This window comes from Tauraco erythrolophus, chromosome 2 (genome assembly GCF_009769465.1).
Source record: "Tauraco erythrolophus isolate bTauEry1 chromosome 2, bTauEry1.pri, whole genome shotgun sequence".
Taxonomy (NCBI): Eukaryota; Metazoa; Chordata; class Aves; order Musophagiformes; family Musophagidae; genus Tauraco; species Tauraco erythrolophus.
Genome location: NC_141466.1, coordinates 20712284 through 20856462, shown reverse-complemented (window position 1 = coordinate 20856462; position 144179 = coordinate 20712284). Strand labels below are relative to the sequence as shown.

General features: G+C 42.3%; 2 protein-coding genes across 3 annotated transcripts in view; both read right to left on the bottom strand.

Moving 5' to 3' along the window:
* Positions 1–43684: 43684 nt before the first annotated feature.
* SEC63 (SEC63 protein translocation regulator) lies at positions 43685–108933 on the bottom strand. 2 transcript variants are annotated; one of them, XM_086608133.1, is made up of 21 exons: positions 108796–108933; positions 90107–90206; positions 89137–89251; positions 85341–85453; positions 82701–82762; positions 78355–78413; positions 77597–77647; positions 74971–75079; positions 72275–72369; positions 69400–69532; positions 68160–68252; positions 60101–60255; positions 57796–57943; positions 55987–56069; positions 54269–54328; positions 53861–54046; positions 52988–53146; positions 51952–52053; positions 46331–46429; positions 45382–45486; positions 43685–44842 (listed from the first exon to the last, which is right to left on the bottom strand). In XM_086608133.1, the coding sequence occupies exons 1-21, from the start codon at positions 108917–108919 to the stop codon at positions 44699–44701; spliced, it is 2295 nt and encodes a 764-aa protein (XP_086464259.1). In that variant the 5' UTR covers positions 108920–108933; the 3' UTR covers positions 43685–44698. The 2 variants fall into 2 exon arrangements, with proteins under 2 accessions (XP_086464259.1, XP_086464260.1); XM_086608134.1 differs by having other exon boundaries at positions 53888–54046.
* Positions 108934–138305: 29372 nt separating this feature from the next.
* The window catches only part of OSTM1 (osteoclastogenesis associated transmembrane protein 1), a 10103-nt gene continuing 4229 nt past the window's right edge, over positions 138306–144179 (bottom strand). Inside the window, exons 3-6 of the mRNA XM_086631269.1 lie at positions 143100–143197; positions 141634–141798; positions 140702–140867; positions 138306–140394 (exon numbers count right to left, since the gene is read on the bottom strand). Of these exons, the coding sequence (XP_086487395.1) occupies positions 140339–140394; positions 140702–140867; positions 141634–141798; positions 143100–143197 (485 nt within the window). The 3' untranslated portion in view covers positions 138306–140338. The remainder of the gene's footprint in view (positions 140395–140701; positions 140868–141633; positions 141799–143099; positions 143198–144179) is intronic.

Genomic DNA, 144179 nt, shown 5'->3' with positions numbered 1-144179 from the left:
GGCTGTTTAGCCTGGAGAAGAGGAGGCTGAGGGGAGACCTGATTACGGCCTATAAATACTTGAGAAAAGATGGTGGGGAGTTAGGGGAAGGGCTCTTTACATTAGTGATGGGAGATAGAACAAGAGGAAATGGGCATAAGCTTAGTCAGGGGAGATTCAGGTTGGATGTTAGGAAGTATTTCTTCTCTGAAAGGGTTGTCAGCCACTGGAATAGGCTGCCCAGGGAAGTGGTTGAGTCCCCATCCCTGGATGTGTTTAAGAATAGGGTGGATGAGCTACTTGAGGATATGGTTTAATGGGGATTAGGGATGGTTGGACTCGATGATCTCTAAGGTCTTTTCCAACCTAGAAATCTATGAATCTATGAATCTATGAATCACTAAAACTTTGTAAGTATGACTGACTAACAAGGGACTCACTCCTCTGGTCTTATCCAGTCGGTAGTTTACACAGTCTGCTGTAGGATAAGAAAAATAGAGTTCCAAACCCTGCCCTCCAGTAAATGCATTTATTTGCAATATATTAAAAATCTGGGGGGTTTTAATAACACTAGAGGTATCCGCTCAGTTCAGACAGATCCATTACATATGGCAGGACTTACAGATTGACTATAAAATTTCCAGTCTTCAACATGGGCTGCCTGAAACTCTCGTGCAAACACGGAATGTCTCACATCAGATGAGAGCAAACCCGCAGTGCCTGATTTACCCTGTTGCCGAGGGCAGCTGTGGTTGCACTCTCCAGGCATGCTCAGACAGCCCAGGAACCACCTGAAAGCCTGCCACGAGGCTCTGATATTTACCAAATAAGAGTCTCGTGACTGCAGAGAGTACACTTTCAGAGTTAAAAGCATCAGGCTTGCCACAGCAGGAGTCAAATGGAAAGGCTCTGTCTATCCTGAGCATCACTGCTTTCCTCTGTCTTCAGCAGTGCACATTTACCTCCACATAGTGCTTGCTGAGGGACACCCTCGGTGTCTCCTCCATCTCCCAAAACAAAACGTACCCAGGACATTACATTACAGGCTGGCTGCAGACGGGGAGTTCGGCAGGTAAGAGAAATGCGAGGATTACAGTGGATTTGGTGGAAAAACCCACTGTAAAAGCCCAGTGCTTCAGGCTTTACATATTGGTATGCTTTAAATAAAGTCTGGTAACACAAACTTTTGTGGAGGATCTTGGAAGAGGTGGAGGAAGACATAGAATCATAGAATCACAGAATGGTTTGTGTTGGAAGGGACCTTAAAGATCATATAGTTGCAACACCCCTCCCATAGGCAGGGAGACCTTCCACTAGACCAGGTTACTTAAAGCCTCATCCTACCTGGCCTTGAACACTTCCAGGGATGGGGCATACACAACTCCTCTGGGCAACCTGTTCCAGTGCTTCATCATCCTCACTGTAAAAAATTTCTTCCTTAGATCTATTCTAAGTCTCCCCTCTTTCAGTTTAAAGCCATTGCCCCTTGTCTTATCACTACATACCCTTGTAAAAAGTCCCTCTCCAGCCTTCTTGTAGGCCCCCTTTAGGTACTGGAAGGCTACTATAAGATCAGCATGCTACATGCCCAGCCCAGATTTGCTCCCTGCCTGGGGAAAAGCAGTGGTTCCTATAGGGGGGGCCACTGGTAGCCATGAGGCTGTGAGACAGAGGATACGGACCTGCGTTGAACACTGCACTGCATTGCCTTTATCATATCCTCGTTTGACAGTAAAGGTAGCTGGTGGCATCTCAGAGTTAACTCTGAGAGTTAACAACTCCCTAAGCAAATGAGGTGCTGACCTAGAGCACTTTGGCTGAAATGTTGCTTTCTTTCACAACTCATGAAGTATTATAAACACATGATGGACAGGAAGCACACTGAGTATTAGCAATCATGATTTTTTTGACCTCTCTCTCTACTCTCAGCACTTGTGACGCTATGCTTTGGCACATGTGCTGATAAACAAGACCCAACCAGACTATGCACAAAATGATCTCAGTGCAACGTATTTTCATAGATTCAGCAAAGACAAGAAGTCAACTGCAGTATGCAAGCTGTTGTTATTACACTTAATTACAAGCCCAGCCGTGACTTGATTCTCCTCTCTTGTATGCGAAGGGAAACACAGAGCGCCTTTGGTGGCATTTACTGTGTTACGCTGCTGCAGATCCTGGAAGGCAAGCATGCTCCCCAGCAGCAAGGGAAGACAGCAGATGAGCGAAAATTGCCTCTGTCTGATGGTGGGGGAGTGACAGCACGACCTCTTCTTACAGCCAGGAGAATGCTCTTGGGCAGGCTGGAAAAACATGCGGTCAAATTCTGGGTTGGCTGGAGAGGCCAGAGGGACATAAGGGCTTTTCCAAGTGCCCTCCGACAAAGTCAGGGTGTTACCTCCAAAGGACTTTCCCAGGGCAGCTCTGAGCACTGCCACAGCCTGGGCTTGACCTGCAGCTCAGTGTCTGGAAAGCTTGGTGGCTTCAAAGCAAGTTAAGAGAACTTGATGCAATTCAAGGGCAAATTCAAGGGAATAAATTACAGGCTACTAACAAAGGCATCGCCTCAGTTCAGAAAATTGCTGTGGTACAAATAGCCTGAGAGCATTTTGGGAGGGAAATCAGCATACGTTTGCCCTGTCCTTGTACTTTTCCTAAGTCACTAGCTTTGGATGGCTGAGGATGGTGCAGCTTCAGACTGACCTGGGTCTATCGCTTTCCTATTCTTAGTTTAAAAATAACAGCAGTAAACTGCTTTACATTTATGGCTTCTCATCACTTCATGCAGGGCTAGACACAGGGTAACCTTTCCTTACTTGCCTCTCAAACATCACCATGCAGAAATTTAATTTCCGACTCTGCCTTCCATATTGCCCCATCAGATGCTGGAGAGGAGGCAGCAAGGAAACACTTCTCCCCACCCCGATGCCTGGGTGAGCATTGCAGGAAGGGTGAAGCCTTGTCCCCTCCATGCAGCAGAGGTTCTGCCGTGACTTGGGAGGATCCTGAGGAGCACCCCATGCACAGCAGTCTGTCCACCTGGAAGGCCAGGGGTGGAGAGAAAAACATGCCCTAGACCAATGCTGATGACCTGTAGGATGTATCTATCAGCCCGTGCTTTGCAGTGTGCTTGCCTTGCATCATGTGTTGGTGTATATGCTGTATGATTAGCACTGCAGCTTACCGTGCTGGCAACTATAGCTGATAGTGGAGGAAGCTACAGCACGTCTCCTCCCAAGATGAGTATTTTTGATGGACTGCAAAGATCCGTTCTTAATAAAAATAAATGCCTGCAATAAATGCAGCTTTTAACCTGCTCTCCAGTAACTGCAAGGGCTGAAGGTAAAAATATCACATTAAATTTTATATCGGTAATTCCAGAGAATGATCATTTAAACTTGGTTTACAGCAGGTCTCATGCAAACCCATGCCTGGACTGGCACAGGGATGATGCATAGGGAAGGAACAAGCTGATCATGCCTTGAGCCAAAGAAAGGTGCAAAAGCGCAGAAAATGTGCCCATCTCACAGCAGCTGAAGGAAAATGCCCTTTGCTCCCAGTATGGCCACTGGTCCCAGCTGCAGAAGGGCTCTAACCCAGGAGTCCCTGCCAGCACTTGCAGCCCTACCTCCAGCTCTCAACTCCTGCAGAGCTTTGTGTCCCCCAGATCTTCACGTCCAACAGCCCTATGTGGAAAAAACATAAACTCCTTGTAATCTTGTCTGTCTTTCCTTCAGCTGTTGTTCAGGGAACCACACTCTGTGGGGGAATATCACGTTATTAAATGGGAGGGAGGGGATACTTTTCAGCCAGTAACAGCAGTATTTTCCCCTCCTTCTCTGTGCACAGCAGGGCAGCCCTTTGACTGTGACCGCTCGGAGATCATGACCTGCGGAGAAGGTGAGCAAAATGAGAAGCATTGCCTGATCTGGAAGCGAAGCTTTATACCTGCATGCTCCTCTTGGGTAGTATTCAGGGACATGAGGCATTACACATCTCTTCATCACGAATTCCGAAGCAGCACCGCATAGCACATGGAAGGTGTTTAGTGAAGCAGACAGTAAGAATTTTTTGCTGATAAAAGCATTGAACCAATATTCTCTGCATGTCTGGATGTGATTGCCTAATGACGTTGCATGGAGAGCACTCATTTCACCATTTATCAAAGAAAGGTCAGGATAATTTTCAGCCATGGCATGAAGTTCTTCTACAGCAATTTGCAAAGCTCTTCTCTTTTCTTGCCTATTGCCCTGGGGATTGAAGTGAGAAGAGGCTGCTTGTCTGAGGGACTCTCTTGCCCATTTTGACCCCAGGAAGAGAATTTCTACATAAAACCCTTGAGACTGTCCAGCCAACAGTATCTGAGTAGAAAGGCCCATTTTTCCAAACCAATCATTAAAGAAACAAACAACACAAATATCTGTGCTAGCTGTGGAAACCAAGAAGGGCATTCACCACACCTAATTTCAAACCTTAGTTTATCCGCCGCCTCAGTATAGGTACCTTCGGTCATTTCAGATGCGACCTCTCTTACACTCTGTGTGAGGCACCTCAGGTCATCTCAGGTGGTGCTAAATGACTATTTTAGGGAAACAGACAGCTATAGGGAATAATTCAATAACAGATTAAGGCACCTAAATGCCTACATTCAGACCCTTATACAGAGGTGTCTCTGTGTGTGCTGGATGTCTGACCTCCCATGGTATCAGTGTAAATCTAGCCAATATGGTTGAAGGTGTGCAGTCGTTCAGCTGGCTAGATACAGAAATAGTTTGTGGTGGGCTCAGTGGCTTTAGGGTCCACTGATCTGGTGCCTTCCTTGTAGGCATCTACATTTAAGTGTCTTAATCCAGAACTAATCCCATTTCTAAAAGTTGGGTTTGATTTGTCTATTTTATAACCAGCATTAGGGTGAGGTTAATCATGCCCTATGTATAGATGTTTCTTCTGTTTATAGAATGAGCCCAGGAAAACAAACTCATATCTAAGTATCTACAATGTCCAGGTGAATCCCACCCTTGGCCACTCATTCCTACCCGCAATGAACAGTTCTGTCTTATCCTATGTACAGGATGTTTTGGGTTAATAGTACATTGCATTGCAGAAGTACATTGCCTTTTTGGAAGTGGAAACTCAAGCCTCACACATAAGAAAGACTTGGGATTCCTGAGCTTGTCCCAGCCTCCCTGTGAGGTCCCGAGTGAGGAACTTCTTACCCTTTCAGGGCCACACTTCTCCCATGTGCCCCAGAGCATGCCCCCCAAGGAGGCAGGAAGTCAACCAGTACATGGGAAGCAACTCACTTGGGACGAGGCCAGCTAATGGCAGGGTCTGGGCTCCTCATGCTCCCTTCACCCATATGGCAACCACTGTCAGGTGTCAATTCTCAAGGAAAAGCAGGCAAAATATTTCAGTACCTCTCATTTGGACAAAATAATGCGTTTCACCTCTTAGTTCCCAGAGTAGTTGAATTTTGCCACCTATTCCGTGTTTTAAACATTCTCACAAGCAGTTCAGAAAAGGCTGGAGAACATGCAAACACCTTTTCTTCTGCTTGGAGCCACTCCCAAGGAGATTGATCCTTAGGTATTCGAAAGAGGTATTTGTGAGTTTTTTCTGCACTGAGTGGTGCTACAGCAAAGCCTGTAAAGAGATACAAGGAGGAGTGAATGTGGGTTTGTTCTGGACTGTAAAAACATCTATTTCTAATGAGCTGTGATCTTCTTTTAGAGCTGGCAGCCATATATCATGTCCCTGCAGCACAGTAGAGATATAACTCTCCTTGTTAGAACTGAAAGTAGTAGCAGCATCCAGAACAACATATTCCAGCAGCCATCACTGCGTAGACTGCCTACCTTCCCCTGGAGCCATCGTGTCAGCCAGAGAGACTGTGGGAGATGGCAGACCAGCAAGGGTGAGAGGGGCAAGTTTTCCTTCAGTGCCATCATTTTGTGCCTGAGCCATGCATGGCAAAAACATGGTGCATTTTTTTAGTCTACTTTCCTACAGAGTAAGAGTTCATGTATTCACAAACTCGTGCTCTCCTTCACTCCTTGTATGACTTTTAGCCTTGTTGACTCATTTCAAACAGACCCAATGGGGCACAAGACCAAGGGGTGCAAAGGTGTGCAGGTATAGTGGGGATGCGTAAAAGACAGAGATGTGAGACCCCAGTTGTGCTCCCCCAGTTTTGGCCACCTATCTTATGAGACAGTGAGAGCAGAAGACAGAATATAAAAGCTTTGATGCTCGGAATAGCTCTTATCAGACCTGACACCCTCTCAGACACCAGAATCAGGCAGTTACAGGGCACAGATCTGTAGAAAACCAAGCGTCCTTCTCTCCTCTGCTCAGGAAACTACCTGGGGCTGTTCTTTTAATTGCTCCGTGTTTGAGTTTGTCCACTGCTTCATGGGTACTGAAGGAGGTGCAGGAACCAGTATGGACACAGCTGGCACACTGCTTCTTGGCTATTTGCACCTCGGGCCGTAGCACCTTCCTCTTTGCAACTAGTTTCAGCCTGGTTTTACCCGCATGTCTCCAGCTGCAAAATGCACTGAAGATTACACTGTAACAGCAATCAGTTAAACAGTGCTTTATTAATTAATTTGCCAGAGGATCCAAATCAAACTGAGTTCAAACAAGAAAACATCTTTTTACTCTTGCAAACGCGTCCCAGTGCAGCAGAAACTCAGCAAAGTTTCTTTTGAGTCACGGGTGCTTGACTGGCTGCTCCAGGCACACCAGTGGCAGAGCCCCTTCCGAAGGGGTCCCACAGCAGGTTTGCTCTTCAGCTGCTGAGAGCAGGTCCTGAGTTGGGATGGGAAAGGACCAGGCATTATGCAAGCAGCGTCCAGGGCTGTACCCTGCCCTCTTCTCCCTCTCATGGTCTGGGTGCCTTAATGAAGGGGCAGGGAGCTGGTAGGAAATAGTACAGGATTCTTCAAAATCCAGACAAAAAATATTGGTGGTGTCTGCTCCTTATTACTAAGAGCAAAAGAAAGGAAAAATGGTTCCTGGTGTCATCTTGCAGCCTGATTTTTTTTTTTTAAGTGCATGTCAGCAGCAGTGACAGTGCTGTCCTTGAGGAGGTGTTTTTTTGAAGGATAGCACCCTAGTGACAGGAGGTAGAGCAGTAGCTGCCTGCCCTCTCTCACTCAGGTTTGCTTAATGAGCCAGAAGAACTTGAAAACCCTGGTGAGAATGGGACCCCCAGGAGCAGCCGAGGCCAGCCTCGCCTCCTGATCTTACCTTCCTTCATCTGGCCTGACGGTTTTGTTGCACAGTAGCCTGTGGCTGGGAATTGAGGAAATGGAACTTTACGGAGAGCGAGCGAACACAGGCAGAGCACCGAAGGAAAGATGTGAAAAATGGATGTGATGAGGCCACATGATTGGTGAGAGTCACTCTGCTGAGGTGGTAAAACCAAATGTGCACAAAAAGGCAGAAAACAAAGGCAATTCCTTCCTTAGCTCTCTCTTATGTGGGGCTGGTAGCACCAGTTCCGATATTGCAGAGAAACAAGAAGAAAAACAGTGTCTGGGCTCAGTCTCCCAACTCGACGAGCTGCAGGAGAGGGTGGAGTTCCTCTTGCAGGTCTTTGCCTCAGACTGTGGTTTACCATTTGCAAGACAAGGTTCCAGCAAAACAACTGGAGTCCCTCCCCTCGCTACCCCATGGCCTCCTGCCTCAGCATCTGGGTATGCAGAGGTGCCATTTCAGTTTGCCAAAAAGACCCTCTTAAAATCCTCTGTCTTGAAATCCTGAGGGTGGGAAAATGTAGTGGACGGCTGGTGGAGCAGTCCAGAAGCTGTGCCAAACTTCTTCTGCAAGCTCAGAGAGGCAGGATGGAGAGCTGAGGCTGAGGGCAGAGTATCGTAAGGTTGGAATTTATTGTACAAGTTAACAACTTGTATATATAACTTCTCCAGACTTGCAATCTCAGGATTACTGTTTGTCAAGCCTTCCTATCAGCCTATCTCCACTTCATCTCCTCGCCTTTCTCACCTCATCTGAGAGCCCTCCCCTCCACACTGGCATGCTGCAAAGCTTCCAAAGGAGGTAGGTTCTCTCCTCCCACCCCTCCGCAGGCCATTACACTCCCTTCGCTCCGGAGGCTGATGGGATGCTGCATCCCGCACCAGCATCTCTCTGGGTGTAGGGAGGTGTGATGGAGGGCTGCTACCTTTCCAGGTTGCCATCAGTTGAAGATACCTCCCGCGGGCCTCCGCATGCTTCCCCACTGCCCTGCCTCTGGCCATCTTCAGTCTGGGACCAAGTGACTTTTCCAGTGACCAGGAGGATTATAATGCAGAGCACATCTCTCTTTTCTCCCTAAATTACCAGATGTGATTTCCAGCATCAAGACCCTTCAGCCTCAGTTTCCCCAGCTCAAATCCTAAATGGTGAAGATGCAAAGACGGCCAGGATGTCTGTTATTAATTAATTAGATGACACCGACACAACTCTTTCTGTAAATACATAAATGTTTGTAGCCCTGATAGGTCTTCAGCCTGTAAAACTGAGGCTGAGTGGTTCTGAACCAGCAATTAAATTTAAATTGGGCTTTGTATTGTAGCAGGTCCTGTTTCACGTATTCAGCCCAGCGATTGCTAGTTGAGACACCCTTGTTTCTGATCACACGCTTTGCCAGTGTAATTTACAGGTTGCTTCCCAGAAGTCCCCTCCTGTCATTAGCTTTGTCACCAGGGAACTTGCGTGATTAACAAGCTAACCCTCCTTGAACTACAGGCACTCAAAGCAGTATCTTACTTAACTACAGCCTTCAGACCAGCAAAGAAAGCACCAACTTCTTTCTTTGAATGCAGTTGCTTTCTTTTTCATCTTCTGTGTCTCAGCAGAAGCCAGATGCTTTCATCATCCTTTTGGCTCTCTGTTAAATTTTCAGGGGCAAAGATTTGGAACAAATGAATGTGAAATGAGCAACATTTATATTATGGCCATTTCAGTTCTCCAGCTGAGTCTGTAATTGGCTGATACTCATATTTTTCCCCCTCGCTTCGCAGGCAGTACTCTGGCCTCTTCTTTTATAGCTGCTTGCCTTTTTCCCTCCTCCCACTTTCCTGCACAGTTTTCTATAGTTTTTACATTTATGGGACATCTTCAACCAGTGTCTGCCTTAAATGAATGAGCCTCACAAAGCTGCCAGCTCACGTCAAAAAAGGATCCAAATACCTAGATAATTTCCCTAAACTGCTTCCAATGTTTTCTTGAACCAGCTATGCATTGCCCTTCCTGCAGGAAAAAAAAAAGAGTTTGACATTTATATGTAGCAGGAAGGACCAGGTACCTAACTCATCGAAGGTCAATGTATTCAAGTCAGGTGGTGGGAGATGGGCAGGGTAAAGAGGCGATGTCCCCATACTTTTTTTTTCTAGATCTACGTGCCCTTTCACCACACAGAAACCCTCTCAAGTGCATTTAGCACAGGACAAGTTGAGAAGGGATTTTGTACACATTTCTGTGGAGGTGATGGAGGAGAATAAATAGCAATAGACAGTGGAGAGAAAGTCTCACCAACGTCACACCAACAAGCAGATGCGCAAAGATTCAGGATGCTTATCCCAGCTTGCCTGGTGCATGCTGCAGTGAGAGCTGGCTGGGGATTTTTGGAAACCACAATGTATACAAATTCTTTCTTAAGTGAGCATTTTGCAGTAAAGAGCAAGGTGCAACAGAACTTTTGTTGGAAAGCAGCAAGAGAGACTGCATCAGAGTGGAAGAGCTGGAAAGCAGCAGACTCACCCCAGCCCCACTCACCCCCTGCCTGGGCACTCCCCAGCACTTGGGAGCATGAGACTCCAGTCCACATCACACTCAGGACCGAGCAGGAGTCTCTCTAACTACAGCTATATTACTAAATAAAAGAGAAGCAGAACTAATGCCCATCTCCAGGGCTCAGGGATGCAGTATAGTTTGCATACACCTGGCCAAGGTTGGCCCCTGGGCTGCAGATTTGTCTTGAGAGAGTTGAATGGACCATCCTGGATGAGAGCCAGGGAGGATGCTAATATCAAGCAGCGTGGAGGAGGTTGAGAGCCGTCCTCCTTTTCTACTTATAAAAGGAGGTGCTCTGTTATGAGGAGACAGCCGTTCGATGGCAGACTGTTACCCAACGTGAGGTCCTAGCTTCTCATCGCCTGCTGTCACAACTCTCCTATGTTGTATGTATTCATCGCAGGGTGACTCCACCCCGACCTCACACACTGGATACGAGGGCACTGGTTTGGTTATTTTTCTCCCATGTCCATTTAAATGGTTGTGATTTAAACCCAGTGTGGGATGAGAAAAACTTGCTGCTCCCAAAACTGTTTCCCACCAATCCCGTTGACGGTGCCTCAGCCCCAGCCTTTCTGCAACATCTGTTGCACAGGAGCTGACCTGGGCTGCACAACCTGGGCTGATCCCTGAAATCATCTGGAATTAGCAGAAAGAGTCACTAGCACAGAAACTAGAGTCAAGTTGGAAAACTCTCTGTCTTCTCCAGATCCAGTGGACCTCCAATGGTGTAATAAGAACTTTATAGAGGAAAAGAGAAAATTGTCATGATGAGCAGCTTGAGGTGGCCTTGATGCTCTTTGCTGGCATTTATTTCCTCCTGTTCTACTCTAGGCTTTTCATTATGGCTTACGTATCGCCATCTTCAACTACTTTGCCAAGTAAATACATTTTTAACACAGAGACAGCCCCGGTCCTGAGTACAATCCACATCATCTCCTACCTTTCTTGACCTCACAATATGGAATAAAACTCCTGTGCTTCCTTCCTTGCCAAATTATGTCTACTGCACAAAATCACCAGGGCTAACATTCCCATTTCGGAAAAAGCGGTGGGGCACCTCCCTTTCCCATTAAAATGTGTTCTCCAGGCAGTCTGAGCACTGAAAAAGCAGTCCACTGCTTCTCCTGCCCCACACAAATGATACCCCAGCAGTGTGCTGGGCACCTCCAGAGAGCTCGGCAGCCGTGTCCCTGCTCCCGCGTCACCCCGTGCTCTGCCTCCCTTTCTGTCACCAGTAGTAGCCAGCCGCTGACTCTGGGATGATTTCTCTCCAACACCGACACACTTGACTGGATCGTGCACACCAGCTGATAGGCCTACCACAGATATCTGTCCCAGGAAATAAATTAACCCTCTAAATCTGAAGAAGTGATATTACAAAAGTCAATAGGGAAATATCTTTTCTTAGAGAGAGGGCAAGAATTTCACACATTTCTCAAATAAAGTTATCCTCATTCCTTAGAGACCTGCTGCACTTTTATATTACACTTCAAGAAATAATACTCATAAAAGATTCATCCTTTTCTGGCATAAACTGGAGTCACTCTTATGTTTCTGTCTTTAGAGATTTCAGGGACCACAGCTTCTGAAGATGCTCAAAGCTTTCACTTCCACGCACAGGAGATACGTTTCTATTCAAACCACATTTTAACATTGTAATCGGAGAGCATAAATAAAAGGATATTCATTTAATCATTATGCTCAGGAACAAGAAAAGCACATGTGACACTTGCTAGAGTCCGCTGTGTTACCCAGGACTGCATGGGAACTAGACAGTCACCCCACTGCTACCTCTTCCCACTCTAGAAGAAAAACTCTGCTGCCCAAGTGACCACTGGGCAGTCTGGCAGAGGCTGGCAGTGGTGTTCCAGGCCATCGGCTGTGACTTTGCCCTGGCACATCCTTCTTTGGGAAGGCGAGCTCTGGTCACTCGCAGGCTTGTTGTCTGCCTTGACACTAGATCTGTCTTTAGGAGAGTCTGCAGGTGGCTCTCAAAATGTAGAGTGGACACATCTGGAATAAAAACGTGCTGGGAAACTGCAAAATATCCCAGACCTAAGACTGAACCAGGGGAACATCGTGTGGCAAGTTAGCAAAGTGTGACTCATTGTGACTGGGCAGGAAAACTCTGCTAACTGGGGCTGATTACTAAAGTATGCAGCACCCGAGAGCAAAGTTTGCCCCCATTTGATTATATCTGTAATTCGTTCTCTAAATAAACCTATAACCTTCACTTTTCAGAGATGTTTTGATTCGTTTCCCCCTCCAACGAACCACCATTTCCTGTTTTCTAGATGATTTTTACATTGCATTTGGCAACAACCCTGTTTTCATCACCTAGAAACTCAACACTCAGAACAAACCCCCTCCAGCTGGCCTGTGTGTCATTGTCTGCATACCTCGGGTGATAGATTTTGCAAAATTGTATTGATTAAATGTCTGCTTTCACTGTTCTTTGAAAAAACACACCCCAGATGAAAAGTTCCATTGAATGAATTTTCAGTTGGTTTGTGCTTGCGAGCACCTGTTAGTAGAAGGCACACTTCCAAGGGCAACTAAGAGAAAGCTTTCAGGCATGTTATGGAAATTAATCACAGTTTGGCTCCATGTAATTCCAACACTGACCAGTGAGAGCGACACAGAGCACTAGCAGAAGGCATATACCACTCTTGCAGTGCAGCTTAAGCCTCCAAAACAGTGCTCTGTGGGATCAGAGAAGAGCTCATATTGCCTACTCACCCCCTGCACACAGTGATTGCTTTTCCTCACAACGCATTGAATTGCTTACTGGTTCTTGAGATGTCATTATTTCCATTATTTTCTATGTCTGTATCGCAAAATTGGCAAGAGATTTCTAGCAGAGAACGGCGATGTCTTCCATTCCTGGCTACATTTCTTCTAACTAACTGGGACAACAATTCAAGTAGCAAAGATAACTCATCACAGCTCTACTGAAATACCTGGGGCTGCCAAGGAAGAAATGTCTCCATGCACAGACTGAGGCACAGAGCAGCCCGAGCCTGACAACAGCCACCCACTGCCTCATATTCTTATTTAACACAGAGAATTTAGTACAGAGGTTTTCATGCTCAGTGGCAGTCGGGGCTCCGGGAGCCACTCTGTCTGAGGACTGTCCCAGAGAAGCAACACACAGTCACAACCAGTGGCACCTGCTTTCCCCCAGGAAGGGAGACCTTCTCCACCTGCCAAGAGCAGTGGGCACTTGGTGAGAAGCACTCAGGGTGCCTGTGTGAGCCCTGGTCAGGAGGGTGGTCTGCTCTGATCCCTCATCCCACAAATCTCCCTAACCCAGAAGCCTTCATGAGAATCTCCAGGTCCCAGGCATGTCTCTGCCCTGCAGAATCATTTCAAAATTGTTCAATAAAATGTTTCGGTTTTTAATCCTTTTCTTCTGCCAGTGAGAAAGCACAAGTGATTATGATAAAATATCTGCAGGTCACTCTCTCTGCCTCTGCGTATGGGATGGGGACATTGGATGGAGGTAAGTAATCCTTTTTTTTGGTTTATGTGCATGACCACATCACTCAGGAACACGTTATAAGCTCTTTGGGGCAGTACAGTGTTTGAGACAATTAGTGTGTATCTCTTTATGAAATCTCTGTGAAATTGCAAAGGAAAGAAAATGGCAGATTGAAATGCTCCCTGTATCTCTCTTGGAAATCCAAGGCAGTCTCTAAATGCCAGTGGATCAGGTGTGTTTCGGATACCCACAGTAGAACAGGCAAAGTGTCCCACTGCAAACTCCTCCCTCTGCACCTTAAAGCCCAAAGTCAGATTTACTCTCTTGTGTTCTAACTCATACAGGATGCAACACCAATGTCAATGCTATCATTATGCCTCGAATTCTTTGTCTGGAGCCATTTTCTCCACTCATCCTATTTTTCCCCCCATCTTTATCATTTCTGAGAACAGATGATTTTAACATACTTCACTCAGAAAGAACTTCCATGCTTGCAAGGAGCCTGCGAGGGGCTGTGGCACGGTGCCACCCACAGTGCGTGATGAATGGAGCCTCCTGAATACCTGGAGGGATTTCAGACTGTATCTATTTCATTTCCTTTCCGCTTTCCTCTAATTTTGCATTCCCTTATGAAGCATGCTTTCCCGGCCTTCCCGGCACATCGTTTCTGTCCTGCTGCTTTAGCACCCTTATATTGAACAGCCTGAGCTGCCCTCTCTAGCAATCACCAGGCAGCAGGACCACAGTGTCAAGCTTTTCACTGTCCCAAAATTAGCATAAGAAACTGGCACATTGACTGTGACTGTAGGCAAATGTGACCTTTTAAGAGGCTGATTTTATTTATTAAATAAATCCATCCAGTTGCCATTTATTTCTCTGTTGCCAAAAAAAAAAAATAACTAAAAAGTAGTGCACTATCTCCCAGGCTTGCTAACAATAAGCATTAAAATATCTCTGGCTAGCAACGCTTCTTAATTGAACAGTAATTAAGGCTTGGGACACAGGCTAAGTACGTGGCAAGACCATTGCTTCCAGTTCCAGTTCATCTGCCCTTTCACTTAGCTGTTCCAGGGCCAGACACAAGTGCCCCCACGGTTACACATGTACCCACGTGCTGGCACTGATGGCAGAAATAACTCAGGGGCAAGCATGGCCCTGGTCGCTGTTGGACCTATGTATCACGTGTTTCTATAATCTCGCATGATGTTTGGGAAAACAAGCTTGTGTGATGTCCTAAAGCACACAGGTGGGCACACATGGCAATATTCGCCTGCTCTGGCAAGCTCTCCTAGTCTTTGTCTGTGGGGACCATTTCCATTGGCACAACCTACTGTGGGGCTCACTGTCAGCTGCACTCACCGAGCCGTGCCCTGGGTCTCTGAGGGGGCTTAACAGGGGCTGAAGCTTCACATCTTTCCCCTCCCAGCTACCTGCCTGCTCTGAAGCTTTCATCTAGGCAGGACAATGGCATGCTCATCACCTCCTCCCATGCGTCCCTATGCATCAGACCTCTGTATCTGCAGAGCTAAATATTAATGAGTTTGGGAGAACTCTCCAGCTTCCAAATTAATTAGAATAAATCACCCACCAGAAGCCTCAATTAGTCCTGCTCTCCCTATTTCTCAGAGGAAGATGTTCCTGCACGCCTCCCTCCAGACCGCACACCCCGACCACTCTTCGTTTTCTACTTGGCTTGAGACAGCCTCCTGCCTACCCAGGTAAATACATACCTGCATCACTGAATCATTTAGGTTGGAAAAGACCTTTAAGATCAACGAGTACGACTGTTAACCTAGTGCTGCCAAGTCCACCACCAAACATCGGCCCTTCCCTGGACAGACCCTCTTGCTCCACGTGATCTAAGCTGATACAGAGAAGAAAGTCCTGGAACAAGGTTAATGGTAGCTCACCTGAGCAGATCTTTCTTTTCAGTAATGATAAGTAATTGAGTTTCTTTGCCAGCTCAGCGTCGGTCCCTGTTGTTGAGAGACCGCCATTGTTAAGTGTGTAAAAATAATGGGTAAGGATAAAAGATCAATCATAATTTTTGCAATATTGTCTCCTGGTTTAATAACCTCATTTAATAATCTCATTTAATTAGAAATCAGAGGTAGCAACCATGGCAGGTGAATTTAATATAAGTTCTGAAACACCTAAGATTGCAGGAATTTTACCATCTCTAATATTCTTGTTAATAAAAATGCCTCTGAAGTTGAAGGTTTCTCCCAAGAGCCTTCCCCCATACCACACAGCTCAAAACCAACCATGCCAGAGGACTGGCATGGACCACTGGCACGTCTTCGTCTCTGCTGCAGGGTGTCCGGACACACACAAGCAAACACGCAAACCTGTGGCCGTGCAGGGATGGGGCAAGATGCAACTACCCCACCTGAGCTGCACGGCGCAAACACGCCAGTGCCTAAGTGCCTTGTGGCAGCAAAACTGCATTTTTTGCTCTTGTAGGTTTTCTCAGCTGGCTCTGGCACGAGGGACAATTTTACTGCCCAGCCCTGAGACCAGGGTGAGGGGTGCTGGGTACCTCGCCAGGCTGGCGAGGACATGAGACTGCCTAATATAATGTTGAGTAAAGCCCATGGAAGCAGACTGAAATAGTAACATTGTGATCGGTTTCGTTAGCCTAATCACTTGATTTTCCGTTTCAGATCAAATTTACTTTTATCTAGTCAGCTGTAAAGAACAGAAGATTTGCATTTTCTATTTTTTCTTTAGCATCACCAAAAAATCCCGTCCTCTGAGAGGGAATTATATTTGCACAGGCTTAACTTCGGTGGCCTCGTACAACTACAGCAATCCCGCGAGGAACAAAACATATTAACGTGTTCCTGATAAACACAATCCAGGAAAAAGCAACAAGTGATAAATATCCCTGGACTGTCAGACCTGCGAGGTGCCTCCTGAGCAGTGGGGCAGCAGTGCCACGTGCACCCATGCGAGGGTCAAGACGCCACAGAGTGTGTCCTCTTACCGCGAGGATTTCAACGTTCACCTGCCTGGCTTCTGTCTCCTCCAGCCCATAGGGTAAGAAGATGCTCAGCACTGCGCAGAGCTTTGTGGCTGGGTGGGGAGGGCTGGTGAGGAGGACAGCATGGCCAGAAAGCTGGGAGCATCTTCTTCAGCTCGCTGCTCTCCCGCATCCAAGACAGCCAAGGGAACAACTGCAGCTGACGTTTGGCTGCCCAGCCCCAGCCCCCAGTCCTCTCCCAAAGCCAAGAGTGAGGCTTCCCGTCGTGGCCCCGGGCAATACCCACACCTATGCCAAAGGAGCAGAGGTCCCCATGAGGCGAGATGAGCCCAGGGAGATGTAGAAAGGGCAAGTTTGGGTTAAAACATGCCTCTGAGAAACAGCACAGCTCCACCTCACCAGGACTTGTGGATTTTCAGTTTCAGCACTGTGGATCCCTCTAACATTCACTGTGAAACTCAGTCAAAGCCATCACGCTCGCTTCACCTTGGCCTTACTGGGAAGCCAGAGGGAAGCTCTGATTCTCAGCCCGAAATCAGGCACGTGACTGCGAACAAGTAAAGCAAAGAGCTGCTCTGCTCGGCTCAGACATTGCGGGGAGCAGGCAGGGCTGAGCAACAGGTCAGCAACAAAAAGGTCCCCAACATAAGAAGGACATGGATCTGTTGGAGCGGGTCCAGAGGAGCGCCATGAAGATGATCCGAAGGCTGGAGCACCTCTCCTATGAGGACAGGCTGAGAGAGTTGGGGTTGTTCAGCCTGGAGAAGAGACAGCTCTGGGGTGATCTTATAGCAGTCTTCCAGTACCTAAAGGGGGCCTACAGGAAAGCTGGAGAGGGACTTTTTATAAAGGGTGTGCAGTGACAGGACAAGGGGCAATGGCTTGAAACTGAAAGAGGGTAGATTTAGATTAGATCTAAGGAAGATGTTTTTTACAATGAGGGTGGTGAGGCACTGAAACAGGTTGCCCAGAGGAGTTGTAGATGCCCCATCCCTGGAGGTGTTCAAGGCCAGGTTGGATGGGGCTTTGAGCAACCTGATCTAGTGGAGGGTGTCCCTGCCTATGGAAGGGGTGTTGCAACTACATGATCTTTTTACAACACAAACCATTTCATGATTCTATGATTCCTGCCCTGGCTGTGCAAAGGGATTTGAGCCAAGCAGAGGGTGTTGCAGGACTGGCACCCCCCAGGCACACTACTGCCTTTCACTCAGACAGGAGAGGCGAAAAATAGACATGCGGAGGGATGGCAAAGATGGTTTCTCCCTGGAGCACACCTGGCCCAAGTCTGCAATCTCCACGGCGAGGTAGGGCCAGCCCGGTTGCCCCTGGAGTCTCCAGGCAGCCAGCAGCAATGCTCCCAGTGTTGCAGGGGGAATGTCCTTTTTTTGGGAAGGAGGACATAAGATACCACATGCATGGGTAGAGCCCAGCCATGCTGCTCGCTGACCCACATGGATGTGGCCTCCCGGGCGAGAGAGCAAATGGCAGAAGAGCCAAGTCTGACAAAACCAGAAGGGTCACTGCAGTCCCTCCTGAAAGGCAGTGGCATCGGAGCATGCAGCAGGGCTTTCAGATGTGGAATGGGGAACGCCTTACCCAGCCACATCAGGAGCTTACGAGGGACAGAGAAACCTGCCTTCTTCCAGCTCTTGCATCTCACCCAGCAGAGCTGCCTCAGCTCCCACCTGCAAAACTCTTCTACCCCATGTCCCACTGGAGTCCAAGGGGCTGCAGCCACCTCTGAGCCTGTGCCAGCTCAGATGTGACACAACACCCTGCACCAGCAGCACCCTCTCTTCCCACATCGTAAGGAAAACTGATGGAGTATCAGCACCAGAGCGGTGTTTTAGATTGCTAAGCATCCTCTTGAATGACTAAATGGCAGTGACTAATATGTATTTACATACATTATGGTCTATTCCCCCATTGGAAGGCGATTTGTGTAGATAACTTCCATTAATGTTAAAGGGAGTCATTCACATAAATCCTTGGCATGTTAATGGCTGACTAGCCTCCTCTGTGTAGTATTTCGTGTTGCTGCATTTAGCGAGCGCAATATAAACGTGGTCGACTTAATATGCAAATAAATTCAAGTATTTACTGAGCCATAAGAGACAGTTACTAGGCACATCTCTCATTCGTCGTTTATAGGGAAATAGATGGAGGCTGCCAGAAGAAATCGGGAGATAAATGCTATAAACATTTTTTTAAGGTGACAGGGGAAAGGGTACTGAGTCTCCATATATACATAAACAATGATCATAAACAGTTTCTTGAAGACATCCTCTCTTCTATGTATTTTAACTCTCTTTGCGTGTTTACTGCACATCTGCACTGAAGCTCTATTTGTTGCATTGCTGTTCCTTTCTGGTGGCACTGGTGTCTCCCCCATCCCCTGGGAACAGAGCAGGGCCATGGACCATCCCTGCTCACTCACCCATCACCTCCTTGGCAGCTGCCCAAGCTGCAGGAAGGGAACCTGCTCGCCTTGAAAAGATGGGCCACCCACTGCAACTCTCTCTTTTCCTGGCACTAAAATGCGAGCCCTTCCTTTAATGGCACCTGGTGCAGGAAAAGGGAGGGAGACCTTCTGCACCATTTCTTCTCATGGGTGCTCTCTTGAGAAGCTGCAAAACAAGAGCCTGCACCAGGTCTGTGCTTTTCTGAGGCAGAGGAAAAACATCTTCTACGGTAAATAGATCTTAAAAATGCATCAGATATGGTATTACTGAAGTCCTCCTTCAGTTCCCTGTGCAAGATTTTTAAGATGCCATGTCAAATGGGTGTGTCCACAAGATGTGTCCTCCACCAGGCATTTATTCCTAGTGGTAACAAATTAAGTGACACTGATTCACTTGCTTATTCTTTCAGATGGAAAACAAGAAAAAATTATCCATCTCTATTGCATGGTTCAATAGGATGGTTCCTTTGCACATACATGCTCGTGGAAATATCCAGGTACATATATTAAATGGCTTTATCTACCATTAGACTCCACAGTACCCTGCTGGGCTGCATCCCTATCGAATGCTGCCAGGCTTTTCCACAGGAGTCACCAACAAACTCCTGAGGTCTTTCCAGCATCCTCGTGTCAGCTCTGGGCTGGTGCATCTGTTCGAGCTTGAGGGCGCAGCAGTGAGGGCATGCGGGCATCCCCCTGCAGAGCCGGGTGCGAGCCAAGATGGAGCGGCCAGCACCAGCACCATGCAGGACAGCCAGGGATGGCCATGTGCAGCGGTAGCTCAGTCCCAAACAAAAATGATAGCAGAGACAAAAAATCACAAGCAATCTCTGTCCTTAATGGGTGTGCTGGTTTTGGCTGGGTTAGAGTTAATTCTCTTCACAGTAGCTAGTACGGGGCTATGGTTTGGATTTGTGCTGGAAAAAGCGTTGATAACGCAGGGATGTTCCCATTACTGCTGAGCAAGGCTTGCACAGAGTCAAGGCCTTTTCTGCTTCTCACCCTACCACACCAGCGAGTAGGCTGGGGGTGCACAAGGAGTTGGGAGGGGACACAGCTGGGACAGCTGACCCCAACTGACCAAAGGGATATTCCCTGTCGTATGGCATCATGCTCAGCATATGAAGCTGGGGGAAGAAGGAGGGGGGGAACATTCGGAGTGATGGCGTTTGTCTTCCCAAATAACTGTTACACATGATGGAGCCCTGCTTTCCTGGAGATGGCTGAACACCTACCTGCCCAAGGGAAGTGGTGAAGGAACTCCTCGTTTTGCTTTGGTTGCGCGTGCAGCTTTTGCTTTATCTATTAAAGTGTCTTTGTCTTAACCTACGAGTTTTCTCGTTTTTTGTTCTTTCGATTCTCTTCCCCATCCCACCCCGGAGGGGAGTGAGCAAGTGGCCGTGGGGTGCTTAGTTGTCAGCTGGGGTTAAACCATGGCATGGAGAATCCCCTCTTGTAACGTTGCCCTTTGGGTTTGTCCTCAGCTAAGACCCCAGAGCTCCCCTTTCCCCTCTTCAGTGCCTACCTCTCCTTTCAAACTCTTCTGTCCAAGCACTGTTTCTGTCCAGGTTTGAAGCCTCCTCTCAAATCTTTGCTCTCTCCTCTAAGACACTTTTCTTTCCCCACAGTGCCCACAGGTGCAGATGGCTGCAAACCTCTGGCGTATTCTTTGGAAATCAGATCACTTTACACACCGGCTCCATAAAACGAAGCCCCCGCCCTAAACCTGCTTGTGCTCATCCTGGTGTTGCTATGCCTTTCTGCTGCCTCCCCAGGAGACCTTCCACTGCCCCTTGTAGGGTGCAGTGCTGGCCTCACGGCTCAGGTGTCCCCACTCTGCCCCAAATCTGGGCTGTGCTGTGGGGCCAGGGAGCTGTGGCAGGCACCCAGGGAGCAGAGACCTCGGAGAATGATTTTGTGGCAAGGGGACAGGAGGTGGCACCCAGCAAACAGGACCAGTGGTGGTCCCTCGGTCCCACTTTTCCTTTCTCCTGCCTTGGTAGACTTGCAGTGTTTGACTGACATATTCCCTCTGACTATGAGTTTATAGATTGCCTAAACATTCACTGCAGCCTCTTGGGATGACAACGACCATAATTCTCAATAAATCTGCCTGTGTCACAAGACAAGGTCTTGGGTTAAAAACTTACCTGTCTGTGATGTCCTCCCCAGCAGGCAGGCAGGAAGGAGTCATTGAGGGCCAACGCTGCTTGGAGGCTTTCAGGTCTCCAAGGACTTCTGCATTACAGGGACGTGGCAGCTAGCAGGAGGGGGCTAACACACACCGCACCGAGAGCCCCTCACACAGACAGCTGCCTGCAAACCAGCCTGTTCAGCTTGGGGACATCTCAGGGTGGCACCTTCCACCAGGGAACTGTTTTGGGAGGACCTTCGTTGTGGGACATGCTCGTTGCAGCCCACAGGTAGCCATGTTGGCAGCGGGGAAACTGGATCTCAGGGCTCTGCACTTCTTGGGGTGTGGGGAAAGTGCGTCCTCACCTGTCGTTACATCTAAATCAGTTTGGAAAGCAAAAGCATTCACAATTAACTTCTGTGTTGAAACCTGAGGTGCATGGCACCTGCAGTAAGATGGGCTGAGAGCAGAAAGCATCTGATACCTTCCCTGTGCCTCCCACCAAGTAAAACACACCACGTTCTGTGGCACGTCCCTCACACCATCGACACACAAGCGGAAGCATGAAGAGATGGAGGCAAGCAACAGGAAAAGGTATTTATGGAACGAAGAAGTAGGGCAGCTCTCAGGGTCCAATCCCTCAGCAAAAGGCACCTGTGCATGTGCTGCTCACGTTCAAGGAGCACGTCAAAGAGAAATATAGCCCATGTTTTACAAATTACTTGTGCTGCTTGAGATCACGGAGGATGTTGTGAGGCATCACCTATCACTGCAGGTGCTGCTGTCCCTGGGAAAGCAGGGCTTGCACAGGCGCTGGCAGAGCTCCAGCAGCTGAACTGCTGATGCTCCCTGCGGGACACGCTGTGCCAAGGTGGGAGCCGGCTTAGGGAGCTGAGCACCGCTTCAAGTGCAGCACCCATTCCAGATGTGGAGAAAAGCCCATCTCCTGAGCTGGGGTCTGGGAGCTGGAACCAGCACACCAGGGTGGAGTACATGGAAAAGTGAGAACTTGGGGTTTCCCCTGCCCTGCGCAAAGTGCAGCCTCCTTCCCTCCCGCTCCTGGCCAGAGCAGAGCTGCATGGGCACCTACGGTCCATGTGTGCCACGATGCAGGCGGGAGCAGACTCTCTGCGAGGAGTGTGGTAACCAAAGCACCGAGAGCGATTCAGGTCAAGAAAACATCAGGGAATGCGCCTGGGAGTCCCACATGGACAAACACTCGAAGCCCCAAGAGCAACAGCTGGTCCCTGTGAAGGCTTTTGTCAGTCTGACATTTCGAACACTGAGCACACCGGCGTCCACACGTGTGCCAGGTAAGAGGAACAGGAAACCAGAGGCATATTCCTGGCTGCACTGCCGATCAGGGACGGAAACGAAACCCTGTCCTTTGCATCCCACACCCAAATGGAACAGAGCAACAAACTCAGGAGGAGAGCGAAAGGCTGGCATTTATAGCACCATTTCTCCCGTACGATGAGAATCACCTTTAAAGATGGGGTCAGGATAAACGGCAGGGCAGCAGCAAACTGTTTGGTTCAAGAGGAATTATTCATCCTTCAGCGGAACATAATTACACATTCAGACTCTCTCTGGGCAATTCTTTATTCGGGCCAAATTCACCCTAGCTCCTAAAGGGAGCAGTCAGTCTTAATGAATGACTTACAGTTTCATCATCTTTATTAAAAAAAAAAAAAAATCAGAAGTTTAGATCTTTAATTAGTAAATTTTAACCCCACCTTTACTGCACACCACCCTTTCTTTTGTCATTCTCATCAATAGGAAAACTTGGTGCAAAGATGCTATCTTAGATTATAATTTTTTTTCCATTTTATTAGTCAATAGCAAATTTAGTCAGTACCTTTAATGCACCCATATATCATGATTCTTTTTGGCAGAGCAATGCGTAATCCCCAGACACATGATTTTGAGTGAGGGTTTTTTTTAATATAGAGCAAAATAAAGAGAATATTTTCTTTCTTTGCACAGGACACCAATTCCTCATGAGGCAACTTGTTATAACAGCATTACTACACATAACTCATTTTTCCCTTTAAGGCGAGCCTGGCATATTTTTCTTTGCATAAGCAAACCAATTATTTGTGACCGTCACCTGTTAAATACTGTAGCTGCTCTTAATGGTCAGCTGGAGAACTCAGCTGGGAGTGTTTTGTGTAAATAAAGCTGACTCCTCCTTTGCACCATTTTAAAGCTGTAGGAAGAATACAGGGGCAGGATTTTTAGGGAATGGGGTATTTCTTTTCATCATTATGTTTTTCTTTTAAAAAAAACATCATGATGCCATTGAGTACACTTTATGAAAGTGAACGAAATCCCCTGAAGATAACAGGGCTTTTCTAACTTCAGCTTTATCAAATAGAAACATTTTGCTTCATCCAATTTTTAACAGAAACCGTTGCTGTCTTACTCTCACCTGTTATTTCCTGATGGTCTTCCTTACCTGAATGGTGTTTTTGTGCCTTGTATTTCTTTGCCAGGCTTGCACGGGTTCCTCACCATTTGCAGGAGGGGAGCGTGTCTTGGTCTCTAGTTTAAAGTACCCCAAATGTTTTCAAATTAATGCTAGGAATATTGGCCAGCCTTAGTGATGTGAGCTCAGTCCAAAGGAGAAAAGGAGCCCCTGGGTAGCCCTGGTCAGAGCCCAGTGAGAAGCAGTGATGCTGGGGAATTGGCTAAATCATCCCCTTTTCTAATGCAGGGCTCAGGTCAGCTCCCACCAGATCTGGGGGCTGGGGTAGCCTGTGAGGATGTCAACAGGTCCCAGCACAGCCAGAGGTGAGGAGGACAGACACATCCCCACCGAGGACAGCCTGACCCCAGCAGGGAGCCCCTCACTCGACTGCCTCGTCCCAGCGGGGCTGAGTGAGGGACGGAGCAGGAGTCCAGCTGGCAGGGCTTGCCTGTCTCCTGTTCCTGGGCTGTGAACAGCCAACCGTCCCACACCCTGCTTCCTTCCTTCAACCTACAACCAGTGCTCTCTCTTGTTTTTTTCCATTTTTTTATGTTACCTTAAATTGGAGGGAGGGAAGGCATCAGAGAGACACCTGTGTAAGGTCACCTCTCAGCCTCCTGAAGCTCAGTGTCACCCATGTACCATGATGGGGTGCTCTATGGTGTTTCCCTCTTAAACTTTTTTTGTTTTTTAAATATGTATCAAAATACCAAATTTTTGTGTCAAACAAAACAAAGGGAATAGCCAAGGGAAAAGCATCCTGCTGCAATGTCTTCTTTCTAGGTACCGTAGCCACCACTAAGCACCTGTACAGTCATGTGTTCCTAGCAGGTGAGAGACCTCAGGGCAAGGCGCTGATTATCCAAGAAAGAAAATTGCCTCTTTCTACCCACTCTTTTCCACAAAACATATGAAGGTACTCATTAAACGTTTCCAATAAATGAAATAACAGAAATATCAGAGTTACCGTACTCCATCAACAAAGCGTTTATCAAGGTGTATCCTCTGCAGAGTTGCTGAGTTAATTCAGCACGCATACTTTTTCTGTTGGTAGACCTTTTTCCTGTCCTTCTTCCACACTCCATAATTAAAAAGCTCATGCCCCTGCCAGCCTTTCTGATCTCAAGAACATGTGCACTGGCTGAATAACTTTTATTATGGGGCAGAGGAGCTCCGCCTTATTGGGAAAATCAGTGTGACATCTGAATTAAAATAAAAAGTCACCTGCAGCCGGAGAGGACTGGGAGACACCTCATCTAAATAAGATCACAAAACCTGAACTTGCAAATCTCTGAGCTGTATCCTCAGCTGGTGTCAGGTGAGGCTGGAGCTAAGGAAGTTATGCTGATTTACACCACCATGCTGAGTCCAGTGTGCTTAGCTGCACCGGGGACTGGCAGCACAGTGCGGCGGAGGGTGCTGTAAGTACTCCTGGAGCACAAAGACACTTTTTAGACTCCAGCCCTGCTCCCCCAAATAACAACATCCCTGCGCTTTCCAAGTATTTGCTACTTAACCCCTCTTTACATGCTTTACATTTCCCATTGTGCCTTTATTCGATGTGAAAAGCCCTTGGTTTATCCTTGAGCAAAATTGTCCTCAGAAGCCACGCGATATAAACCCAGGATTAAACAGCAATCCCCCTCCAAGCGGAGAATTCAACCAACTTTCCTTCTGCAACTCCCCAGATTAACTTTATACCCCTGCCACAAGCCTCGCATGCATCCAAACCAAAAGCAACTTCTTTCTGCCAGACCGCTGCCGTTAGACGAACCCGAGGCAAAGAAACCAGTGCTCACAGTCCTTCGCCAGCTACGGAAAGGGAAAGGCTGAGCTCCTCACTGAACCACGCTGGGCTTCACCCTCCGTCAGCGAGCAGTGGGCTGCAGGCTGGGGAGGTGGCAGAGGTTCGGGGGAGTTAGGGAGGGACCGGCAGTGCTAGCCAGGCGTGCACATGCATTTCGTCCCTGTGCTCTGTCCTCTCTCAAAGTTACCTTTAAAACACCCGAAAAGGCAAACATAAACAACTCTGCTAAAGTAATGCTCCTCTGTGACTCTCATGAGCTTAGATGCCCAGTAATCTTGCAGGAAAAACCCAGCATATAAACAATATCGCTCCCTTCAGTTTCCAGTGAAGGATAAAAATTCAACTTAGCATCCGGTTTGAAGATATGAGGAGATTATAATTAAACTAATTGCTCTATGAACTATACTGGTGTAAATACTGCCTGCTATGTATATTGCAAAATAAGTTCTCCTTAAAATGGAAGAGGCATTTACCTGGCAGCCAAAAAAAACCCGTTTGGATTCAGGTTTGGAAAAGCCCAAAGCCGCTTTGCTCGCAGAGTGCTCTGTAGTCCAAAGGTGCTCTGTAGTCAGAAGTCTTCATCAACTCATGCACACACACACACACACACACGCACGCACACACACGCACACTCACACACGCACACTCACACACGCTCCCACTGCCGTGCAGCAGAAGCCGGCGGCACGCGCTGATCCGCTGCCCCTCTCCTCCCAAAACCTGCTCCTGGGGCTAAGGAAGGCTGTGCTTTGGTGAAGAGGGGCTCCAGCTGAGGAGCTGTAAAGTTACCGGCACGGACAAGCAGAACGAGAACTGCTCCAGCAAGGCTCAACGACAAACATCAGGCAGAGAAGAAGAAGCATGCTTTCCCCTTACCTATTGCTTAGGTAAAAACACTGAGCAGTGCCTTTACAGAGCTCGGGCTGTGGGACCCAAAGGGCAGAGGACTTTCAGCACAGTCACACAGACCCCGGCAAAAGCCATCTTCTCCCTGTCTCTTAGCACAGTGTAAGTCTCCAGCAGCTCAGCTCTCCAGCTGCAAACATCTCATTAGACTAATGCATTCAGCACAGGCAGAAAACTCGATTTACCATAGCTACAGCAATGAATTTCCATTACGATGACAGCTTCAACCACATCATGTCCGGAAAAGCAGCCAACCACTGCCTTTTAAAGAACACACACATTTTACACGCATAAAACGAGGCCTGCGCGTCGGGTTTTCTTTCTCTCCGCAGCTACGCCGAGAAAAAAAAATATAATTGCTGTTTCTTTTTATTTCTGAAACTCCGCAAGCTGAAAGGTAAAGGCATTTGGACTCTTTTTCCCCCCTTTCCCCCCCTCCCCAAACAGCAGTATCTTTCGCAATGACGTGCATCGGGCTGCGATGAGAAGGGGTGTTCGCAACATTTCTGGTTTCCCTACCCCTCCTCTGTTGCCATGGAAACCAGACCGTAGCATCAGCCCTTTGTCCCGCTCCTGCAGCAGCCTGGCCCGATGCTGAGCTTACCCAATGCCACGGATGGGAAGGACCGGTCACTTCGTTTTGGGGTGTTTACATGGGATTCGGGGAAACAGCGCTTGGGATCTTTTTGCCGGCGACAGGCGGTGCGCGTGTACGGTGTTACTCGTGCACACACACACATGTACCTGTATCCAAACACACAGAGTCGGCTGTGTGGACAATTTTACAGGTATGACCAGGCAATGATATACATAATATGTAGAAATACCAATTATTGCAGTCACGCCATGGCATTTGGGCTTTTCACTGCGTTTCCAGTCACTCGTCACAGAAGGCACCGGGTCTTCCCTTGTTTAGCACAGCGCTGGCAGCTCTTGCCGCCGAAAAAAAAAAATAAATCTGTAATACATATAATAAATAATGGTCATAATAACCCTGCCATGCTCCATTGACCGTGCTAGATCAAATTATCCCAGCAAAGGGGTTTGCCGCAGTTGTTTGCGAGCGTTGCACAGCTCCCCGCTGCCCACTTCACACGCTCGCTGATGGTGTTACTCGGTATTTATTGCAAGCCTCACCTCTCTCTGCTTCTGCTCCTGTGAATGCCTCATCAGATGGGCTCATGGCCATGGTCATTGGTTCTGCTGGTTTTGTGGCCCCTGCACACTGTTTTTGTGCTAGCACGGCTTTACGAGTTTTAGGGGAGTTACTTTTGACTTGTCACCAGAGAAGATGCGTTGAGTGTTAAGACTGTTATGTTTAGCAAGGAAGAAGAGGGAAAGCAAGGAACTCCAGATCCTGGAGTGTTTGTACTGATGAGAGCTGGGGTTGTGCCTCCCTTTCCCCAGCAGTGAGGAGGATGGCAAGCACATGCCCGTCAGCGACTGCGAGCAAGGTGAGATGCTCAGGCTCACCCACCAGTCCCTTGCAAGCAGAATAAGGTTTGGAGGATGGCTAAGGTGTTTCTTTCTTTCTTAAAATCATGGCTATAGAAAAAGTTCGTACATTTAAAGAAAAAAAAAATAAAGTTTGGTAGATCCAGGAGAAACAAGGCAGTATTTTTTCTGTTTTTATTTCGCTTGTATTACTGTAATTTTGATAGACATTGTAGGTGTGAAAAAATGGATTTGCAGCACAGAATTGCAACCACTGTTTTCTATATCCCACTACTGATGTATGAAACTCATGGTACTTGCAAACACACTAGGTAAGGAAGCACACAAGTTCTCCTCAGTGCAGTCTTCATCCTAGCAAAGTCCTATAACCCCGTCTTTTCCCTTTTTTTTTTTTTTTGACAAAATCAAGGTCAGTGGGACAGCACTCATGGATTCCCATATCAGAATAAAATGGAGGGAACTGAAGCGCCGTGCAAATTCCAGTTTTAAGTTTCCTAATAAGATAAATGGGGACAAGTATTAGTGATTAAGAAAAATCATGACAGGATTTTTTAAAAAGCCTGTCTTCTCTTTTAAGCTCTTTACAATTTTAAGCACGAGTCTCAGCCACCCCTGTGATTCCACATCGCCTTGGCAGATGCGTTGCTGCTGTGGCTTGTCACACCCGGTGCTGTCGCTTGTGTCACACCACGTCACCGATGCCATCCAGCATGGGCTGGCTGGCACAACCGCACAAAGCGGAGGCATCAGCCGCGGCCTCTCACAAAAAATATGGTATTAATACAACGCAACACAATAGCAAAGTGCTCGGGAGGGGATTGGAAATTTTTCTTTTTTGTCGCTGCTGTTGTTAGTGCCCTGCGAATTTTGCAGACCTCAAACCAGACAAATCCCAGCTGCTTTGGGAGCGAGTTTTGCTCAGTTAAGGACTGCAGAGTTGTTTGGGCTATGCTCTTTGCAGGGCTCATTTGACAGCCTTGAATTTAAAGTCTAATTTAAGGAGTCTTGAATTTTGGTTTAAAACATACAGCTGGTCTGGAGGGCAGCTTAACTTACTATGGTAACCAGTCATTATTAGCCAGCTGGATTGAGTTGAATATAATGAACTACTAATTACTAATCAACTCAAGGTATCAACCCTGCCTACAAGAGGCAGGCCATTTCCTCCTGGCTGTGGAAGATGCAACAGTGTCCTTGGTGCTGCAGCCCAGGCTGGTGAGCAATGGCTGGTGAGCAACAACTGGTGACCCCGATGTGATACATCCATGAGACCCTGGGAAGCCCTGACTCCCTCACTGGAGCCGAGAGCCGGAGCCGGGAGCCCGAGCGAGAGTCCTTTGGAAAAGAAGGTAAAGCCGCAAGCCCCAATGCGATATTCGCGGGAGGGAAGTGTGCTGGAGTTGGATGAATGGGCCGGGTCTCTGCTCACCTTAAAGCCTTTGTGAAAACAAAAAATTGTAAAACAAAAAGGGGGAATTATGGCAACCAGTCATTATTAGCCAGCTGGATTGAGTTGAATATAATGAACTACTAATTACTAATCAACTCAAGGTACCGACCCTGCCTACAAGAGGCAGGCCATTTCCTCCTGGCTGTGGAAGATGCAACAGCGTCCTTGGTGCCGCAGCCCAGGCTGGTGAGCAACAACTTACGGCCAAAAGTGAGGGAGGATGAGAGAGAGTCAGAGGAGCGGTTTGAAGCATTTACATCTGCTACAAAGTCAAACGTGGAGCTCGTTTCCAGATCTTGGGCTCCATGAGAGGGGTGTGAGGGGCAAAGGGAGATGAGCCCAAGCTGGGTTTTGCCCAGGACGGTTCAGGGAAACAGCCTGTTTGCGTGCTGTGGCATGCTTGCGCCAGTGTTGGGCTCCGCATGAGCAGCCGCCGTCGCACGTCGGTGCACTTCAACACAAGGCTGGCCCTTCGACGTGGAGAGGGTTGCACCTGGCTGCAGGGTGAGGGGGGGAGATGGAGGATGTGGTGGAGCTTTAAATCACTGCTCAGGTAAATCTGCCCACCAAACAATAGAAACACAGCCGAGCGATGTAATCCCTCACTTTGCTTCCAAACAGAAATGAAAAAGGTGATTAAACGTGGGCAGGGATGGAAATAAAGTCCGGTTTGGTGCCGGAGGTGCCAGCTAGCCTGAAAAATGCTAAAACACTTTCCTCTGTAGGCACAGGGTTTGCAAACAAAGACGACACTGCAGAGAAATATAAAGGATCTCTGTGCAGAGAGGCGGGCGGGAGCAGAGCAAGGAGCACGACGGAAGTCTCCCAACCCCTGTCGCTGCTTCCCTGACTACTTGAACCACAGGCCACTGTCAATCTGCAAAATTTATTTTTTTTGGATACTAATATTTTTCATCATGTCCTCCAACCAGCTCCGTGCTCTTTTCGTCAGTGTCCAGATATTTGTCTTTCACCTATTTTTTAACAATTATTTTTCAGCCCTTCCCTCCGCCACTTGTCCTCACAGCCTCCTCTGAGCAGGAACAGACCACAGACACGGGAGTGAAGCTTTTGGGACAGGTGGTGGCACGGTGAGGTGCACAGGGCCAGGGCTTTAATGATCAGCTGGGAGACAGCCTGATGCCCAGGGTTTGGACACGGGTTTTTCAGTGCTGGATTAGCCTCCAGCTCACCTAATCTTCTGGGTGCAAGGGCTTTGCTTGCCTGCCTCCAGCTAGTCTGGGTATTTTTCTGTGCCATGTACAGAAATTTTACCCTTGGCCACCTCAAGTCACATCTGAAATAACCAGCAGCCACACCAAAACCCTGCCCCGCTGTCTGCTGTGGGCTTTTCTTCTTTTGCTAGCTAGTGGAGTCAGGGATGCCCATCGCCATCCACGTAGATATGGGGACCAGGTATAGGAACAGCCCTGATGCCCAGAGTAACCTTTGTCATCCCCCCCTAGATGCCCTGAAACACCTTCAAAGAGGGACTGACCCACTGGCTCTTGCTGAACCAGCCAGTTCATCTTGGACCAAGGATAAACCCAACCATGGCCTGGGGTCTCCCAGCGAAGGATGCGCATCCCGGGGGGTTGCCAACCACGCAGGAGTGTGCCGGATTCTGACCTCACAACCATCGTCCCTCCCCAGCCACTTGCTTCCTGGCACACCCGCCCCTGCAGCCTCGTGCCAGGTGGGATGGCAAACGGCCCTCCACTGCTCGCCATCTACCACCAACATTCATTAACTCCCACAGACTGTCGTTTTATTTCAAGCATTACCCTGTAATTTAAATAATTTGATTCTTTAAACAATTACATTCAATTACTTTCAGATTTCCAAGAGATCAGAAAGCATTCAGGGTGAGAAAGGAAGTTAAATATCCCGAAAGAGCCCAAGTGTGTGCAGCTTTACCTGCTATTTGGGCAGAAGATGAGCAGGGTGGAGCAGGGGGGCTTGGAGCACTTCTCTCTGCCCCCAGCAAACGCCTGGCTGTGGGGGCAACGTTCACCCCGTCAGTCACTGCTGCACAAAAGGCAGCAGCAGGTCGTTCGGGGCAGCTGCCTGCCCAGGTTATGCCCTATATGCAATTTTTCCCTACATCTTTGTTAAGCATTTCAGTTTAACAAGATTTTTACCTATCAATCTTTCTGGATGCTGAATCAATCTTGTGACACCTGCCCCGACCCTCTTCAGCCCCTCCCCATGCTTGCGTAGACACAGTTGGTTAAGGTATGACAGGGTCTGGTTTAAGTGACTGAATTTAAGCAATTACCTTAATTACAAGAGTGGTATCATCTTTCAAGCAAGCTGGTCTCCAGGGAGGACAGCTGCGGAGAAGTCATTTAGATGTGTGAGCCCTTGAAAACTGCAGTGAGCAGGGCTGTGACTCCAGCCACCACCATCACCTCCTGCTCACACCCCGCCTCCTTCCCACTCACCCAGTGGAGGAGGTGAGGTGGGATGGCAGCCCTTGGGCAACCAAGAAACCCCCAGGCTGCCGGGGCCCCACATCGCTTGCTGGTTGCCCCCTGCCCAGCCGGCCCCTGGAGGTCACTTTTGGTTTAGGCACGTTGCTAAACTTCAATAAAGCCATAGAGAGACTTACTGGGACTTACTGACGTGCTCCAGCAATTTGCTCAGGAGGCTGAGCTGAAAATGAAGCCCATGCCTGAGCATGCTGCAGAAGAAGCAAAGAGAAACTCCCAAATAAAAGCCTGGCAGTGGCCTGGGTGGGCAAGGGGTGGCAGGGCAGGGTTCTCGTCCCGCTCAGACCCCACCCAGCACAGCTCACGCTTGTCAGCCACCAGCAGCCCCCTTTGCCCCTGGGATGGGCTCCAGAGTGGTTCTGCCTCCTTCGTTCCCCAGCACAGCAGCCCCTGCAAGGTCACCTGGCCACCTCCTTGCTCCAGTGCGCTGCTCACTTGAGAACATGATCATTTCCCAAATCACTAAACATCAGGAGCGGCTTTGTAATTTGCTTGGTTCTTTATTACATTTATTGATTTTAAAATATTTTAATGGCTCGTTTATTGCTGTGTTAAAGAGCTTGGAAAGGCGCAATGAAGTCACACGGCATCCTTAGTGATAAAAGAAATAGTTCTTTGAGCTGCAGAAATCGTGCTTTCTTGCTTCCCCTCTGAGCTTCTTTCAAGCAAAAAACCCAGGGCAGCTGCACCCAAAAGGCTGAGTGCCTGGGCAAAATCCCTTGCACCCAAAGCGGGCAGGTAGAATAAGGTGTAATAAGCAGTAGCCAAAACTCTAGAGCACCAAAGCAACATGCTGCAGCTAAGAAACAAAGAAACCTTATTCTTCCCCCTAGGTTAAGGTGCTTGACACACATGATCATTTTTTACATGTTCGTTTATATGACTGAGGTGAATGGCCATGGACCCATGGACCATGTCCGTCTGTCCAGCCTCAGCAGTGATGCTAAATCAGCAATGCACCTCCAGGTCCAGCACAAGGACGTCACTTCGATGCTGGCTGGAGCGTAACACACTAACCTGCTTATCTGCAAATTTTTTCTAGTGAGACTCCCTCAAGACAGCGTACTGCAATCTGCTGGGGCAGAGACAAAGTGGCTGGGCTGCCAGGCTCCTGCCCCCCTGGTGCACCCAACACTTGCTCCAGATGTGTGGTGCTGCCCCGGTGCAGCATCTGCATCCCTCAGAGAGGCAGCTCTGGTGCTGGCATGGGGAGAAGCTGTGGGGTGTAGGGGAAAGAGCCCCGCTCTCCCCTCCAGCCCCACTTCCAGCCTTGTGCGTGTCACCTGTGGGGTAACAGCCTCCCTGGTCAGCACCTGGCTGCTGCTGGAGGCTTCACCCATGGCGTTGGCAACCCAGCAAAACCTTCCTGTGAAGAGGGAGAAGAGGCGAATGGATCATCCTGCAGGGACGTGGTGCCAACCTTGGACCTCTGCATTGGCAAACATGGCTGTAGGCTGACAGAGCTCCCGCTGGCTCCCAAATCGGCATCTCCAGAGGCTGTTCCCAGGATGGATGCACCATGGCATGGCACAGCCCAGCGTCTTCATTCAGCACTAACCCAGCAGATGCTGGGCAGAGGGGCTTGCTCCAGGAACGCTGAAATGGATGGCAATTACTGCATCTCATTCCATGGAAAGATGAAGGGAGAGTCAGGATTAGTTTTTGCATGACTTTCTGCTGCTAATTACATGAGAAGTGCCTGGCAAGAGTAAGGCATTGAAAGGCTGAATTAGAAACTCTTCACTAAGTACACACTGAAACTATTATTTGTGAGGTGACGCACTGAAACATTGGCTTTTTCTTGTAAGAACCGCAACAGTACACAGACAGAGGGGTTTAATTCAGTCAGTGTATTTTCACACCCCCCTCCAGATACTGTAACTGCACTGTCACCAAAAATCCGGACAGAAACTCTAACACAATTTGTAGTGTTAGAAAGTGGCATTATTTTATTGCGGTGCCGGATGCATGGGCGATATGTCCTCCTGGCATGCGCACCTGGCCTCTGGACAGAAACTTAGTTATACACTACAATCATACATAATTCATAACATGTTTACATACTCTCCTAAACAATTGGTCAACTTTCTCTCGCTTTACATGCAAATTACTTCGCATGCTCAGTTCTCTTCCTCCACCCCTTTCTTTTGGGTCTGGGGTATGTTTAGGGTAGGTGGTCCATGAGTCAGTGGTCATGATCTCCCCCTGTTGGAATTACCTTTCCCCCAAGTCACTGCTGCACATGTTCACAGTTCAGAAAAACATGAGAACAAAGTTTATACGTTCTCTGGGATGTTGCCTTCAAGGGCAGAGAGTTCTTGATAAAAATTCTCGCTTCTGGAATAAATTGCCCAGAGAAGTTGTGGATGCCCCCTCTCTGGAGGTGTTCAAGGCCAGGTTGGACGGAGCCTTGAGTAGTCTGGTCTAGTTGAGACGTGTCCCTGCCCATGACAGGGAGGTTGTATTAGATGATCTCTGAGGTCCCTTCCAGCCTATATCATTCTATGATTCTATGATTCTAATCACTCCTGGTAGCTTCAAGGATGCTTATCTTGTTATGTTCCTTAGGTATGTGCAAACCACCTACTAAACCCTTCATGAAATTCTTACAAAAGTTTTAACCCTTTCATTGTTGGGTAACAGCACCATAACCAGCACCGCGCTCCCCTTGGTCCGGCCGGGGCAGATGCAGGGGTGACCTTGCAGTGGACACAGCCCATTTCCCTCCCATGCCTGGAGCACTGGGCATGGCACGGAAGGTACTTGTTCTCGCACTGATGCTCACGAGAAGGAGCAGGGAGCTTGGGTGCAATTTGGGTGCATGTTTGACAACAGCTCATACCTTGCAGAGTCCCAGAGGCTTGCACATTGCTTTTACAGGGAAAAATTCAATCGTCCTTTTACCGTCATGGAAAGCAAAATGGTTTAAACAGCATTAGGGTACTTTTCCTAAAAGGGTATCCTTCCTAAATGGGTTTTTTCCCTGATTTTGGTAAGTTTCCAGGAGTTGATTCACCAGCATCTTATCTCTTAAGTTTTGTTTTTTATATACTGAGGGATTGTGAGCTGGAAAGTGTTTCTTATCTGACAAATAGAAAGGATCTATTTTAACAGATATAATATCATAGTACAATAATAAATTCAGTCAATAGCTCAATGAAATGAAGACAGAAACAGCGACCTAAACGTTTCCTATTTTGAGTACCTTTCTCAAATAACTTGGCTCAAATAGCATAACCTTCTGCAGTAGAGATAACCGGGTCTGGGCAGTAATTAAAAGAAATCCTCCAGATGAGGGTGTTTCTTCCTCGGATTACGCTGCTGCTTTTACAGTCATTTACAGTAATTTCCAGTCATTTTCCATTTCCATTTCCTTTTTCACTTCATCAGTTAAACACCTACATCCTGGCGGCTCCCCGCTCGCCTCCGTGCTCGGCCACCCAACCCAGTGCGAGGTACCACCAAGATTTGGTCAACGCGCTTCCCTGCGTGCCCGGCCCTGCCCTACAGGCGCAAAGTCTGAGCTGCTGGGCTCAGCCGTTCCCAGCCAACGGTTCAGCCCCAAAATTTCGGTCTCCCGACACTAACGCCCTCCCCAGCAGCCGAGCCGGAGCCTCTCCCGGCTGGCGGCGGTCCCGCCGGGCGGGCGCTGAGGAGCGAGGAGCGATGGTGCCACCTCCCGACTGCCGCCAGAGGAGCGCGGCCTCTCCCTGCTCGGCCCCACCGCCACCCTCCCGCGAAACTGTCAGACAAAGCCTTTAACAGCAATTGCACATAATAAAATTTTATGCAAATGTCCAGGTCCAGGAGATTCGATTTTTCTCCGTCGCTAAAAGAGCAGTAAAGATATATGCCTCTGTGTAAGCCGTGTTTGCCCACTCCTCCTTAATTCAATAGGAGGAAAAAATAAGTTGCTATCCAAATTGGCTGTAACCATCTCCTCCATCTCTTTTTTCCTCTTGGCAAGTGCTATTTTTAGTCAATATGCATGCATAGTCATACTATAGCATAGCTATTTTTTAAATTACATATGCCAGAGTAGTGTATAGATTTTAATTAGCCAGGGAGTTGGATAGCCAGCAGCAGCCAGGAGCTGTATGCTGTTTGCACACAAATTCAGACAAGAAACTTCCCCACGCAGCATCTGCTGGTACAAGCGACAGGGCAGACTCTCTCCAGCAGCCAAATCCTGGTATGGTCTACAGCCTGTTGGACGGTGATGGTGATCCAAGGGCTCAAAAGCCATGGCTCTTCGCTTGGAGGAGAGATGGCGGGCCTGGGTGGAAGAGGGTACTTCAGTGATGAGCGTGGATTTAGGAACACAAATGCAGTGCTTCACTTCCCAAAAACCTGGTGGATGAGTACATGGGGAAGGTATCCCTCCTCTGCCAGTATGTCAAGATGCCACCACCTCCAGCACTGGCCATAGAGGCCAGTTTCTGCCCAGGGTACATCATGCATACCCCCAGGCTGGAGGCAATACAGAGACTCCTCTCCATAAACACATCAGAGGTCAGTGATGGCTGTGAGAGACACGAGGCCCAGAAGGCTGTTGACCAGTGCAATACCTGTGAGTCGAGCTGGGGAGCCGGGCTGTCCTGCCGCCAGAGTGAAATACTTTAGTACAGTTTAGCCCCAAAGCACCCCAAAGTCACATGAAATTCAGAATCCCAGGACAGGTTGTTGTCTTTCATCCACATGTAACTCTGCAGAGACTTGTTGGATACTGTCAGAGGTGAGCAATTAGTTGACCTAGCAAGGGAGGTTTAAGCTTTGCAAGTGGTCTGTGCTATATGCCAGAGGTAGGATGAATTTTCTTTCCAGCTATGGAATAGGTGCCAATAAAAAAAAGAAATTATAACTAGAACCAAAACATACTTTCCAGTCCTTATATGAGCTAGTTGATTAATTGTTCACATGCTAAACTTCAGAAATCATATTGTGGTTATAATAAAACTAATCTAATCTTAGTGGCAATATTTTTGAAACAGAAGTTTTGATTTTAGGGTTTTCCTTTTATTTTCCTTCCTCTGCTATTTTGACACTTCCATCATTTTAGAGGCTGGCATGATGTGCATACCAAAAAGCCTTGCCTGTATCTAACAAGCTGAATTATTTTATTATTGCCTAGCCTGCAACCTCGCATCTACAGAGACCTGGATAACAAAGGCTGGTGTCAGCCTTCACGTTGGTGCCATTGTAATATTTACCACTGAGCACTTACATAAAGATTCGAAGCAGCGTAGTGATTAACTGCTATCATTCCTGTGAGTCTCCTCGGCTCACATTTGACTGAAAGGTCTACGCTTCCCTTTTAAGAGATGTTGGGGTTTGAACAATATCACTCGATTTTTCGGTTTAATTGGCTTTTAGCAGCGAGTGCAGAAGATACAGGGCTGGGCAGGGCTGGCCAGGCAGCGTGTAGGCATCTCATGCTGACCTGCAGCTGCTGCTTGGCGCTGACATCAAGGTGACATCTCACAGGCACCAGTCAAGGCATCTCCATCAAGGGCCTTTTGGTGGAAAAGCTTAGAGACCCACCAGGCAGGGCTGGCTTGGGCGTTGATGCCGCAAGGAGGCAACAGGCGGCTGGATGCTGCCGCTCCTCAAGCAATGACTGCAATGACTTTGGGGGCCCATTGTCCCGACTTCCACAACTACCAGGCAAAACGCTAACAGGAGAAGAGGTTCCTCACTCGTCCAAAACAGTCTGAACTCCCCGCCCCCCCTGCACTGGGACCCAGGGGCAGAGGGTCTCTAGGGGTACAGGCAGAGGAAAAGCAGATGACATGACCCATTTGCTCCCCATTGTGAGGTCCAGCGTCAGGTGCCCTGCCCAATCACCTCTGAGTCTTATAAGTTTGCCGAGAGATGGCCCAGATGTTTTAAAGGCAGGTTTTGCCAAGAAATGAAGAGCCTGTGTATAGAAGTAACCGTATTTTAAATCCCAGTAACTTTTAGCATACATACTATTTATTAAATGTGAATTTGAATGTAAAATATAATGGGGCAGCTTCTTATCATCTGAATGAACTATTCAGCCCCGATTGCAATGAAGAAGGGGAAAAAAAAATGGAATCAAACATACCTAACAAATCTACATCTGGAGGGAACCATAAAAAGATACAACGAAGATAAAACCTTATGTGAGGAAGTTAACTGTGAAGAGTAAATCCTCATAGCTTAAGGAAAAAGTACCTGTAGGCAGCAGTGCCTTCTGCCTCGTGACGTTTAAGAGAAGCTAATGATGTAAACAAAGTTGCTTATATTGTCTCGTGATGCGAAGCTGCCGCCCGTGTGCTATACACGGGACCAAGACAGCAACAGGATCTTCTGCATCTGAGTTGATTTGGAGGGACCTGCACAGCTGGGCAGCTTGGATGAACTAAACACCCGGTTCAAAATGATGCAAGAACTATCACATTTCGTCTGTTCAGGTCGAGCAACCGAAGTGATTGTCACCTGGGCCTCCAAATCTTGCCACCCTGTCACGGACAGTGTCTATTTTACAGCCATTATAACCTAATCTCAGCTAATGTGATTTACACCCAGTAATTAATGAAGCTTCAGCTGTAAGGAAATTGGTCATTCAATTTGAGTTCAATTTACTGCACACGCATACATTAGAAAGCACAAATTCCGTAGCTGTGATCTGGGCACGGAGAAAGGGTTGCATGCCGAGAAGGAAAAATAAAACACCCAATAAACAATATGCTGCTGGCCTTCCACAGCACCTGCTCTCCTCAAGGGTCTCCTTGATGAGAGGACACCACGCACATAAATCCGGGCATCTCAGTATGGATGCTTGGAGGTAAAAAGGGAAATTCCCCACTGTCACTGCTATCCCATTCCTCAGCTGAGGAAACACCAGCATGGAGTGAGTATGGCCTCATTCTGATCTCTGCATACATTTGGGGTGTGTATCAATCAGAGAGAGCAGAGTGGGTTGATGAGGTATAATGATACAGACTATAATGGCTACAAAATGTGCTGTATCTGTGGCACACACATGAATAACTCCAGTGATGGAAAACTGTGCCTAAAAACCGGGACAACCTTTCACAGCAAGGACAACATTTCATTTTCAGCCACTTTAAGTCAAGCATAGCCTCACACCAGGTTGATCTTTGGAACATCTAATAACCGTGCTCAAGCACAGCCAAAAGCAACACCTGGATGATCCTCACTGGCTGCGTGGGACCAGGAATGACCCAGTGGCACTGGGACTCTGCAGGCTCAGGGACTCACCTGCAGGAGATATCCATGAGATGTTCACCTTTTCTGGGCTTTCTCCCCAGAATGCCTCCAGCTTCGTGCCGTGAAGCACCTAGCTATGTTGCTTGCACAAAAAGGAAAGCGCACACACCTTATTTTGAAGTAAAAGTGGCTGAAGGAAAGCCAATTGCTCAAGGTGGTCCATGTAGTCTCCTTTGTGCTATTAAATTCCACGCATACAATGTAACTGTAACATCCTCCGTTTAGTTATTAGACTACATATGCAGAAGGGTTATACACAGTGAAAATTTGAAAATGCTTCCTGATTCAGCACACATTTAAAATTAAATTCTAGGTAGAGTGTGCATAATTTGGCTTTAAAATATTATCATTAGCTTTGCAATCTATTGTGCTAATTAGATTTACAAATAAGTTTCATTGCTGATAACAGTTCTGTTATTTAACTGAATGATAAATATAAACAATTTTGGCAGAAAATTATTTCTATCAACTAAATAGTGTCTGCGTGGGCTCAAATTGCATCTTAAAACAAAACATTGACAGGAAAGAAATGAAGTGCAAGCCATGAACATCACACACAGGTGTACGGTGTCTACAAATTTGGTATCCCAAGTCACCCAAAGCTCTCTCTTCTATTTATTCCCTGACTTGCTAGGGCCCCCACACAGCACGAGGCACCTACTTACCTTACTGAATAGGAAAGAGTTTAAGCACATGCTCAGCCTCTGATCCAGTACTCGGGTGCTCTGCCAAGTCTTCGACAAACCCTGAAAAAAGGGAGTGCCGTCACTGTGCACAGATCTTAAAGCCGATACTGCCAGGGGTGTTTTTAAATGTGTCTCTGCACAGAACGTAAAACTGGAGCGACCACAGCACCCTGTGGATGTGGGCAGCTGCCCACAAGGCACTCCCAGTACCCCTTTGTCCTGGTTTTGCTGATATAGAATGACAGAATCCATTTGTTGTTCAGAGAAGCTACATTTCTAAAGTACTCTGTATTTTTAAGAAGACTGCTGCACCTCATTAGGTGAGAACAAAGTTGATAAGACACTTGGGTTTAGTTCGTAGCCAGCCGTGCTATGCAAGTATCTATAGTGCTCAGGGACTTTTCAGCTTGTTTTTGCTGATGACTCAGATGTCCAGGAACCTGGGGGGAACATGGCCAGGGTGATTGACACCTGACTTGGCAAATGGGTATTCCATACCATGTCACGTCATGCTCACTATAAATTGGGAAGTTTATTGAGGACAGTCTCTCTTTCTCAATGGTCACCATCCCTGGAGGGTCTCGGCCATCGTTCCACTCCCAAGGCCTGCTCTCTCTCTTCTGGGGTTGTGGCTTTGTGATTTTCCTGTTCTGGGGTCACTACCCAGGAACAGGCTGGATATTGGCCAAGAGGTGGAGAGCAATAGTATTGTACATCACTTATCTGTATATATTATTATCATTTCCCATTTTATTTTATTTCCATTATTAAATAGTTCTTATCTCAACCCATGGGTCTTCTTTCCTTTTCCCAATTCCCTTTCTCGAGTGAGGAGAGGTCATTGGGTAGGGAACAGCTAACTGATGTTTAGCCCGCATACGGGCTAAACGTAGACACCCGTAAATCAGCTCTTTGAGGTATGGGCATCCTCTCACTTTCAGGAGCTTAAAATACAGTTGAATTGGAGATACCTTCACGATGTCCACGTTATGCAAATAACTTTTAAAAAAATAATGCGAAGCAATGTTTAAGGCTCAAAACGCACTCATTAACACCCCAATTCCTGCTACAAAAGGAAGCTCTGCCTTTCTTTCTCTGCCAGGTTTTTATTTTTAAATAATAATAATCACTTAAGTAATTCCAGTCTTAAAATAGGTTTCCTTCCTTAAACAAAGTCAGCAAGGAGCCTGGGGGGGAAAACTCCATAGAGAGTATGAAACTCTCTACTCCATAGAACATGTATGTAACAGTAGTTTCTTGAAAAGAAATATATAAAAGAAACCTCCATGTATGCCTTCCCCTCTCCAGAAAAGGGGAAAACCAAACCAAACCCACAGCTTGGAACATGTTAGGTATCCCCTGGAAGGACTCTGGGGTTTCCTGATAAAACCCATGGCCCTGCTCCCCCCCAGCCAGGGCACAGCTGGGAACTGCACCCCTCACCTGGAAAAGCACCTTCTCCTCCTCTATAGCTTAAGGAGTTTCTCCACTCATGAGCCATTTGCCATTTAGAGAGGGTTTATCAGTTTTTTTGCACAATGACTTCCTAATCATTCAGCACCAGACTAGAAAAAAGGCAATTTTCCTTTAACATTAACCAACCACTGACAACATTTTGAGGAGTGGGAGTGTTAAATCATTTTACGCAAACAAATAAAATCACTTTTATAACTTGTTCCTTTTAACTACACGTATCCACTTCAAATTTACCCCATATTTCAACAAGCAGTGTTTATCTGCCCTAAATCTAATTCATGGTACTTCCCTTTACTCCTTGCAAGTTACAGCACCCTGTATCCATACACAAGCTGGGCCAGTCGAACCGCATCACCCTCCCCCTATTCTAGCCAAGTCTTTTATTTTTTTCCCCTTGGAAATGGCTTTTGTAAGCCCTGAAGGTATGTGCAGTATCTCTGCTCGGGTGGACAGCCCAGCCATGCACATACCTACGGTGATCTGGAACAAAAGGCTACAAAGAGGAGTGTGACAGCAGAAGGGCAAAACTAAATCTATTCACACTGAAACCATACTGGATGCTTCCAAATTATGCTTGGGCCACTATTACACAGTGGGCACGACAGTAAAGCAGGTTTTATTTCATGGAATGGTTAGGGTTGGAAGGGACCTCAAAGATCATCTAGTTCCAACCCCTCTGCCATGGGCAGGGACACTCTCCACTACACCAGGTTGCCCAAAGCCCCATCCAACCTGGCCTTGAACACCTCCAGGGATGGGGCAGCCACAACTTCTCTGGGCAACCTGTTCCAGTGCCTCAGCACCCTCAACGTAAAAAATTTCTTCCTTAGATCTGATCCAAATCACCCTCTCTTTCAGTTTAAATCCATTGCCCCTTGTCCTATCACTACACACCCTTGTAAAAAGTCCCTCTCCAGCTTTCCTGTAGGCCCCCTTTAAGTACTGAAAGACTGCTAGAAGATCACCCCGGGGCCTTCTCTTCTCCAGGCTGAACAGCCCCAACTCTCTCAGTCTGTCTTCATAGCAGAGGTGTTCCAGCCCTCGGATCATCTTTGTGGCCCTCCTCTGGACTGGCTCCAGCAGCTCCATGTCCTTCTTGTGCTGGGGACTCCAGAGCTGAATACAGTACTTTCTAAAACTTTTTTACTCTTCAGTTACTGTTCCAGATGTTCAGAAGAGTTAGGTGTAGAAATCAGTTGTATTAATTCCTAAACCCCATCAAAAAGCAAGACATACACAACAGCAAACTCAAAATGTTGCTTCTTTCTGTAAACTTTTACTCATCCTGGTAACTCTCATTCAAGAGACAGTTATTGAGTTTTTGAATGAAGATTCACATTGTTCTTCAAAATGGTTATTAATGGTCACACACCACACAACAGACCAAGTAACAGTTCAATACTGTAGTAGCACTCCTAAGAGCTCTGCACCTACAGTTGGTGTTTTTAACTGGGTGAAGCTCTTAAATACATCCTCAGCCCTGTTTTCTGCATCTGTCTCAGAAGTTCTTGTGAAATACTGCACAACTACATAGCTGATATTTTTAGGAGAGTAAGCATCAGCATACTTTTTTCACATTATGAAGACTTCCAGTACCACAGGAATTCTCTTCCTCACATCTTAAGTTACCTTGATTATTCAGGAGACCCACATTTGAAGAAGTATTAGATTTAGCCTTTGTTAGCTCAATAGAATTATCCTTGGTTTGCAGACTTTCAGTGTAATCCCAGCTGTCAGCTTCAACCTTTAAGAAGAAAATACTTCAGCAGTCAGACCAGGGACATAATGTTTTTCCCTTTTTTTTTTTTAAAAAAAAAAAAATCACTTCAATGCATTCACATCTCGCAAGCATATACCTTGACTTTTCATAGTAAAATTTAGGGATCAATAGTCAGAGCACTCCCCTCCACCCCCCATGCTCTTACATTAGGAACAATTATATCTCCTAGCTATAGTCACTTCCCAACTTTTACCAACCACAGAAGTTCACTATGAATTGTTCTGGCAGAACAACGTAAGTTTAGCATTCATTCTGCCAACTTGATAGTAAGGAGTTTGGTAACTCCTCCTCAAGCATTTCTCTCATTGATGCAGGATGTGGCTTGAAAGCCTACGGAATGCAAGTAGTGCTTTTTTACTGTTATTTCTCTACTGAATGTTGTAAATAGAAACTGGAGTTAAAAGGTGTCAAGTGTACAAGTCATTAATTTAAACCTAGTCTTCCTCCTTCAGTTTGAACACCTGACACTGCTTATGCTTTACAAGAGCTTTTCCTGCACAATATGCACTTCAGAAGTACTTTGAAAGATACCGTAATCTTGTTTAGAACATTTTCAAATTTTATTTGCAACTATTGCAATTACAAAGAATATAACAATGTAAATTTGCATTTAAAGTGACAACCCTTTCTAAAAAACAAGGTCACAAATTAGTGTGCAACTATTCTGGCTTTGGGCAATTTTCATAGGATGGAAATTTTCCTGCATGACAATTTGTCACATTTTACAGCATTGCATTTTCATAGTTCAATATAGGGACAGAAATACACCTGATCCTACTTGCAGAACACTCGTATGTATTTCTGAAATATAGAAATATAGCTTTTAATTAATCACTTTCATTTTATTTTTTTTATTGAGAGGAAGAAAAGGAAGAATCCATCCGTGGCTTTTGTCAAGTCATGCAATACACTGACAGCCCTGATTCTCTCCTCCCTGAATTTATTCTCTAACTAGACCTGTGGGTTGTTTTGTTTTGCTTGTTTGGTTTTTTAAACAGGCATAGGGATAGAATCACTGTCTTGTTCACAGCCCTGCAGGAGACTGAGGTAAAAAAACCCAAACACTCAGAGATGCACACTATTACAAATGCAAACAGCCATCAAAATGTCCAGTTTATTGATGGGAATTCAAAATTGATACAAAACATGCCCTCCTTGCATGTTGTATTTTACCTTTAAATATTTCCGACAACGTCAGGTAGATTCAGAGTTAAGAATATACTTCGGCTTTCAGCATGTACCTTTTATAAAGGTATTACACAAAAGCCACCAACTTCGGTAACACGTGGTCCCAAGATTGCTTTCAGACGTTTTGTTTATCAAAAGACTCAGATCTTCTGCTGATCTGATGAAATAAAGGCTTAAAAATGTTTTAAGCCATTAGTAAGTATCCTATGGCAGAGTCAAGAAAGTTTAGGATTTCCATTATAATCTTGGGCATAAAAAGGCAACAGTCCTAAAAAAAGCAGCCCTCCAGAATATATGGAATGTGGCAATGAGTATGATGCCAATTTATAACGATCAAGTGAAGTAAAACAGATTTTTTTTTTTAAGCTATGAATGATGTGAGCAGTATCGCAGCAAAATATTCAATGAATACCACAGAACCAATCAAGTTCAAAAGTTGAGCAGATGTTGTTTCAATCAACAGAGACTTGTAATGTCAAATATACCAAAACATTTTCTAAAATAAATTCCTAATGCAGAAAAATCGATTTAAAGTTTGCTCCTAGCTAACAGTACCTTTTATTCAAATTGGACCCTAAACTGATCAGACAATACATAGCCCACACTTTCGGACATTTATAATAAAAAAGCTTTTATTTTCAATCGAAACAAACGCACCATCCTGCATTTGAAGGCTTTAACGAGCCATAAGCATATTCCAAGATGTATCAATGGCAACAGATTTGTTTCACCTCCACTGAGAAGTTATATAATGCACTCTTAATTGGTAAAGAAAAATTAAACTCAGCCTCCTCAAAGCTTCTGTACTGTGTTTCTTGGTTATTGTACAGTTCCACAGTCAGACCAAGAGTTTGCAGTGTGTGCAGATACTGTAGTCAATTAATAGTACTGTTTAATCATCATCTTCCTCCTCTTCCTCTTCCTCCTCAAAACTGTCTTCAAAGCCCTCACTGTCTTCCTGGTCCTCATCACCTTCTATTGCTGTATCCCATTGTGGATGATTTTCTGGCACTGGTTTTGCTTCATGAACTTCCAGCTGTAATTGAATAAAGAAAGAAAAGAGGGGGGAAAAGCATTAGAGACAATACACACCAATTTGGGAAAATTAAAAAACAAACCTCAAAACAAATGACACACCATGAAATTGATAGTTTAAAAAAAACCCAAACCCTAACTAGCACAAAACCCAAAACAACACCAACCACTGCTTCCAGAAATAACACATGCCAGCTTTTTCTCATTAACTGGATGTATCTAGGACTAAGGGCAGGGAAACGGCATGGCAGACCTCAAGGTATAAAGCCAAAGCCAACCATCCTGCAAAGATTGAATAAGTGTGAGAAAAACATGACTTAAAATAGGAAGCACTGGAAAGCATCACGGACTTCAGTCCCATTTAATCCATCATAAAATTGCCACTACTGGCATTAGGTAGAAACCACTTGTAAGTCCCTCTTTGCCATTTTAAAATTAGGACAGCTTGAATTCTTAAAGATAATAGAAACTTGGGGGGTTTAGTAGTCATATGAAGTAGCTTTGAATGTAATAAAAATATATAACACAATTAAACATCACCTTCAATGGTTTAATCTGGTCCAATCCCATATATGAATCCGATCTTAAATAAACAGTGTACTGATAGTTTCCAGGCTTGCCTGGTGCTGGGAACTTCAGCTCTACCTACAACAGAATTCACGCCGTGAGTTCTTACTGCTTTCAAGTGACACATTAGGACAAGCACCTGAGCACTATAAGCAATAAATACTACTAGAGAATAATACTTTTTTTCTTAAAAAGTTTTAGTTTCTTACAAGTGACACTTCTTTGAAAATCTCTACATAATATAGTACACGCAGAAAGGAGACAGAATACCCAACACTACCTTCCACGAAAGCTGAATAATTGAGTCATTTTTTCTGAATTAGATCCACTAACTCTACATTAAGCACACAATTTCACCCTGTTGTATGCTTCCTAAATCTCAAAAACTCAAACAGGTTAAAATATTTAGTCTGCTGAAAGTATTAGCTTAATTCTACTGTTATATGAAATTGAACATAAAATAGAGTTTGGAAGAACAAAATACATCAAATGTCCATTTTTAGAAAAGCAAAGAACACAGCCAAAGGTTACAGTCTCAGAAAGGTTCCTATGAGCTGAGGCTAATTAATTTGTCACAGCCTCTGCTTCACAGAAAAAGAACATTTAGTATTTCTCACACATTTGAATAACTTTAAGAGTGATCATTGTGTACAAATACTGGTTTTCATCAGCTTTTGATATCAGGGAAAAGAAACATATTCCGTAAAGAAACTTGAAAGCCTTCTTAAATTATTTTTTCTTTCTCCGTTATCAATTTTCACAGTTAAAAGGCTCTTCTCTACTTTTATCAGGAGAGTAAAATTTGTTTTCCATCTTAAGAGATAAGTATGAAAAAAATAAAATCTAAGTGTTATTTGCATATCATAAGACACTTCAGTACAGTTTTGTAATACTCCAAAAGAAAATTCTTCAAGTACTTCACCTCTTCTTTATCTTTTAGTGTACAAACGTGATATGGCATACATATTAGCATCTGCTCCTTCCGATCTGCAATATATAGCCACCACCATTCTTGTTTTTCCTTTCATAAAAGAAAACAAACAAAAACCCACAAGGTTATTGAAGTCATATAAAATGATCCCCCTACACTTTGTAACAGCTAATTATGATTCATTGGTCTTTAGAATATAGATTGAAAGGAGATGGTTTGTGTTTGGTCATTTGTTTGTTTTTTTTTTTTTTTAAACTGATGGATATGTATGAATAAAATACATAGTATATACTGCACAATGAAAGCAAACAGGTTATCACAAGTAACTGTTGGTCTCCCAAAGGCTTCATCCTGTATATTCAGCCTAAGCTACCATGTAAGACATGGAACCATTCTGAAGAATCGTGTCCATTGAGGATTAATGAGCAACTTCATGCAACATAATACGACCATGGGTCCTTCAACAGAAATCCAGCCTGGATAAAAAGGCCAGCATATAAAGCAAGGCATGCCAAAAGATGGAGTACTCTTCCCAGTAAACAATCTTTTCCAGGAAAGTATGTTTTACCCCACTTCTGTCCCTCTCCAAAAAGCAGAATTTGCTGGAAGTTGGAATTCAGACATGGAATTCAGATTTCACTTCAAAGAAGCATGAACCACAGACAATATTGGTATTTGTAAAGGATGCCCAACAACTGCTGCCTATCACACACAGCTTTCAAAATACCTATAGGTCTCAAAGATCTTGCTGCTGCAGGCACTTAAGCAGAGTTCCTAAACTAAATGAAATTGAGTGCAGTCCTTCATAAAAGACAGCGGCACTGTACAAAGATAACAGTTTATCCTTCAATTGGAGTCAGATTTTTTTAAGGCTGTGGTGCAGTTTGGCCCCACAGACACAACCATTTTCAAGTGGGAAAGACTATACCTCTTCAACATCAACTGTTCTTCATTTAACCATCATCCCTTTTTGGTTAACCCTCTGGCACATGTTCTAGGCAAAACCCACTTTGTTTCAATAGAAGCTGAAACCTTTTCTATCGCAAAGTTCTTAGTTTAGTACTGCAAAGTTCCTGTTCCTTCACTTCCTTAAGCCTTTTCTTTAAAAAAAAGTGAGAATAGTAGGGAGGGAGGGGGGAAGATGATTTTATATTTATGAAGAAGTATTTTAGTAGATAGGTAATAGTCATAACATAATCTTACCCTTACAGGAAAAAAAAAAGAGGAAAAACCCACACCTTTCAGACAATCCAGAGACTGCTGAACTATGTGCCAAAACATTTTTTACCCACCCTTGACAGTCTGGTAACCAATCAGTTTTACAACGGAATGGAGCCCTAAAGCATGCATTTTATGACAGTTACAAGCCAAGCTCCAAACTGGGAAGCCAATTTTTATATTTTTACACCAACAACACTCAAGTAGTTGCTTCAGTGCCATGTTAAAGTGTTTGTTTTGTTTTGTTTCACTTTTAATCTAACAGTATTAGAAGGACTGAATGAAAGGATACAGTGGACTTTTAACACCACCACTGAACACCTTCCGAATTCCACAGATGGAAAGCAAATGCTGTTAGTATGTAGAACATGAAGAATTTTTGTCTCTACTGAGAGTCAAAAGTTCAGTAGTTTTGGTGGGTTGCGTATTTTGTTTGGATGTTTGGGGTTTTTTGGTTTCTTTTTTTTTTTTAAGAAAAAAGACATTTAGAAGCCAATGTTTGGTTATCTGAAATTTAAATAACACAAGTTGAAAAATTACAAAAACTAAATTAACACTTTTTCCTCTTTTGAAATGACTAATCGTTATGCTAGTAACAATTACCATCATCTCACTGAAATATTAAACTAGCAAACTACAGATTTACAACGGCAAGACACTCAGACCAGCAACCAAAACACCCTGACTAGCACTGTTGAGTCCCAGAGCAGAGGAGTGTAAAATTAACTCAATATATTAATGGTCATTTTACAGTGTATAAAAGCAAAAGCAACTGCATCACAGTAAAGCAACAGCACTCTTTCACGTGTTTAGAACAGGCACTGAGAACAGGACAACCTATTCATATACTATTTAAGACCAGAATTTGTCGAGTTAAGTAGTCCTTTTACAACTATTCTAAGTTCTTTATGAAAAACCATCCCATGTAATTACAAGACATAAGTTATTTTATCTGTAAGTTTCAACAATAAATCTGCTTGACAGCTGTAGCAAAGAAGAATCTTATGCAGTGAAAAAGTGTTTATTTCCAAGCCAAGGGGCCTCTAGGAATAGAAGGATAAACAGTGTAAGTAGTACAGATGAACAAGAACTACAGAAGCTAGAACAATTCCAGAAGCACCTACTTTGGGCCTAGGAGGACTCTGACCATAGATAAAAGGATCTGCATTTGTATCAATACATTATTTTTTGTTATCAAAACACTGTGCTGACGTACTATACATCTTTTATGTTTCCATCACTCTCAATGGCAAGGAATATATTTTTTTAGAACAAGGATCAAAACTGTCAACTAGATTTTCATTTAAAAATGGTAAAAATAACAGCTAAGGGAGGAAAGAAATACTAGAACAAACAACATTTATTGATCTAATGCTCCAAGGAATCTACAGAGTAAACTTTTTGAAAGTAAAGCTCCTGACCTCAAAGTGCCACTGCTTTTTTATAGAAAGGACAACTGTGCAAGAGTGTCATTTTCCTCTCTCTCATTGGGTGGAATTTAAAGTTTATGCCTGTGAGAATCTGGCAACCTAACAAGCAAGTGGGCAAAATGCCCTTTAACAGATGGGTGCAAGGTTTGGCATGCCAAGGAACCAGTATGTTCATGAAATTGGAACACCAGGGCCAGTTTCTACCTAAAAATGTCAAAACTACAATCTGTGCAGTTTCTGGATCCATGGATGAAGGAGCAGAAAGATAATTATTTAGAAACCTGCATAGATTAAAGATGCATCTCTGGCAGAGTAATCAACTGCCCAAAAACTTAGATGAAGCAGTGTTAAGGCTGCCTTCTGAGAACAAGTATATTAGGCTCAGCAACACAGACATCCATAAATTTCTGGAAATACAGAGGTTCACACAACTATGGCATTTCATTCTTAACTCTACATCTCTGAATTGGCCATGACCACAACACGCATAATACTAAACCACAGATAAAAAACACCCAGAGAGTATGATGGGCTTTGTTCTTCAGACATTGCAAATCAGCCCTATCTGAACATGCTCCAACTGCAGCTACAGCACTAAGTACAGCTGCATTCAACTTTCAGGAAATCAGTGAAGATAGACTGGAAAGTTTACAACTGCAGTACCATGAGATAATATATCTGTATCTTTCAAGTCCAAGTATTCAGCTCAGCCCTAGATATTTTAATTTTATTTTTTTTTTTAAGTATAGTACTGTATTTAGGTTTTGTCATAAAAGCTATCAGCAGCTTGGTTACACCGAGCTGAAGCTTACGTAGCTTTGTACAGAGTAAGTATAAGCAAAGTCTCTGAAGGAACCCTCGGTGCAGAAAAAAGAGAAATACAAATAGTTGGTGTCCCCGTGGCAGCGGGCATAGCACATACTCACTGTTTGGGCTTAGACTGATGACCAGAGCCAGCTGCCTTCGCAGCAAGGAGGTATGAAGACTCTGTTACCTGTCTGACATGATCTAAGGCAGCCAGAAGAGCAGAATGCCAGCACACCTTTTTCTGTTATGCTGGTGTACTGCTGGAAGCTGTACTGAGAGATGGGAAGGTACCTAACATTGTCAGGAAAATACAGCTTTAAGATCAATCGTTGCAAAACCAGATGTCGTGAGGCCACACAGCTCTCACCTAAGGCCTTCAGGAAAACAATATCTTTGGTTATTTGTATATCTTGTCTGGCCTCTTAGCAACAGGTCTTGCTTCCCATGCTTTGCTTTCTAATGATGGCAGAACTCAGTAAAAACAGCAGGAACAGTATGATCACAAGCATAGGGACAACGGAGTATGTTTTGCACACACAACAAGCTGTACAGAGCACAGACATAAAGAACCTTGGGGGGCAAATATACAGAGTGTCTTCCTATCTTCTCATGCTTTCCTGTTCTTCCCCATCTCACTTGTCTCCTTTAAACCACAAGATGAAGCATAAGCCTTGCATCCTCCCTCCTCGTTACTGGAGATCGCACAATGAGAGAGAAGAGGTCCTAGATGTCTCGGTTTCAGCTGGGACAGAGTTAGTTGGTTTTAGCAGCCAAAAGAGCTCTGCGTTTTGGTATTAGTCTGGGACTAGTTATGAGAAGAATGTTGATAACACTGAGAGATCAAGGACTTTTCAGCTTGATGTGTTCTTGACAGTGTGCAGGTTAAGGGGAGCATGGCTGGGACAAAGGGCCCACAACTCCCCTTATGATTTGAATTTAGATTTAGGATTGAGGGCCAAATTGGCCAATGGAGTATTCCACATCACACAACATCATGCCCAGAATATAGATAAGGGCTGACTGGAAAGAAGGACCTTTGGTCTGCCAGGGGCTCTCTCACTTGGTCTCTTGGAATGCTCTCTCTCTCTACAGGCCTCTCGCTCATCCAGGATTGTGGTGTCAGGACTTATCTGTTTCAGCATTATTAGCCAGGATGGGACGGGCCTTGGTCACTGGGTGGTGAGCAACTATACTGTGTATCACTTGTTTGTATATATTACTATCATTATACAAATATATATATATTCATATATTATTATTATTATTAAATTGTTCTTATCTCAAGCCATGGGTATCCTTTGCTTTTCCCCTTTAATTCTCTTCCCCATTCCTGGGGAGTGGGGAAGGTAAGGGAGTGGCTGTGTGGCACTTAGTTGCTGGCAGGGCTAAATCACAACACTAGATTAGTTCACTAGTCAGAGAGCAGGGAAGCAAAGGAAATCCTCTGAACCACTGGCCTAGAAAGAAAGCATGGCCAAATACTCCTTCCTCCTGGTTCCAATCTGGTCACCTCCCAAAGACATAACTTATTTGCTCAGAACACAAAACCCACGCTTTGAAAAATCCCATCTTCCAAGGTTTCATTGCTGTAATGGGTTTTCAGACACCTACTGAGTGGTTAGCTGTTAGCATAAGTAACAACTGATATATCAGAACATACTTTCAACACCAAAGGCTGCTGTAGAGACACCTCAGCCTATCTACTATACTAAATCACCACTCTCAAATACATCCCTGAGAGCAAGTAATACTCTACCCTTAACTCTAGATCAGAGCAACCACTGTGCTTTCATGTTCCCTAGAAAAGAAAGAGAAAAGGACTATAAATTAGATCCCTATATATCTGAAAGGTTTCATTCTGAATCTATCTATCTATATGTAGCAGATCAACAGAAAAAAATTCATTATTGCCATTAAAAAAGAACCTTAAATTCTATACAAGTTTGCAAATCTCTGGTAACTGAGTAGAAAAAAATAATACATTAAAAGTTTTGAGGAAAGTATCTGAAGGAGTTTTGGAGGATTTTATAAATTAAGTGGGTTTTTTTTAAATGAAAATTAGCAATTTTTTCAAGTATTAGACTTTAGAAGCCCAGTATTTACAGTAAAAATATAAAATTCTCATGTTTCACAACTGTAATGTCTTCTATTACTTACCTCAGGAAAAAAAAGACTGTAAACGGGATGTGTTATCTTTGACTTTGTTTCAAGAAGGGCTCGTTCCTTTCTCTGTATACTTTGCTGTAATTCTTGCCACTCCTGTCAAAGACAAGTTTAAAGAGTTACTGTGTACTACTAGCCATCTCTTGCATTAGAAAAAAAAAGAAAGAAATTTTAGTCCGTGGAAGTGGTACACATGACAAGTTCTTCTGCTACACTACGCATTATAAAAGTGAAAGGCACACAGATTAATTTATACAGTACAATTAAAAGCAAAAAAATAATCAAGCAACAGTAAAACTAAAGAGACTATTTATGTAAATATTGAAAAAATCCAACAAAACCAAAATACAGATCTGTGGGGCTTGCACACGTTCTTCAAAACTCAATTCTACAGCACTGTCTATAAACACTCACTGTCTGAGCTGTGCGAGTCCCAATTACAAGCTTGATTCTTTTCCCATTAGAAACTTATTCTCACCCTGTACAGGACTTCCAGCTGTCACTCTCAAGTCTTCTGCTGTAAGACCTGTGGTGCAGAAATCCTCTACCACCACAATGTCTCATTCTCAATTACAATTTTGAATGATTGACTAAATTATTAACAGTTAGAGTTTAGTACGCACATGTACAAGTTTGTTCAACTACTGCGTGCTTATAGTATGCATTATGCAGAATGCAACAGCCACTGCATGTAAAGAACAAAGTTCAAAGGAGAGAGTTTATCTCAAAATCTGCAGCAGCTAGTAATTAAATTACACTGAAGGAAACATCACAGTCTTTCCCTGCAGTTAAGCTATTTTTCTCATGTCATTTTTAAGTTCCCTGGCTATGCTGCAAAGACCCTTCACTGCTCTCTAAAACAGACTTGCAATCACAAAGCTCTTATGTCGGAATGAGGTCTGAAAACCTCTAGAGAACTGATACTACTCCATTTTAGTATTGCCTAGCCTGAGGGGCTGCTAGAGGATTAAAATGCATTTTCTCTCAACCCCAGAGGCAACATTACCCTTCAAGAAAAAGTAAGGCTTACAGCTTCATCATCTTTGTTTTGCTTCTCATCTTGTTCTCTGTCAGAGTCTCTGTCACTTCCATCATCTTTTTCACTTTGAGAGTCCCTGTTTGTTTCTTCTTCTTCAGATTCACTTCCTTTATCAGAGATCTCCTCTTCTTCTTCTTTCACAACTACTTCCTAATGGGAAAGGGAAAAAAAAAAATCACCACAAAAAAAATCTCTAAATTAGTTTGTCTGCATTATTGTAGCACACAGCATTCACAGCAGCTGTCTTAAGGTCATAGCCCTTATCTCCCATTTTGATCTACGCTCTTCTTGCGTTACAGAGTACGTCTACAGTGAAGATTAATGCTTTTCACCTCGTGCTAAGAGGAGCAAGGAAGCAATTTTCCTTCTCAATACGGCATCCACAACATGAATAAAAGAAAACAGTATTTGATTCTGGGGTCGCATTTCAAAAAGTCATAAGAAAATTAGAGAGAATGAAAGAAAGTACCTACAACATAGCCCACGAAGTGGGGAAAACACCATTCAGTGGGAGCATAAGTTACTAAAGTTATCTAATTTACTAAAAGAAAGTCTCTCCTTTCATTTTTTTTCCCTTTAAAAGGAAAGTGGAAGGCACAGAACAATTCACCTCTCAGAAGGCAGCATAGCAAGAACTAATAAGAAGAGACTATGAAGACAGACTTATGAAGTCATTGAGTATCAATTTCAGAAGACACCTGGAAACATTACTGTGGTGGTTCCTTGATCATTTTACTAGCAATTTTTAAATGTAAAGAAAAAAATACTAGTTTAGGAGATATGCTTCACAAAAGCACAGAATGAAATGTAATATACAGATACAAGAAATCCATCAGATTAGGAATGATAAACTGAACAAAATACTAAAATATCAATGAATGTATGAGCTACCCCATTAGCTTGTTTTTGCTTCTGCTGTTTCGGTGGCTGCAATGAAGGTGGCACAGGTTTCTTTTTCAACGGCTTCTTTTTCTTTGATTTTGAAGCTTTCTTGGTTCCTTTATTCTTTTGCTGCCATCCTTTGCTCTTAACTTTGTTGACATCTCCTTGCTGTAGGAAAGCAGTATTTGAAATATTTATTCTATTCACTTATTTCAGGCATTCACTGTACTTTAGCGTTTTAAGCTGAGAACTAAAGTTAGAAAGCATAGCTCAAGAGGCACTTCAGTAGGTGCTTCTGAAAAAAGTGCTAAACGTGTGCTTTTCAAGCAACTCAAGATCAGAAAGAAAGTTCTCTCTAGCTAGGAAGAGGAGCATTCATTCTTCACTTACCCCATCTTCTGTTGGTTGCTCTTCCGCTGCACATATAGACTGTTCCTTTTCAAACACTTCCTGGTTAGAGAAAGATGTGAAAACTATTAATGCCTTTCTGTACCAAAAGAGCAAATGATTATTTTATATTTGAACTGAAACTAAATCACCTAAATCAAGTCTGAAGGTTTTACTCAGTTGGCAGGTTCCTTCATCAGTGGCAAACGCAACAGGAGATTAACTGATCAAAACTAAACATTATTTTGAACATTTGGTCTAGGATTTTTCCACTGCTAGCTTTACAAAGAAATTTCATCACAGCATGTCATCTTGTTCCAAAGAATCTACTTGTTTTATACGCATAGAAATCCTGTATCACAAAAGTAAGCAGTAATAAAATGCAAATTCGGCTCCAGCTGCCAGAGTATTAAAAACTTCAACAGCTGCACTGCTACTCAGGGACACAGGACAACAAATCAAACCAAAAATACGAAACATTAAGACAAAACACAATGTTAGTATTCTGTAAACTAGAACTTCTCTATGCAAATGCAATTTTTTCATGCATTTCTTTCTTCAAAACAAATTATATGCCATTAAAAAAAACCAAACCTGTCATAACGAACTATCTTATGTAAAGATGGCAAGTAAGAGATACCACCACATAAAAGCATCATATAAAAGGCTAGCTTTAGTTTTTAGATGATGTATCTCAATGGCAAACTGGCTAGTGGAGTTAGCGTAGAAAAATTCTTAAATGAGTTTTCTATATGCTGTTAGATGTTGCAATTAATTTCTAAGTACGGTTCCATATGTTCCGAATTCTCAGTTTCCTTCATTTTTAAGGTCCAGCATAGTGATACAGTGCTTTTCCTTTCTACCTGCTGCATCCTCAGTTATCACTGAGACGATCATAGTACTTACACATACAGACTGCTTTCTGCTGACCTGGCTTCAACAGCTACTCTGATCCTCAAATGTTATACCCATACTTGTATGTATGCCTTGCCTTAGGGGCGTAACTCAGATTTCCTGTTTAGTTAGACAACTATCTGAATAGTGCAGATGCAAAAATTGACACTGTAGGCTTTGTTAGGTAAAAGTTTGTTTAGTTTCTGTGCACTAAGTTTTTTGTTCAAAGAAAGCCATTACTACATTTTATGCTAAATAATAAGCACAAGCCAGGAGTTTAACAACTAGGTTGTATTATTATTTTGGTTATACCACTTGGCTACCCATTCGGCAGTCTACTTTCTTCATGTGGCACTAATGTATCTCCTTTTTATCATGTATATTCTGCATGCTGCTGGACTGAGTTTCTTTCATAAAAGTGTTTAAAATACCCAAGATATCTGTAACATTATGAGCCCACATAAAATGAAATCAAACACTGTTCTAAGGACTTGAGTGAATACTTTATTATCATTCAAGAACTAAGTTTTCAAATGTCTTTTTTCCTGTTACTTACAAACCTCAGGGCAGTATCACTTGCCATATTCTTTTACTGTTGCCTAGAAAATTGCAACCGGTCAGACTGAACTTTGGTTTGATTCCAGAAAAACTTTCTCATTCAGAAATAAAAAAATGTAACAGACAATTAAGAGCACAAGTTCTCCATTTCAAATCTTCATTTTACAGTTATATTCACAAAACTGTATGTTAGCTCGCAAAGAAGCAATGCCTGTTTATTAGTATATACTTGCAGTTACCCTGAAAGAACAAATATTCTTAATACTTACTGCCATGGTCTGTCTTGTTAGTGTGACCAGAACAGTGACAAGAGAACCTACTGTAATATTGTTGCTGTCTTCATCATCCAAAACTAGTGTAAAAAGAAAAGCAACACATCTATTAAACTTCTTTAAAGCCTTTTTTTTCCATTAAAAATTGTTTCTGTTATGTCTAAATATAAGCATACAAATTTCAGAATTTAAAAAAAAAATATTAAATAAGTCTCTTACAACCTCAACTATACCATCAGAATGAGGACTGCTAATTCAGCAAACTGTAAAACAGCAACATTGAGTTTGAAATTTTAATTGCATGAAAGTTAGAAAATGCAAAGTTATAGCTGCTGTGGGAACCATAACTCTGTAATATTGTGCATTATATATTAACACATAAAACTTTAGGAACATGAAATACCATACATGACCAAAGGGACCTTGTTATATTTGTTTTGGGAATCATAACTTTGATTTTCCTGACTTTCATATGATTAACAACTCAATTTCTATGCCACATTAACAATCATGCATTTAATTCTTTTTTAAATAGAAGGCAAAGGAAAAGAACAGCAACGATTATTTTAACTAAAACATCAAACATAATACCCACAGGAAAGTCACTGAGGGGTTTATATCTCCATTCTATGAACCAGAAAGTGTCCCAGGTTAGGGAGGAAGACAATTATATCCCAGTGTAAAAATTTTTATTCCCCTTGCCTGCCCTAAGAAAGTAGTTTTATTATTCACTAGTTTTACATATGTATTTTATCTAATGGTGACACCAAGCTAAACAGAAAAGCATATGCATTGGTTAATCCTCCATACCACACCCAAGTACAGTTGTGGGACAAAGGAAGACTAGAGGCAGAAAAGGGTTGCTTGTCAAAATATGGGAAGGTACTACAAGACCAAATTTTAAGTAGATTAAGAGGACTGTGTACAATCCTCTGTGTGTGTTTATTCTTACAAAACACATGTAAATAACATTTAGAAATACCAAGCTTAATGGATATTTGCATTAATGTTCATGCTTCTCACAGTGGACTATGCATAAGCCAAACTACAAACTAGGCTACCCAAAAAAAACATCACATTTTGAATACCACAGTAACAATATACATTAGAAACAAGTATTAGAACAACCTTTCAAATATCTCACATTTACTAGCACTGATCTTCTACAAAGTAAAGGAGACCACAGAACCAATTCACTCTCCACTGAAAGGCTGCCTAACAGGAACTCCTTAACAACGTACCTCCCTCATCTTCAGAGATGAAAAGCGTTATATATAATGAATTATTATTCATTGAAACAGTGCACACAAAAGGTAGCTAAGCATAGCATACACAAATTCTGCCAGATATAAAAACTGTACAAGGATTATCAAAAAGGAACCCATGAATATTTAGTCATCAGGGTCTCCAACTCAAACATCTCAAAGGACTCTCCATGCTGGAATAAGCTGAGAATAAATTCTGGAATAAGTGTAACTTTTTAAGATAGCTAATAAAAGTGGTATTTCAACCAGAATTCCACATTGCTCATGAAAAATTAAATCGACAGATGAAATATCAGATAAGATCCTGTAGGAGAAAACTACTGCTGGCTTGGGGATCTGTGAAAAGTTCCAATGTACTTTATCTCTTCAGACTTATTATAAATCTCCTGTACAAGAGGCCACCACTCAAAAAATTATGTCATTTCCAGGCCACATAAATAACAGTGAGTTGTGTTTCAGCATCCTCCAAAAGCTTACTGCCAAGAGACTATCAAAGTGTCAGAAGAGCGACATACACAGAACAAAAGGACCTCCCACTTACCCTGTGGTTTTATATCCATAGTGACATACGGAAAGCTGCCAAGGACAGCCATAACTTCATCATATTTCTTATCTTCTAGAAAGTGTAGTAAATTGCGACGATCAGAACCTTTCAAACTCACTAAATCCTGAATACTTTTGATTTTATACTGAATTCAAAAGGAAAAAAAGGAAGTCACATGATAGCAGAGAACACAGCCCACAAACTCTTGATAATACATCACTTGTGTCTCCATGTTACTAATACATACACATAATTTGATTTGTTCTTAAAAAAACACATACTTTACGAAACTAGCAAGCCTATGTTTTGAGAAACAATAAAACAAAGAGGTTGCATTCAAACCTACCAAACAGCACTGCTTTGAACAGTTTGAACACAGTGTGTTCCTTAGCACGTCACCCCTTAGAAATTGGATGCGTGTCTTATAAAACTATTATTTCAGCCAGCTTTTTCAGAAAGCTGAGCCAAGAAGTCTTACTAATCAAGTTCTTTATTTAGATAGAGTACTTCAGTGCTTTGAGATTTATATTAGCAGGAACAACTAAGTACAAGTCACTTTTCACTTTTTTTTTTTTCCCATACTGAACTGCAAACAAATCTAAACCCATTCCTTCTAAGATTTGCAGAGAAGAGCAAGAAGGATAAAACACATGCAGATTTGTCTGAACACTTGATTACCTCACCATTATAAATGTATGTATTTTAATAAAAACAACTTCATACATCCAGGTGGACTGGTCAATATTGCCAATCTAGGAGACTGTATTTTTGAAGAGCTCAATCCATGGGAATCCTGTACAAACAAGTCTAATAAATTGGTCTCTTCCCTCTTTCAGGGGAAGGTCAGGTGGGATTATGAGACAGTTAAATTCTTGATTTTTGTACTTTGTTACACTGCACATGTCAAAAGACACATCTAAAATTGCATATTTTTTTATGCTCCCCATAGTTTAGGGCTGGATTAAGAAAAGTGTTTTATGATACCTATAGGAGAATGATTCTTTTACTTCATCCAAAGGAAAAGACTACTTGACTATTTGATGAACGAGTATCCTCAAAAGGCTACTAAAAAAATGCAGTACTTAAGAATTGTTTATCTTCAAACTAACACAAAAGCATTTAAACACCACCTAGGGCTGTAGTTAAAAGCTAAACAAAACTTCCATTATATAAAAAGATTTTTAATATTGATCCAAATTAACCATTGTAATAAGACTAACAAAGTCAACAGCTTCTACTAGGAGATAACCGCTTGTTTCTAATCAGGCTATTCAGAGAAGAGAAGGCTATGGGGACATCTTACAGCAGCTTTCCAGTACCTAAAGGGGGCCTACAAGAAATCTGGAAAGGGAATTTTGACAAGAGTACGCAGTGATAGGACAAAGGGCAATGGCTTTACACTGAAAGAGGGTAAATTTGTATTAGCTCTAAGAAAGAGATTTTTTACAATGATTGTGGTGAAACACTGGAACAGGTTGCCCAGAGAAGTTTTGGATGCCCCATGCCTGGAAGTGTTGGATGAGGCTTTGAGCAATCTGATCTAGTGGAAGGTGTCCCTGTCCATGGCAGCAGGGTTGGAACTAGATGATCTTTGAGGTCCCTTCCAACCCTAACCATTCTATGATTCTATGATATGATTCTATATACAAGCAAACAAGAAGGTTTGAAGACAAAGACAGTCATTGAAACAGAGTGAAGAAACATATGCAGGTATTCAGATAAGGACAAAAAAAAATAGTCTTAAGTTCTACAAATACCAACATTTATCCAACTACATAGCAAGAGCTTTGTAAAGCATCCTCTTTCAAATATAAACAATCACAAAACCTCAAATACTTTCCACATTAACAGGCATTTTTTTTTTCCTTTTATGAACTCCTCTCTGCTACCTTTCAAATGTATTTTCTATCAAACTAGATTAATAATGATGCAAAGCCAAAAAAAAAAATCATCCCAGTAGGATACTCCAAGCACATTCTGGAAAAATATTAAATAGGAGATAGTATTCTGTAATAAGAAAAAACCTGTTTCTTCTGTTTGTGACGTCAACGTAGATCGACCTTTTACACTCTTTCACACTTCTCAGATCTCTGATTTTTAATTCCCACCTCCTAACTGAGACAGACTTTAAAGAAATAAAAACCACACAGATCATCCTGGAAGTATTGTACTGAATTACTGAGAAATAAACACGTTTTTATTCTCTCAGTTAATTCATGATCTTGTTTCCTTATAGGCAAACAGGTAAAAGTAATAACAAAGTGTTTTAAGAAGTCACCAAGTATCATTTGTAGTTTTATACCTTTTTATGATTGGAGACTCGTCTAAGATTGTCCTCTTCAATATGCGGCAGCTGCAAAAGGGGAGACTTGAACTGTTGAAGTCCCTGGACAGTCATCTGGGAAAGCTTCATGCAATTTTCCAAAGATCCCAAAGATGGAGCACGGAACTCCCTTTCTTGGGGAGAATGAAACAGACAATTTTTATTTTTTTCTTCTTACGCTTTACAATATAGACTTGTATTATAGACTACAGAAAATCTTGTTTTCAGTCAACCAAGCAAAAGATAAGAGGCATCTTAAAATGTTCAGCATAATTAAGCGGGTAGTCTTTTTACTCTCACTGTAGTCACATAGCTCAGCAGACATTTTCTTCCCTCTATTCAGGCTGTCACAGCTGAACACTACGAAAGGGAAAGACTTCCATCTAACATTGTCTCAGGGAACAGCAGCACAATGTATCTATGCTTATAGACAAAGACGCCAACGTTTACTTTTTTTTTTATAAAAAAGGCAGCATCAAAACCAACTGGTTTTAAACTTGTATATTTTACATATATGTGTGCGTGTGTATAACGTGTTTAGTTCTACTTTGTAAGCATATTATAAATACAGTTTATCATTAAACATTAATCTTTTACAATACAATGCATTCTTTTTAAGATTTTCACCTTGAGATACAAAGGTAGCAGCCTATAACATGCAAGAAAAAATTAATTATGACTGAAGCTAAGCAGAACATATTGTATCATGTTAGAAGACAGTAATAATAGCTGTAAAAATATCAAAGGCATGGCTTTTCTAAGCACATCTAAAGGTTAAAAGGGGTGTCTGAGCAAACTTCTATGACTTTTATTTTTAGAAATTACCTATAATTCCTTTAATATTTTGAAGTCCAAAAAGGTATACACTCTACATAATTAAAATGGTAAAACAGACAAGGAGAAAGTCTTAACCAGACCAGAGCAAAAGAAAAGACATAGCCTTTTAATATTTTTCATCACAACTGCCAAGAAGCGAAAAAGCAAAGCAGAGAGATTTCCACACGTTGTTATTTAACTTTATTAGACAACCATCCATTCATAAGACTTCTCAAAATCGTTTTTAGAAAACTCATTTCAGAATTCCCCTGCAGCTCAAGAGCTGCTACAAGTCTGGAACTGGCAATGTTCAAGTCACTCTATATATACTTTACCATGAAACAGAAAAATCAGTTAGATACTCTTCACAGCGCCCAGAGGAACTTAAGCTACTTAAATCTTTTTCTGAACTCATATCTTGTATATGAAAGAACTGAAGGCACTTATAAATACGTACTACAGAAAGCACCCATAATTTATGATGCCTGTCACTTTATTTAAGGATCTACATATGTATTTTCTCATACTTTAAAACTTTTTCTGAGAAACAATCAACCTTCAGTTACCTTGGCTATTACTGATATTTTTATAAGTATGAACACAAATATCTATGTGTGTCCATACACAAACACACTCATACAGGTATGTGAGAGAAAAAAAGAAAAACGAGAAAGAATGTGGGGCCCCTCCGGAAGGATACAGGTGACCTGGTTAATGAGGATGTGGAGAAGGCTGAAATATTCAACAACTTTTTTGCCTCAGTCTTCACTGGCAACCACTCAAACCACACCACCCAAATCACAGAGGATGTTGGCTGGGTCTGGGAGAGTGAAGAACCACCCAGGGTAGGAGCAGATCAGGTCCGGGAACACCTAGAGAACCTGAAGGTGCAAAAGTCCATGGGACCCAATGAGATACATCCATGGGTCCTGAAGGAACTGGCGGCTGAAGTTGCTAAGCCACTAGCCATCATATTTTAGAGGTCCTGGCAGTCTAGTGAGGTTCCTACAGATTGATAAAGGGCAAACATAACCCCCATCTTTAAAAAAGCGACCAAGGACAACCCAGGAAACTACAGACCAGTCAGCCTTACCTCTGTGCCAGGTAAAATCGTGGAACAGATTCTCCTGGTAGCTGCACTAAGGCACATAAAAAATAACCAAGTGGTTAGTGACAGCCAACATGGCTTCACTAGGGGCAAGTTGTGCCTGACTAATTTAGTGGCCTTCTACAACAAAGCTACAGCGATGGTTGACATGGGTAAAGCAACAGATGTCATTTTCCTGGACTTGCGCAAGGTGTTTGACACTGTCCCACATGACATCCTTGTCTCTAAAATGGAGAGACACGGATTTGACAGATGGACCACTCGGTGGATAAAGAACTGGCTGGATGGTTGCACTCAGAGTTGTGGTCAATGGTGCAATGTCTACATGGAGACCAGTGTCAAGCGGTGTCCCTCAGGGGTCTGTTCTGGGTCCAGTGCTGTTCAACATCTTTATCAGCGACATGGATGACTGCATTGAGTGCACCCTCAGTAAGTTTGCCAATGACACCAACCTGTGTGGTGCCATGGACTCACTTGAGGGAAGAGATGCCATACAGAGGGACCTTAATAAGCTTGAGAAATGAGCCAGTGCAAACTGCATGAGCTTCAACAAGTCAAAATGCAAGGTCCTTCACCTGGGTCGGGCCAATCCTAGGCACAAATACAAACTGGGCACAGAGTGGGTTGAGAGCAGCCCTGAAGGAAGGATTTGGGGGTGTTTATAGATGAGAACCTCAACATGAGCCAGCAGTGCACTCATGCGGCCCAGAAGGCCAACCGCATCCTGGGATGTATCAAGAGAAGCGTGGTCAGCAGGTCAAGAGAGGTGATTCTCCCCCTTTACACTGCTCTTGTGAGACCCCACCTCAAATACTGCATCCAGTTCTGGTGTCCCCACCATAAGAGAGACATAGATTTGTTGGAGCGTGTTCAGAGGAGGGCCACAAAGATGATCCAGGGGCTGGAGCACCTCTGCTATGAGGACAGGTTGCAGGAGCTGGGATTGTTCAGCCTTGAAAAGAGAAGACTTCGGGGGGACCTAATAGCTGCCTTCCAATACCTGAAGGGAACCTACAGGAAGGCTGGGGAGGGACTTTTTACAAGAGTGTCCACTGACAGGGCAAGGGGAAATGGGTTTAAGTTGAAGGAGAACAGATTTAGATTAGATCTTAGGAAGAAATTCTTTAGTATGAGGGTGGTAAGACTTTGGAATAAATTGCCCAGAGAAGTTGTGGATGCCCCCTCCCTGGAGGTGTTCAAGGCCAAGTTGGACAGAGCCTTGAGTAGCCTGATCTAGTTGAGAGGCATCCCTGTCCATGACAGGGAGGTTGGATTAGATGATCTCTAAGGTCTCTTCCAGCCTATGCCATTCTATGATTCATGTAAGTATACAAATACATATATTTGGTATGGACATATTTGGCTGGTATATTTGGGACACTACAGGGGCACAGAGGCATGTTTCAATAGCTTGATCAGACAGATGGTCAGTAGGAATATGCCCACTCTGCTAGGGCTGTGTGATAGAGCTTTCCACACTATTAAGGCAATCAGAGATGTGAATAAAAGCAGGTTAGGTTTACTTACACCTGGGTGAGAAGGCAGACAGGCCATATTTTGATAAAAAACAAGTTTAAATTAATTTTAAAATATTTTACACAGGAAATATGAAAAGGTAATAAATCTGACCAAAAAAAACAAATATGGTGTCTTCAGTAAGTTTTCTCCTTCCTTTACACCACCACCTTGCTGCAGATTTATAAGCAGCTACTAGGACATGTTAAACACACATGAAAAAAATCACTCCATCACTTCTGCTCTACTTGCCCCTCTCCCTTCAAATGGCTTGTTTCTTTATTAGTTACATCAAGCTATAAATATAATCAGCTATCAAATCAAAGTACATGGCAGGGTACCTTTCTTTTTTTAACTCAGTGTATTAAAAAGTACTGGGAAGATTATACGCAATACAAAGAGAAGAATAACACATGAATGGAACTATTCAGCTAGACATAACGGTAAGTAACAAAGATTTAACTTTTACCTTTCAAAAAAAAAAAAAAGAGTAATGGAAATTTACTTTCCATCTTACCTATCCTCCACCTCCCCTGTAATTTTTTTGGCTGCTGCTAAGAAAAGTCACTAGATTTTTTTAAATTAAAAAAAATACACACTGAAAACCAAGTTAATAAAAGAATCCTAAATAATCTCTAACAAACTGACTTTTGCAGGAAATTCACCTAGAGCTTTGAGACCACAGAGAATTAGTCAGGATAAAAATTCTCCTCTCTCTTAAAGCATTATCTTATCATTCATACGACAGTAGAAAAATATTTTAACAAAGTTGAAGAATATTATTCTGGTTTCCTGAAAATAATACAGGACTTCATATTCCCCAGAGTGGATCTGAAGACAATATAGCTATTAACACTACCCACCTGCCTGCACCATAAAATGAATATCATTACAGGACACATTTTGACAGCTTCCACTTGTCAAAGTGCACAAGACAAGATGACTTTTAATCTAAGGTCATAAAGTCATCCAGAATATACGACATTAAAGTAGTCAACCAAAAATTTAAATGCAAATCATAGTTGCTTGTGAAGGAATGGTATACACCTGGATCAAACCACAACTTCTACATTACACTGCAGCTTCCAACCTGAACTAAGAAATGCACTTTGACTGGACAGCTGAACCAATGCCTAACCTTTCTGTAGACAGCACATTCCACATTTCCAGTTAATCATCACAAAACGATGGATAGAAGCAAGGGATGGCACAGAACAAAGCGTATTTTCAGAGATGTTAAAAGAAAGTGTCACAGACTATGTAGAAATCAGGCAAGAGAGTACAAGACATTTTATCTAAAGGTAGCTCACAAGTGCCACATTTTCCACCAGGCTGGAAAAAGCTTCACAGTAACTAAAAACTGACTGGACTGAAACGAAAATAGTATCAATTTTGTTTTTAAGAAAGCAAATTAAAACTGTTGCTTGGAAATAAATCCAAATAATAATGAATCTAAACTCATCTGCAAAGAATAATAGCTCTATTAAAAATTAAGAACTAATCGCAATTAAATTATTTTTATGCCAAACCTACACTCATTCTTTCATGACAGATAGTTTCTAACGAAGTTTGGTAAGAAAGGCAGTGTCCATGGCTTTTATGAGAATGCATAAACAGCCTGAGGTACCACTTTTTGCTATCTGGGGAGGCACGACGCTTGTCCCTGTGAAGGGCTCAGACAGCAGAACTTCATAAATTTTGCTTCTGTGATATGCTGTTCTTAGTGTTTCTCAGTCTTCCTTGCAACTCCTTCAAGAACAGCTGGTACTGGACCAATAGTTGAATGGTATACGGACATTTTTAGAACCAACTAGGAAAACTAAGTGCCAAGATTCTGAAGATCCATCCAAGGTGCTCTTCTTCAAAAGACTAGATTATGCATAAATGGTTACAGATATTTTTAAGCTAATAACTATTATTATTATTATATTATAATTTGAGAGATTGAAAGACACAAATGAATAACAGTGCAAAATGAGATTCTTCATGCCACCATCAATTTAGGTTTCACAAAATAAGATTTGTCTCCAGAATATTTCTTTAGATAACATTAACGCATGTCATCATCTTTGTATTTTCACAGACCAGGACTGCTAACATCTACAGCTAATTACAGCATATGATAATTTTATGTACCATGTCAAGGCTGATTTAAGTTAAAATTAGAACTAAATTCAAAAATATCTGCAATTAAGTTTTAAGTTATTTAAAACTATGTTAAGATGACAAATAGACAACCTTAAACAAAACAATCTCTCAAAAATTTCTATAGTTAACTTTTTATTTTTTTAAAGATATGAACAAAATTAAATAAACAATGACACCTTTCTAATTTCTAGTTGTTTCCCAGTAATAGTCAGAAGGTCGGCAAAATTCTCTCTACAGATAGTCATCAAAAATAGGATCAATATTTTAAATTTGCTAAGTAGCAAAACCAGTGATTTTCCTCTAGATCAAAGGCCAAAATTCTCAAATGGTTTATCTTTAAGTCCTCACATGCATTATTGTTGGCCTGATGGGCAACTGTTTGGTATCACCTTCCCTTTAACGTTTTGTGCTGAGAGGACAAAAATCTGCTACAGAAACACAAAACAAATCCTCGACTATACCTATGATATGCTTCTACATTTTTTCCGAATCTACGGAAGCAACTTTTATTATACATAACGACAGCTATAAATTCTCATCCACTTTCAGACTCACTGAGATTGGCAGGGATCATGATAATCTCTAGAAACTGTTGGTAGTAGAGGCTGTTTAGGTTTGGTTTTTTTAATAACTATCGTTTCCATTTCACATGCAAACAGAAAATTAGTTTACACTACTGTCTTCCAAAATACTGTTTGATTTTTTTTTAATTTAAGCTGAAATCTAAATTTTCTGGAACTTCAAAGCAGTTTGTTAAATACACTGCATCTATAAATAATCATTTTACTGTCAAATTTAAAAAGTATATTCATATACATACAGAACTAGAGGAGAATACAGCTACTTGGAGGTCATTCAAGTTGTATAGTATATCACATACTCCGTTAAGTATCTTATTTCAGCTTTTACGCAAGAGGTATAAGTGTTTTTCATTTTTCAAAGATTTCTAGTTCTGTTGCATGAAAAAAGGCTTCTGGCTGCATTATTTTGGTTTCATTTTACACAAGAGTAAACAAGATTGTTAATTGACCAATATATACTCAGGCCATCTTAAAAGACATCTTTCAGATGTTTGAAGCATTTTTATTAAAAATCCCCCAACAATCCACATTAAGAAAAAAGCCATACCTACATCTGGCATGCACAAGGGCTTAATAAACAATTAATAAGATGTCTTTATTCAAGCGCTTTCTGTAATTAGCTGTAATATGCAGACTTGGTCTGGCTAAGCTAACAAAACTTAAAAACCCCCTACAACACCAGCACCAAAATCCACCCTCCACACTTCCAAAACAGCTACTTAGCTTTTTATTAAATAAATTATTAAACTATTAAACTAATAAAGATTCACAGCACATCTTTGCAACTTTGCCACAGTGCTGTGCACTTAGTATGACACTTATAAATAAGTATAATCTAATGTTAGGTAAAGATTACTGCGGCTACTGTTTACTTTCAGGTTTCACATTTTCTCCTCAGCAGTCCCACGGACTAGTAAAGTTCGGGTTTATAAGAGAGCTGGAAATATACTTAATCAAAACTTCTTTCTAAGATAGGATATGTAAGTCAGCATGTAACATCCCTATCTGCTCATGTCCCCCCTCTCATACTTTATTTGGTTATGGAGCACAATTCCCAGCACCACTTGCAAGAGTGCTGGAAAAGATCTTACCCAAAACCATTCTTGTTAGGAGGCCATCAATGCTTGATAAAGGAGTTTTGGTCTAGTAAAGATCAACTAGTAAATTAATAAACAAAATGGTTACCAGTTTGGCATAAAAAAGTTTTGCCGATGTTTACTGCAACAAAAGAATGAGATCTAAGTCTTAGCTTCTTTACACTGCAAGCAACTATCTTCAGTGTAATTGTCTTTTTACAGTAAAAATAAAGAAGCTTAAACACTTCAATTAAATTGTAATTTCTATGGCAATTACAGTAAAGCACCAGCTCCTACAAGTTCAGAAAAAAGGCTACATAACAGGCTAAACAGCACAGGACCCCGAAATGGAGAAAAGTACAAGCAGTATACAAAGAAATCATGACAAAAAAAAAAAATCCGAAAAACAAGTGACATTCGTAACAGGAGAGGAAGAAGTGTAAAAATGCAAATGAAAAGATGGATGAATACAAGGTTCAATTTGTCTCTAAATGCTTTGCTACTGAAAATGGAGCAGATCTTTAAGAAAAAGTTTTCAACTGCATGTAAGGAGGAACTTTTAATTGCAAAAATTACAAGCTGAACACACTCAATATTTCAGAGTAGAGCTTGGCAGTGGCAGCAGCATTTCAGTCCTCAAAATAGAGGACTGCCTTAGAGTAAAATGAACAAAAGTGCATTTAGGCATTTCTAAATATCACAGGTTAAGTTTCCCGTAAGAACCAAAGACTTTATGAAGTATTGCAATGAAGAATCATATTTATTAGTTTTAATTATACAGTTTCTTTTCTTACCTTCCCGGCTTCGAGCCATTATTATTAGCTGGCAGATCACATTAATCATTTCTTGAAGTAGTGCAGGACTCTTTTTCAGGATAAACTGCTGATCTGCAAGACATAACTGGCGGCAATTATGCTGCACTTCTATTAGGAGAGAGATAGTTTACATGAACTGGACACATTTAATTGTGTGGACTTCATTTCTATTCATTCTTGTACTAGTGAAAACACCACTTTTTTCTCGTTGACACATCCATCTTTAACATTCCCTAACAAAACAGGAAAGAGCAAGCGCTAAGAAGGAACACAAGTCTTGTATACCAGACAAGCAGCTTCCACACCAAAGAGGAAGTACTTATTAGATCCATCTAAAAAAGCAAGAGGATGGCACAGACAGTTTACCAGTGTTATTAAAATAGCATGAACTCTTCAGGTAATCACAGGTTAAAAAAAGGATTTTTAATTTTAAGTGAAACACCAGTTTCGGGAAAAATATTATTTGTAAAGTACTACTTTCGAATGCAGATCTGCGATGTTTTAAGTACACACAGTAACTAAGTAGCAAGGAAGATGAGAGATTTTTAATGACTACTTAAAACTGATCAATTTTCTTTTGAAAGAAACTGGAAAATTTGAACAAAAAGCACCTTCAGTGGTTTATTTACTTTTTTAAAAATTTGAATTAAAACATAGAACATCAAGTTTGCTGGTTAGCCTAAGAAACCATGAGTTTCATGGATGAAACTTAAGAACTGCATTTAGAAACATTCCAGTTTGTATATTTACAAGAATGAAAAGTTGCAAAACACAAACTGAACCTCATATGTAACTGATACTTAAAGTTCTAATCTTGTAATCTTTGCTTCACATAGTGGGATAAAACTCCAAAAATAACAATGCATGGAAATGTTAGAGAGCAATATTATGCTTATCTTGGATTTCTTTACTCTGAAAAGTATTTATACTTCACATGTTTAACTTCTTACTCTATTACAAAGAGAAAAAAAAATTCAAAGTCACATTTGCAGCCAAAAAGCATTAAAAAGTAGGTTATCAGCATTACAGAGCTGTCAAGAAAATGAGTAAATGCTAAGTAAATGTTTTAAAGAGTCATTAAAGTTGAAAAACCGAGTACACTCCATAGAGATTAATGAGTAGAGATCCATGCAACTCTTTCATGGGCAAAAATTAACGAGTACTGCAGCGTGCAACATGTTGGTCTGTGTCCAACAATATTTAGGGGAGAAACCATTACCTTCTTCAAGGACCTCAGGAACTTTCATCCTGGCAAGATGAGTCAACAGCAGAACTCTGGCTTTCAGACTGTAAGGGCAGGTGAGTGGAGGCTCATTCTTCTTTAAGTTTATGCCACCAATGTCTCTGATAAGCTAAATTAAAATATAGTTAAACACAAACAGCTATTTGGGCGCGAAAGAGAAAAATACAGGAAGAGAACAGTTTACAAGGAAAAAAATTACATTCACAAAAGCAAGCTTTTAAGTAACTTCCCCCTGCAAAGTTCTGTAGAGATGAACATTAATCATTTTTATTCATAACCCAGCTCCAAAAAGTCAAAAAGCGTGTTTAAATGCCTTGTTTCAATGTGGAAGTGAGGGAGGAAGTAAAGATTTGCACACAAGAAACTTGCCTTGAATAGCACCGAGTAAAATTAATACCGATAGATATTTTTTAAATCTGGTTATATTGCCAAGGTTTACTAGATTCAACCATATTTCTAAGGTATTTATATTAAACTTAATACGCAGTAGCAACAGCATCACTGTGAGACCTTTCACACATCTAAGATCCAGCCAACTTCATCAGAAATAGTCTCAACTATCACAGAAAGGAGAGTTATAAGCCTAAACTCCATGGTAGGCTGAAGATCAAGTATTTTAACTTCTTTATAAACAACACCAACTTGAAAAAAACCATGGTTTTCTTTATTCAGGATGACCTATCCTGATCCTGACTAGATGAAGATGCACAGTTCAAACAGGTGTCTGTCACCTGAATTTGTTGAAGACCCTGGACGAAGAGGCTACAAAGCTGAGTAACAGAAGCTCATAGTTTATAAGAATCAATACATGGCCCAGAAGCTTCATTTTAGGTCAACAAGTCACCTAAGGAGATATTCAGTTTCCAAGATCTCCAGCCACAAAGGGAAGTTAGGATATCAACAGCCAAGCTACACTGACCTTTGACCAGTCTGTCCCTACACTTGAAAAAAAAAAATCAAGATCTTCTACCAAGAAGTTCCTTACAAGCACATCCTGGTGTAAGACCAGACCAAGAGGACTAAAACTTCAAGAAGAAAAAAAAAACATTCCTTCCTAAAATGTATTGATACTAGATCTATGAAAAACAGTGACATAAAAATGGGAACAATCATGGCCCAAAAAGCAGGATATACTAACAAAAATCATTAGCAATACCCTTCTGTATTGATGCTTCGGAGACTTGTACCGCCACATACTCAGAAAAAAAAAGAACACAGGTGACATTGATTACTGGAGCTTTAGAAATGGAACAAAATCCAATAGTATAAAATGCAAGGTCATGCACTTGCATACTAATGAGGACTGCACCTCAAAGATGGGAGCTTGTTATCTGGAAAACAGAGGTATGTAAGACAACAGAAATCCAGAAAACTTAGCAATCCCACACAAGTTGTATCAAACCACCATAAGAAATAGTTGTGTAAGACAGTATGCTGAAAGTTATTCCCTGCAGAAATACAGGAATAGTATCGCCACTGAGGCACTGCTAACTCTTAACATGGAATACTGTGGATAATTCTGAGGAGGTAAAATAAAATTTAATGTAAAATCTGGAAACATATCAACTGGGAACAGTACCCCATTCAGCACGTAACAGGATGAGGGAAATGAAGAGCCTTTTGGGAAAGAAAGGATTAGAAGACAGCTGCTTTTCTAGTTTAGCAAAATAAAGACAAAAAGAGAACATATGGGCTATTGCTTCTGTCTATAAATGCATTAAGGATATACACAGCACGAATCATTTAGACTCAAGAATAATGATGACAAAAAACATGGGTATAAACTGGTCACAAAAAAGACCCCTAACCAGTAGAATATCAAGTTCTGGAATAGCTTCTCAGTAGGATATGGTTATAGGAGGCTTAACTGCCTTTTAAATAAAGAATGATTAAGGGTAAAGGTCTTGCACAATGCCAATGTTTGCAAGAGCACAGGAGAAGAACTGATGATCAAGGTGATCTTTCCCAGCCATGTGCTCCCACTGCTGAAAAACCTCACCTAACCACACAGTTCCAGCTCCTTCTCTTGAAGTGCATAAGATAAAGAATTTGTAAAAGAGACAAAGACAATTAAGTAAAGAGGTATCTCAGTCTATTTTCTTAATGTTTAAGACATGAAAGCATGTTTACAACTGGAAAATCCAATTGTGTGTGCATGCAAAGCTTAAATCTGTGAGACTATCCCCCCCTCACTTTGCAAACTCAAAACATTTTAATCGGAGCATTTTGTATACTGTGCTTTAAACTTCTTAAAACCAAAGTGCTAGCTTCTGATAAATAAGACATCCTAAAACTCTGCTAGCAATAATTATTTGCCACAGTATGCATTATGGCATCTCTGGTGGGAAGACTGAGTGGAAATGAAAGCAAAAGGCAACCAGAGGGGAACTGACATTCATGGAGAAATCTTTATAAGATTTAGAGATTATTAATTCAGACATCAGACAATAACTATTTCAGTATTAACATATTTAACTAGATCTATGTTAATGATTTAAAAGAACTTTATGAAACAGCCATCACCTTGTATCAGTACTCAATATTTGTAAGGACTGACACTCTAATTTCTTATTTAGTTCACTCCTTCCCAAAAACCCAACCCAGCAGTCTGTATACTCAACTGATTCCATTTAAGCTAAGCGTTATCATCAATTAATGTTATTTTTTCTTTTTAAAAAAAAAATAGATCAAGTCTAGCTTCTAATTCCTATTTCTAGAGAGATACAGTTGCATCTCAACAAAATTAATGCCTTGAGAACTTGAATTCTGTCAGCTGGTCACCTACAAGCACCATCTCCCTCTTCCCTCGAAGGGGTCAGTTATTTATAAAATATCTCTTGATATAACTAACCTGTGGTATCTGAATGTTGTCTGCTGGTCTGCTCGTAGCATCTTTATTGTACTGAGGATCAAATTCAGATGCCCCCGCCAAAACCATGATAAGCCCTGCGAAGATAATTGGAGGCAGACAGAAAATGTCAGCAACATCCTATGCCACCAAGTGATTTCTTCAGAACCCTCAGTCATAAAACTTATTCCCACTCTTCCCTCAACAACCATGAATACCCACGTTCTCTATTTAGTGGCAGTAGTAACTGATCCACAGGGCAAAAGAGACAAGAGTCAATGCCTGGCACAAGACAAAAGGGATCACTCAAGGCTCCATTTTGCACAGCATCAAGTCCAGCACTTGAATCTATATATCTTCACAAAAACAGAGTTAGGCTTCTTTAAGAGTGGCAGACGTCACTGCACAGCAGTTTGACTACTTCTGCATGCTCACAGAACCATTTCTCTCAGCAATTCACGTGCCTGCAGCAGCACCACAATGTTTGTACTGGAGGGGCAGGCAGGAAGGATAAAATTTCAACTCAATTTTCTGTTCAGTCAGCATTGAAAAAGCATTTTTTAAAAAAATTCTTTTAATTATTAGAAAAGCAGTTCAATAAATACCCCTGCAAACAAATCCCATGAAGATGATGGACTGCTCTTTTCCTGAAGTAATCAGGATAATCCATACTACCTCGAAATATTCTGTTGTGTAATTAAGATGAAAGACCTACACAGTGGGGGTATTTCAGCCCCATTATGAGTTTGCTGTTCATGAAAATGTCAGACCCCTCAGCCATAGACAATAAGAGAAAGCTCACACCATCGCTTCCTACAGTTAAAATAACTTTTTCAGCAACAGTTACTCATGCTTCATTCTTAAATTTTGAACAAGTCTTCTTCCAAGCAAGCCAAAGTTATTTTTGCCTACATGCAGTGCTCAGTGAATTCCACCTACTAACAGTTAGTCAAGTTCCCTGAGCATCAGTTTTGCTTTCCGTTCTCAATTATCTATTTACTTCCTAAGCAGAGTATATCAAAGAGTTTCAGACCACTATAAATACTTTCCTATTATTTAAGATCCACAATTATGGATCATCAAGAAAGGACGTTGAAAACTCATTTGTCTTGAAATCTACAAAAAAATGTCTTAAGACAAGGCAAGACATGGTGTAGTGGAGGGTTTCCCTGCCCATGGCAGGGCGGTTAGAACTAGATGATCTTTGAGGTCTCTTCCAACTCAAACCATTCTATGATTCTATGTAGATTTGTCTCCCTGTTTCCCTAGCCTGGTTTGATTGCACCTGCCCAGGCTCAAGCCTTGAGTTGTGGCACTGGTAACTCACAACTGTGGAATTCACAACCAAGCAAAGGCCTTACCTGACCACTGTGTTTGTCTAAGGCACTTCATTTTTCATTCAGACAGCACAGGGGACCTCAGTGGAAAAACCTGACCTGCCTCTGACCCAGGACTCCCTGAAAGTGTGAAGTCCTTAAATAAGGCCACTCAAACTCAGTTAATTTTTTAACCCATCTGTAGGACAGACACGGCAAGCCTCAAAACTATGGTTCTGAGCAAGGTTCAACATGACTGTTGACAAGAAGTTTGGAGAAAGAAGAGAAAGGTTTGTAGTGATCTCCTTAAACTTCTAAAGAAGTCTCACCTACTCTCTCATTCCTCCTTTCTCACCTAGCTGTTTAGAGAGGGGAGAAAGCCTAAGAGTGTGACAAGGTGGAGAGCATAAACTGGTCTGAATTGATCCCACAAACAAATCCATGCGTGCTGTGACTAGAAAGCAAACATATTTCCATGCTTATATTTCCTAGACCTCTTGGATTATCTGCAAAGCATTTCTGTTCAGTAGGAAAGGGATGTATCAAGAGTGGATGCTTCCACCAATCTCCCAGCAGATCTAAACCAAACAGTGCAATTCAAAGGAGCAAGGAAATACATTTATGAACCCTTTTTAGAGGGTTTTGGGGCTGGGGATTTTTCTGCTTTTCAATCTCTCTGAGAATGCAATCTAGTAAAATCCAATCTAGAACTAACTAGTACCATGCTAATTGTTCAGTCCTGTGCCAGTCTCTAAACTGAAAGATTCAATTCTGCACAAAAGTAATGCATCTACAGATTTCCCCAGAAAAAGGTATTTTTATTCTCTTCAAAGTGAGCAGACAAGAAAAATAAGTATATCAAAATCTATAAAACCAGTAACACAATAACATGAAATTGATAGGGAGCAAAATTTTTAAACAGAAATTTAGCTATAACATAACAAGAATAGAGAACCAGAAACACTATTTCATTCTTCAGTGATATAAAAATTTTTATGACAGCCCACAGAAAATTCCCAAAGCCTATTTCGTTACACTAACAGAAGAAAACACAGAGATCAAGGCAGTGCTCCTAGTAGCCACATAGTAACTCAGGATTACAGGCAGGTCAGCATGTTTTTCCCAACATAAAATATCCTTTTTTTTTTTTCCTTAATATATAAGTAGACAGACACAAATATGGATCTGTTGAACTCCCTCTCCCAAATACTTAAGTCTTCTTACAGAGTACTCTTTACCTGCAACAAAATGAAGTTTTTAAAAACACTATAAAAGAACTAGAAACATTTTAGTCTAACAAAAGCTTATAAAGCAGAAGCATTTTAACATCAGCCTATCAGCATTTCCAGACGAAATCAACATTCCAAGATGCCTTTTACTTACGTTTCATGTCCATGTTCCGTGTTTTATAGACAAAATATGTATATATTTGAGTAGTTCGAATGAGAATCTGATCTCCACTATATCGTATTGACCGGTACCACCAGGAACCCTGAGACATTTAACAAGAACAAAATTACATCAGCTTAAATGAAGCATCAAAACTATGCTTGATCACCTCATGTCTTTTCACAACCAGGTAACTAAGCCCAACTTATTTTATCTATGTTAAAGTCAGCTGAATTTCAGAAAGAAGAAAAAAAAAATCTGTGCCAACACAAGTTTTAAAAGTACACCAACATAGTCATCTGAGAGAATCTAATGTTAAAAATTTTTAGATTATCTCCAGCCTAGAGAATTTCCCCTAACACACACACACACACTGCTTTGTTTATTTTTGGTGGTGTTTTAGTGAATCCACCAAACAGTAAATCCAGTGGATTTACCACTTTCTATATACAAGGAAACTCCTTACTGTGCAACAGAGCATTCAAATTGAATTCAACAAACTAAGATTTCTTTCATTATAAGAAAATTTGTAAAAAATAATTTAAGTCACCTAATTAGAAAACGCTTCTCAGAAGGGGAATCTGGATGTGGCGCAGTGCCCTGCTGCAAATCTTCAGAATTAAGCCATACACCTTCAAGTTGACAGAAAAAGTTTTCCAAACTTTTAGAAACACTCCAATAATTCCCTCATTAGCACTACCCCAGTAACTTCAAATTATAGACCTCACTGTACAGTGACTGCACTCTACAAACTATTTTAAGAAAAATGGTGTGCTGGGTTATAAACTGCAGTCTGTTCATTAAATGCCTCCTTGTAAACAAAGCTCACTAACCTGAGAAAAAACATCCAAAATACATCTCAATCTACTGTAGTTTATCACAAGTGAAAAGTAACAAGCAGTAAAGTAGTAAGTAATGCTTTCTACTAGTAATGTAATAGACAATAGTGTAAATTTCCCTACTACAGCAAGAACTCTGCAATTTACTTAATTATTTGTGAAATACTCTAGGACTGGCTCCCCACAAACTTGGGTTTTTTTTAAATAAATTAGGTTCGATTCTTCCATGAATAGATGAACCCTGATACAAAATAGCACACAACTTTTTTTAAAGTTCTGCAGAAAAAAGTTATAATATAATCCCATAGCTATCAAATTTTTGTCCAAGCACAGGTACTGAAAGAAAAATATAATTATAATCAGTCCAAATATACATGAAAGAGGCTGCCCTAACTGCTTTTGCAGATACAGCTCTTCTCTCTCACCTCAGGTACAGAACACTATTTAGGTCAGTGGACACGTAGGAAGAACTACGTATCAGTATTTTCCTTTCTTGTTGATCTGGATTCAAAGGGTGGAACTAGCCTCACTTTATTTTAGATGCTTATCTCCAATATAGGATGACTACACTGTAGTTAACTTAGTCTTCTTTATTGATTCATAAAAGAGAAACAAGTCCATTAAAGGCATGAATCATCTTGTATGTCTACTTTAGAATGAAATGATAAAATAACTTGCTCCATAAAAATGACTATTCCTCTTCACTGACTATAAAAGAAATTTACAGCGACAAGTCTGAATGCAGAAGTCTGTATCTGGTATAGGGGCAAGAAGAGGCAGATTGTTTTTCTTTCTCTGCTCAGGACATTTCTTCATAACAACAGAAAGGATGTTTACCTTCACTTGAGCTATGATAAACCTGGTATAAACCACTAAAAGTACATGCATACAAAAAAGCATCAACAGACACCAGCTGAAACCTAAAAGTAACGGCAGGAAAAGTATGTAGACATTGTATCCTGAATTTTAGGCTTATTCAACAACTTACTGAAATTGCCACATCTAATTTTCTATACTAAATCTTCAATTACGCAGAAAGACTCTCAAAGACAAGAGGTAATGTCTGGTTGAGCCTTTGCACACAGAGATGCAAGCAGTTGCCAAAACTCCAGGACACTTCCTCAAATGAAAATAATCTTCCCAAGAACATGAAGGTTTCCAGATGGCAGTTTTCTGAGTCTTTCTTCATGCCATACCCTAAATGCACAATCACTGTATAAGAGTCATTGTTCAAAAGCAATACTGTAGGGCAGGCCCAAGCCCTGAAACACCACTCACCTAGCAACTGATTCCTCACACAAAGAAATCGCAAGGACAGGCATCTCATGGTGCACAGAAGAGCAATAAAAAACTGAAGTTATGAAAACAAAGGCAGCCAGAAGAAACCAAACCAACAACCTGTTGAACTTGCAGTAATCATTCTAGTACCACCAGCTACAGACATACCAGTCTTGGCTCTACAGTAGCACCACTGAACACACTCTTGAGTTCATCACATTAGTTTCCACGTGATGAATGACTGAAGGTACAAGACAAATTACTAACTCAGTCTCTAACTCTTGTGATACATAATATTTTCCCTACAGCCTTCTCTCTATCATGGCACTGCATTTTTTTTGAAACTGTACAGCAGCTACACTTTTTCCATAATAAAACACCCACATTAAAAAAACACTCGCACTGTCTCTCCATGAAATGCAAGAATGAGCAACTCTACCTATGTCTAAGGCAGCTTTGCTTACAGGTTGGTTAGGGTAGAATATTAATCAGATAATACTTACCACAACAACGGGAAGAATAACCATAAATGCTAATCCATATACAAGCAAAACCTAGAGAAAAATTATGAAACACAGTGCATCAGACACTTCAGTTACTTAATACCGCTCTTGTTTAATCTTTACTCTAAAATACAGTCAAGTAGTATTACCACAAGCCTACCACAGATTAATGGCAGCTTATTGCATAATACCTGTCATTATTTCTGAAGAACAACTTACAAGTAATAGAAACAGTTGGGTAGTTTTTAAATAAGGACTATCAATTTAGTGTAAGTAATCTTTTACATCATCCACACATTGTCTCAGGTTTCTTTAGTGGACAGAGACGATTACCGCACTAAAAGAAATCAAGTGGGTAAGGCAAATGCTTTTCAGCAAACGTAACTGGAAGAACATTTCGACACGGTATGAAATTGCATCACTAGCAAACCAAATGGAACTACAGAAATCCAGCAAGCAAGCAGCTCTCTATGTGTTTCGTTGCAACACCACGCTCACTTTGTAGCACAGGCGACCACACTACAACCTCATCATCTCTGCAATGAGATACTTCCAAGCATATTAATACCTTACTCTCAAAGGTTAGATTTAAGCTATTCTAAAACTTCTGACTCCTGAAATTTGCTTCAAAGATGCACATTTGGACCAAAGTTATTAACTATGTGTTTTGACTAAAACGTACAGTATTAAGCCCAAATATTTTAAGGTGAACACTTGAAAGTTCATCTTAAAATCTTGAGCTAAGTAAGGTGACTCACCAAAATTGAATTTTTCTGATCCACAATCCAAGCTGGCAAAGCTATACCGAAGCTTGTAGCTGTAGCATGAAAGAAAAGAAATTTACTATAAAATATTAAGGAAATGTTCTAAAGTCACATTAAGTCTAACAAACAACAACAAAAACAAAACAAAACACCACCACAAAACCACCAACCAAAAAAATCCTGTCTATCACTTCAACAGGCAAAATTCTAACAAATTTAGCAAAATCAAAAAACAAATTAGAAATACACTCAAGTATGCAATAAAATAACAAGACTTAAATGCAACATCTGAAATACCAAATATTTTAGCTTAACGTATAGCAGTGCAATAGATACGCAAGATTTATTAATATACCAAAAAAGAGACAAAGATTTCACAGATGGAAAGATTTATGAGCTTTGCCTTGCAGATTTTGCAGCAGTTAAATACATATAGGTCAGTAAATACATGAACCGCCAGAAAACTGAGCAAATGAATTCTACGGAAAAGAGTTTCATTAGTTTCTAACTTCAGGAAAGTGTTCTAAGCTATAAATTGTAAAAACAAAACTCTGTGCCAGTTCGAATTGCTGTGTGATTGGTAGGAAAGGAACACTTTTCAATTCAAAAGGAGTTAGGCTACAGAAAATAGAAGACATGATTCTCTAACAGCAACACCTACAGTACACAGATCTGAAAACAGAATCACATAAAACAGCTTGTCTTCAGACATTTTAGAGGTAATAAATCGAACTTCACAAACACTACCTCTCCCAACACTTCGTTCTAGGAAACAAAGAAAAAAGAAAGACAGACTTTACAGATTTGCAGGGCCTGCTTAAAAAAAAAAAAAACACAACAAAGAATATGCTTTCCTTCGTACTAACAGGTATCACTGAGGAGTACTGCCCTACACACGGGCAGACTAGGATCCCCCTATGTACTTACGTACTATTCTGATACTGTCTCCAACAGATTGTGCCAGCTGTCAATTCAGACAACCAGTTGTTATGCACCAGTCTAACGTGACTTCTGTGTAGTTAAGTTGGAAACTACTATTTGTTGAGACTCAAACATCTGACCAACTTGACCGCTCCTCAAGCTTAGGAGTTCAACAGAATAACACCCAGTGAATTTACCACATTAAGTTACAAGCAGCGCCCTGCTCTGGAGAAGAGTCTGGAAACAATTCCCTACCTGTTAATGGTTATGGGTTTTTAGAAGAATCTACTAAAAGTGTGATGTGTCTTTTACTGGTGGTATCAATTTCAGTTTCCCACAATATTTTTGACCTTCAGGACTGTAGCTTCGAACTGTTCCAGGAACAGAAATAGTTTGGTACAAAGCTCTTTCTCTTCTGGCCTGAGAATCGTCTTGCCCTTACCTACGCTCGCTGAGCTGAAGCACTAGCAAATACCAAGGGAAAACCGTCTACTAAAACTGCCTTACATTATTAAAAGGACATCTTTTTACTCTCCAGATGATTTTGCACATTCAGTACTTTACTTTTAGCAACGAAGCAAGTCATGCCGAAGAGAAGAAAATCTTGTTTGTCTGCCTCTAACTTCCACGCTGCTTCAGTTGGATAGAGAGGAATACTGCTTGCTGTTCCTCTGTGCTGGGCAGAGGGTGGGATGTGCCACGTCTAACTTGGTTATCTTGTCTAACACCAGATGTGCTTCATCTCATCCCAGAATATACCTCTATAAGGGACTGTCTCCATTCTCTGACTACACAGAATTTAAAAACTAGAGAAAACTAGAGTACCTAATTCGGATACAGGTTTTTACATTATAAGCATCTAAATGAAGGGAAGATGCATTTCACTAAATTAGAAAGCTGCTCACACTACAGTGTAGATCAAGATTCCAGAATAGAGTATGGGAATGTCCTGGTTATCAGCTGGGATAGAGTTAGTTGTTCTTTTTAGCAGCTAGAAGACCTCTGTGTTTTGGTTTTAGTCTGGGACTCCTTATGAGAAGAATGCTGATAGCACACTGATCTTTATCATTGGCACTGAGGCCTCAAGGACTTTTCAGCTGCCGTGTTCTTGCCAGTGTGCAGGAGCACAAAGGGATGGGGGGAGTAAGGCCAGAACAAAGGGCCCACAACTCCCCTTATGATTTGAACTTACACTTAGGATTGAAGGCTAAACTGACCAGTGCAGTATTCCACATCATGCAGCATCATGCCCAGTATAAAAATGACGGTTGATCGGAACAAAGGGCCTTTGCTCTTTTGGGGGTTCTCACTCTTGGAGTGCATGCTCTCTCTCTCGCTCTCTTTTTCAGACCTCTCACTCATCTGGGATTGCAGTGTCAGGAATTACTGTTTCAGGATCGTTAGTCTGAGATGGGACAAGCCTCAGGTCAAGGGGTGGTGAGCAATTACACTGTGCATCACTTGTTTGTATATATTATCATCATTATACATATGTATATATTAGTAGTAGGAGGATTAAATTGTTCTTATCTGAACTCAAGGGTCTCTCCCTTTTTTCCCTTTAATTCTCTTCCCCAGCCCCTGGGGGTGTGGGAGGGTGAGCAAGCAGCTGTGTGGCATTTAGCTGCCTGCCAGCCTAAACCACTACATGGAGAAAGAAAACTTCAGGCTTCTTCCCACCCTTCAGATGAAGAAACTATGCGCTATCTAGAAGTAAAGCAGAGAACTCCAATCTCACCATCGCTTGAGTTAGGGTTTCAGAAGAGCAGGCAGCTTCACAGTCATAGTGAGAACTGCTGCCCTACCAAAGAATCATTTCACTTCACCCTTCAGGAATCCAGAGTGCCTTTAAGTTTGTGAAAGCTATCTCTGAGCCACTTGTGCAGAAGGATCTTCATGCCTTTAAATCCTCAGCTTCTGGCTGAATTTTCTTTTGAAGTCACAACTTCAGGTCCATTCAAGGACACTGACATGCTGCCTAACTTGAAATCCTATGCCTTGGCAATACCAAGTTAATAACTTGTGGATGGAAGAGACAGTTTACCATCCTAGGAGAGTTATTTGTGCATATACAAAGCTAAAATTTACAGTACCATTTTGCTGATATTGCAACAGCATTCCTGAAGCAAGATCTTACTTACATTTTGCAGCAAGAGGGACAGAGTCCTCCTACTTGTCTTGCTAAGAAACCAAGAGAAGCTAGGAGCTGAAAGATATTTGCTATGCTATAAAACACAGTGGTTAAAGAAACTGAACCACCACCTCAGTCCATCAGAAATGCCTTTGTCAGACTATGATTTAGTTGGCACAGTTGTTTTTTTTGAAAGGAGAGGGAAGAGTGTTTCTATGAAACACTGGTTCTGGGCCTGAGGTTTTTTCTCTTTAATATTAATTTCCTATGTTGGATAGATATAATTTAGAAGAACATCCAGCACAGAGCTCTCTCACGTGTCATCCTGTAACTTCACAATTAAGTTACAAATTCCATTTATTACTTCCAAGCTAGCCTTAACTCATTCCATGTAGATATGTAGTATAACTTAGTCTCACAAACTGCAGGGCATCAACATGCAGATATCTACGTAGGCCTGTCTCAACAGATGGCTGGTTTCCATTTGTTTGCAATGAGTATCAGAAGCAGCTAGAAATGGACAATGTTCTTCTTCACAACTAGTCCACTTAAACAATGATCACAAATATGTCATACAACTGACTCTCACAACTGCAAATTGGAGGGCGGGGGGGAAGACTATTAACTTGCAGTCTTAAATTGTTTTTGTTTGGATTATCTACTGTAAAACTATAATACACCATCATCAGGATAATTTCCAGGTAGCTACCTACCCAGGAAGAATATACCAGCATACGAATAATCACCAGGACTCCTCAAGATGAAGGTGGCATAGAGCTACATTCAAAAAACAGTATCACTTCCAGCAAATGGAAGGCAGATGTGTACACAGTATTTAAATAAATACATACATATCCTCACATACAGCCCTTCGAAGTGTGTATTGCACTATGGCTAGTTGTTAATCTTTCAACATACATTTACAGTATCTCATTATAAATACCAAGAAATGTTTAAAATTGGCAAGTTTCTGATGAGTAATAGATATTTTTACCTTATATCTCCTTTTAATATTAGCCAGTCTCTCCAGATACTTACTAAAGCTGACTAATTAAAAAAAATATTTCATTCTTTCTCCCTAATAAGAAGTTTGAGAAATGTAAAAGCCAACTCTTCCCTGCCTTTCCCTCCTACCGTCCCCCTAGAGCCAGTTTCACAAGGAAAGAATCAATCAGATGTATTGCTCCTAATCACAGGAAAAAGATACTCTATATACATTGAGATCTGAACACTTCTCAACAGCTCAGCAGACAGAAACTACAGGATTTCTATCATTCATAACTGTTACCTTGTGGTCCATCTGGATTACCAAATTCTTCCCAATTTTTTCGTGATTCTTCATCGGTTAAGCTAGTTTGAAGAAGAGATTCTAAGTTAATACAGAAGTAAAGCAATTTCTCTAAATCATTAACATAGACAAACTTTAAAATATGGCATTTATACCACCCTTGGTTTGACAAGCAAAACAGCTTCTGCTATTGTTTGTATGAAGCCTGATACAAAACAATACTGCTGTATTCCTTCGTGATACACAGGTGAACTCTTTTAGCACTGACAGCAAAAGAAATCAGACACAGAAATTGCATCCTCATAGTGGAGATGAAAGAAACATCTCCCTTTCATAAAAGCGACTGTGTACCCATGAGCAAAGAGTAGTTTTCAATGCCAGGTTAGAGTACAACAAATTCTGAAAGACAATGGCTGAAAACATTATCTTTTTTTGGAAGGAAGGTGAATATGCAAGATGAGTTCATACAACAGAAGTTGTACATCTGGGCTTTTCTTCTCTTCTAGACTTTTAGCCTTTGATGGTATGTGTTTGTTTGGTGGGGTTTTTTTGCCTAGAAATCCCTAGTTTTATATTTAAGAAGATAAAAATTAAGACATCATCCCACAAGTCTTACAATTTCTATGCGTGTTCTGTAACAACAGTTTCTTGGCAATAACATACCACCTCAAACACAACCCCTGTACTACACGGCTAAATACTGCTTTAGGAAACAGAACATCGTGCATTCCACTATGTGGAAGATTTTGTCTCGCAGAAGAAACGCAGTGAGTCAGACATCTCCTGATGATTTCTAGGACTCACACTTGTTAACAAGCAGACTCACTGAATGGGTAGCTTTTTATATTCTTTTAAGACAGCATGGCTAAAGAACTTCACCATCATTTACTTCAAGATATGCCTCTGCCACAGCCCTTGCACGAGTGTTTGATGTATCAAACTGTATCACTAAGCACTTGAGTGCTAGTTTGCGAAGTGAGATGTTTCAGGAGTTCAGAAAGCACTATCAGAGTATCCTATTGAGGATCCTTTTATAGTGATGCAGATGTGCATAAGCAAAAAGGATGATTTCGAAACTGCTCAAGTGAGCATGGTTTTGGCTCTCCTTCACATCTTACCTCAAACAGGACCCTCAAACAGTAAGGTCAACCACATAGAAAACTGACTTAAAAGCAGAAATCACCAGCTTGCTAGGTATTCAGATGACATAACTGACCCAATGAACCCCTGCAATGGAAAAGGTTCAGAGGAGACGGGCAAGGGCGATGTGCCATGAAGCTCAGACGGACCATGGTGACTCACCACAGCTGTTGCAAAGAAGCTGACTCTGTCAAAAGGGACCCAAGAGTGGCCTCTATTTTAGATAAACACCTACCAACAGTTGAGCGGACCAACTGGTGGTGTAAACGAGCTGATTAGAAAAGTATGAATGTCTCCTCAAGTTTGCAAGGCCAGCATGGGGGGAGTGCATACTTGGCTCAGCCCAACATGAAGTATAAAAACTAGACAACTAGCAAAAGAATTTTTAAGAGAACAACGGCTTGAGCTGTTTTCAGCCCACACATGCCTTGTCAGTGCCTGGGGATGCCCAGTGTCATGACAACAAGCATATTAGAGAGATCAGTAATGGGAATCAATAGTAACTGAAACGTGCATTGAAATGGTTCTGTTTTGAAAGTCTAACTTACAAAATATATTAAAAAACACAACACATTTCACTCGGCTAAATCAGAAATCTCACATAATATCAACTGTCTTCAGATAAGCAAATTTGATATGAAACATTACATGCTCCACATGTCGAATATCTGAAAGAACCTGGTCAGAGTGTATTGGACTCTGACAAATCATCATTTAGATTCGGAAGGAATATAAAGCTGTTCATAATATGAACAGTATTACAAAACCCAAACCCACATCTCAATTACGGAAAAATTCAATATAAAGGGATTTCCTTTATACTGAATTCTAATATTAGATACGATCTCTCAGATTAAAAAAAAAAAAAAAAGAGAGCACTATAAGCAGAGGTAAGGCCAAAAAATACTCTGGAGGAAAAGGAGGATTCGAGGATTCAGCTTTTAAGAGCTACACAGAGACAGTCAGAGTGAAAAATCAGGACTGCAAGGCAAGCACAAATGAGAGGGGACATGAAGCTGAGAACCAGCTGAGTCAGAACCTGAACGAAACATCTTTGTCAATAGATGGGAACAGATTTAAAATACCATCTCTTACTCTCTGGCTTTACCACCAGACGAAGTAAACAGTATGTTTATTTTCTAAGCAATGCTTCAGAATTGCTGCAACAGGGTTGGTTGGGTAAAAACCACAACACTCATTTTATTCTTTGTCATCTTTGAGATTCGGTACGTACTGCACTGGAAACACTCTTCCTAGCTGACATGGCAGTTTAATACAAAGACCTAACACCTTATGGTATTCTGACAGTGGCTGAACAATTAAGTTATCCTTCCTAACTTGTGCAACACAAGTATGCACTGAACCGAGATATGTTTTGACTTCCATTACATACCCGAACACATTTTCCCTGGCTGCTTACGTCATCTCTGCTACTACCTTACAGGTTTCCCTCCCCATAATATCAAGTTCCCATTTTTTCTAGGCATAAAAGAAACTTACGCTGCATAGGCCTTAGCAATCCTCATGAACATAACTTCATCTCCTCCTTTATCTGGATGGTACTTTAGCGACAGTGCACGGTATTGTTTCTTAATTTCCGATATACTTGCTCCCTTAAAAAGGAAAGTTTTGAGTTATAAATAAACACCTTAAACCAAATCCATTCTTCTATACCTATATTCTAAAGCACATTGTGCAATATTTCTCTCAATCGTTCACTGAACTAAAGAATTACGTTCTAGTACAATATGATCATGAAACTATATATGCATTTCATGGAAATATGATTATTTTTCTAATAACATTTGTATGACCATTATATTTTAAAAACAAGTTACAAGTCACAGTCTAACAAAGAGACATTCAGACGGCTGGGTATTGTTTTTTTACTGGATTACCTTGTTTATCCATCCATAGAAAAGAAATTTAAGGCTGCCTTATCTGTTTGACAAATCTTATCTTTTCCTAAACATATTCATGAATACGAGGAATTCTCATTTACAATATTCTTCTATTTAAGCAAAGAGTTCATAGATCAAGTACGGTGGTTCACTTGCAGGCAGAAATAAATCTGTCAGTCACCAGGAACAGCGGATTGCCCTGTCTCTTAAGAATGCCTTTGACTAGAATCATCCTACCCATAAATTATTTCAAACTTCTTGAACAAAGGGAATACATTACCTATACCTGAGAGAGAGATCAATTTTTAGTCTACTACAGCACATTGTTAAATGCCAGCAACACAACCTCCAGTGCATTAACTTTCGTGTTGGATTGAACTTCATCACTCAAGAAAGCTCACAAAACTTTACAGTAAGCGCAGATAAAGTTTTTCTAATAAGCTATCTGCTACGTTTCACAGAACCATTGCCATAGGACTTTTCAACATTTTGTGGTAGAGAGGTCTAGCACGCTGACCTTAATTGCACAATAAACACACAAGAAGATGTTTAATGATTATGGTACCGTTTCCAATAACTTTAAACCAGAATTTAAACTACCCTGAGGCTTCGTTTGCTCTTACTTTATCCTTTTTTACACAATGTGTCTATCATTTTCCAACACTTTTTCAACAGCATGCCTGCCTCATTTAACGGACAGTGTGAATTTACACCATAATAAATTAGACTTCAGGTAAAACCAGCCATTTCAAGACTAGATGAAGAATGCCAAATGAGTCACAGAAGCTGGAAAGTGAGGTGAAAAAGAAGAAAAAAATCAGATTGCTGAAGAAGAGATGAGTTTCCATGGCTCACACGAATGCTGCCCATAGAAAAACCCACAGTAATATTTCGTCTCTTGCCACAGAGGTTGCATGTGATCCCTCATAAGCTGATGACAATTCTTCCACCTATCATGAATTGCTTACACCTCATTTTCAAAAACAAGGCTACAGCAGTTAGGCCTGACTTACAGAAACACTGAGCAGCCCAGGACAGCTGGTGCCAGTCAGCACTTTGCTTGGAACATAGAGCTTCTCTATATTAGCTACTTACAAAAAAAATTAAGGCCCTAGCTGTTTTACTTAAAGAATCCAAAACTATAATCAGTTTTGAGCTCCATCTTTCTGCCTTGGATCCCACCTGTAAAATGGCAGTAAGAATACTTACTCAATAAATCAGTAATACTGTCCGAGTGCCTTATGTATGTGTGAATTTAAGTGATGCACTCTAAAAAGAGCTATTCTGCGTTTAAAGTGCCGATATTTTATATAAAATAAAGGTGCATGTATGTTAAATGACTTTGTCCATGTTGCGGTCCTTCTCTGGAGAAAAAAGCTTCTTGTTCTTTTTATAAAATGATATGCTAACACAGGATTAAAATACAAAAACCACCCTTGGCGGCAGGGTAAATGTAAAGAAACAAATTAATTATTGTGTACCAGCACTTTCAAGCATTTGTCTGCAACTCTTTTTTAGAAAAAGGTTAGCAGTTTTAGTTTTTTCAAAAAAAACAAACATTGCCATTATTTAACGACACTTCAGCATCTGTATCACTTCAACATCAGCAGGGCTGGCAACAACTCTAAAGGTTCCACTTGAATGGTAACAGAAGAAAGCTGTTAACATTCACATAGTTCCAACTAGAAGTTTTTCAAGAGGATTTAACAGACATCCTCTGATAACACAGAAATGAAAAAAAAACAAACACACTCTGGAATCTTGGACTCTATTTTGAACCCCATTTCAGCTCCTCTATTTCACACTCATCTCTTCATCCCCCTTTTAACATCCCTGGCTATAACTCAACTTGTCCTTACAACAATAAGCTCCATCTCCCTATCAGTTCTCAGAGCATTCCAGTATTGGTTTCTTTGCCTGGATAAGTACACATGCTTGAGACACGTGCAACAAGTTTTCATTAATAAACAATAAGTTACAATTCACTATATATGTGCCTTTTATCCCTCAGGGTTGTTACTTGTAGAAATTTGCCAAAGATGACAAAAGAAAAGCCTCTGATGACCTAATCCCTAGCCTGATTTGTTTAACCAAAGTTAACCCAGATATATGGACATTTACATTGCACCGTTCCAACAGATACCATTCAACAGTAAAAATTCACCTTGTTCCTGTGTGTCAGTGAGAGAATGCAAGCCAGAAATCAGTCACTCACAGAGGAACTGAGCAAAGGTTGAATTTAAGTAACTTGCCTCCACACATGACAGACAGGTCTTGTTCCACCTGTCTAGCTAGAAACAGGGGGGAGTCTACTTACCTGGTATAAAGGCTTTCTTAGCACAGAAAAGCAGTACCAGTGAAGCCAACTTCACTAATGGCAAGAGATGTATTTGTTGATGTTCACACACATATTAAGTTCTCCCACACTAACAATATATATCAAGCTTAATCAAAACAGGTACATTCAAAGTTCTTCTATATTCTTGTGCTGAGCTGTATCCAGTTATTTCCTTAGATTACAGAGTAAAACATACTTCTGACTTCAGAACTGAAAAGATGACTCCACTACTATTCAAAAGAGGAGCTTTGTATCAGGAAATTACCATAAGCAGAGCATTTGCTCGAGGTATTGTGGTTACGATAAAGAAAAGAGTTTGACAAGACTAAATAAGAGTTTAAGAGATGTCCAGAAAGTCTATGTGCCTCCTCAGGATATATAACTTTTTATATCCATTTTGAATCAGACCACCAATATAAATAAAGCCCTGCATCTGTTTTCTAAATAAACACTACCTTTTTTTTCCCAGTTTAATAAATCAATTGGCTGGCATCACTATTTGAAATTTGTTGTTTGCGTTCACAGATGCAAATGAGGTTCAAGGTAACCTTTACTACATCAAAATGTACATCACCAACACCCTTTAGTGAAACCTTTCATTTACAAGAGAAATACTGCTGTACAACAACTGTAAACTAAATGAATCCACAGTTTATTCAGCAGCATCCCTAAAAACGGCTATTGAGAGGATTTTCACTTGGCATACAAAGCAGAACAACTTTTTTGTTTTCCTGTACCAAGCAAGGAAAATAACATGAGAGTAAGATTCAAAATAGATTTAAAAAAATCCCACCTCGCTATATTAAGAAAATCATTAGCATTTTGAAGGACTTAGAGATGAAAGTTATAAATTAGTACAGATATAGGCAAAGAGTATTTGACGACTGATTCCACAATATGCAGCAGCAAGTTTCAGAGGCCAAAAAAAGAACAAAACCACTAGACACATTCACTAAAGTCAACTTATTTTGTTTAAAAAAGTCAAGTCTTAAATTTTACATCTAGACATAGAGTATAGTTATATTAGTACAAACTAGTTAAAGATGTTATTACTTACAGGATCCAAATGTAAGACCTCATAAGGGTTGTATTCTTGATACTCTCGGTCCGTTTTGGAAACTTTGTATGCAAGAAACAAAAATAATGCCCAGCCAGCAAGGAGGACAATTTTCCTGTTTGCAAGAAAGATTTTTTTTTTATTTATTTATTTACAAATCCACTAGCTGTAGCATAATTCTACAAATGATGTAAGAAGCCATTTGATACCGGTCTTCAAGAAACAATATTAAAATAGTGAGAAATATTAAAGCCATTTTAAAGCAGGTACTTCAGTTATAACATCACCTTTGACAGATGAGACAGTTGCTCTGACTTCTAATTTCTTTTCTCTCTCTTTTTTTTTTTTTAACAAAGACAAGCCACTATCAACAAAGACTCTTTCCATTCTTTAACTATCTGTCCTCAGGAAATATGTAATAGCATTTCCTATTTTAAAAGAATGACTTTGACTTTGCCTAGGATCAGGTTAATGTTAAAAAAAAAAAACAAAAAGCTGAAACAGATGAAATATTTTGAGGGTGGGAGTAATAAACAAAGAATTGAAAGATAAAAAAAATCAACTTTGAACATACAAATTGTTACTGTTACATATCTGAATGTATATGTTTACATATTAAATATTTACATCAAAAGACATTGCTAGCACCACTAATTTCAGTGAGGGAGATTATTTTTTGGAACTAACAAATGCATTGTTTACTTTCTTATTAGTGCTGAGGTTCATTGGTTTCATTTAGCAGATACTTAAATAAAGGACAAACAGCATCCATCTTGATTTCAAGCCCTACTAGATAATAATGATTAACTATTAATTACTAAAACATAGCAGATTGCAAACGTCTCTTCTGTGACACCAAAGCCATTACTACATAACTAATTCCAGCTGCTCTGATTCCAAAAGAAAAATTATAAAAATAAAAACGTAGGAATTGCTTTAATGAAAAGTCATGCAAATGAAATATACTTACTTTACTGTAGGAATTATGTTTTGTTGTGGTTTTAGCAGTCGCAAACGATACCACAAGCATCTTCCGTATACATTTCTTATATTCTTTAATCGAATTTGCTCTATAAAAATAAAGAGAAATATGGTGATTAACTAATCTGACAAAAAGCAGAACAACAAACATGCTCACTTCATCCCGCAGTAGGTAGTGCAAGGTCAGTGGGAGGACTAACAAAAGGTCCAGCAACATCGGAGGAAAAGAATTTTTTATCCATTTAAGTGACACTGCACATCCACAAACATTAAGAAGTTGGTCAGATTAATCTCTGCTACCTAAAAGGAATCCATTTTATTTTCCACATGCCACATAACAACCATTACTTGTGAACTCAGCCTTTACCTGGCTAATGCGCTACTTGTAAATTTTACTTCTGCCATTTTATACTCAACTCCAACAAGTCTCCCATTTCAGTATGTCAGCTACTGCATGCAGGAAAAACGAACAAACAAAACCAAACAACCTAATCCACATGCAAAACAGTGTTTGTATACAACTAAAGAATGAAACTAGAGCAACAGCTACTTCCTCATTTCAAAATATGATGCATCTTCCTCCTCTTTGCAACACCTGCTTTTTATAAGTTGCCTTTATTTAGGCTTTTCCTGTTGAGGAAAAGGAAGGAAGAGTAAGATAATAGCTATTTGTAAGCCACGTAGCTCAGTAATATGGGCCCCTGGCAAAATAGCATATGCATTAAGAACAAACTAGCTGACAAGATTTCCTCCGATGTCCTTTCAAGACAGGACGGGGCTGGAAGGAAATCGTATTTACACTGTCAACATCACCATAAGGAGGCATGGAAGCTCTCTCTGTTAAGAGAGTTTTAGTTGTATTTCAGAGTTAGAAGTCTTTTATGCTAAGAAAAATATGGTGGAAAGCAAATAGCTTGTACAGAATTTCTGAAAGCACTGAAATTCCATGTTATAAAGTGACACCAATCCTGTTTAAGTAACTTGTCCATCCATAGCCTATGCAGCCTGACCTGCAACACTTCTGAAGTGAGGTCACTGTAACTACCTTACCTGCAAAAGAGTAAGACTAAAGGAGAAAGAAGAGAAAAAAAATAATCCTGTCTCAATACATTTAGATATTGCTGGTGAACAAAGTGACTAAATTTGCCAGTTTAAAATAAGTTTGTGAATTATCTAAATGTAGGAATTATATTAATAACTTTGATCCAAAGCACATGTCAGAATCATAGAATGGTCAGGGTTGGAAGGGACCTCAAAGATCATCTAGTTCCAACCCCCTGCCATGGGCAGGGAAACCCTCCACTACACCAGGTTGCCCAAAGCCTCATCCAACCTGGCCTTGAACACTTCCAGGGATGAGGCATCTACAGCTTCTCTGGGCAACCTGTTCCAGTGCCTCACCACCCTCTGAGTGAAAAATTTCTTCCTTAGATCTAATCTAAATCTGCCCTCTTTCAGTTTAAAGCCATTGCCCCTGGTCCTATCACTATATGCCCTTGTATAAAGTCCCTCATCCTAAAAAGTCTTATATCTCAACTTTGCACTTCTAACAAGGTGATGCTTTCATCTTAACTAGAATAGAGTTATGATACATGGAAATATTTTTCTTTGGCAAATTTCGAGAAGGTGATTGTGGAAAACAGTGACAACCTCTAGTCATTCTCAAGATACTGGAAGGTGAAATATGGTGCTCAGTGATCTACTTGAATCTCTAAGCAAGCATGTAATCTAGATGAAACATCAAGAACTTGCATTTGCAGTCACGAAACTATCTGAGGCCTGAGAAACATGACCGTAAATGCCAATATTGTGCACTAGATCAATCACGAATTCAGATTTAACCCAGAGCAGATGTGAGCACAGGGTGGTATTTTAAACTCTGGATGATTTGGCAGAAATGGAGAGTGGGAACTCAGATGACACCTGGCCACCCACAAACTAGTAAAGCAGACAAATACTAAAGCTTGCAGAGACAAGCTACTGAAACCAGAAAAAGTGTATGAGCTTACTCGGAACCACTGAATTCTATACAGTATATCTTCCCCCAAAGTCAACATGACACTAAACAGCCTGATGGGATTCCTTGAGAAGACTAGATTAGCAGTCCCATCACCCTCAAACAGGGAGAGACAGAGATGAACAAAGATCATTCAATCCCTTGCATCTGATTTAACTCTAGTAGGGCTTCAAAATAAGCTTCCAAACTTGTCTCACAATTTTGTGCAACCAATAAACCACACAGGTATTTTGTGGTTCTCCCGATCTGCAAAGATTATTCAGAGACTTAAACCAGATACTAAACATGAAACTTTCTAAACAAAAAGGATATGACTAATCTTTGGTTAAGCAACTGCTTACTTAGTTTCACCTCACTTGCGTAAGGCTTTAGAAAGCACTGTGAAGGAAAAACTCAGAAGGCACTGAAAAGCAGAGTTAAAACGCACCACTGACTCCCTACTGGTAGAATGCAAATTAATTTGATATTTTCCCTTGGCAATTTTTTCTTTTCTTTTAAGACAAAAAATGTGGGATATCTCTATTGGCTTAGAACTGGACTCACCACAACTAGAAGTGAGCTAAATGTTACTTAAAATTAAACTATGATTTTTAATGCAAAACTAAGACATTACCAGCACATAGAACTGGCATTTCAAAATAGCTGATGGCATTAAAGACTAAAGAAACAATTAAGTTATGAGGACTAGAGAGTTCTACTATAGAAGAGGGGAGAAAAGTGTTCTGGGAGTTTTAAACAGTCACTGGACAACCACAAGCCATAATGGGATGCTTTTATGAAAAAGTTACCAATGATACTTGAACAAATCAGACAATACAAGCCTCATAGAAGGCACATGCTTACGTTAAGCACAAATCGCTCATTTCAAATAATGTCAATAAATTCAGTTGTGCTGTGCTGAAGCAAGACAAAGCCAACTGTTCAGTTCCACCACACTGACCCGGATGCACTAGCTGCTCCAATCTGTGTGACAGCCCACAGACATTTCTGCAGCCCAACCAAGGCGCAGTGCTGTTTGGTAACCATCTTACCTGACTACGCTGCTTGCAGAAATACCTAAAACTAACATGAAAACACAGTATCAGTGAGCTTGAAGAAACAGAAGGTGACTAAAAGAACTTTGTTTACTTAATCCTGTAAAACTATGCCCAGTAGGATATGACTCCCTGTACTGTTTTTGCTAGGATGCTTTTAACAAGCTGCTCTGCCTTGTCTTTAAAAATCTGTGCCACTGTGACCCAATGCCCCAGTTCTCAAACCTGCCTACTGTCCAGCCCTGCAAGCACCAGATCACCCTCTCCTTTCCCCTTTCTGCATCCCCCCTGCAAGAACAGTCAATACCCTTCACCTTACCATGCCAAAAAGCTTCCAAAAGGCCCTTAAGGGAAGGCACCGTGGAGAAAACGGAAGTAGTTGTGCAAGGTAAACTAGAGAGTTGAAATACGGTTAAGTAAAAACTGACCACAGGGGAAAACAAGACTAGAAACTAAAGGTGTTTTATAATAACCAGAGGACTGAGGTTTTGGAACAGCCTTCCGGTAACAGCTGCAGGAGTCACATTTTGTGACCTGTCTGACAACAGCACCAAGAAAAAAACAAACCCAAGGCAAGTAGTGTGAGCAAAAATTGACCCCTTTGGATAGGTAAACAGCACACATCTAAGCCAGTTAAAGAGCCCTTGGTGATGATGCTCTGGAACAGCTATGCTGAACAGGTCCTCTTCAGACAAATGCCAAATTAAGACACGATGCTAAGCAGTCATTGCCTTTTTTTTTTTTTTTTCAACACATACATCTGAACGACTCTGGATCAAATCTAATTACAGTTGATTAAACCATATCAAAGCAAAAGCACCTCATTAATTTCTTTCAGATCTTAGGATGGCAATAGTCTCATTTTATTAACAACTCTGAAAGGAAACAGGGCACTAAAAAGATGAATGATTGTTTATAGTTATCTGTCCAGAACATACAGAGAATCAAATCCTTCCCAAATTGAGGCTGAAGTCCAGACTATTCAAATTATTCAGAGCTATCCTGAGGCACTTCCTCTGTCACATGTCATCATTAACACATATTAACTTGTGGAATTCAGAAACAGGCAGCTACTTGGGAGAAAGAAGGAGGAGTACAGACAGCATCATTCCCAGCCTAGGCAGAAAGCCACTGGCAAAACATCACCCTGAATAAGACAGACATATTCCTGCTGTATCCAGGAAAAACAGGCTTCCTGTTTATTTTCAGATAACGTATGTGATTGCACCAAAGAAAATACTTATCTTGTCAGGAATAAATTGGTTACTGCGAAAAAAAAAAAAAAACACAACAGCTATCAAGAGCCAGAATACCAGGTAATTACTACACTTAACAATAGCAGCAATGTATTCCTAATGAGTGAGCTGTGGATAAATCAGATCCTTTTTCACTTTGCCTTCCTCTCCCAAGGAGCTTTCTTCCACACAAGTGGATTTGCCGTGCCACAGAACTGGCACCCTGCCCCTGAAATATCCTGCAGACCTCAAGCATGCAGGAGTAAATACATTACATGCTGCTCAGGGTAAAGCTTTGCAGCGAAACAGGAATTGTACCTTCTTCAGATTTTAGCTCTGGAATCCTTGCTCTGTCAGGGAAAAAGGTTTAGAGTTTGAAAAGCAGATGAGAGTTTCTTCTCGCTCCAGATCATGGCTCCCCATTAAAGCATGAGAGCACTTCAGACATCGTCCTTTGACATGGGATTACAGGGAGACAAGTAGGGGGAAAAAGTGATTTTCCTCTAGTCAAAACGATTTCTCATTTGATGGGTAAAACCCTTAACAATAGTGAATCTATCCTATGGTTTTTAAAATAGGTATTAAACAGCCTTGAAAAGCAAAGGCGTAATGCATCCGTGGGCTTCCGAATTAATCTCACTAACAATAATCCATGCATCAAAGTATTGTTAAAGCACCCCTATCAGACAACGACGCAGAGTGCCAGTTCATTTCTGTATATAATCTGAGGAAGCATCCTGTGCTTCCGACATTTCCCCCCAAATTGTTATGGATGTATCCAAAGTTCTTGAGATTCACAAGCAATTTTTCATCAGTACAACTCGCTTACTTTCAGAAGGTTCTCACAAGTGCCTATTACAATATCTTAACAAATACCTGTGAATATCCAGCCAAAACTACATCTTAATACACTCTTCAAGTTCTCAAGAAATAAAGCAATTGCTAGTACAAAAGGAAACCTGAGTGTCATTTCTTTCAATGATTCAGAAAGAGTTAGTCAAGTCCTCCAGTGATACTAGTAGGTATTTTAATCCAACATTGCCTAAAGCTTTTAGACAAATGAAAATAAAATCAAGACCCTAGCACAGCTAGGCCATTAATAATCAAATGGGAGAAAAGTTCATTTGTACACTAATCTGCTTACCATTTTTGGATGGAAATAATGTAATTAACAAGTATCTTAGATTTTTTGGATCCTTAAAGTTAGCCGTCCATTTGGCAACGTAACTTAACCAGAGAATGACTGAAGATCACTGATCTGCAAGTTTGAGCTATAGTCATGTTTATGTTGAATCCAAAGAAGTATGTGACAGATATCTGAGTGACAAGCTCAAAACAATTATTAAAAAAGGAGAAAAAGAAAAGACCATCTTTGATCTTTATTTCTTTTATTTGGTGACTAAAGGCTTTCTTCCTTTGTATTGCAGGTGACAATACAGGTATCAGTAAAGAATGCTTACGTAAACAATTGACTCCTCTTTGCCAGGACTTACCTACACCTCTTTGATATCCAGGTCTTTAGAGAAAGCGATTTTAGGATGAATAAGACAGAGGTGTCTGCATTTTCTGGGTAGGTAATCCAGACTCCACAGTTCTTGAGTATTACAGAACAGCTGAACATTTGAGGTTGGAAGAGATCTCTGGAGATGATCTAATCCAACCCTGCTGCTCAGAAGAGGGTCAAAGCAGGTTGCTCAACACTTGGGCTAAGGCCTTTGAACATCTTCGAAGACAGAGACCCCACAGTCTCTGAGCAATGTGTTCCCACAGATCACATACAGCTCGTGGCCTATGATCAGCCATGCCTGACTTAAGTTTGGTTTTGATGTTCACCCATACCTTACTGGCACACACGCCACCTTTCTGTGCCTCTCCCCTGTCCCTTCACCATAAGAATACAAAGTCTTTGGCTTCTCACACAAATATTATCTTCAAACACCAAGGCCTTGATAAAACACAGCAACTGCATATTGTTTTCCCACATGTTGATCACCAGCACGGCAGTACTCCCAACGACTAGAGAAGCAGATGTGCTACTATCGGCACGAGGAACACAAAGGATGCTGGCATCACGGACACTGCCAGGCAGCTCAGGAACACAGGTGCTTCTGTTGCCAGAAAAATCTGTGACACACATGCTGGCATGACTTCACAAAACATGTTAAAAATTACCACAGAAAGAACAAACCACTTCTGTGGGTTATGCCAAGGGCACCAGATAAATGGGCTATGTCAGGACATCAGAAGAAAGATCTGGGATATGAGTCATTTTGAGGTGAACACCATAAAGCAATACAAATACAACGGCACTGCACGAGTTTTGTTTCATTTTTAGTAACCCATGCAGGGTAACGTAACCTAACCTAGTCATTACTTCAGAAATTACTGCTGCCCTGCTCCTTTCTGACAGTGAAGCAGACATGGTCTTCACTGTTCTACTACTGAAAGTGTTTGAGAAGTCTTATATATTTGCTTCTTAAGAAACAGGAGGATCCATTTTATCTGTAGGAATGCTTGACAAATGATCCTTACCCAGACCTAAGCTTTTTGTTTCAGGTTCTAGGGGCTTCAACAAGCGCTCCAAAAGAAAAACGAAGGGAGATTCCCTTTCATTTTTTACATCCTCTTGAGGAAATAGACAAGAATACACATTTACTGGAGATGGGCAACTCTGGAAGAGAGGGAAAGGAAAGAGGTACACCTGGAATTATACAGGAAAATTTTAATCACCAGGATCTTGTTTCAGCTGCAACAAACACAGGCCAGTTTTAGGAAAAAATACCATAAAATAAGACTATTGACATCAGTACTCATATCTAAAGCATATAAAAGTTTGAAAAGATCATACAGTCAACTCTTAGAACAACTAAAAACTAACAAAAAGCCTAATATCCAGAAAAGATGGAAGCCACCAGTCTTCCATCATTCTGCCTCAAACAGTATGAAAGAAGAGAGGTACATCCTAGCCTCCTGCATCCCTTCTGCCTTCAGGCTACTAAGAAAAGCAAAGGCACCAAGTCTAAATTACAGCTCCAGTGGACTGTTAGAAAAAGAAATATGAGGAGGTGCATGGGAAACATTCTGCCCACCAGATGTGGACAATTCACCCAAAGGAGAATATTGCTTGGTTTCAAAGAAAAGGACTTCTTTCAGCAAGGAACACGGACTGACAGAGTTCTGCAGTCTAGAAAACGCCAAGATCACTTCAAAGACAGACTTCCACAAAACTTCGTTGCAGCATGTCATCCCCTCTCTACCCTTGCCTCGGAAATTTGTACCAAGAGATACAAGTCTAGAGAAAAGGTTATGACCCAAGGGTACCACAACACCAAGCACTAAACCCATGCCATTAAAACTCAGGGTAACAGAGCTCAGCAGAAACACTGCTCTTATGATTTTGCTGGTTTTAATTCAGAGTTCTACAGTTTTAATCCACTAAACTGCGTGCTAAAAAAGTTCCTGTTTCCTCTCAACAGTTATATATACGTCTACATATACACTATGTATACACACACACACATATACGAATGCTGAACTCTTGCACTTTTTCCTACTTCAACAATCACAGAAATTAAACATCATTATGGACAACATATTTACTGAGGTCTTGAACAAATTTTCGTTTTTAATCACAGAACCATTTCTCAGATAACAGGTGATGATGAAAAGAAGTATGAAAACACTACCTTACTAGCTCATTTTAGCTTGCCTCTCTTGGCATTTTCCTTTGATAATTATTATAAAATAGACTCCACAGGGATACAGTATGGTATTCAGGAATAATTAAAAAAACATCACAGGATTAGGAAAAAACTACACTGACTTTCAAAAGAAGCCACTGACAACCACTGACAAAGATGTTTTACAGCAGTAATCCACCTTCCACAGCAACTAAGAAGCAGGATTCAAACTCACATTAACTCAAAGTCAGAAACTCCTCTGAAGTACCAATTTCAAACCTTATTATAATAGGATTGACTTCTACTGTAAAACCCCAAGTTATAAAGCATAAAACAAATTAAATTGATTTAAAAGCATTCTAAAATGCAGTTGCTTAAATCCAAAAAGCCTTCAAATGACCACTAGTGTTTCAGTTAAGTTTTTGTGGGTTTTTTTTTCGAACTGGAAACCATGTTTCAGGAGATAAATCACATAAAACACTGGTAAATGACTTTGAACTGACCACATTAGTGAAAAATTAAGCGATCTCAATAGATGCTTTTGAATTTTAATGTATATTATTTTAAGAATTGTCCTCATTACCCTGAATTTATCTATAAATGGGTCATGTCCAAGTTAACCTCTTCACTAAAATGTTTATAGCTGAATAATCTGACCCTAGTTGTTTTCAAAGATATTTTCTCTGTCTAGTATATATCCATAATCAAAAATTATCACTTGTTTTGAGTAACATGTTGTTGCTAACTATTAAAACTTCAAGCAGTTCATAAACTACAGAAAGTCCTGGGAAGGACCTTAACAGCAAGGCAGCTTTTTTTCTAGAACATGTTTCACAGCAACTAGGTTAATGGTAAAAGGGACAAAAAGTAACTTAACTTTTCATTCACACACTGTTCCACACATTTGCTGACCAAAAGATAGCATCTGTTACTAATTACTTTAATAAACAGTAATGTAAGTTGATTCAACATCTTGAAAGCTAACTTCTTTTCAGAGTTTCCTTACTTGGACTTTCTGCTTACAGTCAGCCTTGCTGGTCCCAGAGCACAGTTCCACATGACATTACTTCTAATCAAGCCATTTCCAAATCTTCTCCTTCCTATTAGTTTATTGTCTCATTTGTGTTGACAAAACTGTCAGTGCCACTAACTATACTAAGTTTTAAGCTACATCACCTAAATTATCGAATTTATAGTAGGGCTGGACCTACAGGTACATCAGCAAAACTTCAATGGAATCTGAGAGAAATCAGAAAACTGGCCATTTTAATATGAAATGACATCCACATGAGTCAAGGTTAACAGTTTTAAATGAAATCAACAACACTGCTGGGCTCCAAGACTTACACATTCTTAATTACTAGCTTTATTTTATCAATCTGGTACGGGGAGGAAACCAGGACACATTCAATCCAAAACAAACGTAGACAAAAGTCGCTTGGCATACCACCAACCGCTAAAAAGGCCTGTATTCAGCACTGTTCTGATGCACACCCTGGAGAAACTATAATAAAGGACAGAATTAGCAGACACAGAGATAAGCACCATACATTCATTCATCATCAGTGGGGATTTGTAAAGGGAAAGTCAGCTTTACAAACTTGAGTCCTCTAAAGGAAGTAGGAGAATGGAAGAGGAGATCCTACCAATTCAGTCTGTGGTCTCCAGAGGCTTTTGAAAGGTTCTTAAAAATGTCTCAGGACAACCATCTAACTATTTCAAAAATAAATATGTGACTAGAAGAGTGAACGGTCAGTTCCCACAACAGAAAAAAAAAATCACCAGGTGTTCTGTGGGAATCTGTGTTGGAACTATGATACATTTCACTAATAAGTAACATAGGTAAAGGGGTGAGCAGTAAAATAAAGCTTCTGGATGAAATAAACTTTCTGGGTAACAAGGACAAAGGTGTCCTGAAGAATTGTACAGATCAAGCAAGCAGACTACAGAATGACACATGGAATTCAGGGTATGAGAATGTAAAGAGCAATAGGGACTATCCTAATTTTATATATATAAGATGAACTTGGGGCTGACCATAATCTCTCAGAAATGCAATCCTAGTCTTTGGAGAAACTGTTCTATGAAAATCTCAGTTAAATGTTTCTTAGTTATAAAAAGCAAACCAAATGCTTAAGAGCATTCCTGCAAGGAAAGGATAGCACATTATTTCACCACACAAGCTTAAGATATGTACAACCTTGAGTAGGATGCACAGTCCTAGCCCCCACCTCTGAAAGGGAGGCAACTAGAAAACATTCAATTAAGGTTAACAAGGGCCATCAAATGTATGAGAAGATTTACGTCCAAAATATAAGCTACAAATCTTTTGGCTGGGAGAGAGAAAAGTGCAAGGAGAGGTAATGGAAGGCTGTAAAAAAAACTAAGTGACAGAAAGGATTGAATGTTTACTGCCTCTTCCAGTAGAGCAGATAAAGATCGTCAAACAAAATCAGAAGCAGATGCAAAACAAAGGCGATTATTTGCAGTGCAGGCAGCAGAGCTGGTGAACTCCTTGCCGTAGGATGGTATGGATGCTATGCTAAAAGAGAGTCATTGAATTGAAAGCCATTGGAAACCGGAAGAATATGCAAAAGAAGCATCATTATGCTTGTCCTGTTATTCTCTCCTTAAGGCATACACTTTTGCAATATCACGTAAAGAAGTCATCTGACCCGACCCAGTATATGCACTCTTTTATTTCTGAAAAATTGGTATTTGAAACTTTATTGGTAAGCCTTTGTAGAAGTCACAATGCTAGCAAATATCCTAGTTTCAAATAGTTCAACCAACCAAAAGAAAGGCATCTTTTTTTATCTAAAATGCATCAGCTCCAACAGATATATATTTAAAATGTTTCTACATAATTTTCTGAACAAGGGAAATATTAAGAGAAAATCTGAAATCACCTCTTCAATCTTCTCAATTGTACAATTATTTAAAAACTGGTGCAGACACAAATCTTCTCACTCAAGAAAGAAACGAAGTACCTATATGGGGCTTTCTCCCTACTCTTGATATGGTCCAGCCAGCAGGACCTCCCTCACCATGAAATGGAGGCACGTGCATGTCAGCTCTTGGCTAACAATTGAGAGAAAGGACCACTGCTCCCTCAGTGGGAGAAGGCAGCACCGCAGGGTGAAAGGACACAGCAGCAGCCTCAGTCTAGACTTGTTCAAAACGCTGCAGATCTGCGCCCTTCTTCACAGGCATGAATGTGACGGGCAGGGGAACCAAAAAAAACAAAACACACCAAAACCACCAAGCCCCAAAATCCTCACTTTAGAATCGCTGTTGATCCTATTGCTCACTATTTACCTTGCTTGTCTCTCAAGTTCCTGCTCCTACTGCAAGAATGGTTTAGCTGCTCAGGAAACCATAACTGAACCATCACGCTTAACCCCTGAATAAATCAGGTTAAATAGCTCTAACTTGAATTCTCTTATATGCAGCCTGTACATCCTGGTACTTCAGCAGCATCTACACGAGCAGTCAAGGTATCCCTGCAGAAACTAGAAAACAAAGACAAGGTATATAATACAACTTCTCCAATGTTGTTTTCATAAGCTTCCATAACAAAAGTCGAATTTTTAAAAAAATAGGAACAGCTTTACTTTTATGTACATGTAATGAGATAGAAGTTCTTGTAATAGCTTGATCTTTATCTTCCAACAAAAAGCTTTTCAGAATTAAGTGTTCTAGGCAGTCTTGAACCTACTTAACTAGTCTTTAATAGAGGGTTATTAATTTTATTTTACTGCTAGGAGGCTACAATGCTTATAATAAGATTACAATACTTCAAAAAAAAATCCATGAAAAGACATGCCTTTTTTCTAAATAACAGAGCAGCTTAGGTAACTGTCCACACGCTTTGTTTTGAAAAGTATTTTTAGAGATAATTGCTAGGCATTACTAATGACAACTCATGATGTTTGCCCTTTCTTCAAATGTTTCTGGAAAAAACCTCTACTGCTTCAAAATAGCAAGACAGCAAAAAATCAACACAATAGTGTAAGTATCGCCATTATATTTTGTCCTCCCTTTTAACAGCCACCTAATAAGCTACGTTTTTCTGAACTTGAAATGTTTTTTGTTAACCACAGTACACTCAGTCTCTCAATACTTAAAAAAATCAATTTGTATGTAATAACAGTTCTTAAACGCACAACTGAGTTTCGCTGACTCTCTTCACGCTTCCTGACATAATGCCCAAAGGTTATATTAACAGGAAAGGATAAGCACACGCACATACGGATGCAAAACACTTATATTCACAAATATCAAGTTTCCACACCCATGCCCATCCACTGCATAAGCATTAGCAATGAGCACGGCATCCTGTGTTTTTATCCTGTCCTTTTATCCTGTCCTTTACCAGCATCCTGTACCTTTATCCTGTACTACCAAATACCAAAATGCTGTGAAATACTTCTGAGGTAAGGTTAACGAGATTTCAATGATCTGTGAGGAAGGACAGAGGTCACAGTCAACCCACTCCAACACATCTTATCTCACCAGAGGATTAGAAGCAGCCCAAAAGAATTTTACCATGGAGCGGGAGCAGCAGTATTAGGTAGTACCAAGATGCCCTTCCTCTTCCCCAGCTGCTGTAAGGTACAAGAATTCATTACTCCATTACAGATAAAACAGAAGAAATGCTGCTTGCATTCTCTGTATTAGCTTGAGTCACATCCAAGTTGCAGACTCACTGTTTGTCCTCAAAGAGCCAAACAGACTTTACAGCCTCAGTTCCAAAATTTCTATCTTAAAGCAGGGGATTAACATGGATCTCTGATAACATCCTCTAGATCTACATATGAAAAATGCACCAAAAAATTATAGAGAAACCTTCATATTGACACTACTACATACCGATACGCAGTATACTGGGCAGATACACAGAGAAGTATGGTTCCTAATACAGTAAATCCTTCACAGAAGGACTTCCTCACGAACTTCTATTCAAAGTTTTGTACACAGGTGCCAAGTACTACCTATCTACAGTGGTACGCAAAAACCCTTACTGCTTCAAAATAGCAATACAATGAAAAGTTAACAAAACAGTATTAAGTATCACCATTATATTCTACTCTCCCTTTTAGTAGTCACCTAATAAGCTAAGTTTTTTAAGTATTTCTGGACAAACAAAAAAAACCCACACTTTATATGGATTTCTAGCACAACGAAAGTAAACTGAACAGCTTTTATCCATTTCTTATCAATATTTTTTGTAGATACAAAAATGCAGTAGCTCATTTCTTTTCTCCATTCCTACAGTAGGTTCTTCTGTTCTTATACTTCAAGAAGGAAGATCTATGTTCCAAGTAGAATAGTTCCTACAGCCTCTTTTCTCCCAGAGAAGAGACTGCAAGAGAAAACATTCATTAACATTAACCCTGCATTCACAGCTATTATTCTTTGGGGTTTCTGAATTGTTTTGAACAGCTTATTTTGTTCAAGTTACTGTAAAAGACTAAGGAGAGAGACTTTTATTCTTTCCAACAGCTTTGCAACACATTATAAACACCCAGTGCACTAAAACAGGATAATTCATTTAACCTAGACCTAAATCAACTCAAAAATTGGACAGAACGACAAGCTTTCACAGATACACATACTTAACTACAAAACATATCACAATCTATGACCACTTGTTTCAGCACAGCTTTATAATTACGTGTCTCAATTCAGCACCACAGGTATAAGTCAAAGTACACAAAGTTCAGCAAACACATCAGCATTGTGCAACAACTGGCGCATTATCCAACTAAATTCATTCACCTCTTGCTCTCCATTTCCTTTCTAGATGCTGATGCTTAAGCCACACAAGCCTACAGTGAAATCAGTTCAAAGCAAGTCCAACAACCTGAAGATACATTGATGAACACTTAATCCATCCCTAATTGCTGAGAAAAACATCTTTAACTCTCACAACTTTTTCAAAAACAACTTAAAAATTCTCATTTCAAAAAATTACTTTTTAGTTCAGTGAATCTGCACCAGAATAAATTTTTAGCAACTGTGTTTTCTGTTTCAAATCAAGAACAGTCCTTCCAATAGTTTTCTTCACAGTAATTATACTGAAGTTGTATCAATATTTACCCGAAACAGAGGTAATCCATAAAAAGTATAAGCTGGGTTTTTTAATAATAACACACATACATGTTTTAAAGACACAAGTCAAGGATAAATAACATGGCAGTTTCACCATCACCTGAAGTCATCACCACCACTGAAAGAATGAGTCTTCTCCCTTCCCAGCTCACACTCACATCCTGCACCATCCCAGACATCCAGAAAGTGAGTCCTACCCAGAAACTAATAAATGTTAAAAGTAAGACAGAAAAAAAGCCAAAAACTCTTTTTAACTCAAATGAGTTTCTTCCAGTCCCCTACACTGCACAAGTGCTGCATTTGGCACAAGGGAGGGGGAGAAATACAATACTTGCTCTGTTAGAGCAATGCTACCTTGCAGCAGTTATGAAACTGCAGCCCAAAACACAAAGCTGAACAATTAACCTTTCACAAGAGCCTTATTGACTCTACAATGAACACCGAGGAGATAAAAGTCATTGGGACAAATCCGGTTTATGAAGTCAATTACCTGCTTGCTTGGTTTATCAAAGCTGAAGTAATGAAATTATAGGACAGTTCACAGGGTGACTACCATACCATAGCAAAACCTTCCCAAATATAAATATTGATCCCTACTGCAGGCTGCAGCAACACTTCACATGGACTCTCTCCACATACCTTGAGAAAGCAAGGAAATAAAAGCAGCTCAGATTTTACTGAAGACTTGAGAGGGACAAGAAGTTAAATAACACTAGTTTTCAAGACTGTAGTAGTGGAAAGGCCTCTCAAAGTTTATTTCAAAAATAACTAAGAGTAAAATCTTAATGGCTTACCAAAAAGCTATCCCAGCAAAAAGCTGACATTAGGTAGCACATTTTGAGTTTTCTCTAAGTAGTAAAGCAATATAGACACATTCTTAATTTCCAGTCTTCAATATGACCAAAACAAAGTTGGTTTTTTTCTTTAATTTACTCTGCAGGTACTTACTACAAAAATCACAGCACAGAACAAATCCTACAATGTTACGGATCATCAGCAAGTCCCAGATTTTTGGTGCTAAACCTCACCTGAAGAGAGCCCTGAACATTTTGCATGCTTGTTTCACTCTCTACTGTATCCAGTACCGGCCATCTGGGGCAGTGCATTTGTAGATAGAAGCAGCGGGCACCAAAGGCTCGACCTCCCCACTCGCATTTTGCTCTTGCTTCAGACTAGCTCTAGTCGGCTCTCGCAAAACAATGTGGCTGAAGCACATCTTCCAACCTAGTTTTTACCAAAAAAGGAATCTGCTCTGTCTTTTCGGGTGCTCTGGTTCACATTGCAAACGGGTCTTGAAGTGAGGACGACAGACATCTGATTTGCTTCAAAAGTTCTCTCCGATCCAGTCTTCTCGCTCCTGGCAGGCTCTGCTGCAGCCAGAGCTGAAACAGATAGCTAGACCACCTGGACCTCATCAGCTCCCTCCAGGGCCACAAAGGAATCTCTACGCTGGATTCTCTAGCACAGGTAGAACAAAACAAAATTCCAGAATGAAAACATTAGTTGGTCCCACACAGAGAGCATGGAGGTCTTGGCAGAGCTTATGCAGTTTGGCCCAGCATCATGTCTCACTGGTTGGAAAATCTGCTCTAAATCAGTATCAAAATAAACATCTCTTATTGAGTCTAGATATTCCTGCTTGTTACAGGAATCAGAAGCTAACAGCACTGGAAAGTTTCTCTTCTGAAGACAAAGGTCCTCTCTTAGCTTCCAAAATTATACATGTGTTTTGGTTGTGGTTTGTTGTGGGGAGTTCTTTTAGTGAACTGTTCTGAAAACAGGAAGTCATGGCAAAACAATCAGTACTCTGCATCATCACGGGGTTTTAATTTATTCCTGAAATCTGGTTCAAATGCTGCAACAGGTATGGTTAAATACATAGGAAGCTGTGTGAAGACTATTCAGAGGACTTTGCTGGAAGTGAGTCACACAAGAGCCATACACTTAAACAACTTAAGCATCACAACGAAGCACGGGAGTGCTCCAGTAGTCCTGAACGTGACCTGCACAACACCTCAACTCTTTATCTGAAAAGTGCCTGCAGAACAGAACTCAATGAAGAGACGGTAGGCATGCTATTAAACTGTATGCTAAAAATTGGACTTTACTCACATTTTTAAATCCATTAAGACAATTAGGAGGCAGAAATTCTTTCATTTCCATTCATTGCCATGCCTGGTAGTTGACCCATTTTTGTACCAACAGCGTAATAAAATTTACCTTGTGTTTTGGAAAGTATGGTTTGATATGGCTTTGCAAGAATCTAGTGCTAATTCATAGAATCATAGAATGGTTAGGGTTGGAAGAGACCTCAAAGATCATCTAGTTCCAACCCCCCTGCCATGGGCAGGGAAACCCTCCACTACACCAGGTTGCCCAAAGCCTCATCCAACCTGGCCTTGAACACCTCCAGGGATGGAGCATCCACAACTTCTCTGGGCAACCTGTTCCAGTACCTCACAACCCTCAAGGTAAAGAATTTCTTTCTTATATCTAACCTAAATCTGCCCTCTTTCAGTTTAAATCTGTTGCCCCTTGTCCTATCACTACACACCCTTGTAAAAAGTCCCTCTCCAGCTTTCCTGTAGGCCCTCTTTAGGTACTGGAAAGCTGCTATAAGATCACCCCAGAGCATTCTCTTCTCCAGAAGAGAACTGCAGAATGATAAGCAGCAGGCCCTCCATACACACAACAACGCTGGCTAGAGGGAAAGAAATGAGTAATGTTTAACAGCAGGCCTAACAGGAAACTGGGTACAACCCATATAGCCATATTCCAAAGTTAGGTTTTCATTTTCTGCCATTCTGTAAGGGTATCTGAAGACCAAATGTAAGAATTGCAAAGTGTTCCCAAGTTTGACAGCATTGCTACAGCTTTTCCTGCTTCTGTCAGCCCCTTGAAACTGCACTGAGCGTCACTGCCAGCCATACTATTCCACACAGCATCTCTACTAAATCACACCAGCTTTCCCAAAAAGCAGCTGATAAGAGCTACGGAGGAAGTAAAGCATTATTCACGAGAAGGAATGACTTTCTCCCCCACTGTCTGTCACACTTTACCAAAACAAAAATAAAACAAAAATATTGTTTTGGAGAAAGGTTACAGAAGTAGCGTTATCTTCTCTTTCTGATCCCCGGCTCCTTAAAAACAACCCAAAGATTACAAAATGTCTTCAACAACAGCAACATCTCCCTCTTGCAACAGTCAGGACTCAGCAAGACAAGGCAGAGAAACCTTCTTTCCAACAGAAAGAACTAACTCCTCGGCCATGCAATAGGAAGTATCTGAAGGCCAGAGATCAATCCTCCAAAGCAGTTCTCTAGTCAGTGCCCTGTCAGAAGCCTCAAGTATGTCTGTCAGCAACCATGACTGTGAACAGCTATGATTTAGTACCAAAATAGTATTTATTCTTTTTTTTTTTTCCTACTTATGTCTTACTAGAAGGATTAGGATTAAGATTTCATTGTGGAGTGTTTCTTTTACACATAAAACTAAGTTAAACAGAACCACGTAAGTCATTTAAAATTATATACAAAACCACTAAATAATGACCAGATAATGAACGTAAAAAAGATGCAGTGAACAAAAGGGATTTTCTCAGATTCCAAAGCATAAGTGTTCTTAAAAAGATCCGTAGTTTCAGCAATGAGAATCAGCATCAAGCATCCCTGTTCTACCAAGTGTTTAATAAATATCTTGCCTTTAAACACAATTTCTACAGCCTTTTTAACCTCAAAACTGCAGTTAGAAACGTGTTCCTGTGCAGCCTATACACCAAAACGCCTTCTCCCTCTTAAGAATAGAGGGATGCTGGAAAGACAAAGAGGCAGATGACTGTGAAAATTAAATGTGGAAGTATTCAGAGAAACTTTCTAACACTGTGTGGGCGACAAAACATTGTCCCAAAGGGTGGAACAAAAATCTAGCACTGAGGACACTGCATGATTTGCAATGGGAGAAAAAATATAAAGCTCCATTTTCACACTCACTGTGACCTTACAGCATATAAAAGCAGAGCCTGGCTAACTTTTCCTCTTTGCTCTCAACTCCAAAACAATGTTCAATAGTTTATTCTCCTCCCACGATGAAAATCTAGGTCATCTGCCCTGAAACACCCCGGGAAGACGAGGAAAAAAAAAAATCCAAAATAAACCATCAGACCCCAGCACAGCAATGACTCTGCAGGAGCGGAGGCGCGGAGCAGAGCGCGCTTTCGGGGAGGCGGGCTCAGACCCCGGTTTGCCGCCTTCCCCCGGGTACCGCTAAATGGCTGACAACGACCGTACCGCGAGCCCGGTGTCCCCCAGGAACGACAACCCCCGGGGCCGCGCTCCGCCGCGCTGCCCGCGGAGCCGGCCGGGCGCCTCAGGACGGGAGGAGCGGCGCCGGTGCGGGCCCTGCCCGGCAGGAGGCACGGCACGGCGCGGAGGGAGGCTCAGCGCGGCTCAGCCCCGCTCCCCTCCGTTCCGCCGCGGTGCGGGGGCGGGCGGGGGGCGCGCGCCGGCGGCGGGGTGGGGGGAGGAGGGGGAGGGGGAGGGGAGGCAGCGCCCGCGGCGGCGGGCGGAGGCGCAGGCCGGGCCCGGGGCAGGGCCGCTCACCGGCGTGCTGGTCCCGCGGCCACAGGTAGTAGGTGGCGGGGATGACGATCAGCCCCACGAAGCTGGTGAGGAAGTAGAAGAACGTGTTGCCGCTGTCGTCGTACTGGAACTGCTGCCCCGCCATGGCCGCTCGGAGCCGCGCCGACCGCCTAGCCCCGCCGCTGGCGTCCCCGCCGGCGGCCCGGTCTCGCCGTCCCGGCTCGCACGGGGCCGAGCCAAGCGCTCCGGGATCCCGCGAGAACGGGCGCTCCCCCGCCCTCCCCCGGGCGCCACCACGGAAAGAGACGTGTCATAAGCGTTGTGGCGTCACGGGCGGCGCGCGCGCGCCCCCACTCACACCCCCGCCCGGCCGCTGATTGGCTCGCCGAAAGCCCCGCCCCTCGCCCTCCGACGCGCCGCGCGGGCTGCCTGAGGGGAGCGCGGGGGTGGGGCCGCTTGTCTCACGTCACCGCTCCGTGCCTGTCCCCGTCCCTGTCCCTGTCCCTGTCCCTGCACCTGACCCGGTCCCGGCGCCGTCCCGAGGGGCGCCGTGACCCCGCCTGGTTCCCGCGGGCGGGTGGCCGAACGCGGTGGCCCGCAGGGAACGGAGAGCTGACCCCTGGCTTGTCCCAGGCCGCCGCCTCTTCCCCGCAAGATGGCGCCCCTGCCCCAGCGCAGCGACCCGGCCGCCCCTTGTCGTTCCCTGCCCTCGTCCCCGCGCGAAATAGGTGCCCCCGGGTATTGCCGGGCCTTGAGGCCGGGAAAGGTCGTGAGCGGCGTTTTGGGATGTGCAGAGGAGCTCATTGGGACAGTGCTGGTTTTATCCCGAGTGGGACTGGCCTGGGCTGCTCTGCGGGAGCGGCTGTGGTTTGCGCTGGGCGCGGGGCAGTGGGATCTGCCAGGGTGCCGGGAGCAGGGAAGGCAGCAGGAATAGGGCTAGGGAAGAGAGGAAGGTGGTGAGGGGAGAAGCCGGGAGGCAGCATTCAGGGAGTAAATAAGGGACCAAAAGGCACAGTGTTCTTAAGATGTGTAAGAACTTGGATAAGGAAAGTGTTTCAGGCGTATGAAGTCCTCGGGGCTTGAAGGATGGACCCTGAGCAGCCATGTGAGGGCAGACATTTCAAAAGTACCTAATTCTGAATTTAGCTGTAAGAATGGTCATACTCAACAAAAGTATGTGACCCTGAAGGTGTCAAATCAAAAGGCAGATACTGTGTTCATGTTCATCAAACCATAAATGGCAAGTTACCTCTTTGAAGTAGGACAGGTTGCTAATCATGCCTGTTGATAAGGATATGCCCATCTCTACTGCTTCACAGTCCAGTGTACAGCCACTTATAAATGTGATCTTTTAAATACCTCACAGTTCAGTACTTGTAAGTTCAGAATATGGGAAAATATGACACAGAAGTGGTAATGGCATCACACGGAAGGGAAGCATTAAGCACACCTTAGTGGGAAAGAAGTGCTATCCCAATGTTAAAGATGACTGATGTGGGAAGTGGAGAGAAAGGTAATGCCACAATCAATGAGTAGCACCAAATGTCCTGCTGCCATGATACAGTAATCCACAAATGGAAGGAATCTTTCTAATTTTTATGGGAAACTATTTTGTGTTAATTAAAATGGTTTTTTTTAAAAAAAAAATATTATTTTCATTGGTACTCTTTGTAATTGTTCCTACTTAGGTTAGTTGTAGGGTTCACAGGCAAAGTGTAAGGTATTTCCTTCTATGTCTTTTGCTATATACACTGCCTTTGAGTATTGTACACCCTCCGCAGTGATGACAACGCTTGCAGTAGCTCTTTTGGAGGATACCTGAATGCGTGAAACTCACCTCCCTCTGTGGGTTTCTAGTCCTTAATGTGTCACAGTGAGGCAGTGAAAAGCTTCTGTACAGTAAAAAAGATGCAAGACAGGTAAAAACCTATACGTGGACTTATCTCAGTTTTGTAAGCAGAGGAAATGCTCTTTCTGCAACTGTGTTCATCTGCTGAGTCTGTTACGTGTCTGATCAAGGGGCAGAGCTCTCAAAGACAATTTGAGTTCCTACAGGTTTGGTGAAAGCAACCTGTTAGATGAGGAAGGCTTATGGGAGCACCAGCTTGAAGGCCTAGCCGTGGGTGAGCTAAGATCTTACTAGACACTGTAACATCTACACAGGAGACGGTGTGGGTAAGTGCCCTGTAGAAAGTCTCTGGTTGATGCGTTCGGCCGACCGCAGGAGCCAGACCAGGAGGAAACTGGGCATCGCTCATGTTGCAGATCGTGAGACTGCTTCTTCATACCATTGTTTTGGAGCCCAGCTATGGATTTTCTATCAGTTGTTGGCAACATCACTCCTTTGCTCTGTTGGCGTGCGAGGGGGTTGCCTGCAGAATTAACTAACTTAGTGAGGGAATACTAGGGGGCAGGTCTTGGCCTCATCCTGTCTTTGCGTTCCCCGTGCCAGCCTGTTCCAGCTGTTAGCCAGGAGCCACTGGAAAGGAGGGCCTGAGAAAAACAGTCCCTGCTGCTGGCTCTGGTAGTGCAGGGCTCCGCGGGCAGGAGGTAGGATGCCAGTGATTGAATAGCAGTGAGCAGAGGCCATTCCACCATAAACCCCAATGGCTTATTTGAGTGCCATTCCTTATGTACGTTATTTTCCCATAAACAGCAACAGTGATCCCTAGCTTCCCAGGGGAAAGGCAGAAGCGATGTGGCTTTTTCTGCTCACAGCCTGTCTGGTAGATCAGCTGAGTAAAACTAACCCCACCTGCTTGGATTTCAGGGGCAGCTGGGTCCACTGGAGGTGAAGATAGCATTATGGGAACTCCCCAGTAGATAACTATTTCTAAGCTGGAGGAATTTGATCCTCCCAAAACGCTCTTGAAATACTTCCACATGGGCAGGGTTCACACAAATGGGTCACTGTGGCTGTGACGGCTGCGCTCGGCATCTCACAGCGCCTGGTTTCCCTTCAGCACCGTGCACCATGTTCGAGTTGCTCAGTGTTACGTACATGGTCATTTGCACAGCGGTTTCACAGTCACCAGCATCTCTTTGTGCTTCCACTGGAGATGCTTCCGATCTCATGGGAGATTGTCAGGTGCTGACCACCTCTACCAAGCGTGCACCTGCAGGCTTTTATCAAGGGAATGTTACAAAAATGCAGCCTACTGAGTTCAATCCTACCTTAATTCCTAACTACACAAGCCAGAGACCTCAGGTGAAAGAGTGCTTTGAAAAGATCCCATAATCTCTGTGGAAGAAAAGCAGTGACAAACTTGGTAAGGTACCAAAAATGACAGTCAGACTGGTTTAGCAGGTAGGAATGGTGAAATTTAGAACATTTCAGCTGTAACAGATACATAGTTTCCAAACGGAATGGAAGATTTTATGATTGTGAAATGGAAGTCCCAACCTAGCAGATACACCTACAGCTGTGGGAACTTGTGTCCCATGTCATGATCTTCCTGATCTTCTGTGAGTTGGTGGACTGCCTTCCCACAGCCAGTGGAGTCTGGAGAGCAGGCATTTCCAGAGGTAGGGACTGGCCAGCAGATGATGTTACGGAAATTATACATGCCAGACACCATAATAGAGTTCGATTCCAGATTTCTGCTGAATCAATAAGCCAAAAAGAGATTATTCCATAAAGTCCTTTTTATTAATAGCACTACAGCTCGAGCTGGGCACCTCCAAAGAAGGACCCCTAACAAAGAAATCCCTGGGCAATTATATCCTTACAATCCAAGTTTCCCACCTCTCACGCAACAGTTCAGACTAATAGTAGTATTAAGGTCTGGGGTCTTATGGATTTTTATTCATTTGATTTGCTTTCTCTTTCCTCACTGAGTGGTTGCTAAGTGGTCATCTTCTTGTACAATATGCAGTGGTTCCATCTCCTATTTCACATCCTCTTCGGGCAGTTTCAGCTGGTTCTGTAGTTAGCCGTTCGGCAGGTTGGAATATGGTTGTTAAAGTTCATATATCGCAATGTATAGGCTTTGTCTACTCAAGCTATTAATGTTTAGGCTGCCAGTGCTAAGTTTCAGCTAACTTTTCCTACAACTGTCCTCCCTTTATTTTTATTAACATTCCTGTTATCATATGGGAGCAGAATATTTGTAGCCTCTAAGGCGTGAGCATAGTTGAGTACAGCAAATGTTACAACACTGAATACAAACGAACAGTGTTACAAAGATCATTATAAAAATTAATAACCTATAAAGGATTCATTTTGCCCAAGCTCCTGAATCAGGTACCCAGGAGGTGAGCCAAGACCATACTTCTTGGAATGCTGCTGAGGTATATCGTCTAACTGTACTATATGCATTAATTTTACTTGTTCCCACAACTTCTAGACATTGGCTAAAATCCTTCCACTCTGATCAACAAACATGTAACAACTGGTATTGGTAACTGTGCATACTCCCCCCTTGTGAAGCTAGCAAAGCATCTAATACCGTTCTATTTTGCAGTGTAATTTTGGAGCGTTGTGAAACCTCTTCTTGTAATGCCGTTATTGCATCAGCAATATTATTGCCAAGAATTTCTATTGCTGCTGAAATGTTAACTAAGGCCTTTTCTAATTTGCTTACTCCCAACTAGGGAAGAAACCAGGTAGCGAAGGAGTAGAATGCGGTCAGACTTTCTGCCACGTTTGGTCCTATGAACAAATGTTCATAACCATGACCCTGATTCCGTAGTCAAATTTGAGAGCACAGAAACATTAGGAGTATTGGCTCCTAATGCTACCAGTCTCCTGGTAATGTTTTGTGAGCTCTCTTACCACATATCCAAACCTACTCTTTTCCCTCAAGTACAGGCCAAGGTGTATCAGAAAAAGTCCCCGAGTATTCCTGCTGTTCCCCTTTTCATTGTTTGGTTAACAATCGTTGAAGTTTCCCACAAGAGTAGTACCATTCTGTAGGAGCTTAAGTTGACTGGGGAGGACCTGACGTTTTACACATGTTGCGTATTTGCTTTTTGCTCCTGGGATTGCCACCTCCCATTGTTGTGAAGGGATGTGGTCTCGATGGAAAGTAGTTATTTGGTATAGGGATCTGTAACAGGGGAGTGCTTGAAGCTGAGTGACACGGAAGGTGAGTATGTATCCAACAGTTAGTTTTCTTAGTAATTTGGACTATGGTTTATGACAAGTTAAAATAGAGGTTTTCTCTCCACTTGCAAGGGGACCATACAGACTTAGATATTCCCTTTACCTGTGTAACAAGCACAGTGAATGTTAGTAACTTTACCCATAAAATCTCCATAATCTCTCCTATAAGGGTGGTATATATAACAAGAGGAGTAGAATCCCTTGTTAACAGTCACAGATAGTCCACTCAGCCAGGAGTCCGCAGAGTCCTGTATCCAAGTATCTCTGGAAAAGAAACAAAAATTACACGATTTTGCAATTCCTTCATCCTTCGGAAATTCAAATGGTTTCAGTCTCCACAGTGGCGATTGTGATAGATTCCCTCATTGCCTGTCGTTGTGAATCTACCAAATGATCCTCAGGTAGCTGTTTGACGCGCGATTGGTGTATCCAGGCTTCCTTCCCTGAAACCTTTACAGCAAAGGAGGAACTTAATAAACAGTATCTTGGCCCCTCCCAGCTGGATTCAAGTTTAGATTTATGGGAAAATACTTTTATTAAAACTTTATCCCCAGGCTGCAAATCATGTACCTTTATCTCTGGAGAGGTGGACTGATACCTTGGTACCACTGAGCATGCTCCCTTTTAATTTTGAAATTTTCTTGTCAATTTAGAACATAGTGTGTTTAAATGCTCATCTCCATTCAAGAGGCTGCTTTTGGCCAGGGTATAAATTCCCGGTACATCTAAATGTCTCCAAAAAAAAACTTTGGTGGGTAGTAAGCCCTAAGGGTTGCCTTGGGGCATTCCAAACACTGGATGGGGTCTGGCATCTACAACCTGCCATTGGTCTGCAATTGCGTAGCCAGTCTTTCATCGCCCATGTAAATAGTAGGACGATCCATCTGTGAATAAACAAGATCTGGGTTTTGTAAGGGGAGGTCTGTGGGATCTGCTCATGGATTACTAACAGTGGATTTCCATGTCACATCGGTGATGCTTTTCCCCTTCTCCAGCTATTGGCAGTAGTGTTGCCAGGTTCAACATGTTGCACCTCTTTAGAGTCACATTAACCACATTTGAAAGATTTGGTTGGTATTTATGTGCACATCGGGGAGACAAGGCTTGTATCACGTATTGGTTGAGAAGTAATTCAAATTCATCTGGAATCAAACAGATCGTGATTGAGTGCCCTAAGACTAAAGACTGACTTTTTTCCACTATTGTAATTGCCACTGCTACTGATCTAATGCATGTTGGAGCTCCAGCTGCCACTGGATCCGGTTGAATAGAATAACATGCCACAGGTCTTTGATGAGGTCCTAATTCTGCATCAACACTCCACTAGCCACCACTTTTCATTCATGTATGTCCAGATTGTTATGGTTTAACTCCAGCTGGCAACTAAGCCCCACCCAGCTGCTCACTCACTCTCCCCCGGTGGGATGGGGGAGAGAATCAGAAGAGTAAAAGTGAGAAAGCTCATGGATTGAGAGAAAGGCTTTTGAAGGCTTTCCTCCTCTTCCCGGGAGAGGCCAGTGCTGCCCAGCAGGGGGCGCCCTTCCCCTTGTGTGACGTGTCCCGGCTGTGCCGGTGTCCGCAGCTGGCGTCAGTCCCGATGTGCTGCGCCGCTCCCTGGGCGCTGCTTCCCGGGTGTTCGGTGCGTCTGGGTCGGCGTCCTGCACCCCAGGTGTTACGCGCACCCCGCGATTATGAAATCAGTCCCGCGGGGGATAGGTGTAGTTGTACATCCAGGGTTTGGGGGCACATCTCTGCCTAAGAGACAAGCTGGGGGCTCCTGTGCTGTTACAAATCTTCTCTGCACCCCTTTATTTCCTATGGTTAGTAGTAATGGTCTACTTAAAACGTGTTCTTCTTTTCCTGTCGTCCCTTGAATTAATACCTTGTCCTGTGACACACACCCTTTTCGTGCAAAATTTAAAAGTAATGTTGCTCCTGTGTCAACTAAAAATTAATTCCCTTTCCATTTGCCCAATTACACGTCCCTTAGGATGTGAGATTTCTACATCCCATAGACTTCAATTTCCACAGAATCTTCTGAGTCCCTTGCCTCCAGTCATTGCGGATTACTTCTTGATTTCTGTCTTATGCCGCCGATGTCCAGGTCCCTCCAAGGCCCCCTCAGACCAAGCGGGCATTCTCTTTGCAAGTGACCGAGTTTCCCACAGTAATGACACTTTTCCTTACAGTTATTTCCAAGTATTAGCATTCGTCTTTCAAATCTCCAATCTGACCTACCTCTTCCCCTGTTTTGTTCTCTTGGAGGGGGAAATCCCCTCCCTCGCCCTTTGGTTGTAAACTCTGTGCCAGTGCTGCCACTAAAAGACTACCTCTTCCTGTTTCTTTTCCTTTATGAGTTCAGTTCTATGGTTTTGCTCCTGTCCATCAAACATAAACACCACCACACTTAGGATTTTTTGTAATGTCTCCTCTTGCCACCTAGGTGTATGTTCTTTAAAATATTTCCAGATACCTGGGGCAACTTGATCAACAAATACACTTGCTGCTAAGTCATTGTTAAAGTTCTGCACTGTCATTCCTCCATATTTTAATAAAGCCCACCGTAATCATCCCAAATAATCACTAGGGTGGTTATCTGTCCTCTGCCTACACTCTTGTACTTTCGTCCAGTTCACTCCCAATTCTCCACAAGCTCTAATACCTTCCACTAAGTTCCAAGTCACTGTCTGACTGCTGGCTCTGTCCCCTGCATTATTATAATCCAAATTTGGATAATTTGCCAGCCAAGGATTCCTGTTTCCCCCAGCCTGTTGCGTCAATTCTACGTTCTTTTCAATTGTTTTATCCTTTTCATCAGATCGAAATAACTCTTTCAATCATATTTGAGTACCCCTCCATGATGGATTATATCCGGTACAAATATTTGAAAATAATCTGGCACACCGATCTGCATCTTCCCTCAATCTAGGCATTTTATTCCCTCACACAGCTAAATCTCCTGAATTCCAGGGTTGATTAGTGAATACATGTAGTACTGGAGGAGGAGCGTTAGCTCCCCCTGCTACAGGCTGCATCGCAGCTGGATTTGGAAGAACATTAGCAGAAGCAGTAGCTGGAGGAGTGGCAGAAGCAGTAGCAAAAGATGGGTTAGAAGAAAGCAGAGAGGAGTGTTCATAGGGTGGAGTGGATTCCACAAGCAAATCTGTTGGATCCTTTATGGCTGCTGCAGTTAAAGTCATAACCCAAGTTCTCTGTGAACTTTTCCAACCACCTTTTTTATGGTGGTTGTATGCCCAGTTGTCCCATACATACCAAAAATTCATTTGATAAGGTTTTTCATCTTCCAGAATATGTCGTAGTAAAGTTAATTTCTTTTGGTCAAAGGATCCTTCATGGGGCCACCCCCTCATCCAGTCATCGCCAGCCATTCCTCCTGGCACAATCCTATTGCTCCGTTTTTTGAGAGATTTGCAGTGCCATCTGTTTTCCTCCAATTTTCTAGTGCGTCACCTAAGGGCATCCTCTTCTCTATGCTGAGTATGTTCCCCATATCTACATGCCAAATTCGTGCCCTTACGCTGATCAGGCCACGCACACCTCTCCTAGCACGCTTCCGAGCTGGGACTTGAACGCGCTTGAACCCAGAATATACAGAATTCGTAGCAGAATTTTAACACTCACTGACTGGTAGGCGCCTCCAGTCCTCAAAGTTCCCAGGTGAACTCACTCCATGCCAGCAGCTGGACATTTGGAGACGAGAGGGACTGACGTCCGATGGTGATTGCCCAGAGTCCCATCTGGGTTGCTAAATTGGTATGGAAATTATGCATACCAGCCACCATAATAGGGATCGATTCTAGGTTTCGCTGAATCAATAAGCCAAAAAGAGATTCTTCTATAAAGTTCTTTTTATTAATAGCACTACAGCTCAAGCTGGGCACCTCCAAACAAAGTCCCTGGGCAATTATACCCTTACAATCCAAGTTTCCCACCTCTCACGCGACAGTTCAGACTGACAGTAATATTAAGGTCTGGGGTCTTATGGATTTTTATTCATTTGATTTGCTTGCTGTTTCCTCACTGAGTGGTTGCTAAGTGGTCATCTTCTTGTACAATATACAGTGGTTCTGTCTCCTGTTTCACATCCTCTTCGGGTAGTTTTGGCTGGTTCTGTAGTTAGCTGTTCGGCATGTTGGAATATGGTTGTTACAGTTCATATACGGTAATCTATAGGCTTTGTCTACTATACTATATTATAATAACTATAAATGATCATATTAGTATAGTATAGTATAGTATAGTATATTGTATTATATTGCTATTAAAATATTATGTTGAAATGTATATAATTATATATAATTATTATATTATAAAGTCTTATTATATGCTATTATATTATTATAATATATTATTAATATATTTTAATGTTTAGGCTGCTAGTGCTAAGTTTCAACTAACTTTTTCTACTACAATGGCAATCCAACACAGCACTGGGAAGTTCTCCAGCTCATGCTGTTGCCAAACAAGTCTGATAAGAAGGTGACGGATTTCCAACAATTTGCCAGTTTTATGGGTGTATTAGTTTCCAGCAAAATGCAATGTGACGTTATATAAGTCAAGGATATCTAGGTCATTAAACCAACAAAGGAAGAAGGCTCTTAGCGTGTGTAGGTGAGAAAGGGAGAAGATAACAGGTTTGCATGGCATATTTGGTTGAAATGGGCATTGCTAACAAAATAGCTCTTTGTAAGAGCTTCAGAAACACCTGTAGCCATGGAAAAGCTACAGGCATGAGAAAGGCAGGAGGATCTGCACTGCATGTGTATCTGGAACCCACCTCAGGCTGCCCAGCGGTGTTGGGTGGCCAGGCTGATCCCTGGCTTTATTCTGCTCCTGGGCCACTCTGCAGGCAGCGTCACACAGGAACCTTTGCGTTTTACCCAGCTATTTTAAGAATGTTCTTCCTCTATGTGTATCTTGCGACACAAAATGGTCCATTCAGTTAGTTATAGCCAACGAAAGTTGTGTTTGACCAACCTGAAGATCCATGAACCAAAAAAAGACTCTCCTGAAGAGAAATACACTATGGGAGGGAAGGTGCCTGCAGGCAGTTCCACTAGGACAGGTAAGGGCCTGCACCCACTTCCCTGCAAACACCACTGCCCTTCTCACTGGCGCTTTTTATTGCTGCTATTTTATTTATCTATGGCAGAAAAGACAGACTCAAATTGATGGCCTAGTGATTCACCTTGGGACCACAGTGGACCTGTCTTCTTCGGATTTGCATGTCGGTTTTGACGGGAATAAGACTAGCAGTTGCCCAGAACTGTAGAAGAGTTGAGCTGTACAACACATCTAGCATGACCATACAAGAAAGGTCCGATATTTTAAGCTCTTCTTGGGATGCTCAAAAGAGTGTAACTCCCTCTGGTTGGGATTGCCACATCCTTGCGTCCCACAATGTCCAATTTGCTTCCAAACAGGGGTGAGAAAATACATTTATCACACTCTCCTTCATATGCTTCCTAACATTTTGATGTAATTTCCACAAAAACTTGGTGTAGATCCGCTCCTGACTAGGCACATGGATTTGGCCAGACCAATACAAAGGGATGGAGGAGGCAAGGGAGAAGCACTGAAGGGCAGTGGTGTAGAAATCTGTAGGATGGAGAAAGAGAGCTTTCCTGGGCAGCGCACTGAGTACTGTAGAACTTTGTGCAGTGGGTAGTTACAGATGAGAGGACATTGGGGGATTTCGCTGCTGAGAGGTAGGTGACAAATTCAGGAAAAAGGTACTAGAGGAATTTTCTGGCAGCTTGTATCTCAGTTGAGTAGAGGTTAATGGCAACCCCAAACCCCACAATGCTCCTGCACAAAGCGCGGTGCCAGAAGAGCCGTGAGAGTAGGAAGATAAGAGCTTATGCACCTTGTAAGCTCATCTGTAGCCTTTGGGCTGTGATTCCCTGGAGTCTTACCCTTAGCAGAAGATCCAACGATTGAGCTATATCGGGAATCAATTCGGCTGGCATCTTGGCCTACTTTCTTCTTCCTGTTGGATCCAAGGGAGTTATCGCGGGGATGCAATACTGAAGCTGAACAGTGCTTTAGGGATTGAAGGTTTCCACTGACCTAGGTCCAAAATGCTGACCTGTACCACATCGTCTAAGGGAAATCTCTCCCCAGACTTTCTAGGCCCTCAGTGAAGATAAACCCCTTCTCTCTTTCTCTCTTTTCTGTCTTTCTCCTCTTTCTTCTTTCTCTTTTCTCATCTTTCTTCTCTTCCTCTCTTTCTTTCTCTCTTCTTTGTCTCTCTCCTTTTCTCTGCTCTTACCTCAGCCTCGCAGAGGGAGCAGCAGGGAGGGTTTTGCCCTTGAGAAGATGCAGGCTTCGCTGCAGGGCTTCGCAGGCTCCAGAACAGGGCGCTAATATTGGGAATACTAAAGATGAAAGCTGGAACGCGGCTGCTGCTTCTCTGGAAATTAGTAAGTGTTGCGGTTAAATCCAGCAACTGGGACTCAGGGGTATTATGAGGATAGGCACAACAAAGACGCAGTAAGTGGATTATCTGAAAAGTCCTCCCCTTCTTTTCTCCTTGGAATTTCCCATTTTTGTTTAAATTAACTATTTTATACCGTATTTCTAAACATAGCCTGAACATGATGCAATAGCACTGCCTTTAGAAATGGGAAATATTTTGTAACTTATGCTTACTTATTGGCATTCAGAGCTCTTCAAACAATATCTGTTTTGATAGTTGACCTTGCAAATTGGGGAAGACAGAAGTAAGTCACAACGATTCCTGCGGGTTAAGCTATTTTCCAAGCTGATTATGAAGCTTAGAGCTCAAATGGTCTTTGCACAGAAACTCACAAAATACCTTTCTTTTTAAAGGGTTATCACCACCTAATTCATTTTACCTCTGATTTCGCATCAGAGGTATTGTTTACTCCTCTGCTGCTCAGAAAATGCTCAGGAAGTGTGATATTATGGTCCACGCCACGAGCCTGCTCCAAGGTACAGCAGCTTAGCACAGCATAACGGTGCCGTCTGTTCACCGTGGCTGGGCTTTGTGAACGGATATTCTTTGAATGTTTAAGAAGGGCTTTCCCTGACATTTTATTTATTCCTCAATAATCTCAATCATGCTGCTAGTGATCAGGCGAAATTCCCATTGACACCGTTGCCTAGCTGATACCAACGCAGGATTTGCCCAAGAAACAGTTGCAAAACCATGATTGCAGTGTTATGCACAGGGGCTTCTGCTGGCTTCCAGAGAGTTTGTATCAGCTTTCATTAATGATTTATATTTAACTACAGCTCTCTGGTTTACTTTGTCCTCTGCTTATTTTTAAGGGGCAAGAGTGTCTGGGTTTAGATTAAAGTGTCAGAAGGCAAAGGATAAAAAATCGTTTTCATTAAGATTAAAAAGCAATATCACAGAGAAGTCAAGGCAAAAATAAAAGGGACTTTAACAATAGTACATACTGGCTAAACTGATCTACACCTCACATTTGTGGCTAAAGCAGACGCTTGTTGATGTATACCCTTGATACAGAAAGCAGAGCTAGAGGAGGTACAGGGCAGGACAACTGAAATGATGAGGAGATCCAAGGGCTGGAGCACCTCTCCTATGAAGACAGACTGAGAGAGTTGGGGTTGTTCAGCCTGGAGAAGAGAAGGCTCTGGGGAGACCTTCTAGCAGCCTTCCAGTACCTAAAGGGGGCCTGCAAGAAAGCTGGAGAGGGACTTTTTATAAGGGTATATAGTGATAGGAGAAGGAGGAATGGCTTTAAACTGAAAGAGGGCAGATTTAGATTAGATACAAGGAAGAAATTTTTTACAGTGAGGGTAGTGAAACACTGGAACAGGTTGCTGAGAGGAGTCGTGGCTGCCCCATCCCTGGAAGTGTTCAAGGCCAGGTTGGATAAAGCTTTGAGCAACCTGATCTAGTGGAAGGTGTCCCTGCCTGTGGGAGGGGGGTTGGAACTAGATGACCTTTAAGGTCCCTTCCAACTCAAACCATTCTATGATTCTAGGATTCTGTGATCTTCTGGTCATCTTACAGGGAGCAAGGAGGCAGGCTGGGGCTCTGCAGAGGAGGTGGCTGAGAAAGGATGTGTTGGAGGTTTATGAAGCTTTGGCAACAACAGCCAAGCGGAAGAGCTTCTTGCAAGTATTGCAACATCATCATGGGGGAAACTGGAGGAAACTAGGAGGAGACTGGTTTAAAATAAACATTCTTTATACAGACGGTAGTGTACTTTTGTTGCTGGCAGCTACGCAAGGCTGTATGAGTCAGACAGTATCAGCAAGTTGATAAAGGGATTGGATGGACAATAGATCCATGGATGGATACTAAAAGGAATAGGCCAGGACCTACCCCTGAACATCCCTAGCACAGCAGCACTAGATACAGCAGAGAAAGGGGGCAATGGGCTACAGGAGGTGGCTAGGCTCATGTGCTGTCACTGAATAGCCTCTCCTGTTGCCTCTGCCCAGTGAAAGCAGCAAGACATGGGCTTATATTCATGCATCCTCACTGACTTCAATCCCCTTCCTCTGTTAGAGAGGTTTCTTTGCTTCAAAAGCGGCTTTTTTCATGAACAGCCTTCTTGTCTTCAGTGTGATCAACAAGCCCTTGAGGACACGTTGACTTTTCTGCTTCTGTGTCACAAATGTTCACCCAAGGCGATTTCCACTTGGTTCCATCCATCCTAGCTGAGACCTTTCCTGCAGTGGGAATTGGCTGCAGGATCACATACTTCAGTGCTTCCCATGGTAAGAGATGGGAAGTCTGCAATAAATGAAGATGAGATGAAGGCTCTTTTGTAAGTGGTGGAGCCAGGGAGTGCTCTGAAACTGTTCTGGTGCATCACAGCAGCAGCCCAGCTGGTGACACCCCCAGTATGGGGCAGCCGCAGCAGTGAGATTTACTGGTAAGGAGCTGCGACAGGTTGTGAAAAAACAGATCATCAGCAACTTACAGCTGTGCACCTCTGGGCACGCTGAGTGCTTGCCTGAACTGTGGACCCAGGGCGTCAGGAGTAAGATGGCCTTTGGTGCTGGACTCTGATCTGCTTGGTGAGCTAAAATAATGATGATGGGCGATTCAGGTGCAGAAGGCAGGGAGCACAGGTAAATGGTTGAATCAGAAGGATTTAGCCTAACCTAGCAGGGACAGGGACACTCACATCTTGGCTATGGATAGGGCCAGGCCACCACTCCAAGACGTCCTGGACATCTAGCGATTCACACCAGGTCAGCAGATACACAATAGCTTCAGCCCAGCTAAACACAAATCTCACAGCTGCAACGGGGGTGGCATGCCCAGACAATGGGTGGCTTTGCTGCTCAGTGAAGGTATATTTTAAAGCTTTTTTTTTTTTAACCTTGATGTCTGCAATCTATATGAAGTAAAGAGCTGTAAAAACACCATTACATGTTTTCGTATTTATTTTTCCTTCACTGATTTCTAGTTTGCCTTTGTGGGTTTTTTCCTCTCTTTAACAATCAGGCTGACAAGCCCAAAGTCGTATTGTATTCTCCATCTTACATGTCAGTCACCAGGTGATAAAGATCTGTTAACCAATTGCAGAGGCTGTGCAAGCATAATGAAGGCAATAATGTAATTCTGTAGAGCTTTTATTATCATTCCTCATGAAAGCTCTGCTCTTCATGACAGAAATCTGCAACCACAACCTTCTCAAACATGGGCTACTATAGAGAGTTATTACTTAGGTGAGGTGAGGATGTAAGATTGATTTGTACAATGTCATCACACCGTGGTGACATTGATTCCATTACCAGTATTTATTTTCTAAGCTTTCCCATGTACAGGTCATTTATCTTTTTAAACTACCGTTTAAAGGTAGGAAGGGCTGTGCTCAGTGCCACATCCGCAGCTGTACTCGGGCTCCCCCTTCTTCCTGGCATAGCGTACACCCCCTGCCCAAACTGCACCGAGCATTTCACATTACTCTTTCAGCTGTGCAATGCTCTGCATTTCGCTACAATGAGATCATTTTCTGAATTAGTAAGGAAAAAGGAAAATGTACTAACATATGTTTTTGTGTGCCCCTAAAACCTACTTAAAATTGATTGAGCAGATTTTTAAAGACCAATGAAAGGACCCTTAGCGCTCTTCTCCAACTCTGTCAAAGGATTAACGGAGACCTCCTCTAGGCTGAGACTTTGTATGATGTTATATTGATTTTTTTTTACAGCTGGGCTATGCATTTCCAAACACCAGGGTTTCTAATGCAAATGCTACAGCCCTTTGCTGTAGCAACTTACAGGAGCAATGCTATGATTTTAATAAAGCTGTCAGATTAAGTGACTGCATGGTTACACCATGATATTAATACACGTTCTTAACTGTCAATTAGTTAACTGGCTAATAAAAAGAGCCTAGCTTATAGGATTTTACTAATGAATATAATGCTTTGTTTCTGGGCAAAACATATGCTTTGGATATATAATTAGAAAAAGGCCCCCTCTCTCTCCCCCATCGAGAGAGCATGTGCAGCTGAATAAAGGAGCTCATTATACCTGCGAGGGGTCAAAGTCTGTGGATCTGTAGCTTATGGTATTATGACAGATTACAAAATCACTCTATTATGTTAGTCAATCTGTTTCCAAGCGCAAGCTAGCGGGGAGCAGGGCACTAGAACCTCCCGAGCAGGGCGCCCGTTGGCTTTCCCTGGAGGTCTTATGATGGGTCAGCTGGCGGTGACACCACCTCTGACAGCTCACATGTCAGACCTTCCCTGCCTGACTTCTGCCTTTGTTATGGCAGAGCCTCTTCACTGACAATCAATCCTGCTTCAGGTTGCAAAGAGCTCCCGGTAAGAGCTGAAACAAATTTGAAATCCGTGGGTAGCCATCACTTGTGCTAATGAAAGGGAAAAGCAGAGCACTTATGCTCCAGCTGACATCTCTCAGGCTTTCACCTTAAAAAAAACAAAACAAAACAAAACAAAATTTTTAAGTAGAGAGGGGAGCAGCTAAACAGCAACAGCTGGGAGGGAAAGCATTGGGTTCAGTTCTAGTGCATTTGTCGGTTTAAAGGGGAAAAAAAAGTAATTCATATGCAGGATCAAGAGATTTCAGACATGATAGAGATCCTAAGAAATATTTGACTTTCCTAATCTTCCAGGGAAATTATTCTGCCGAAAAGTCTTATTCAGTCAACTCAGCATAAAACTCCTCAGTACCAAGGGGAAAGAAAATCCTCTTGTATTTGAGAAACACAGTGGAGGTCAGCACTGTGGGCACATACGTCTTGATGGACACCTTTACAAGGTCCTACTGAATATGGGTGGTTCCACCACTGCCTTGGGCTGGTAATTTCACCCTCACACCAGTCCAGCAGCTGGAGCAGGGCCAGGAGGGCCCTAGCGTGGCCAGCATGGCACAGAAAGACTGGGGGGTACACCAGAACCCGCAGTTTGGCTTAGGCAGCCCCCAAGGACTGAAACTGATGAAGCCATGTTTGTGACCTGTGGTCCATTGTCTGTGGTACCCAGGAAGATGCAAAGTCTGACCAAAGGTTTCCCTGCAGCTGGGACTTGTACAGGTTCCGTCACGTGGGATTTTGTCATGTCTAACAGACAGTGAGGTCAGGCTGCAGCTTTTCTCTAAAAGGTAATTTCTAGGTAATTTTGTTCTTCTTCTCAGCTGCCCTTATCGTGAAATTCATAGGAACTCATTTCTCTTTGCATCTTCTCCCCACAGTCCAGTTTGATGAAGATTTGCCAAAAGATTCGAAAGCGAGGAGGGCGTAATCTGCATTCACATCCCATGAGCACGCAAGCTTGCTTTCCCCAGGAAGCCATCTGAGAAATGTGCTTGCCCTATTATCCATTGAGGGCTTTTTTTGTTGAAACACCATGTTGAGAACACACTTTTAACCATTCCACGTTTACAACAGGCACCGAGTGTTACGCAGCAGCAGCAATAGCAGCGACAGCTTCTCTCATGGTTAAATGACCTACAAAGATCCGGGCAGAGAGGATGGCAGGTGTGGAGAAGGAAATGCATATTTAGCTCTCACGGTCCAAGATTACAGAGAGCCAAGTGCTGAGCTGTGGCAGAGAGGGGGTACAGATGAGCAGGGAATGGCTTGCTGCATCTCTTTTTTATTATTTGGTGATAAATCAGGCACTGATGGAATGAATATCATTTAAAACATCAAGCTGAGTTAAAACTCCGGGGCTAGGGCTGGCCCCAAAACGGACGAGTGCCACCACGCAGGTACCCCCATGTTCGCCCTGGATTGGGGTCAGCAAAGATTTAAGGAGCCATTTGGCTCACCCTGATGCAGACACGGGGCTCCCAGCCGCTGCACCGCGGACCACCCTGCCCTCCAAGGACCACAACAGGAGCTTAGACACCAAATCTGCACAACATCCCTCCTGGAGACACCTGTGTTTGGGGCCGGGTGCTGCCAGAAACACATCGTGGGACAGCCATGGCATCACAAGGAGGAGGCACAGCCTCAGGAGAACACAGAGTGGCTGAGGAGAGATTTTGTAGGATGATGTCTGACGTCATCCTGCCCCAGCAAGAAGCTGGGCGCAGGGTCTGATGCCCAGCAGCTCCTTCTCAGCACCTTCCTGGAACCACCAGGTTCACTTTCAGAGGTGCCCCTGCAAAAGCAGATTACTGGGAAGTCCAGCACAGACTGACCTTGGGCAACTGGTTCTAGGTTGCCCTGCTTGAGCAGGGGGTGTTGGACCAGAAGACTTCCAGAGGTCTGTGCCCTGGTAGTAAAGTTCACTGTGGCTGCAAAGCACCCTTGTAATTTTAACTTTGCCTTTTTCAGTACCCCTCCAAATTAGCTGGAAAATGTCTGAATTAAAATACGAGGTGAAAAATTAAAGCAAGAAGCCTCTTCCTTTCTCTTTGAACCATCGGCTCAGGTGAGGAGAGGGAGAATTTTCCATACTTAAGCTTTGCTGTTATTATAACAAGACCTGAAGAGAACTTCTTCACTGGGGAGCAATCTTCCCTGGCAAAAACTAGGAAGTCAAAACTGGAGTATTCGGAGTAAGGTGAGGTTTTTAATAAAATTTCCCAGGTTTTTAGAAAAGATACGAGTGGGTTTTTTTCCTATGAATCGTCTCAAAGATAAACATCCTGTCAGTCTCTTTCTCTTGAAGAGAATATCTGCTGTTATAGGAGATACCTTTTCCTCTCAAACATATTCACAGATTTTCAAACACATTTATCCCATTTCTTTGCAGAACTTACAGCGTTAGTGGTCATACAAACACCTTGTTAATCCCCAGAGGCTGAATCCAAGTATGGTGAAAGTCAGTTCATGTCCCCGGCATCAGCAGAGGGACATTAGCTTACACTGGGCAAGTTGGGCCCATAGGCTCTGATGTATTTGGCTAGCAGCCGATGAGTTCATGACTTTTATATGTTTCAACAAAAGGCATTGAAAAGAGCTTTTGATATGGTTATTTGGTGAAAGAGATCAAACGTTTCCCCTCTGCATTAATCCTTTTCATGTTTTCAGTATATAAACTAAATTTTAAAAACCTCATCCTGCAGGTGTTCAGGCACATGGTTCGAGAAATAGATATCTGGGGCGTACGTGCTACTGGGGCAACTGCAGAAGGGAAATGGCAAAGGTTTATGAAATGAAGGAGAATGAACCAAAAATGATGAGTCCTACCCATCATGCCAGAACTGGCAGGCACAGCAGAGACAGGTTCCTGGTCTAGAGAGGACCCACATGGCCGCTCTTAAGTTCTTCAGTTGACATTGTTCTTATGCAGCTGCCACCCTAAAGCTCATCCCCATAAAGCCGCAGATGCCCAGGGTGTGCATTTCAACAACATAAGAAATCATGGAATCATAAAATGGTTTGAGTTGGAAGGGACCTTAAAGATCATCTAGTTCCAGCCCCTCTGCCATGGGCAGGGGCACTTACCACTAGACCAGGTTGCTCAAAGCCTCATCCAACCTAGCCTTGAACACTTCCAGGGATGGGGCATCCACAGCTTCTCTGGGCAACCTGTTCCAGTGCCTCACCACCCTCACAGTGAAGAATTTCTTAGATCTAATCGAAATCTCCCCTCTTTCAGTTTAAAGCCATTGTCCCTTGTCTTATCACTACATGCCCTTGTAAAAACTCCCTCTCCAGCTCTCTTGCAGGCCTCCTGTAGGTACTGGAAGGCTGCTAGAAGGTTTCTCAAGCGGCCCCATTTTGCTAGCACATAAGTGGTACTGGGCTGCTCTGCCAGCCAGGACCCTGCCTGCCTGCCCCCGGGCTCAGCACCCCAGGCTTGGGCAGGCAAGCGTTTGCTGGTGTGTGCAGGGAGCCAGCAGCTTCCCTCCTCCCAGAGCATCCCGCCTAGCAGAGGCGAGGGCGGAAAGGCTCCTGCTTCCACAGGGGCAAAGCGTGGGTTGATCCCTCTGGAACTGGTGGGCACAGGAGGGTTTGCCCGAGGGTCAGGAGAGACTGAATTCATTCACCCACCACTCAGCACTTGTTTTCTGACCTCCGCAGCCCCTTTGTGAGCCCCAGATGGGGGCTTGTATGAGCACGGCTATTGTACGTGTGCTGGGCTTTACTGCTGTTCTCGAAAGCTGCCCCCCAAATGAGATTCACTTCTAAGAAATAACAAAACCCAGGCAGGCAGTCATACTCTCTTCATCTTTCCTGGTTTTTCCATTTCTTTTTAAATGACCTCTAAACTATTTTCTCATTAAAGCAAGGTCTATTTTTAAGCTACCAATGTCATTTAATTAGTCATTTTTCATGAGAGGCACATCTGACTGGAATTTATGCTCTTTTTATGCCCTTTCAGCAGCATATACCTTTTTTTCTACCAGTGAGTAAGACGGGGTCTCTTAGTCTTAGGTCTAACAATTGCTACTTTTTTTTCCCCCTTTTCCCTCATCTTCCCTCTCAGATTCTGGAAGCGAGTATATTAGACAGGCTGTGCACCCCCATTTCACAGATCGTCTGACTCACGGCACAGGAGCTAAGAAGTAAGGCGTTCTGAAATCAGGAAGATGCCCTTAACAGAAAAAGAAATACACATATATATTTTTTAATCTATTTTAGATGTTTTTATACGTCACTTCTATACCCATCCATGTTGTCTTATGCTTGTCGTCCCCTTGGAATGAGTTTCCAAAGTAAAAATACGAGAGTTTTGTAGCATCAGACCATTAGGATAACATACAGCTTAATTTCTGCCCAAATCACATAAAGGATGGTGCTATTCCTTTATTCAGCACTCACAGCCAGGTCAACATGCATTTTGGGGAAAAAATGCACAGATCTTGAATTGAAACATTCATAACAAAGAAGAAAACATAGTTTTGCCCAGCTTAAATGCCTTCAAGATCTTATAGCTGATTCAGAATAGTTAGTTCGAATGCTGAGCACGTGAGTCGCACCCTGGCCTCCTCATGCAGAACAGCCGTGTGCCCAAATTCCCTGCGACATGGCGATTTTGCTTACGGACTTATAGACATGGCAGCAGCAAAAAGCTTGAGAAGGTGAGAGATCAGACAGAGGTGGAACACATCTGTATATGCTTTGCTCTTTTCTTGAGGTTACCTATGTGCATGCAAGACCACTGGCTGCTGCATAGCGACGGGTGCGCTGGGGATAAACCCCAAGTCCAAGGGAGAAGCCTGGTCCCCTCCCAGAGCTGTGGTCTCTCTCCATTGCTGGTGGAAAGGGAAGAATGTGTGGTTTTACTTCTTACCTCTTATTATGGGAGTGCTTTCACTTGAGCTAAAGTAAGCAGATGTCTGGGTAAGCAGCAGAAAGCTGCCCCTGTTACCGGTCCCTGGGAGTCAGATTTTGTACACGACCTACCAAGGAAAGCCAGGGAGAAGCTGTTACCAAGGGACTGAGCATGGGAAGCCCCTTCACTGGCTCTGTTTTTGGAGCTATTCCTCACTATTGAGCTGTTGTGTCAGATGGCCATGTGCTCCCCAGGTCAAAGCAGCCTCCGCTGCAGGGCTCTCTGAGGATGCAGATATCGCACACGCTGATGGCACTCCTCCTCGGGACTCTCTAAGCCCCTACTCAGAGACGTAGAACCAACGATTACTGTTATCGTTAGTGCCCTGGACGTCTGCTGACATACCAGAACCTCGTTACACTACATGCTGCACAACCCACGGTGAAAGCCTGGTGCCCGCATCCCCCCATTAGGGCTGGGCAGCAGGAGCGTTGCCAGCAGCCCCGAGAGCAGCGCAGCAGCGGGTCCCCGACAGTGGCTGCACAGGGAAAGGAGCCTGTGGTCGAGTGAAATGCAAAGGGAGGCTGGGGGCTTCTGCAGAGAACACGAAACCTGTCAGTACTGCTTCAGCCCCTCGGCAGACACCAGGCAGGAGAGAAGAGCCTCCCCGCTCACTGCCTGGGAAGCACTGGGTTAAGGTTTGCTTACTGGCTTCATGGTTTCTTTCAGCCCTGGGCCACAAGAGCGGGTGGGAACAGCCTCAGCTTGCTGGGGGCTCGGGTACCTTGCAGCGCTCTGCCAGGCTCAAGGACTTGTAGTGTTTGGTCACCGTGAACTTGGGAGTTACTGTTGAGTGTGTTACTGGGAAGAAAATCTCAGTGTTCAGGCGTAAAGCTCTTTCTGAAGCATTTGGGTGGCAGCAAGGAATAAACAGTGCTTCCTAGTAAAAAGGCACGACCTGCTTTTGCTGCAAAACATCAAGTGTTAAAATGATTCTGCTGCAAGAGCGTCTTTGCTCAGCACGTTGGGAAACAGTCTACATAAACTTGCTTTCATGTCCAATAGTTTCTTTTGCCCTCTCAGGCTACGGCTTCTCTTTGCTTTCTGACCCATGATGGTGAATCTCTGCTGTCCCTTGCAGTCAGCTGAATAATGCATCCCTCAGGGAAAGCTACTGTGTTCCTTTGCATTATCGGGAGAACCCAGCTCCCATCTGGTGAAACTGCAGGAAGCTGCGCCCACCCTGCCTGAATCAGGATTGCAGATTTTGAAGATAGAGCAGCAACCACAGGGTACAGAAACCATTCTGAGATGGCAAATGTTGCTCCATGACATTGCAGTGGTATGGAGCCAGAAAAAACAGAAAATGTCATGGACCTTAGAGCTGGAAGACATGACACCAAGACCTGGGAGAAGAGGAGAACACCTGAAAGGTGTTGATTGTAGATTTTAAAGCCCGAAGAGTCAGAGAAGCTGAGGACAGCCTGGTGTAGAACACCAATCAGGAATGTCTGGATCATTATTCACCCTTGCACCAAGCCTAACAGCCTGTGGTTGAGTTGGAGCTGTAGTTTTCAACCTCAGGGGTGCCACACATTGCATGGAAGGGCTCCATGAGAGGTGAACGGGAAAAGCAAGTTCATACACCCTACACAGCAAATTTGGGATAAAGCAAGTTCAAAGCCCCACTAGTGAAAAAACAGGAGACTATAAATTGCAATAAAGTTGACAAACATGAACAAAAGACCATTTGAATGCCAAACTTGACCAAGCATTTTCAAAAATACCTTACAGCTGAAAAAGAAGGAATATTATTCAGAAATAATAAGTCTCATAGGAGCCCAAGTCCTGCTTTCATAGTGGTTTGGCTATTAGGATGCTACGCTGTGCTGTGGGTCAGTGGGTTTGACCACACTTCTGAAGGCTGGATTTGGACTCCCAAATCACTAATGGGTAAAACAGATATCATTTTTCCCCTCAGAAGTCCTAGCTGTTACATCATGGATGCAATAGATGTGGGGAGAGCCATCAGAGGGAAAGATGCTTTAAAGCTACAAGCGTAGACCCAGGCTGCTGGGCTTTGGCAGGGACCAACAGCGAGTCAGACTCCAGTAACTGCCTGATGCACAAAGATGCAGCAGCACAGCTGGACAGCAGGCTGGGGCCAGAGGCTCCAGTCCCTCCTGTTACCATGAATACAAATCCCAAAGGCAGAAAGCCTTGAGCTTCCTGGAGAAATGGAGCTCTGTAGCCTTTCGAGCAGCGAGACACGTTTTATTTAGGGAGCTTACAGTTGCTTTGCTAAACTGAAGAGTGTTGTTATATTTCCCACATTTTTCTTTCCTTCCCCAACAGTGCTGTGACCAGCGGAGAACACACACCATTCCTGGCGGGTGGTGAACCTCCTGCCTGTAGCCTTCTCTGGGGATATGCCACTGTGGGACTCCATGAGAGAAGCTGGGCACATGCTGGACTGCCTTTTGCAGAGTGCAGCTGGCTAAATATCATAGAAATAAACAGGCGAGGCCAGCCAGCCAGCCAACAGGCAAGCTAAAAGCCAAGGAAATTGTTCCAGGAAAAATAAAGAAATGAAAAGCTTAATCTTGGTAAAAATATAGTCCCTGAGCACTGGCAGGGTCAGGGTCAGATTGGGTTACACGTTGTATAAGCCCCCGTTATACAAGCCAAGGCAGGGCAGAGGCTTTCCCAGGACTATTCAATCCTGCTTTCTCCTGCTCAGTTTCACTGTTGCTCCCTTGTTCCTTCCTTCTCACTGTCCCTTCTCCTGATGCTTCCTTGGACATCAAACAGGTCAATCCAAGTGCTTCCATCGCCATGATTTAGGAGATCCCACAAATCACTTGGTCTTTAAATAAATCATGAGTGTGGGAGCTTGTGAGTGGACCTAAAGTAACTCACGTGAGTGGCTCCCATAAAGGCAGTTCCTTTACACACTTTTCTGTGTAACAGACAAAAAGCATTTTCTGCACTAGGGACACGGCCTGCTGTAACACAGAGCAACCAAACCCCAGGGGCTAGATGCAATCTGACAGCAAACGGTGCTGAGGGGGGTCCTGATAATTGAGAAAAAAAATGCACCTCATGCATGTTTCATGGAAATACCATTACTGTTATTTCTCATCCTTTGACAAACTTCTAACCGTCTGCTCAGGAGGGTATGTTCTCCCTTTGATGCATGCATTCTCCTCCATCCCATTCACCTTGAGATTCTGTTTTTCCATGAAGAAGTGTCATATCAGTGGTACACTAGTCTCTTTGCCAATGCTCACCAGCCCTCTCTTTGCACCCCAGTACTCACCCTTCAGGCAGATGTCCTAAAAGCATCTTCGGGCTATTTTTTTTTTTTTTCAATGGAGCGATGCAAAGTAAGGCTGCTCCTCCTAACAAACTTCCAGAGTGCATTTCCTCCTCCAGAAACACCTGCCTTCAATCCCTCAGCTCCCCCTTTGCCAGATCACTTTCAGTCCTCTGTTCTGATTAACTGGAGAAAAGCAGCATTCCCCAGCAGAAATACACACTTTCCAGAGTCAGAATCACAACCTCCATTGAAAAACCTACTCCAGCACAGTGCAAACACTACTTTTGACATTTTTTCCTCATTTCTACATGTTTGAGTAATTGCTCTCAACAGAACACATTTCTGCAATACTTTGAAGCTCATTTCTCTGGTTTTAATAGACTAGGCTTGACTCCAAGACCCAAAAAAGCTCCTGAAATATATATGTGTGTGTGTATACATATATATAAATGCAACTCATCATAGTCTTCCAAAGAAAAAGAAATATAACATTGTACTGCAAGCAGAAAATTCATGGCAATTTTAAGAACTATGGAGAATATACGGATGCCCTAACAAGTACAACTTGCTTCTTAAGCAACAAGCAGGGAGGGTAATCATCTAAAGCAGTCTTCTCACAACAAAAGGAAAGCACAAAACAGTAACCAAAACCCCCTGACTTCAGCGACTCCCAGTTGAGGCTTGTCGCTGTAGTAGGAAGAGAAGAATACACAGTTTTACCTGGAAACTGGAGATCTTAAACTTTTTGGACCTGGCCAGTATTATACAACTGAACAGACTTTCTATTTTACAATACCGGCCAGGTGTAAAATCCCTGTATCACTCATATTTCTCTGCCTCCTTCCAAAGACCCTTTTGAAAATTTTCAGTCTTTACCACAGCTATCTTAGGACTCTTCCTTACAAAACCAAGACGCATGCTGCTTGCAGTCTGTTTTTCCTGCAGCCCAGTAAATTGTTAGTTTCAAATGCTCAGAAAAAAAAAAATTTTTGAACCACGTCCAAAGGAATATTCTGATTGCCAGTGGCTGTTCTTGCTGTCTTAACCTAGATCAGTTTGACATAAGCCATTTACTTCATGGTTAACCCCGGAAAAATCCTGCAGGGAATATAAATTCGTGCATTAATCCTGCTCACTAGTTTGGTTCCACTTAGGTTCGGATGAAGGAGGTGCTACGTTGCAACCCCAACTCAAATTTACTGCTTCGAATGCTTTAACAAAACACCACTCGGGAGCCCTTTGTGATCCTCACACAAACTCTTTATTGCAGAGGAGAGAAAGAGACAACACTGTAAGTGCTGAGCACTACAAGGAAACATAAAGCAGCATTAAAGTTGCTCCGTGCCTAATGCTGCGGTTTAAGCAGCTAATCTTGTTTCGGTTGAATGGCATGTTCATTACAGCAAATAAATCAGCAATGTGTAGGATTATTGAAGAGGAAAGACATATTAAACCAGTTTAGGGCATCATATTGATTTTTTTTTTTTAGTGTCCGATTTAGCTTGGCGTTTTTCAACAGTCAGTTCTAATAAACACTTGTATAGCACAGATTAAGCAGGTGGGAATACTGCCCAGAAAGAGTATTATGAATAACTTAAGGCACTGGTTTAATTGCAGCAATCCATGATACTTACTGTGCTGGCACCAGAGGGGAATTTTCAGTATTAAAAGTTAAAACTTCAACCAAGCTACTAGGGAGCGTCACTTTCTCGTTAAATATTTGAAAGAGCTTTCCAGTATTTCCACCTCAGATGGGAGTAGGGGAAGGTTGCAGAGTTCACTCAATGATGTAACTTATTTCCATTACAACTCATTAAGTTATTTTTTAAAAATAATTAGCGGTTTACTCAATGCAACTTTGTGTCTCTGACTCTGCAAAACACTGCAGCAGCATCCCTGCCATCCTACCCCCCAGTCGGCCCTGTTCTGCCCAGTCCCGTTTGTGAGGAAGATGCATAGAAGCGAAAAAGCCCAAACTCAGCTCACACTTCAAGCAGCAGGCTCCGTTCAAAGCTACTATAGAGCACTCCCATATTCCTTCCCCAAAGTGCCAGTTCCCTGGTACTAGCCTTGCCACAACTCAGAGAAAGGAGCAGGAACAACTCGATCCAACTTTGGAGATGGCCCTGCTTGAGGAAGGACTTGGACTAGGTGACCTCCAGGGCTCTCAAAGTGAGGTTAACAGGAGAAGAAACACAGTTAAGGTTTAGGTGGAAGCAAAGTGTTCCCCAATGCCAAACAGCCTCCCCTCATCAATTTGTCTACATTCATGTAGAGTGGAGATTCCCTGTAAAACACCAATGATGTTTGCAGTAAGCAAGCTCCCTTCCCACACACACCTTACGCAAACACATCAAAGCAAGGATTCATCAAGAAACAGGGGTGGGGAAGTTGTTTTATCTGGGGGAAAATTGCAGCTTTTTCTTCCCTGTCTAAGGCGAAAGTAACAAAAACTCCCTGCAAGGTGAAAACCTCTCTCTCCCCTCACCTCTAATCTGTGCAAGCTATGAAGGTCCATCTTAGCCCACTGTGCCTTCAGAGAAGCCTGGGTGCTCCTGGGTGCTCCCACACACTCACATTAGCCAGCACAAATCAAAAGTGCCCCAGGCAGCTCCTCAGGACCTGAAACAGATGCTGGGGGAAACCAGTTTGGACCAGCACTGTCTTTCAAGCAAAGCAGATGCAAAGTGTTGAAGTTGCATGACATAGCAGAAGACACTGGTCAGACAGCTCCCTAAGCCCACACCCAGTCCCAGGCACGGATCATGCCAGAAACCCTCCTGACAGTCAGCAGAGATGCTGGTATCTCTATTAAACACCTGCACTTGGAAAAGGTTATCACACAACTGACTCTGGTCATCAATCACATCACCTCCTGTTTTCTTCATTTACACGTTATTTTTGCCTTGGGTTAGACCAGGGTCTCCAAGATAGCAACTACATTTCAACTCTAAGCACAACACAAGGCTACTAGTTGCACATAAATTATATTGACTCCAGCAGGCAGCAACAGAATCTGATCGCAATGCTGGGAGAAGTAACACTTCAGAGAAGTTGCAGAATTTATTGGCTCTGCTCTTCCAACGTGTAACTTTTTACACTGGGAAAAAAACAAAAGGTGTATCCTGCACAAACTTAAGGATCAAGCTAAAAACACTTACACCAGTCCCAGAAGGAAAATTTACACTAAAATATGAACAAGAATTGGTAAGTTACCCATACGTTCTGATTAGGAGTGCAATGACTTTGCTGATCACACAACTTATCATTCCACAGAAACTCTATATTCAGGGCATGAGAACTAATGTATAAATTAGCAGAAATGCAAGTAGATTTGATGGTACTTGATTAACTGGATAGCAAGCACCAGAAGCAAAACATTAGGAAACTGAAGCCATTTTGTGACTGTAGCAGGCATTTAATAAAGATGGGAAAAAAAACAGCCATTACACAACACCCAAGTACTTTTGGTTTGTTTTAAAGAAAAAAGTCTCCTGTTCAGTGCTAAACAGAAACCCTCAGCCTGAAATAAAGCAGGAGCTTTGAGAAGAGCCTTTGAACCAGGATTACTTCAACACCATCCACAGCATCACAGAGTTCATGTAGCCTCCCAGAAAAAAGCAATTGCTTTTAAGTAACTCAGAAGCCAGTCCCTGTTGCCATCCCACTACTTGCTCCCATTCCCAGCCTGCACAGACAGCCCACCTGCATGTCCCATCACAGCCCCGTGGGGGACCTGGGCTCAGCCACTTCATCTCCCTGCTGCCAGTCCCCAACCTCACCTCTACCAAGATGCCAGAGCTTGCAGCCCTTTCCAGCTCAGGGGCAATCAAGACCCCATTCCTACCTGCTTTTCTCAAGGTCTTTCAACCACCTGTGAACTTTAGCAGCCTTTCCCTCTAAAACAACCACAGACCCTCATTTCCAACCTCAATTACTCTCTAACTCTCTGCTCCACTTATTGGGTAAATCCCCCATTCTTCCCACTTGCCCTTCTCCTGTGCTTACTCCCTCTCAAGTCCCTCTCCCAAGCATACAGGCAACCAGAACTATTCATAGATTCATAGATTTCTAGGTTGGAAAAGACCTTAGAGATCATCAAGTCCAACCATCCCTAATCCCCATTAAACCATATCCTCAAGTAGCTCATCCACCCTATTCTTAAACACATCCAGGGATGGGGACTCAACCACCTCCCTGGGCAGCCTAGTTTTCCAGCTGAAGACACCCCTCATGCGCTGGCATTGCAACTTTCCCAGCCTTTCTAGAAATCCCTTGCAAGTGACACACTGAGATTTAAATTTGCCTTCCAGATATCGACATCCTAGCACTAGTGCACAAGGCCACTACCACCAGGTGAGACACTCAGTTCTCTCCATGGTGAGGCACTGCACTGCCATTTATAAAGAAATCTTCCAGCTCAACAGCAAGCCAACGCGGTGCCTGCTGAAGCTGAAAGAGTGGCCAGTGCCAGGACAACCAAAAACCTCCCCAAAAAGACAGCAAGTCATCCCCACCAGCCTTACCCATGCACACCCATCCAAAAAACTCCGTTGCAGCTAACAGGAGCTTTTCCATACACTTCAGTATGCTTTGACTGAGCTGGAACACCACCCTCTCTCAGCAGTTGCAGTTCATTTGTTCTGTAATTCAGCACAGCACTGCTTTGAAAAAACGTCTTTCTAATGCTTTTTTCCCGCAACTGGCATAATGAGGAATAATAAGCAGGTGCTTCTGAACACAAACCCAGAACAGCAGGAGTATAATACTATAAACGAAGCAATTAAGTAACCACACTACTGACTGTTTATTGACAAGCTTTATTAGAGCTGACTTTCCATGTATAGAGGTTTCCTAGTAAGTATAAATCTGAATCAAAGTGCAACCCCACAGTAAGAAATCTTTATTCGCACAAAAAGATACAAACAACTAGTACTTCAAAGAACGTCCTAGTTAGTACACAAAATACCAAAACCAGGCAAAAATAAACCAAGATGAAAGACTAGCAGCAAAAAGAATTCTAGTTCTCCTTCAGCACAGTTTGTGTGCTTCCACATTTCTCTTGGAAACAGAGTATAAAGAGAATTCAATCAATTTATATATGAAATATCCTACCAAAAATATAACACTGTGTAAAGAAAGTTAGTAGTACAAATTTGGGGAGAAAAAAATAAGAAAAAGGAGAAAATAGTAGATGTAATATTAAAAATCTCAAGTGTAAACTTTACTGCTGCTTTAAAATAAAAAACAACAAAAGTCACATGGGTATTTCCGTTTGGCTTAGCAGCCAGGAAAATAAGAAAAGCTGATTTTTTTTTTTTTTAAGTGCTTAACCACCATATCCAAAAGTAATGACTTTCAGACCTACTTAACATGAATGTGCTCAAAAAGCCACTGCTTACAGTATAAAAGCTGTCATTCTGAAACACTGCACGAATGAAAGATTGCTTTGAACAGCTCTCAATCATATGATGTCCCAAATCAATGTAATGCTATTAGAGCAGGCAGCTGAATAAGTCCCAGAAAGTTGAAGTTTGAGAATAAGAGATATAAAAAATAATGTTGTTTTTTCTCCCAAAGGCAGCATGCCTCTCCCAGCAGCAAGAAGGTAACTTTATGTAACAAGCAAGAGAAACACAGTTTTATGTTATTGTTGTAAACTACCTAGAACAAACTGACTGTTGACCTAGTAATTCACATGTTTAACAGAGCGAGATAATATTTCTTACTGATAAAATACAAAAAGGCAATCATGTGGGTGGGACCAACCACTAACACAGTATTTCACTTAATATTAAACATACTGTCCTTGACTTTAAAACTGTCCTATCTCAAAAAAAAACACAAAAAAACAAGATAAACAGAAAACCCATGACTTGAGCTTTAGGACTGTTTTGTTACACTGTTATATATTTATTAGAGCCTTAGTGCAAAGGAAAAATTCAACATTCGAGGCTCTGAAGCAAGTCAAATATGTAAGACTGTTTCATAGGGTTTTTTGACAGATGTCAGACACAGATCCCAAGAGAGATTTAAATGTTTATCTGTAATGGTGATCCGTTTCTATCTCAAGGTTAGAAAACACATTTAAAAGTGGAAGAAAAGATTTTGGCAGTCACTAACCTCAAGTACAGCTATAAATTGTTTCAATCTCACCACTCTCCTCAGCCAGGGCTATCATAACCAAATTGCACCATAGGTATTGCTGCAGCTGTTGAATTTTGCCCACAGCCTGTCAGTAGCACTATCCATCCCTGCAGTTATTGTACGAATTTCTCCGTCAGCTTTGGAATCCTGCAAGCCTGAATTTGTTTACATTCATCTGTTTCACAGGTCTAATTTTCGAAACTATTTATTGAAAATCATAAATTCTCAACACAGTATCTTCATTGTCCTTCAGGACAGCTTTTTAAGTTAAAGAACCCCCTGGTTCATTTGCCACTAAAATACATATTATCTAGAAAAAGTAACTTCTTCCCTACAAAGTTCCTGTAAACACCACTATATTAAGCCATAGCAAGCTCTAGACCAGGAAATTCAGCATCTCCAGTGACTTGACTTCACCTCACTTCTCCTTTACAAAAGCAAAAAAAAATAACAACAAACCACCTTGATAATCAAAAAGGAAAGGAAATAACACAATAAACAGACAAACAGTGAAGCATTCAGTTACCCAAGCAGACATCTAAAATAAGCCTCTGAAAATTTAACATTTGAAAAGCAATCGTTTTAGTGGTGATAGCGTGCAAATCACTAAATCTGCTGCCGGCTTCAGAGATGGCTGAATACTGTAGTCATCAATGATTATTATTCATCTCTAGCACTGGCAGCTCTGTTGCTTTTGTTGCTGGCTTTGGACATTGTATAGTACCACTTCCTCCACATGTTTCATGCCTTGTATTTTTTCTCCCCCAACAGAGACCAGCAGCATGACTTTAGAGAGAGGTAACAGAAGGATGGGAACTTTTCTTTTTTAAAGGTCTCCTGTCCATCCCAACTCTGCCAAAACTGAATGTTATGTGGAATTAAACATAATGTTTCAAGCAGGAACATCAAATATTATTTCAAGTTTTGTCTGTCTCGGAAAATTGCCTCAAAAAGATTCAGAATCTCAGGTTTCTGTGAAACAAATACAATAAATTAAAGAAAAAAAAAAACATGCAAGGAAAGTGTAACTGTTCTATGGATAAGAAATACAAAATCTTAGAAACAGAAAAACACCAGCTTCAGCCCAAGACTGAAAAAAACACAGATTTTTCAAAACCAGAGTCCATACAGTGTCACACAGCCCTGCCTTGTCATGTTTGTTAATATCCTCGCTTAGAAGTCAGACAGCATTTTGTTTAACTTGTGTTGCTCTGTATCATTACACTAAACCATAATTAACTCCTCTTTTGTGCCGGCCTCATTCCAACACAATTGTACCCACTGTATACCAGCAGCAGTTCTCAGGTTTTGTTTTGCAGCTCAGCTGTATTTTTCTTGGATATTCACAAGACTGGCATTTGACTGGATGCGCTTGGCTAGAAAGGGAAAAATTATATGAAAATTAAACACAAAGAATTCCACAAAACTAGTCTCACCACTCCCTCTATTTATCTGACACAGACTTGCAAACAGCTTTCTGTTCACGTCCAGAAACTTTAATGAAAAGATATGGCTGAAGCTCTTTACTACCCTTCTTCAGGGGACAGCAGCAGACTAATAGTCGCTATTAGCGCCGTCAGCACAGCTGCAGACAGATCTGGCTGGGCCCCCTCTCGCACAAGAGCCAAGCAAGTCCCTGGCACCACCCAACTCCAACAGTGAAACGCCGGCACCATCACTTACGCAAAATGAGTATCCGTTTCTTCTGCTTCGAGTGAAGGAAGCTACTAAGATAAAAAACAATAGGTAGGAAGAGAATAAAGGATGAAACTGCAATCACTGGGACTGTATCACTGCAGGGAACTGAACAGTTGAAAGTCCTGCTCCAAAGCTTCCGAGTGATGTTCATCTAAAAGAAAAACATAAGCAAGCTGTGAAAGCGAGCACACTCATTTTTGCTGTGCTGCATGGCAAACACTTAGGACTGAAGACATTCAAGTGTTCAAACATGACTTCAGAAAAATAACACCTTAATAGATCTGCCCCCAGAAGCAAGCAAGCAAATCCCTGGAAACACAGAAACAGACAATTTACATGAAGCCAAAATTTCCCATCAAAACTTCTACAAGCTTCAAAACCAGACTATAGTCAGATACGTTGTAGGCATTGCCACATGCCTGTTCATACTTTCGACAGCACACCTTTTGCCCAACCACTTAAAACCCCACAGTAAAACAAAGCTTTTTCCAAACGTACATCCCTAATGCTGAGGACCCCTAGAAACAGCTCCTGCAATAAGGAATCAATTATTACATTGGCTAGAACAGCAGCAGTAAAGCTTCGCATTAAAAGCTAGAAGGTTAAGACTTTTTTTTTAATCCATCCCCTTCGCAGCAACAAGAAATTAAAGTGCAGCTACTTAAACTCGAATACACTCGGGTGATCGAGAGCTTCAGTCATGCTCCTGCTGCACTGACTGAAGACAGGACCTAGCAAGACAGTCCCACCGGGATAACTTCTTCCTCACAGGACATCAGCCTGACAAAGGCACTGCAGCCAGTACTGTCCCACACCGAAAAGGAAAAGGCAATCCCTAGCAAGACAAGTGCAAATGGCTCAGATTAATAAAGACCTCCATGAGAAGGCCTCCCTGTTAAGTACCAATAAATACTTACTGCATCTTCCACGTCGATACACAAGTGTGCAGAGTGCCCAGACTCACCACCTTGCCTGTTCATCCTTTGCAAGCTGTTATACAGATCATTCAACATTTTGTAGGTTTCATTGCAGTTTTTACATACTTCGGTGTAGTTATTTGGTGACAGATAGATGGTTTGTCCCTAGGGTTATAAAACTCTTTATGAATGCTGTTTTAAGGCATTATAAAAAAAAAAAAAACACAAAACAACACTAGAGTCAAGTTTGAACCAAAATCCAGATTTCTAGCATCCTAGATTGAGCAGAGGCCCAGACAGGCAACTCACATGAGAATGCAGGAGGAAAAGGGACCAACTCTAATTCACTAGGGGCAGGATCCACTTCCTCCAGGTTCTGCACCTCAAACTGTTCTTTGAACTAGTAGCTTTTTTAGTTAAACACTTATTTCTGAAGTACCAGTTCCCAGGAAGAATAAAATAACATTTAATTACTAGTAATTCTTTTTTTTGAGTCAGAGATATCAGGTTCCTTAATAGGTTTTTTGTTGTTGTTGTTTTTGTTTGCCCATATCTAACAACTGTTAGGTTGCTGCTGCTGAACTATATTGACCAGGACAGACTGTGCTAGGGTAAGCAATCCTTCTCATTTGTGGCCTTCGCTGCTCCCGAATGCAATACAACACACCTGAAAACAAAACTACAATCTCTAAAGATATTCCAACCCAGCAATGGTTGTACCAGCTACCCACTGACCACTAAATTGAGTCCTAGTTCAGACACCTGAAGTGATGGATAGGCCAGTCCACACTGCTCCTGACCAAGGCCTAAAAAGGCACATTTCCTAGATACCATTAGTAATAAAAAAAAAGCAGATAGACAGTTTCCTCAGAGATTGTCCCATACCCACCATTTCCCATTTTGACTATTGAAAAAAATCCCAGAACTTGGCCAGTGTCTGATTGAAATGGAACACATGCAGTTTCTTAGGCTATTTAGGGCATTGGCTTTGAGGACAATTACCTTTGCAATATGGACAAATCTTAACTACCCACAATTTTACTAGTCAAAAGAATTGTTACAGTGATTTAGGGTAGGTGGTCTTTCTGAACTAGTCTGTATTCTCAAAAGGTTATTTAAAGATTGAATTGTTAAGTCAGACGACAACAACTTCAGAGACACAGCATGCAGACATGCCGTTTCTTACTATATAATTATCAACTATTGTGATTGATAGAGATTCCAATGTGAAGCAGCATTGCAATTACATACAAAGTGAAGTCAAGGTGAATATCGATTAGAATTCATTTTAGGCTCTCGATCTGTGAACATCTGCATTTTACAGATCATTGCTTTATCCACCTAAAATGCACAAACTCACCAGCAGTTTATTTGCCTAATCTGTAGCTGCAGTTTATTCAGCATAAATAAGATTTTGCTAGCAATTAGAGGATTTAGTGCTTCCCTTAAATACATAGCATAAATACCTGAAGGTTATGTTCAAAACATGTCAGAGACTTATTGAATAAATCCAGGAATTCTACAGTAGAATTTGATAATCCCTCACTGTTGTTCTTTAAACAATCTGTCAAAGAGAAAGAAAAACATCAGGATATTCTCATTTCTAACATTTCCATAGCCGACAAGACCCAGACACTCCACTCCCGCAAAAAGAGCTCTCGACTACAGAAGACAGGTCTAGTCAACACTGTGGTTTCCTTATCTGCCTGCCATTGATGTCTCAGACCTGCTGACCTAACTCTTCATCGAGAACATATTTCAGAATTAATTGGCCTTGATTAAGTGAAAGATGAAGACTATCATCAAGAGCTTTCTGAAGAGGGTGTCTGAATTATCACCGGACTTTAAGATAAAACAAGACATTACTTTTATTTTCTAGCCTGCGAATCTGGCTTTGCCCAGTAACAGCCACTACATGAAAGCAGAAGCTACCAGCAGCAGAGATGAAACGGAGAGCATCCAGGAAACAGCTAGACCATGAACGCAACAGTAGAAATCAGAGTGTACGTTGTTATTGTTTAAGAAAAGAGCTTCGAGGGGAGCTCTGAGGCTTTCCTCCCAGTCACAGGCTCAACCCTACCACGTTACTGCTTCCATCCATCTCACCCCACTTCAAGTGCTCTAACCAGACAGACCCTTGAAAACAACAGTAGTTTGGGAATTTAGACGTTCAGCAAGAGCACTGGGAGAGCAAGCCAACATCCTAGAAAATTCTCCTGAAAGAAGGAAGCGCCATCGGTACTGAAGGTGAGCATTCAGCTGGACACTGGGCAGGCAGCACACAGGTCACAGGATAAGCATGGCAGGACATCGCAGACCACAGAGCTGCCCCCGTCCTGCCCTTCCAGCCTTCACACAGCCCAGACCCACAAATGAAAACAAACTCTTTGGGCTTTCAAGAGACACTGCAGCAAACCCAGTATCTTTAACACTCTACTCCATAGTGCTATTCCCACTGTTTTCTAGTGCACCTATTAGTAGGTTGCACCCTATTAGTGTAGGGTCCCACTTCCACGCCAGGGGAATGGCAAAAAGCCATAGTTTAG

Excerpts from the sequence above, each read along its gene's own strand:
- SEC63 (XM_086608133.1), bottom strand. The coding sequence starts at position 108,919 with ATGGCGGGGCAGCAGTTCCAGTACGACGACAGCGGCAACACGTTCTTC. Across the intron at positions 57,944-60,100 it reads GAGTCTCCAATCATAAAAAG|TATAAAATCAAAAGTATTCA; the intron begins GTATAAAACTAC and ends TTTTGAATTCAG. Across the intron at positions 45,487-46,330 it reads CACTAAAAGATAAAGAAGAG|GTAGAGCTGAAGTTCCCAGC; the intron begins GTGAAGTACTTG and ends ATTCTGTTGTAG.